This window comes from Thunnus maccoyii, chromosome 2, assembly GCF_910596095.1.
Source record: "Thunnus maccoyii chromosome 2, fThuMac1.1, whole genome shotgun sequence".
Lineage (NCBI taxonomy): Eukaryota > Metazoa > Chordata > Actinopteri > Scombriformes > Scombridae > Thunnus > Thunnus maccoyii.
This window is the reverse complement of record NC_056534.1, coordinates 7,936,990-8,069,092: the sequence shown is the minus strand read 5'-3', so window position 1 is coordinate 8,069,092 and position 132,103 is coordinate 7,936,990. Positions and strand designations below refer to the sequence as shown.

The window sequence follows — 132,103 nt, the reverse complement described above, 5'->3', positions numbered from 1 at the left end:
GCTGTACAATTGTCAACTACCTGTTTTTCCATCAAAGTGAACACTGCTTAATCCATAAATGCTCGTATTTTGTGTATTACATCTCCTAATCTTTCATTTTTTCTCAGATTCAGAGTGAGACCTCTGATTTTTAATATGTAAAGTGAAGAAAAAGCATTTGGGCAACACAAGTTTATATATGAAACAGAGAGCATGCTAGTGAGTAAAGTCATTGGCCTTTGGAGGAGAGAGAAACCAGGCTGAGGTCTATGAGCTGAAGTCAATTTGACCTGCCTCAGTGATTCAGGCTGCCTCTTTTCAGGTATAGCCAGACAAAATGCGATAAGGCTGGCAGGCACCACTGACAACTCCCACAGCGAGCTGCTTGTAGGTAGATCAGTCATTCAAGATTCCAGGTTCAATAATTTATAACCATTTCAATGAAACATTGATTGGAATTTGTCTTGGTGTGTGCTTGGGGTAGACAAAACAATACAACACAAACACACATCAACAATACAATACAAATACACATATCAAAAATAGTCTAGCGAGGTAAATAAAACATCAGCATAAACATATAAAATACTCTAACAGAGTAAATAAATAATCATGCTGCTCTCTACAATTTGTATTCACAGGAGACACAGATAGGTGCAGCAGCTGCGAATAATAAGCTGCAGATAATTCGTGAAATTCTTACAGATGTCAGGTGAGTGTTTTTTGCACCAAGATTTTCAGTCCCTTTCATGTCATGGCCGTCCTTTACCACCTGTATTCCCGCTGTATTACTTGCAAGTGTTCATCACGTCTCAGAGAAAGTAAATGTGATGTCATACTTTTATTGGATGGATGATGAATTGAACTGACATCAGGTGTGACGTGTCCAGCTATCATCCTAATATCTTCTCTCCTTGTTTTTTGCTTTGTGGTGCAGTAATTTTGTGACACAACCTCTTGTTTTCTTGTGTTTTGCATGCAGAATATGCATGTATGCATGGAATCATAACCAAAGTTTCTCTGCTTGCCTGAACTTTACTAACTGTTTGGTCTTAATGTAATGATCTGTCTGTAATTAGCTGCAGTCTTTTCTGGCCAAGTTTGCGTTTATTTAGAGCTGTAATATTTAGATTTTAATCCTGGTTAGTTTGACAACACCTGTGCTAAACATGATGAGTAAATATATTTTAATAGTCTGGCAAACACTCCTTGAGTAGCTGCTTTGTCAGAAATACAACTGAAGAGCAACTATATCTGTTTACAGCACAGCCAAACAAATGTACATTGTTTTAATAAAAACGTTGGTCAATAATAATGGCGACCATGATCTGATGTCATGCTGCACACTCTGCGAGTACCTTTCCAACAGACAAGACACAGAAAAAGGAGTTGGTTACCTCGTAAATATATGGCCATTGCTGAAAAGTTGAAAATAGTGTAAAAAACACAGGGTTTGATTTCATGGGATTCTTAAGAGTTATAACTTTAATGAAACTGTGTTGACAAATGCACAACCAGATAATCTTCACAAAGGCAATCTTGCCAACACTTGGAAAAAAGAACAATGAAGGCATTTTTTTGTTTTACTTTTTCATGTGTGAATACCATGACTTTATTTTCTTCAAATATATAGACACTTGCCAGGACAGTGCTACAGGATGGAGTTTGAACCTTTGATTGAAGACATTGGTACAATTAATAGATGGTAGTGACTATTTGCTCCTCTTTGGTGTCAGACGCTCAGTGGAAACAGAGCTGTTACGCCTTGTTAGAGCTGATGTGTCTGTTCCAACAGTCGCCATCATAAAATACAACAGAGCTTTGTTTCTTCAACAGCAGATCCACTTAATAGGAGCTCAAGTCAGCATAATGTGTTGTTCTCAGCTCTCAAACAGATGGGTTTTTGTGGCAAATGGTAACTTCAAAATAAAGATTAGAAATATATCATATCATACAGGCAACATTCTGTACTGCCCATTACAACAGAGCAAACATGTAATTTTGCATTGTGTCTTAGAGCAATGACAGAGTACTGGACTCATCACTGAGGATTTTTTTTTAGTGTGTAATGGAAAAAGTAATTTGTGAAGCTTACATGCTCCAACCTGACAGAAGGCATGCTCTACTGCATAAGACTTACTGATAAACATTTGACGGCACAACAAGTATGTCTTAAAAAGAAAGCAGGAGCAGGGTTAACAAAGCAGCCTACAGTATGGATGGATAAGTAAGAAGCTGCTCTGAAGATGGCACAATGAGCACCTGCTTCCTTTCCAATTTATTATCCATGTACTGTCTAATATCTGAACAAGTTAAAATACTTGTAAAATAGCATTTTAAGTTGATATGGTGAACTTTATCAGCAAAGAGTTGCTTAATTACACATCCAGCAGGTATGGAGCAACATTATCATTCATTTAGAGTTGTATTTCTGTCCACCTGATGAATTTAAGTCCAATATTCACTCTCTTCTAGTTCTGTTTTTCGTCTCATAAACTCCTGAGGGAAATAGTCAAGATTCAAGATTCAAAAGCTTTTATTGTCACATGCACAGCAACACCAGTCATGAACTGTTTCTGTTTGCCGTATGGTGCTGAGAAGGAAGTGTACAATGGGTTTTTTTGAGCTTTTTCTCTGAAAACAGCTGCTTGCTGTTGCCAAAAGAATGACGCTATGAGAAGAGTGAGAGTGAACCAAAACAGTAAAGTTGCAGCCAGACAGCTGAACAATGAGCTGAAACTCACCATAAAGCTCTGTAAAGCTGGGAGCTGCAGAGTTGGGTGATAATTTCAAATTTAGTGATGCCTCTGACATTGCACATTGTCATTTGATACATTTAAAAAGATCAATTATAGCCGCTTAACCTTTCTTTTTCTGGCACACTGTTAGGTTTCTCGGTGATTTACCACCAACAACTATTGATCTGTGGAATAGCATGAAACCATTGACAGGAATGTGAAACCCAAGAGAGATTTCAAGAGATTTTATTGGCAGGTGCATAGTGTTCATGTGTATGTGTGTCATTTATGTTCACAAAGTCCCAGAGTTCAACAGTCTGATGGCTTGCTGTCTCTGACCCTGCTGGATCTGGCTTGGATGCTTCTATACCACTTGCCTGATGGTAGCAGTGAAAAGAACTGGAGTAACTGGTGTGGTTGGGCTCCTTGATGATTTTTCCAGCTTTCCTCATGCTCCTCTGGATGTGGAGGTCCTGCATGGATGGCACTTGCACATGCCTCACTGTTTAAATTCATATAGTTTTAGGTTTTATGTTATTATTTTTAACATTTCCAGGCCAGCCAGCTGCTACTGTAACAAGGCCGACTATCCAGACCACCATTTCTCCAGGGCTGAGTGTTCCTGCAGTGAGGAAGAAGAGCTCGTTCACTGAGTTCAAAGCTTTTTCTGATGCTCTCAATGAGTCCTAACACCATCTGTAGTGTATACGTGTATGCATGTGTGTTACTCTACTGTCTTTGATGTGTACAGTATAGGTCTGTGCATGTCTCTCTCCCTCTCTATGTTGCTCTGTCTCTCTTTCTTCACTGACATCTGGACGGGTGTGAAACAGCTGTGTCTGCTGCAGTCCCCCTTGGGATTTATAGCCTATCTACACACACACACACACATACACACACACACACACACACACACACACACACACACACACACACACATACATACATACAAATACTTCCTCATGTAACCCCTCATCCCTTATCTTTCCACAACATCCCGCCTCACGCTACACTCCTCCCTAACCCGTACTCCACCTCTCTCAGCTTGTTTAAAGGAGAAAATATGGGGATTTAAAGATGCCTCTGTAAACAGCATTTTAACATGGTATGTGTGTAGTAAAGTGGACAGTATGTGTGAGCAGGTGGAAGTTCGGTTAGTATTTGTGCAGTAGCATGTACAGTATGTAATTGCATCAGTCCTTCTCTGGTTGTTTATGGGTACATGCATGCATTGCAGGGTACAAAGGAGTGAGGTCTGCACACTGTTAAGCTCCCAATAAATAATTTTATTCTCTTTTTTGAGGCAATGGTTTCGATCATGTGCCGTGTGCTGGGTCATGGTCGTGTGTGTTTAGTGCTCGTGCACCCCCATGGCGAACATTCCTCAGCCTCTGAATTTCCATTCTTGTCCTCCTTTCATTCCTCCCTTCTCTCCTCCTCTTCTCTTCTCTCCTCCTCCTCCCATTCTCCTCAGGGCAGCCATTCATAATCAAGATCATTCTGGAAGAAAAGAGGTCTGTTGGGGGAAAAAAGAAAAAAAAAACTCTATTCTTTCATCTTTTGCCCTTTTCTCCGACTGCCATTTGGATTAAAATGTGCTTCAATCATGCGCTGCAGAAGGATTTATGGGATGAAAATGGCTTGATGTCTTAGATTCAGAGTGATAGAGACAGCGTGTGCACAAGGTTTGCAGTCTCTGAAAAATGATAAGAGAAAAAATATTATATTACAGAAGTCAAATATTAGACAAAATGGGAATAGGATGCCATTACAGGAAACATATTATGCCATATTATTAGGTATGTCAATGCAACATAACCACTTTCTCATATTCATTCAACCTCAATGTGCAATACTTGTCTCATATCATTAAACCTTTAATCGCATACTCTTAAAGCTATAATATGTAACTGTGTAATATGTAATTAAAATGTCTAAAACTGACTAGACCTATGTTATATAGTTACATATTGTTGAGTTGTGTACTTACATTATCTCAAATGTTTCCAACAATTTTCAAACCCAGAGAAATCTGTCATTTTAATCAAGGTAACGGCCACAAAGAGTATACACATACATGATAATACGTCGGCGTTGTGGTTGCCCACTAGAAACTGTCATAAATTGAGTTTTATTCTGTTTTAAGCCACATTTTCATGATGATCTTTTTAGATCTTTTAAGGTCATTTTTAACTATAATTTTTAACAAAATTAAAGATTTTAGTCATCAGATGTCTGGATCTTATGTTATCAGAGAAACGCGGGCTCACAGCCCTTCCTGGATGTCCTGTGCCTGCTGAACAGCATCAGAGAAACACTGATTTTTAACGTGAAACTGCTTTATTCAGTGTTTTTACCTGTTTAAATCACCAGGTCTGTTTGTTCTGGAGAGGAGGAGACCTTTTGCGGATAATTTGGCTCCTTGTAAAAATATCCTGAATGATGAACATTGAAGTAATCCTACCCTGGAGAAGCTGGTTGTTTTTATCAAAGAAGACAACAATTCCCATTATCCCACGCTCCTTCACAACGTCATCAAACTCTGTCTTTTGTTATTGTTTTGATTGAGAGAACTCTAGCGGCAGAAATTACATATTGTTCGTTTAAGGGATGGTCCTTGCTAGTGAATGCCTCCATTGTACAGTTACTGCAAACTGGACGGCTGCACAGACTTGCTTTAAAACTTTCCCACCTCACCCCTCAGATGCTCAACAGAGCTTGGATTCTGGGAGAGCACGAGCCACTGTAATAAAAGCTATAAACGGCAATAAAAACTGCTGTGATCCTGGAAGCATTTAGAGACTGAGCGTATATTGTGAGACATTATCAAGTCAAGTCAGTGGCGTTTATAATTCCTAAAATCACAGATTTGTCTAAGAGGGCTTAAATTGAACAGCACATTCTACCATAATGCTCCATTTAGATAAAGAAAAAAAAACAACCTACACAAATATACAAAAGAAAAACCCTTCATCATGCTGGATGCATCCAGTCAGGAAATTAATCCCCACTGAATCACTCTACCTGCTACCTGTACCGCTGATATCACCTGGATGTCACTTGTGCCAAATTCTGATATTTTCATCAGCATTACGCAAAAGGAAATTTGGATTTGTGGGGATTTGTCTGGGGACAAATGAAGCCAACATGGTTTATGGCAGTTATAGCACTTCTGAGAAAAAGTAGTGTAATACTGTAAGTGTTGCGCTAATATTCTGAAAAACAGTACTGAAACAAAATGTTGATCTTTAATACGGGACATCACTGTTTATTTCCCCTTTCTTACAGACAGTCAGTGTTGGTTTCTTTAAACTATGACTGTGATTGTTGCCTAACCGTAACCAAGTGGTTATTATTGTAACCATGACGAAGATCTCCTAATCTTCACACGGCAGTAATTTCAACCCAAGCCATTGTTTCCATAACCTTTAGAAAGTACTTACTCTAACCCAAACCATGCCCTTTCCCTGACCCTGACATCGTTGTTTTTGTGGCTAACCCTAACCAAACCTTGACCAAAGTTGTGTAAGATCAGAGAACTGGATTATTTTTGAAAAAACAAAGTAATCCTGATGATAGTGGATAGAAAATACCTATATGTGTCGTTCTGGAGGGCATGGACCAACAACATATTTTAGCATTTGATTTGGATGGGATTTGCCCACTTGGATTTGGGGTTTTTTTTGTACAATTTGTTTGCATGAATCTAAACATTCTCCTTTGAGACCTCTTATCTACAAGCTACAAGTTTTCCATCTTTATCTGAAAATGATACTGACAGTTGTTTGATCTTATCTTCATTCTTCATAAACCCTTGTAACAGTATAAAAAGCCCAACTTGATAGCTGTTTAAGAAATTCTAGCTGTCACACTTAGTGCCAAACATTATGCCCCTTTAATGTCTCAATGGTCAATTGTTTTGGCCATTTTACTGCAATTTTCTAACTGACTAACTACTGTTACAAATGCTTGCCTGCTGCCTGATTTATACCACACACAATGGTAATGTGATTTATAACTTGCTGGAATGTAGATTTTTATGCGAAGGTCAGGGGTTTACAAGCAAATTGCATGCTCTTGTGTGTTTCTTTTTGTATAACAGCCATGAGTTTTGTGTGGACATAGTGTACTGAGAGAGAGAGCAAGACAGAAAGAGTACAAGACTAATTGGAGACTGTTCTTGCGAGCATGTCTGTGTGTGTGTGTGTGTGTGTGTGTCTGTGTGGTTACTGCCTGATGGACTGCAGCTCCCGTTATAGCCCCAGAGCAGTGATTAGACTTGTCTGAGAGCTGATTAATATTCTCCAGAGACGCCGGGCGAGGTGAGGGAAACGATTATGGGATGGACAGATAATGGAAAGATAATGCCCCCATGGATCACACTGTCAGAACATAGAGAGAGAGACAAGGAGCGAGGGAGGGAGGGAGGGAGGGGGAGAGAGGGATGAGGGAGAGAGGGATGCAGGTACAGACAGTAGGCCAAGTGGAAAAACTTTTCAAAAGAGTTTTTAAACACATGGTACAGGGAGAAAGTAGACTATAGGGAGGAAAGGAGAAGTTGTAGAAAGAAATAAGGAAGAAAGGATGGGGAGAGAAGAAAGGAGAGAAAAAGTGATTGATACACATCACAGCAGGGGAGAGAGGGAATTAAGGGAGATTAAAGGTAAAGACATACATTATGTAGTCAAAAGTGCTCCCACGTAGTTTTGTGTGTTTTTGCTCTGGGCGGTTTTACATGAGGTGGCCTAATTATTTCCAGTCAAAGAAAATCTTTGGTGGTTTAAGGAAGGTCCATCCTTTCCTGTTTCACCATGACAATGCCCCTGTGCACAATACAAGTCCATAAAGAAATTACTTCCTGAGTTTAGTTTGGAAGAAGTCGACTGGCCTGGACAGAGCCCTGATCACCACCCCATCCAACACCCTTTGGGATGAACTTAATCGCCAACTGTGAGCCAGACCTTATGACGCGACATCACTAAGAGAGCCTTCCCAGAAGAGAGGAAACTGTTAGAGCAGTAGATTAATATACATGGATAGGGCATATATGGGTGTATTGTCTGGGTGTCCACATACTTTTGGCCATGGTGTTGCTGTGTGGTAAGGGATGCAGATGGAAAGAAAGAGGAAGCGGGGGAGTGATGTAAGAATGGACAGAGAGAGATGGAGGAAGGTATGAGTGGTGTTATGGATTGTCAAAGGGTGTCAAATGAAGAAGGAGGGCAGGAGAGTGGGAGGAAAGAAGAGAGAATGGTGTGAAGAGGTCAAGGGGAGAGAAGAGGGGGAGTAAGATCATGAGAAACAAAGGAGGAAATGAGGAAAGGAAATAAAAAGGAGGGAGGGAGGGAAGTGAGGAGAAAGAGAGAGTGTAAGGATGAATGGAGAGAGGGAAGGGAGCAGCGGCAGCAGCAGGAGAGGAGTAAATCCAGCCAGTGTTTGGCCCGGCATAATCTATGCCAACACAATAACGTCACCGACAAGCTCGACTGACAAACAGTGAGGCTGAGAGAGCAGAGAGAGGAGGAGAGAAAGAGCGATGGAGGAAAAGACAGAAGACAAGACGGACAGAGGTGATGCAAGGCCACACAGAAGAGGTTTGATTAATGGAGGAGGAGGAGGAGGAGGAGGAGGAGGAGGAGGAGGAGGAGGTAGGAACACACAGCACTGAGAGAAAAAATGGGATGGAAAAGAGGACTGTGAGAGGAATAGAGCTGAAGTTTTTAGGGAGATCAGCATTGTTGCTCAGCTTACTGGTTAAGTGAGCACATTCACTGTTCAGACCTGCTGTTAAAATCTGTCTCGGATGATCTGATCACAGCCAGACGGTTAAAAATACAGGTGTAAAGGCACCAAAGACGCACTGAGAATCCGATCACCCAAAACACATGTGGAAGTGTTAAGAAATGCATGTGACCATATTTGCAGTAGAGTGTCTGAACATGTGTGAACTCCCTGAACACACTGGACCATATTTATCATCTCCTCGAAATACATATGAATTCATGCACCAAAGCTGTCGACACACATGACAAATGTGGCTAAGATGGATTTTTCTCCTATGTTATAGACTGAGGAAAAAGATTACAAAGCTCATGATCTAAAACTTGGAAGCCAAGATGAACCACATGCTGTGGGATTGTTCTGAAGTGTCTGTAAATGTTGGCGGGGAAGCTAAATCCAATCACAAGTGATTACAGGAGATGGATTTTGAGACACAAATTGATGTTAGGAGTAAATTTACTTAATCCCAGACACAATCTTTACCTTGATATGAGAGGACAGCTCTAAATAGGGTCTGTAATAATTCATGTTGAACGACAGGAGACTATTGTTCCAAGTGAAAAAAAGATTTTTGGTAGCTACAAGCTTTGTTTTAGGACTATTTCAGGTTTCAGGTGTCACGTATTAGCATAAACACTTTGCGACTTGACAAATTTTGTTAATTAAAAACATTACCTCCTTATGTTGATAAAAAATGAAATCCAGGCGGCATTATTTTTCCTTCAAAATGTATTTTCTTTTACAAATTAGTAGTATATCAATGTCATTTCTAGGAGAAAGGACTGGGTGGATGGGCGAGTGGTGGATCCCACTGTCATGTGGGAGAGCAGGGTTCAGGTTCGGTCACAGGCCTGAATTTAATGTTTGCTCTCTCAAAACCTTAACCTTAACCACGGTCTTTCCTGCAACACAGTTGAATTCCCTACAAGTGTTTTAGTTGCCTTACTTTAACCATATTGTTATGCTATACCATACCGTAGATATGTAGAAAAAAATATTTTAAAAAGGTTGTCCTTGAATGTAATCTATGTTTTTGCCAAATTGTCCAACATTCATCCTAAACAGAATGCTATTTCTTTACTACAGGGACCCCATGGAGGACTTTAATGTCTGTGGTCTCATCAGTCAAATTAACCATCTGCGCAAAGTTCCTAAAAACTTACTGCAGCACGTCAAAGGATGAAAAGTTACTTCCATTACAGTAGAAGGACAAAGTAAACTCATTATTTTTCGTTATGTAGCAATGATTAGTCTTGACAGTCATTCATTTTTGACAGTCAAAAATGAAATTTATCTTCTTTTCATGCATGGGGCTGATACTTTATCGCTCAAGGATACTTAGCATTGAGATCATAAGATGTGAGTCAGAATTTCAGGTACTTGTGTTATGTATTTGTGCACTAGTTTATTATTATTGCTATGAGGTTTATTTTTATTGCAGTCAGACAGCAAAGACATTCCTGCTGCGACTGATTCTGGAGATATGTGCGTATTTGCCCGTATCCATCATAATTGTCTTTTCTTTCCACAGCTTCATAATTGACCTTTTGTGTGTGTCTAGCCATCTGTGTGACTACAGCTCTCCAGTTTGAACATTTGTGTCTTTTCGGTGAAGCCGTGTGTGCTGCTCATTGTTCTCTCTCTGGCTCTCACTCCATCAGTGGCGTAAGACTGGAATTTGAGGCACGCAGTTTGCACTTCCTGTGTTTTCCTCATGTTGCTAAGGTAGCACTTCCTGTCTCAGGAGCTGGAAAACACGGGTCCAATACAAAACGCACACATGCCCAAACACACACACACTCACACAGACGTGTACACACTGTGGCTTCCCAGGTATTCATGTGTTTTGGCAATAAATTGAACTAGCATGCACAGGCTAAAACATCTTCCTTCTTCCTTCTCACAACATCTGCTTCTACAAACAAGCAAATTACTGTGTCCTTTAGAGAAATATAGTGTTGACCAAGACACCACTACTGCCAATACTGCCAATTTGGGAAGCAAAAATGAGTTCTTGAAACACCATAAAACCACTTAACTGACCTTAAAACTAGTTAAAAATGCTTGATATGAGCAATTTTGTTAGGCCATAAATACTTCCACATCTTTCTTCCACATCTCACATCGTCCTCCTGGAAAAGTGAGGAGCTTTAAGACATTCAAAAGCTCACAATGTGTTTGAATGGCTCACATTTCATAAAAGAGATCTGGAAAATTGGAAATGAATAGAAATAAATATAGAAATAAATGTGGACAAAATATATATAAAAACATGAGGACATGAATTAATACAGAAAAACATTCAAATCATTTATTTGTCGCCTATTTTTTTTCCTGCAAAATTTAGACTTTTTAATTTATGTTTGACTTGTCATGATCATTTATTTATTAATTTATATTCATTTCTCGTGCCACAATAGTTCATAGTGACAAATCAAGATGAGATTAACGGAGACTTTAAGCGTATTACATTAATATTTTGTTTTTAATGTCCTCGACTCTCATTAACTTCATCTCCAGACAGACAAAGTTAGCGACTAGCTGGTGAACATAGTGAAGCATTTAACGACTTCTTACTTTAGAAGTTGATAATATGTCAGCTGTTTCTTGTTCCACTACCCCAAGTGGCCCAAAATATATCAATGACAGTGATAACCATTTAATCAAATTTTCAGACGTGCTTCTCGTCTGCTCTAGCTGAAAAACAGAAATAGAGAAATATCTTACTTAGGACAAATCAGGACAAGTTACCTTGACACAAGTTAAATAATCTAATACAAATGGTGCTTGACAGGATTATTTATCTTGGATAAGAAAACTAAATTTAATCTGGATCCAAAAATATGAATTTCATGAATTGCCTTTTATGCTGTCCTTTCTCTTTCATGCACTTAAACATTAAAACTAGCCTTGACTTGCTTCCTCTCCCTCGCTCTTGCATCTTTTTTTTTTTTTTGACAGTCACACCGGGTTCGTGACCCCAACTTGGCCACAATGGGAGGCTGAAATAAAGTCCCACTGTCATTTTGTTGGACTCATCTCTCCTCTCTCTGTCTCTCTCTGGCCCTGACAGCCTGTGACAGTACGGAGGGGGACATATACAAAGTCACACACAGACTCACATTCTTTGAGTCTTAGTCACTTGCTCACAGCAAATGCCATTGTCAACATCCAGAGAAACAGACGTTGTGTGGGGGGAGGGGGAGAGGGGGGTAGTGGTACTGAAGGAGGAGGATGTTGAGTACTGCTTTGTGGAAAGCCTGTCCTCATATATTTCAGCTGTCAGCGATGGAGAGAGACAGAGAGATAACAAGTGAAAGGGAGAAGAACTGATAAGTCCAGTTGTGAAGGGTTAAATGGTTGATGATCTGTTTGAAGTGAGGTGTTTGTTCCTCTTTGAAAGACAAAATCTGAAAGCAAAGAAAGAGAAAACGTCCTCTCTTAGCATCACATTTTATGTTATGCTGGGGAGGACACATGCCAAGATTACGCAACAATTACAAGAACAAATCAGTCTGTCCTGTCAGAGGTTTAACGTTATCTCATGGTCTCTGATCAGCTGAAAGGGCGCATAGCACTAGTCCATGTCCGTGACTAAAGTACACTGTCAAACGGTGTCTTATTTGCATTTTACTGATGTCGACTAAGGCTAAAATAGATTTCAAAAGTTATTTCCTTGAGAGGAAACATCGTTGGCGCAGGGGCCAAAATTCTTGCCCCCTGTCCTAGACATACTTTCCAACAAGCACAATACGCCATGTTTGGAAACTGCTGAAGATTCATGTCTCTACTGCTGCACAAGCAACTCCTGTGCAGTGTCAGGTGGAACTGGGGGAGGGATCCTGCGTATTAAAGGGGCACTCCACCAATTAAACACATAAATTTCAGTGAATAATACTCCAATATTTTTAAAAGAAAACCCCGATGATCGTTTCCCTCATAACACTTTACCTTAAGTCCCCCAATTTAGCGTTTATAATCAGTATATAAACATTTAATAACACACTGTAATGCAGTTATAAGCAGTTTATAAGGACATGTTTATTATTTACCGTATTTGTCAACAATTATAACTACTCCCATGAAGACATATTTTATAGTATTATAACAGTATTTTGTACAGAGACCTCCACTTATGGACGTCCACACAAGGAGCTAAATCTGCTGTAAACAATTTATTAACTGTTTATATACTTATTACAAATGATCAATAGGGAGACTTTAAAAAAAAGTGTTTCACACAGGTAGCACATAAAAGTAGGAGAAAAAAAAAATTGTACAAGTTTGATATGTTTACCTGTTGTCCTTAGGTCCCGTGTGCATCAGCTGTTCAGTGTGGTTCAGTGTGACTGTCTACCATCGCTGACCCGTTCCTACCACATAGTGATATCTGGCAGATAAAAGCACAGGAAGTCTGGTTTGGTTGCCTTTAGACTGATTGTGGCTCCACTTTCCAGTCACTTTCATTATCAAGACATTGGTTTCCAGGGCAACAGTCATTCACCGAATCTGACAAGAGTGTGTGTTAAACACGTTCATGTTTGTGTGTGTGTCTGTGTGTGCATTGGGTGTGTGTAATAAACACCTGGCTTCTTACATAAGTTAAAGCCTCCAAGGCTGCGGCACACCTCCACTTATCAGAGTTTCCACTGCTGCGGTGACCTCACACTGATGATATGCTGGCACATGTATACATGCACGCACACACACAGACACACACGTACGCACAGACACACACATACGCACATGTATAGTGTACAGTATACAAAACGTGTTCACATACAGATGCATTACAGTCTATGCAGGAACACGACACAAACACATGTCTCCGAAAATGCACTAAACTGGGCACAAATATAAATATACGAACTTAATTCAGGCATCAAGTGCAGTTTAACTTTGTGCATTCAGATACAACATGCATATCATCAAACACACACACTCACACACACACAGTCATACTTATCCATATTAACATGTCACATGTATACTGTATGTACTGTTTATATACACATACAAACAAACTGTATGCTGTATATCGTATCCAGAGTTCCAGGCTCTTGTTCTTTGGATGCGTGCGTAAATTCATCCGTTTAATAATGTGTGACTCCACAGTTGATGGTTTAACCAGCTGGACGTGCTGAATCAGCACTGAGCGCACTTTAATCAAAGAGAAAACACACACACACACACACACACTCACAGAGAAAATGGGACACCACATGCACACACACGTCCTATAAGGAAAGAAGGGTATGACAGGGCAACTGAGCTACAGCATAATAACCACTGGGCCAGTGAGGACAGCACCGGATTAGAGAGTGACAGAGAGAGAGAGAGAGAGAGAGAGAGAGAGAGAGAGAGAGAGAGAGAGGGAGCGAGGGAGATCAGGGTCATTACAGAGTGAGACTGCTGAGTGTTAGATAGGACTTATAACAAAGCCAAAGAGTGAATGATGGAGAAGGAGAAATGAGGATGAAGGTAAAGAAGTAAAACTGCAGTAGAGATTATTCAAATTTAGGAAAAAACTGGTTCAGGCATAAAGGAAAGTTAATTTTCTGTCTGTGGCTTTTCAGACACTTTTTGTTGCACAAGAGTAGAAATTCGGCTTCAGCTTGCATGACAATCAACATCAATATCACATCATTCACATCACATGTTACAAAAAAAGGAAGTAAAAAACATTTTACACTACTACCAACATACTATACTATACAACTTTGATAAAATAATTATTTTGCACATGAGGGCCTAAACAAACAATACATGGCCAAATGTAGGTGGACATCTGATAATTACAGCCATATAAAATAAGATAAGATACAGATTATAAAACCAGTAAAATTATATTGCACTAAAATTGCACATTGTACCATAATATTTGCTTCCATTCAGCCACAACAACATTAGTGAGGCACTGATGTTTGGTGATAAGGCCTGACTCACAGTCACAGTCACAGTCACAGTCACAGTTCACCCCAAAGATGTTGGATGGGGTTGAGGTCAGGGCTCTGTGTAGTCCAGACAAGTTCTTCCATGCCAAATAATTTCTTTGTGGACTTCATTTTTGGGAATTGATATGTTGAAACAGGAAATGATCTTCAAAGTTGGAAGCACACCATTGTCCAAAATATGGCCTGAGACGCCTAGACAGATCTGTCCACATACTTCGGGTCATATAGTGTACATGAGAATGTGAGGACATTCTGTACACTACATGTCTCAGTTGTCAGATGACATAAAACCATTTATGCACATTTATTGTTGTAGAAAGCAACATTTATGCATTGATTTATTGGTAAAAATACATCGTCTTAGTTAGCCACAAATCATATTTTGAAACATTTTTGAATTTAGTGAAGAATTAGTGACATTATGATATTTTTTCACGATTACTAACCATTATTTATCTGTGTTTTTTTTACTGCTTAGTATAATTCATATTACTTGTCCGATTTTAAAGATGCACTCACAAAAATAGACCAAATTCCTATAGAAAGGAACGAAGCCAAATGACTGATATAACCAAGAATTGAGGTTATTTTCGGTTAAGTCACAAAACAATTTCAATGATGAGACTTCTGCACAGCAGACCATCAGGAACACGGTGTGTGTGTGTGTTTTGAGGATGTGAGTACATGCAAAATTTTGCAACGTGTGTGCTACATTACACAACATCCCCCCAGAAACCAGAGACAAATATAGTTATGTTTAGAGAGAAAGAACAGTTCCTCTTTCCATGTTGCTTCCCTCCTGTTTTCATGTGAAGGACAAGTGCAGAGCAGCGTGATGAGAAGAGCGTGATTAAGAGAGGGAATTTGGGAGGGAAATAGAATTGGATCTTTTTCATGAACAACAGGACAAGGAGAAGGAATAGACGAGCATGCACTTCTCGTTTCACTTCTGTAAACCACACTGGATATCTGGAAATGAGCTAATGCCTGGTTACCGTAACCAAGGGCCCTGGGACAAATAAACTCGTCTTAAAATACTTCTTGCTATCCTTGGGATCTGCTGGATCCAGAGTTACTCTGGCTATTTTTCCAAGGATTGAAAATCGGGGTTAATGAATAACTGACTTAGGGTCCCAGAGCAAATAAACTCAAGTATTTTCATACTAAGTATGAAGGCACGGTCAATACTCTGTGCGGACCGTGTGATCTGAACTCAGGATGGCAAGAGAAAGTTAATTTCCCTACGGACAAATATATATATATATATATTAATGAAGACACCTTGTACAGTTGAAGCCATTAAATAGAGAGATAAAAAAGAACAAAAACAGTTCATGAGGTTATGCAAAGGTGAGATGTTTTAGGATTTAATTTGAACATCTAGACACAATTTAATCCAGTTTACACATGTTGTGTTTTGAACACCTTTTAGGTTATGTTGAACTTGTTAGTAAAAGGTTGCTTATTTATGTATCTTACAGTAATGAAACAACATTATCATTCATTTAGGGTCGTGTTTCTGTCCACCTGATGAATGTAAGTCCAATATTTACTACAATATTTATTCAATAACTTCACTCTTATACAGTGAAGTGTCCCCATAATCACACACATCAATCGTCTGCTGTTAGTTATACTACAACACTTTGTTTGGGAGAAAAAAGGGTTAGGGGTTTATTGAATATTGTTTGAACTATCTCTTTTTGGTGTTGCACCAAATCTATGTGCCGGCTGCACATAGAGAACAATGTTATTTGTCCAGCTCAGAGGAAAGCTTGTTTTGGTGAAATTAAGGTTGTGGCTCATGTCTACCTTACTACAGTAGGAAAGAGGCCTTGTTTGTGTTTTAACAACATTTCGCTTATGAGTTATTGACATGTTCATCACTCTTAAGTGTCCTCTGGAAACACTTCCGTCGTGTTATGCTATTTGTAGCACGTTTTCTAAATGCTGTGCATGTGTTGTCAAATCGATGAAGATGTTTTCCTTAATTTGCTTTTGTCTTGTCTATTTGCATGTGTTTTCTTAAGTTGCAGCACGTTTGCCCTTGTAGGCCACCGTAGGCGAGAGTGGAGCAAAACCATACAGCCGGACAGCTGAACAATGAGCCCAAACTCGCTATAAAGCTCAGTAAAGCTGCAGAGTCGCTGATAATTCTCTCTAGGTTCATCACTTTGAATGACACCTCTGACATTACACATTGTTATTCTGAAAAATATTGATTATAGCCGCTTTGAAGGTATGTTAAGGAGCAGTTGACCATTTGTGGTGCTGTTATGCAATATTTTGATGAGTGGATCACTGTATTGTTTGTATCAATAAAAGAAAACAAAACTGCAAGGTTTGAAAACTTTAAAAAGGCCGTTTCAGTATGTTTCCTAAGTAGTAGGAAATGCATTCAACAGGTTTAGATCTTCGGAACATATTGTGTTTTGGTTTGGTTTGGTTTGGTTCATGATTTTACATCGGTGTTCACCAGATTGCAATGGAGCCCAAAAATGTAGGGCTTTGAGAAAAAGGTGCCTTTTTTCTGCCACAAAACTGACAATCCATGTTTCTTATGTCCCTAGTTATGTATAACTGCTGCATCGGAGGAGTTTGTCTCAAAGTCAGCTTCAGGTCAAGTTTATTGTCATTATAATATGCATTAGAACCAAAAATAAATGACTAATAAATACCTAAACCCTAGAACAATTTGAGAAAACAAATAAATGAATATAAAAGCTCTTGAAACATAGTATTAATCTTGAGATCACTTGTGCGCACATGATACGGATAAAAAAGTAATCTTTTTGAACTTCATATCATCTAGATACATGCTAACCTGCTCAATTAGGTATCTTGGAAAACAGGCTCATCTTTGCAAGAGAACAAGCAATGAAGTGAACAGTTTTGAATGACATAAATCAATATTTTTTCTGTCACTATGCCTGTTACTAAGGGTTTCTTTTTGGTGACACACTCAGCATGTTATATGCAATTATTCATTGTGTTGCCCAAATGTTTTTCAAAGGACACATCATTTGTTTCTGAGATCATGCCTCAGCTGTTGCATCATTTTCTGGGATTCCTATGAAATCACCACTTACAGTAAGATGAGGTATACAGGGGAAAAGTGAACACAAACTCTGGGCCGCAGTACAGTTACGTCACATGATGACATCTAACAATGTGCAGAAAATTATCAAGAAAGCTGAACTTCTGTAAGTGGAACAGAAAATGGATTCTGTGAATGACAGTTATAGATGCAAAAGAAAATGATCTTTCTATCTGTCTATGGATTTTCTCTCTCACACACATACAGTGCAGTAATTATGACTTCAGCTCCCTGTAAGATAATAACAGGAAACTGTGCAGGAAGATGTGCGGGAAGGCTGAGCACTGAGCTATTGTGTGTAGATATAAAATGATGACAAATATGGAGCAAGAGTGAAAGCTGAAATACATGTGTGTGTGTGTGTGTGTGTGTGTGTGTGTGTGTGTGTGTGTGTGTGTGTGTGTGCTTTTTTATGACTTTGTACAATCTGTGGGAGGTTCTGATAATTTGAGTTTGGACAGTTTTCGAAAGAATTTTGGGCGGTTCTCACTTCTTCCAACTGCTGTTTTAGACTTGGTGGTTGAGATAGAGATTGAGACTTGAGCTGTGTCTCAAATCAAATACTTCTGTTAGTACACTTTCATGTAGTACACTGTGTACACTATATATTACTGGCGTAGTGCGCGAATTTTGACAGGGTAGTGTTGTCTCAAATCAAACACAGCTGTTGTGCACTTACCGGAAATGACGATCGCAAATTACCATTAGCTAGCGTTAGCATTCGCGTTATCGTTCCCGCTACCAAATCATTACAGACTGCTAAATTAACCCAAAAAACATACTGATGGCTTATATCCAACAACAGTATAGTCGTGCTTAGTGCTAAAAAACACATGTATAACTTACATTTGTATAATATGGCAATGTTCACTGTAGTTACAACGTACCCGGCCGCCATTTCCAGTTTGAAAAGTGGTCTCTCCCCTTCCGCTACGTAGCCAAGATGGCGACCATTGAGGGCGAGAAGTGTCCATAGTTCTCACAGTGCACTGCATTTTCTCATACTTCTCAGTGTGAACGCACTTATGCACTCAAAATATTAAGTGTAAGTACAGAAGTATGCGATTTGAGACACAGCATCGGACTCCAGTCAGAATTGAGCAAGAAGAAATACTTGAGACATGACTTGGTCTAAACTTCTGAACTTGGGACCCGAGTCCCTAAAGGCTTGCAACGTCCAAAGTTTTGACCTTGCAATATAAATTAGACAGCAGCAGATGGGCCTTCAAAACCACACATCTTGAATATTAAAGTTTTTAGGCATTTGAATTGTAAGGACTTGGTCTCAACAATGTATAAAAAAGTTATCACCTTTAAAAGGCGGATAACAGTTTAAAATTTGAATGTCATGTCATTTTAATTGACTGTATTCAGCAACAAGTCCTCCAAAATTCTGCAGGTTAGGGGACCTTCATCATCATAGTTACAATAACCATGTGATTAAGGTTAGGAGATGATGATGGTCACGGTTTTAAAAAAACAATGTTGACCTACGGTTGAAAACAGGAAACGAACAGTGATCTCTGGTGTTAAGACCCAATATTTCATTGTCCCATCCATCCACCTCTCCAAGGACTTCAGTCACTTGAACGTGAATATGTTGTTTGGGGGTATTTGCATTAACGACTGATCCTGTCGTTTTTCTTGGGAGGACAGTCCCGTACTCAGAGACCCGTAAGACTTGCAGCTGAATTGCAATTTGGTTACAAAGACTTGTGACTTCACTTGCACTTAAAGACTTAGAACTTGACTTGAGACTTGCATTGACAAGACTCGCAACTTGACTTGTCTTGATTCACTTGAGACTTGACTTGTATTTGTCCTAAAAGGCATAAAAACAGCTCAGGGTTATGTGCAAGGTAAAGGTTTTGTTAGGCATGTAGTTGTGATGTTAAAGTTGGGGGTTACGGAAATCATTATGTTTGGGGTCGGTTTGACAAACATAGAAATACAAACATGTGGATGTGTGCTCCCGGTTAGCTAGCTAGTCCACAGCAAAGCCAGGATTGTTTTCTAAATGTCTTAGTGTTTAAGATTCAAACTTCCCAATGTGTTCGGAAAAATGCGCACATGAGTGTACATGTGTGTGTCCCGAGACAGAGGGTGGACTGAGGGCAATGCGTAAGGGGTTAGACAAGGCCGCACATGGAGCCACAACTCCCCCTCTACAAACAACAGGGAGACCAAACTACCAGCCCAGCCCATACAAACACACCCTCACCACATGACAACACTATTGTGGCAGAGGGAGACTGTGAGTGTTGTGTATGTGTGTGTGTTGTCTGGGGTGGGGTGGTCAGATGGGTTTCCTCCAGAGAGTGAAACAAACGGAGTGAAGGAGATTCACTTCCCCATTGGGACAGACAGATAATATTGACACAGTCTGTCACAATGCGAGGCAGACTCAGCCAAAATCTCTGACCCACCGAGCCGATGGGTTTACTGAAACACTGTCCTAAAAATCACTGGATTGTGAGTCCATGTGACTTTCCCTCACGAGATGTTCTTTGCTTGTGATCAACCAAAGGAATCGGTAAACAATACAAATATGCATAAAATTAAACATTTTCAGTGTAGCTCAGAGTCAGAGCAAAGAATCAAACTGCAGGTGTGACCTCAGTCTCACAGATTTATGTCAGACGGCGGGTTGCAGCAATTTTTGACACCCGCCTAGAAAAAAAAACTGATGACACTGCTACTGACTGTTGCTGGGCTACCTGTGTCACTGTCATGAGGATGTAGAAGAAATGAGATCATGTCTGATGAATAGCAAATTCAGCTGATTAATGCTGATAAATCCCAACATATTTACTTGTTCATTCATGGTTAAGAATATCAACACTGAGCAGAAGGGAGAATGTTGCATCTTTTGGAAACTGCAGGGTTAGGGTGAGGACAATTTGGGACGCTATTTGGACACAAAGACAAAATCAGCATTTGTGAAATTTCAGATGTCACATTATTTGGCTAGTTCAGTCTTGCTTTTGTAAACGTATTGAGGAGTACTGCAACAATTTAACCTGAACCGAATCCGTCAAATGATTTAATTTTTGGATTAATGCCATGCACATTTTACCTTTCCTATGAGAGAAGCTTTTGACTGTTTCTCAGCCAGAAACTAAACAAGTGAGTCCCATTACCCCTATGTTAACCTCATTACACTTGCTGCTTTTTTTGTTTTTAGAATCAATTTTAATGTTTTAACTTTATCTTTTAGGTTCTTAGCTACATCGTAGAGATTTTAAATCCTAATGAGACAACACATTGCCTGAGATCCACAGAAAGAGTCCAGACTTAAGTCTAGGTTTGACTGCGACTTTGAGGAATCCTGCTGTTTTTGGGTTTTTTACACAAAAAAATGCAAGCACGACATTGCACAGAGGCCAATGTTGTCAATTGCAATTGGAGTCCCCAAAAAATGGTGACCTACAAGATGCTTCCAGTGGCATTCTGGCTGACAGGGGTTGGACTTTTATCAGTGGCAAATCTGACTGTTAAGAAGAAAAGAATTAAATTTTGTATATCTGTATACTACAATTTGAGTTATTTCGCAAGCAAATATTCCAGATGATGTGGACAACAGGTTAAAAAATGTATATTGTATTCTGATTCAGATAAATTAACATATATCAGCCTGTATTTGAATGATAAAGCTATTTTATATGATGTAAAGACTTGAGCGTATTACTAAACGTTTCACTAAGATAATCATTCACATCGCCTGTAAGTCTATGTAGACTATATATAAGGAAGCATTTTTATCACTTGTGTAAGTTGGCCTTTCCTCATTTAAAATATGCAATTTCTTTTTTACTGTAAAAACCCAGTCAGTCCACTAATATGGCTCAAGATATTCCTTTATCTCAGAACATTTACCCTGGTTTTATTCAAATCTGCTCTTTGTTTTAACTGCATTTTGCATTGTGTTTCTTTACCCTGCTGTTGAACCTCTGATAATTATGCTTATTTTACAGGGATATGTGAAAAATGTGAGTAAGAAGGGATTCACAGTGTGTGTGAGTGAGTGTGTTTGTGTTGAAAGAGCATTTTCAGCTGCAGTCAGCTCATAGTGAGTAATTCTCAGGAGAATCATGTCGCGTCTCCCTTCAGGTGAAAGGGATCCCACACGCACATAAACATAAACACGCAGGGTGTCGAGTCATGAAGGTGTGTCTGTGTGTGTGAGTATACGTTGTCTGCGTATATGCATGTAAGCATCTGTGTGTGTTTTTCTGCTAAAACCGTGCCCTAACCACCATGACCTCTCCTTCTCCTCTCAGTCTGTGTGTGTGCGCATCTTGTCAGCTGTGCGTCAAATGTAGGCGGGCTGACCACACTATTTACACACGACGCCATGGTGTGACCTCGAAGGTTGCCGGTGACCGTGATTGGCTGCCAGCTACCAGCTCATTAAGCCTCTAGCATGGGGACACTGTGCCAGAAGACACACTCTCCATTTGTTTCACAACACACGGACACAGTCACACACACTCGCCAGAGGGACACCGCAGGTATGGCAGGCAGCCACATGCACACACACACACTTATACACAGTTCACTGGTAGCAAAGACTCTGTCTGGCCTCTGTGACCCGGCTGAACTTTGGCTCACCCTCATTGGTTCATTACACCACACAACCTCACACCTAGATGTCTATTGGCTGGTGGACCAAACCACAGGGTCATGACTTACAGGAGGAAAAAAGAGAAGAACAAATGAAAGGAGACAGAAAAAGAAGAGACAGAGAGCAAAACAGACGACGCACTATGCATGGTAGATGACGGACAGTTCGTTTGAAAAGAGAACATGAAACGTCAACGTTAGGGGAACCAAGAAAAATGGTCTTGATTTTTTTCTTGATGACAACGTCTTTTTGACACATGTTGACAGGGTGTCTGAAAGAGTTTTGTCAGCAAAACTGGTGAGAGATTTTTTTTTCAGCCCACAAAAGAGCATCTCAGGACAGGAGAAAGATGGAGCAGCCAATCAATAACTATTAAGCGTGTAGTATATCGATGTGTGGCTTACTGTAGTGTACACAGGGCTCCAGTTAGAATTTGTTAAAAAAAAAAAAAAAAAATTGTTTGCACAGTATGTTTCATTGTCCCTCAGTGTACTAGTTTGCAACGTGCGTCTTGTGAGTAACTGTTCACAGTTGCCTTGAGGTTCAATGATTCTGTTTAATTTATTTGTTCAGGTTGTTTTTCCCTTATTTGTACTGTGAGTGAACCAAGTAAATCAAAATCATTTTTCATGTGGTGAGACTATTTTTTGGCTGGACCAGTCCTATAACCACAGTTGTCCATGAGTGAGTGAGTGAATGATGAAGTTTCATCATTGTTTAGTGTGGGGTGTCTGTTGCGCTTGATTTGACTTTAGCTGCGGTAACCAGGCAGAGATAAGGAGGGAGATAAGGAGATAAGAAGCAGAAAAAAGGTGCCTGAGGGAGTTAAAGCATCCCAAATAACAATCACTGATAAAACATTCAATACAATGAAAAATGAGACATCTGCAGAGTGAAACAGATGACAGAGCAGGGGGACTTAATACTAATTAGAATAGTTATAATTAGAATCAAAATCAGTTGTCTTTCAAATCAACCATCCCAAGGTACTCAAACGTAGCTTAACCATGTCATACGTTATGCTACTTCAATACACTTTAACAACAAATATTACTGGGTCCACAATAGAAAATTGCCAAATGAACATTTAATATCCAGGAATTCACATTATAGACACTACCACTGACTGTCCCTGTAACAAACTGGCCACAGTTTCACACATTGACCATACAAGGTCGGTCCAGCCATAGACTGGGTTTTGACCTATAGTCTTGGGGGACTTTGAGGTGTTTAAGAACTGTTTAAAGGAGCTCTTAAGGCCTAGTTTAGGATAGCAGAGACATCTGTTACTTCTGTTACTTCATACTTTTACTTAAATGCATAACTACTACAACTGTATATTAAAGAGGCAACAACTAACCAAAACTCTGAAGTGAGAAAGCGTAAGCAACAAGAACAGAACAAGAAGAAGAACGGCAGTACGATGGAAACGAAAAGTGAAAAAGCAGGCCAGTGAGAAAAAAAGGAAACTCTAAAAGGCATTTCTACCCTGTTGTTTTATATTAGACAAGAGATCATCTTGTTTTTGAAGGGAAACAATTGTTTTTTCAATGTGATGAGCTGCTTTTTGAACATTACGGATGGATGCGAGGAGACTTTTAATAAATGCGGTCACTCGTTTTGAAAGATAACAAACATTCACTTCTTCATCTAAACTCCTCATCTGTTGCTCAAAAACACAAATGTTTCCTTCCTGTTCTGTTTCCTTGTTTCATTTGAGGAACAAATCTACCATCTCTTCTTCTGAACGTTTATTGCTTGTAAAAATGGCACGGGATATAAATCATCGTCTTCTTCCTATTATTTCTTCCTTCTCCTTATTATTAGCTCTAACTTTTGTACAGCCAAAGCTTGTGTGTTGGATTTCACCATTAAGATTTTTTCTCTCATGCCATCCATTTTACTGTGACTCAAAACTACACCCTCTGGCATGACTTGTGAGCGTACTGGCCACTGCCGTATCCAATGTCCTTTGAGAAGGCGCCTTTGTTTTTGTCAAATTTCATTCAAAAGAGGTTCTTTTGCATCAATTTCTCCATGTGTTTTAAATGTTTTGAAACACTGAGTAACATTGCACTGCTATACAAGAAGTTATAGTGCAATCACAGTATTTGATTGCTAATAAAAGCTCTGAAATTTTTCAAAAGTCCGACCATCCCTTCAAATTGAACTACGTGAATTTCACCAAAATCACAAGTTTGTGCAGATTTGCCATGTTCGGGCAGTGTTAAAGTGTGTGTGTGTGTGTTTATTTGTGTTTATGTACCTAGAGGCCTGGTAAAGTACATGCTGAGTCATCATTCTCAAAGAAGAGACTGACCGTTTTAGCTTTGTAGGGAAAACCCCGTTACACAACAGAATGACATTTAAACTGTCTCTCTTCTTCTTAAATTATCTTTATGACTCTTTATGTCTTACTCTCTCTACCTCTATAGTTTCTCTCATTATAACCCAATTCATGGAAAAATGGCACCACAATGCTTTCACTTTTTTTTGTCTGTTTTGTCTCTTTTTCTCTCCTTTCGCACTTTGCTGTGATGTTTCAGCTCACTCCACCCCTAACTGGGCCTTCACCCTCTTTCTCCCTCTCCGCCGTTCATCTTCTGTCCATTCCTGGACTGACAACCCCCTCTCCCTCGTCTCTCTTTCACCATACGATACTTCTCTGTTGACGTGTCCGTCGACTAGTTGCTATAGCAACCAGACATTTCTGCTGACCCCTGCCTTGCCTTGCGTGACAGAGCTGCAGGACGTGCAGTCATAGGGCAAAGATTAGCAGACAAGTCTACTGTTTAAGTGCATGTACACAGCTAAATACACATGCACACGCACTGTATATGCACATGCATGCATATGCATGTATCTACATGCCCATTAATGTAAAATGACATGATACATGATATATATATATACACGAGCATGCACACTCAAACACATATAGAATCTATAAAAGAGACTGAATCACAAGCAGATGACTGTAAACAATTTGTATTTGTTGAACATTTTTATTTTATATTAAAAATAACATTAATTACAGTAACAGTGTACAACCAATAATTATAATCTGCAACAATAATTACACTTGAGAACTGGAGGACTTCATATTGTCCTTTTAAATAAGTTAAGAAATAAAGTTTTGTTTTTTTTTCCCCCAGAAATCATTCTCTAAAAGCATTTATACATACAGTGTTGGCTATAACTGACTCACAGCGGCGATCTCTAAAAGCCAGGTCTTTAAGACTTGTTTTAATGTGGATATTCATAGCATGTTATCTAGGCAGGCATTTGGTTGTTATTCCATTTGATCTGGCAGTAAAACAAAATGAGTAGGTTATCAATATTTTCCAGTACATTAAGCTACAGTACACAGTAGAGCACATTTCTACAGTCAATGTAGTATGATCAGTGAATGGCTACTCCAGTGTTAGATACAGTTAGATTCAGATTTGCAGAATAACAATAATGTTTGGCATTAAGGTCTGAGCTGCACCCTTCAGTTTCCAGTTATCGTCCCGGTGTAGAAATCTAGTTCTCCACGTCTCCAGTTTCGTTCTCAAGTCAACTTGACCTCCACATTCAGCCCCTAATTATGACTTTCAAGTCCAAGTCATAATCATGTTCACCAATCAGTAGTTGAGGTGGAAGTCAAAAGTGTTCAAGCAGCCAATCAATGGCCGCCAAAGACACCCCCAGTCTAGCTTTGGGCATCTGATTAACTTCCATCGATCCACAGTAATGGGATTTGTGGTTCATATAGATGAATTCCAGTGTTTAGTGTGGCAAATATCCTCCAGTCCATGGAGTTCATAAGATTACACTTTTATTATATCCATGAAGCTGGACACTCGGCGACAGCCAAACAACATGACGTCCTCATGAGTGGAGCAGAAAAGGTGATTTTCTATGTAGCTGTCTGTTGATAACAGCGGCAGTGTCCACCAGGTGTGTCGTTTTTTTTTCCAGCTTCCGTCCACAGAGTCAGTCTTCCCACATTCAAGAATCCCATATTTCCAGTATCTGCATATCCCTTTGGAGCAGGTTGTCTGGCCTAAAGCTTTCGGTTAGCTTTACAGTTTCCTTTAAGAGAAAGAGAGATTCATTAATATGTTATTGTTCAATTTTTGTCTACATTGACAAATGAATAAATTCTATAGCCTCTTACATCTTTCCTCAGTCTCTAATTCCTGTACTTCTACCAAATTTCATGATTTTCCCTGTCTTGGTGTATTACCTGTAATGTCTTATTAAAAACCCCAGATTGAATGACTTCTTGACAACTACTGTAAATAGCTTTTTCATTTCACCTTCATACTTTAATGCACACAAGAATGTGTGTGTGCATTTTTTAAATAGAGGATAGCCACTTTGTAAGAAACTTCACAGAAACAGAAAATTCACAGAAAGAAAAATAAATTTATATGGTTGATAACCAGATTCCCATATTTCTTTGCATTCAGCCTCAGTTTGATAAAACCTTTTTGTTTCATCCTGCTGTCCAACCTGATCTTAGACTCAGTTTATTATTTCATTGCCCAGGTAAATACTGTAGACAACAGTAAAATCATTCAGGGATTGGTGATTTTTTTTCTTAGTTTCATCTCACTTGTGATAAAAATTTTAAAAAATCATATCTTGACTTTCAGGAAGGTTTGAGGCTCAGCTATTCAGCTACATACCAGTTCCCCTGCAGCTAGTAGAGATTCAAAGCATTAAAGATGCCTTAGCAGGACTGATTTTAACCATCATCCTTGAGATTAAAGTAAACTCCCTCCCCTCTAATTATGCTGCCTAAGGTTACCAAAATTTTCATCCCTCCCTCCTCTCACCTGCAGCTCTACATGAGCATTGCCCTGATGGCTGCTTTGCTGATGCGTTTGCGGTGTTTCCTCCTGCGGCGAGGCAAAGCCGGTCGGAACGGGGACTGACGGACTGAGAGTGACATGGGAGCCACAGTAGAGAGGGCTGGGAGAGACACAGAGAAGGGGACACAGTGAATACAAAAGTAAACACCAAACGAGACAAAACTAAACATGTTAGCCCCAATGAATGCCAATCAGTAATTAACATACCACCTGTTCGGATCCTGATACTGTTCGTGTGAATCATATTTTGACAATCTTGCAACACATCTCACATCATTCCTATATGTTTATTAAAAATCCAATCAGTGCTGTACAAGATTAAGAAACGACAGCACTGATCATTTGTTTAAACAGCTTGAACCATGTTAATGTTCAGTAGGACTGCAACATTATTATACTGCCATGAAAAATCTTACAGAGGTTGGATGGAGGGCCAAACAAAGCATTTTACTTTAACACCAGCGACTGGGGCTTGTGTCTCGTCTAATAGCGACAGTCCAAAGTACTTTTAGTTGTCTAAAAAACAAATTGCTGGTGCAAATCATTTACAAATGATGGACCTGGTGTGGATTGTTTTGGAGTACATGTAGAGACTACCTACTTTGTTTTTTAGGTATGAGGACTTGCTATAATCATATTAAGGCCAAAGGACAAAGAACAAAGACAAAGAAAACCAAACAAAAGACCAAATAAAACAAATGAATAACCTGAACGACAATTTCATCATGCTGTCTTCTGTATATAGCACTGGTGAAGAATAAAACACAGGGTGTGGAGCGCCTGTTGTGGCTCTGACTGTACTCTGAAGGGCACCTGATAACCTTGAAGCCTGTGTAACAAAGCCTGCAGGTTTCAGTCAAACATGAAGCAGTGGGAAGTCCAGTTCTCTGAAATGCAGAGCTCTCAGGGGGTCCAGGAAGAATAGCAGGACACATGTGGGCATGTTGTTTAGTCATACATGTACAGTGAGCTGCTTCCTGACTTGGAAACTCTCACACTGATTCTCTCCTACATTAGAAACTGGAATTACAATGTGAGCCCTAACACACAGACACTGGACAGAGATACTGAAGTGTAATCGTAGTTAGCCCTCCTGATACCTGTCCTGCATTATATCTGACAGCAACCCTCGTCATCAACCCTTCATCGATGTCACCTGCATTCATTGCTGCACAAACATTTCCTCTTAGCTTGGAGCTACAGTAGTGCACTTGCATGTTTTTCTGTTCTGTGGCTCTGAGGGAAGCTTTCTAAAGTCTAAGAAAATGACCCTGATGACGTCATAGTGATGTCATAGTGATGTCATCAGGGTTATCTTGGATTGGGCTTGGAGACCTCAAATGTTTTAACCGAAGGTATTTGTTACAAACTTACGATGTGGGTATTTCCAAGTCAGGCAGGTTCTAACAAAAGATGGTATTCAGTTGCATTATGGGAAATGTAGGATACAGTGTTCTTTGAGCTTGATCCGTACTAGTGACTAAAAGTCTGAATATTTCAGCCTCTGCTGCTTCAATTTGAGTGTTCTTTTTTAAAAATCTGTCACTTGTTAGACTCCAAAACAAAACAACACCAAAGTACGGCCCGATGCTGAATCAACTGAGTGCCCCTTTAACAGCTTAAAGGCCCAATCTGTAATTTACTGACCATTAAATTTATAGATATACTTGCAGCGAGAAAGTCACCAAAGACCTTTAAAACCAACTTTAAAACCAACTTTCATCCACACTAACACAGACACACTGTCACACACACCCGAGCAATACCTGTTTTAAATGTGGTTGGCTTTGGTCTTTGCTGAGGATGATGCGGATGAAGATGAGTTTGTGGGTCCGGTTCCCTCTGTACGATCTCCAGAAGTTTCAGACTCCTCTCTTCTTCTGTTAAATGACCATCCCCACTGGTCACTTTAGAGTCTTTTTTCTTTCCCTGATTGGCCAGCTCTGCCCCGGCCGAGTCCCCGCTATTGGTTGAACCACTTTCCTCTCTCTCGTTCCCTTCTTTATGAGTAGTTGTTTCAGTCTCTGTCTGTTTTTGATTTGTGACCTCTGTAGTTTTTTGGCTGGTCACTGAGTCTTTCTGTTTGGTGGGTTCAGGAGGGGTGGAGTTTTGTTCTGATTTGGGCGACTGGGTCGGGCTGCTAGGTGGGGAGGCGCTGTCTGATTGGGGAGTATTGAAGCGATAATGCGTCCTCAGCTCTGGGTCCTCTGATCCTCCGTGGTTATATGGCTGTGACGACGGCTGCTGATGGTGCTGTTGGTGATGATGCTGATATTTCTGCTGATGCTGTAACAACTGTTGCTGCCTCTGCGCATGATCAGGATGATGCACTTCACTGCCGCTGTTTGCTACGCTCACACTGCCTTCCTCCTTGCTCCCGTCAAGTCCGCTACCGTGCCCGACCTGCTGAGTACTTCCCATGATGCTGTGCTCCCCCCTCGCCTCAGATGGCCAGCTGCTGACCGGCCGGAGCGGCCCACCAATTGGCTGGTGCACCCCCGCCTGCACGTGTGTGGGTGACTGGTGCACCCTAGGCTGCGTCCAGTGAACCAGCTGGGTGTAGCTCCCCTGCTGCCACTGCCTCGCCACCGGCTCGCGCTCCTCGGCACGGTAGTGGTGCTGGTTGTGCTTCAGGTCGTCGTGGCGATGGAGGTCAGCCTTGGAGGCCTGAGTCTTGGGTGGAGCAGGGTGGACAGTGCGTGGGAGGTGGGAGGACGGGGGAGGCTGCTGCGGTGGAGGCGGAGGGGGGTTGGGGTTGCTCTGAACGGAGATGTGAGGGATGGAAACAGATGAGGAGGAAGAAGATGAAGAAGAAGAGGAAGACGATGAGGAAGATTGACACCTGCAGCTGACATGGTCTTCCACTGAGATGATGGCTTTGTCGTAGTGGACTTTCCTGTTTATGTACTGGATCTTATATACCTGGAAAAGAAGCAGATACAAACCGTGAAATTGTTAAACACATGCAAACAAGAAACTCCAACAAACTGTTTTGTTTGACATATGAACTTATAATAGCTGTTTATTTGCAGTGAGGCGTCTTATGCAACACATAGCAAAGCTACCAGATTGGTTGGAAACATTTCCAGCCAAGCTAATAACTCCTATGAAATTTGGTGGCTTCATGCCAAGACTTATCACTGCTGTGTAATTTCCTAAAGATAGATATGCCTGCCTACCTGTTCAAAGTTCAAAGTGATATCGTGCATCGATTCAGGTTCTGCATGTCGACCTACAACCTCCTGCAATTCATCACTTGATGCAATAAAATGAAAACTACAACAAAGAGCTTTTTGGAGACTGAGTCTTTGTGTTCCTCTGACCTGACAGTCCAAAATGTCTGAAATATTGGTATTTTAATAAGAATATTTTGCTGGTATCGATATACAGTATATCATAATATGATAAATAGATGCTAAAATAAATATGACATTATAAACTGATACTGAAAGCAATTGACTTTGTTACAGCTTGTATCAGACACAACTCATTAATCATTAACTCACCTTGATATGTAAATGATGTAAATATAAAGCTGGAGCTTATCTCAGCATAAAGATTGAAAAGAGGGGGAAACATCTAGCCTGGGTCTGTCCAAAGTTAATAAACTTTGCCTACCAGCACCCCTAAAGCTCACTAATTAACTTTTTTTTTTTTTTTTTACAAGGCTTTAAAGTGCCTGACTTTTTCTTGCCCAGCAGCATTAACAAATGAGATTTGAAAGCTTTGGACAGAGCCAGGTTAGTTGTTTGTTTGTTTGTTTCCAGTCTTTGTCCTATACGCTAAGCTGGCTCAAGCTACATATTTACCATACAGATATTAGAGTGGTATCAGTCTGACTGTAAGCAAAATGTCAAATACTGCAAATAAACAGGACACATCTGAAAATAAGCATGGTGAACGACTCTAGATAAAGTCGCCAAAGGGGAGCATTTATATTTTGCACACTACATTGCTAATTTCCCCACAGTCATTTCGAAATCATGAAATAATTTTTTTGTGGTCGCTGTATGAACTGTGTACCTGTAGGTATCTGCTCGAGGTGACAGTGGGGACGCACTGCAGCAGCCTGCTGTTGCAGCAGCCAGAACATCGCTGCACCTCCACGCAGAGTGGCCACAGCAAGAAGTTGGCATTACGGCGGTCCAGCATGGACCTCGTCACCTCCATCACCTCTGTCCGAACTTTACACGCCGCCTGCTGGGCTTGTGGCGCCTCCACTGGTAGGAGAGGTGGGGGGAGAAAAAAAGAAAATGAGAAGGGGATTTTTTGATAAGAATAGCATAAAAAGTGATAAGAGGCAGATGGTAGAAACAGACGGATAGAAAAAGACACAAAATACAGACAGGAAGAGACACAAATAGATGTGGAAACCTACCAAGACTTCTAATGTATCGGCCATGGGTGTGGTTTGTGAGAATATCATGCTCGTCTTCTTCCTCTTCTGCAGAAAAAGAGGAGGAAGGAGGGAAGATTGGAAGGGTGAGATATAAAAGGGAGAGAAGGAGACAAAACACAAACAGTGAGTTGATAAAAGCCGACTTAATATTTTCAAACTTTTATATTAAACCCGGGCACCATTGAGCCAGCACTTTTCGAGCGATGACAGAAATCTGTAAAACATGTGAGGCTGTTAAGGCAGTTTTTAGCCAAGCTCATTGTTCAATGCACAAAGGAAACCATTTTTTCTCCTCCCCTAAAACAATTAGGCTATTTTCTGCCGCAATTTGTCTCGCCGCTGTCAAGAATACTGTTGAAGAGAGATATGAGTTGATAAATATAGCTCATGTGTAGATGTGTGAGTGTGTGTGTTTGCACTCTCACATATGTTGTCATTTCAGACTGTAGCCCCTTAGTCCTAATTATATCCCTGGTGTAGATTGCTTTTGGTCACAGTGTGTGTGTGTGTGTGTGTGTGTGTGTGTGTATGTGTGTGTGTGTGTGTGTGTGTTATTTGGTTGCCAGTAACCGTAATTAACTGCCTGGTGGAGAAAGAGAACAGTTTCTTATTTTTTCTGAGAAGCTGCTTTCTAAATTTATCTGTGAAATTATCTGTGCGTAAATGTTTTGTAAGACTTATTTCTTTCTTCCTCTTTCATGTGCAAACATGTGACCCATTTAATACTGTTAAAACCAGAGGGCCAATCAGAATCATCGTCCTGCTTCTGTCTGTCTTATTTGCACTATGATTAAAAAAAAATGTTATGAATGAAAGTGAAATACATGTTAAAAAACAAACAAAAAAAACATTATTGCAGGGGAGATCAAAAAAATGGAACTCAAATGGATAAAAACGTCAAATTGAAGAAAGAAAAAAACAAAAAAGAAAGCAAAAACACAAAAATTGACATTTGGAGGAACAAAATCGGAACTAAAAAACCAAACATGAGATGCATGAAACATGCAACTCAGGCGTTTGCTAAACTTCCCAAAACTCTAAAATCTCACAGGCTTCAGTAAAAAGAAAAGTTAATTCCAGATAAAAACATGCACTTTGAGTCACTTCCTCGTGCCCTGTTTCTGAGCATCCTTCCCTCTCTTGGTTCCTCTCTGTGGTCGCTGTTATGTCACCGTTTTATTTATGCATTATGGTATGATCAAAGGATTGTCTATTAATATATGTATGTGTGACTTGGTTTCTCCGAAGGATAAGATTTAATTAATTTTTCACCCACCGAGCTGCATGCGCATGTGTCTGACTGTGTGTACGAGTTTGTTTGGACGGTGGAGGCATGGGAGGGGTGGAGGGGGGGTTCTGTTTCTGTCACACAAACACACAGATTCATATTTCAAAACCTGCAGGAATCCAGTGAAGGAGAACAATGCGGTGACCTTGTGCTGTAAGTTTCTCTCTCTCTCTCTCTCTCTCTCTCTGTCTGTGTTTGTCTCAGTTTGTCCAACACACACCAAGCAAGGTCACAGCTGCTCTCTCTCCCTCTCTCTCTCTCTCTCTCTCATCAAGCTGGTTCATCAGTTTTGCTGCTGTCTCGAGTAAATATTGCCTTAGCGAGGTGCTTGGCATGAACACTGATACTCTCTCTGTCTCTCTTTTACTGCATTCCTGTGTCTTCAGGCCCCTGTAGACACACCCACACGCTTACCTCCTCCATGTCTGTGTTATTGGTGTGTTTATGTATGTGTGTGTGTGTGTGTGCGTGGTGGTCATTAGTACCTATTGCATTGGTCTCCTGCTGCAGCAGAAGCTTCAGGTCATCTACAGAAGAGATGGGAGAATTCCTCACCAGGTCGACCAGCGACGTTGGGAGAGGATCACCCTGTAAAGACACACAAAACGACAGTTGTAATGCATTCTTAGAGACAATTGTTGTTGCGAGGTATGCCAACAGAAATTCAGATGTTAGTTTGTTTTAAATGCACGAGTTAGGTTCTCAGAAATCCACATTTCTACAACGAATAGGTCATAACAGCCATGAAATGCAGCCATTTTCTGCCTGAATCTCAACATAACCAATAACCAAAAATAACCAGTTATTGCAAGACTTGAAAGGTCATCCGTTCACAAGTCTCAAGGATCCCTGGAGAAAGTGAGAGTGAGAGAAAGGAGACATAATCTAGACAAACAGAAAGAGGTATAGAAAAAGAGAAACAGGCTAATGTATAATATCTCATTCCTTCATCTCCAGTCGACACTTGATCCAGTTTCACCTTCTCCTGCAGAGGAAATGATGGCTGTGATTGGTGTTTGTTGCTACTTGTTGTCACTCTCTCCCTGTCTGTTTACCCACAAACACTGTTGTTGCTCCTGGTGTAACAAAGGAAATTAGCCCCCCTCTCTCTCTTTCCCTCTCTCTCTATCTCTCTCTCTCGCTCTCATAGACATTCATTTTCTCTAAGCTTTAGCATCACAGCATCAAGAAAAAGTAAATCCCAGAATTGGTCAAGATTGTTCTTAAATTTCAAAGAAAGTTGCGCAATAGTTATTTAGAAATCATCTACATGTTCAAATAACACCGAAACATGTAAAATATTCCTCACGATGTTATGTATGTAATCTAATTATCACTGAAGACAAGAAGATGAATGCGATATTTAATGAAATTTTAATGAATGCCATTCCAGGAAGCCATTATGGATTCAATGTGGCTGTTTTTAAGGAAAGACTCCTGCGGTTTCTTTATCAAGATGAAAGACTGATTACTCAGTGTTCTGTGTCACATTTTGCTTTGGTTGGCTGTAAGTTGATACTATCTCAGAGCAGTTGGAACAACATTTGATACAATCACATGCCAGAAAGATGCCAAAACAAATTAAGGAGTGTTAAGAATATGAGAAGAAAATATTTTAGATAACTCCATGAGATGTCAAGAGAGAAAATGTAAAGATACTCATCTTCTGGCTTCCATCATTAGCTGGTTTAGTAACGATACAAAATGTATGATTGTGGATATACCATGTTTACATCATCTACAAGTAAACACAGTGCCTCCACTAATGATGTACAGGGCATACTCCTGACATATGGGAATAAAACAGGTCTTAGACCTTATAAACATGGTTGCTCAGAGGAATTACATAACATTGAAATGTTGCACTCTATTGTTGACATGATTTTGCATTCTTCTTGCGTTCTTCTTCTTTGCATTGCTTCTACATTCATTAAAGTCAAAACCCAAACCAAACTCTAGCCTCCTTTTCTCTAACATTCAACCCAGGTTTCTGCTTCAGGAACTCACCCTGATGTGATAAAACAAACCGTAGTTACTGTTTATCCTGTGTGGGCTGTGCTGCAGGTTGACCTCAGCTGAACTCAATTCAGACCAGGTTTTTATTCTGACTTTAATCTCTGAGAAGTAAAATCGAGGTATAAAGCAGAGTGTGATGACACGATGGGGGTGAGGATGATATTAAACAGATGCTCTATAACACCTGCATTGAATCCTGTATTTAACAGCCTTAAAGAGCTGCTCGACAATCTAAAATAAGAAAAGAAACATCTTAGTACAATATTTAAAGGACAGTTTCAATGTCTTATGTTGTTACTAATGTTGCAAAAGATTTTACACGCTACAAACGCTACTATTCTGTGAGAAACACTGATACAGCTACATTTTTTGCCATGAAAGTAACAAAAATACCACAGTAGTAATGTAAATTTCTCAAATTTTAGGAGTTTCACCAAACTGTTTATACTCAAGTAACTATGCCTGTAATATATCTGATTGCACTGGCCGATGAAATGATGATAATGATGATAATTCTGTCAAAAACACCCGTCTGAATTTGCTATTCCATCTATCTATCTATCTATCTATCCATCTATATATATATTATATAGAAAATGTACTACATCACAATACATATAGTGTGAGAGAAGATTTTAGCCATATTATATTTAAAAAAACATCAATGTTCAGGCCTCTAGATAAATTAAACCCTGGTAGTAAAGACTATGGAACAGACAGCACATGAAGTCCTTAAAGGAGGACAATTATAAAAATAATGAGATTTATTTGTTCATATATTGGATGTTTTCCTAATGTCCAACTGACTTATACTGCATTGCTGGCTCCATCAGATGTAGTGTGATTTGACTGATGTCTTTTATTATCTTTTTCCTCCAGTTCAGTTCATTTTCCATCCAGCCATCTCTCTCTCTTTTCCCCTCTCTCTGTCTGCTTTGTGGGCGGCGGCGGCTCAGGACACCTGGATGACTTTCACGAGCCACTGGCTGACCTAGTTAAACAAACACAGGCACACACACACATACACACACTTGCCCCCTCTTTTCCAGTTCACATACAGATGCTTAACCACTTAACTGTCCACCCAATTTGTCCAGTGAACCTCACACACTCTCTCACACACTTACACATGCACAGACACTCTTTCTCTCTCTCTCTCTCTCTCTCACACACACACAAACACACACACACACGCACAAACACAGGCGCAGGCAGTTTTCACTCTAAGTGATAAGCTATCATTACAATGACAGTGTTAATCGCAAACATACATGCTCAAACACACACACATACAGATTAGAGAGTGGAACACACAAGACAGGAAATAGCTCTTCATGGACAAACAACAAACCACTGGTTAAAAAAAGGCCAAACACTGGACAACAAGCTAATAATAGTTTTAGCAATGGAGCTAAATTAACCAGTGTGGATCTGACTCAAAGTTCCTTTTTTGCCACACACGCACGCACGCATACGCACAAAAATAGGACCATCTCGTTTGTTTTTCAGTTTCTATGAGGCCTGTGCATGCCTTTTCTTGTCATTTTTCATATCGTAAACTGCTGCGTGAGCGTGCGGCTGAGCTCCTGGGTCAAGAGGATTGTCTGGAAGGATGGTATGATCTACAAGCAGGTTGTACAGTCACTCAACAAAAACACAACACACACTGCACGGGGCCTCGGAGGAAGCCTGGAAGGCAAAGGGATTGTATGGAATGTTTGAGGAGAAAGGTGAGGTGTAATGGAATGTAATTATGGGGCCGGCTAACTGCGCGCGCACACACACACACACACGCAAACACACACACACATACATACACACAAGATGCAATCAAACAAGCTTGAAAAAGTAAACACACACACACACACACACACAAAATCACTGAATCAAAAAGTGTATGATGAGTGACTTATAATCAATTGCTGTCACACCACATGCCTTCCTTTAACAGAGATATGGCAAATGGCCAACCTACTGTCACATAAACTCGATAGGCACACAGGACTCGGTGGATACTCTCTCTCTTTCTCTCTCTCTCTCACACACACACACATCAGCAGAAAGACCCCCCCCCCCCCTCGGCTGCAGACATGAGGGTACAGATGATGGATGGATAGACGACAGAGAAGGGGAGCAGAAGAAAGAGGAGAGGAGAAAATATAACAAATAGCAGTTTGAGGGCTGGATAAACTGTTACTACAACCGCATATATTTGATCATCACATTAGCAAGTTACTACAGATCTTATATTAGTGTCCTCGAGCAAAGCGGCGAACCCTCAGCAATGCTCTAAAAACCCAAAAGAGTTCTTCTACAGGTGTATCGATAACAATCGGCACTCACAGTAAACACAACACCAGAGCTGAAATGATTCATCGATTAGTCTTTCAGCATAAATTTATGTCACTTCAAGCAAAAATGACAAGATTCTCTAATTACAGCTTCGAAGTTGTGAGGATTTTTCTGCTTTTCTTTGTCTTCTGACAGTAAATTGAACATCTTTGGTTTGTTGTTCAAACAAAACAAATTAGATGGGATCACGCTGGGCTTTAAACCAGCAGTGCGGAACTTTTACATATAAATGAACGTCCTTGCCAAACGAGTTCACACAGTGCTGATAAAGCCTATCACTGCCAGATAAATCTCTCTGTATTTCATAGTATACAGAGTTTTTAAATCTCATGTCGGGGGCGATATTCTGTTCGGCCGTTAATCATGCGGCTTTTCTAGACTTCACAAATGTTATCGCACCGAATGGATTAAATTCTGATAGTGAAATGAGAAGGGTTGTGTGATGCTCAAAACGATTTATCCACCCTTTTTCCAGCCGCAACGGTGGGTTACGGCCAGTGGTGTGCTGGCTATCGTACCGTCAAAACATATCCATATTTGCCGGCCCTTTCTGTGTGCCTGTCATTCAGGGTGTGCATGAGAGCGTGCTGCATGCCTGTGTCAGGCAATCACAGCCAAGCGCCCCCCTATAACACTGTTAGCTGCATGCCTGCAGCTGCTTCAAAGTAAAAGCCTCCCAGCTGCAAGATGAAATGAGTGCTTTAACTTTGAAGCAGCTGCAGCTGAGTTAGCTTGGAGTGCTGTCTCACTGCTTGATTAAAGGACCAGTGTGTGATTTAGTAGCATCTAGCGGTGAGGTTGCAGATTGCAACCAACTAAATACCCCTCCCTTTCCAAGCAGGTACGGAGAACCTACGGTGGCCGTGAAACTCACGAAAACACAAAAGGCTCTCTCTAGAGCCAGTGTTTGGTTTGTCCGTTCTAGGCTACTGTAGAAACATGGCAGTGCAACATGGCCGGCTCCGTGGCAGAGGACCAGCTCCCTGTGAAGATATAAAGGGCTCCTTCTAAGGCAAAGAAAACATAACAATTCTCATTTTCAGGTGATTATACACTGATTAAAACATACTTATGATTATTTTATTCCATTTCTGCCAAGTCTGTTCCGCTAGATGCCACTAGATCCTACTCACTACACTTTTAAAGTTTGTCTAAATTTACTATATATTTGCAGTTTTCTGTGCTTTCTTCACAAAGTTGTTATTGTTACTGAGAGTTAGCGTTAGAGAAAGTTTACTTTGGGGTCTATCTGCAGCATGTACAAGTGCACAGTCAAATGTACACAATGATTTATCCTATCTCATGTCATCAATGCAATGTCTAAAAAGTTTGACACAAATTGCATATTTTCTCCTCTTCTACATATTGATTCTAACATCATTTTTTATATCTTTAACCTTTTCTTATTTATTTTTTAAAACATTTTGTAACTGTGCTATCATCCAACTATCTTATCCACATGATTTTTCCTGATTTTTCCTGTACTACTGCATCACTCAGGGCTTACAAACAAATACTCTTATGTGCCACTGCGCTTTTTCTATCTGACACACATGCACGCACAGAGGCACAACCCCCCAAATACAAACACACACAAAAACACAAGCACATATGTCCACTAACACATGTGCAGCTACAACCAATCACGCACCCAGATGTATACACACACACACACACACACAAATACACACACTGCTACACGGCACACAAAGTCTGTGAAATCCCTGGCAGATTAGTTGTTGTTCTTATGTAAAATGGATCAAGCCAGGCAGCAGCAAATCATCCAAGCTCGCCCGCAGAGACAATAGTCAGCTAACAACCTGTTCAAAAGCCACCAATCAGCTGTGTGTTTGTTTGTGTCATTGTGAGTGTGTGTTGATGTAACAGTTGTGATTTGAACAGCAGATGATAAAAGAATTAAGGTATGACCTGGTGTGTATGTGTGTTTACATCTGAGTCCAGTCCTATCTAAATGGATTTAAAAATGAACTGTAACAACTGTGTGTGTATTTGTGTGTGTGTGTTCATGCTTGTGTGTGTGTGTGTGTTTGACAACATATTGTATAAGCAGCCAGGTTTGATTGGATTGTTCATAGAAACAGAAACATCCCAGTAAATGGAAAATGATCTTTTCCACGTAAGTGATGATAATATTTTTTTGCAGGTACTTATCATTTAAACCTCAGTGAACCTGTAGTGACTTTGCTGAATAATCTGTGTGTGTGTGACTGTGTGACTGTGTGTGTGTGACTGTGTGACAGTGCAAACTGAAGTATTTTCCACAGACAGATGTGGCAGACCTAAGACGTCAAAGATGTCTCCATTTTTTCCATCACTGGACTAAATGTTGTGACAAGATAAGGATTAAAGTGTCACAGAGTCTGAGTTGGACACACGTGTCAACCTGATGCCGTCTTACACTCAGGTCACAAGGCAGCTCAGAGATCATTTAAACATAAAAAGATGTAAGATGCCCACAAAGATGTCAGTGCTACCGTAAGCTGCACTCATCATGCACATGATATAGAGCGTGCTAATAGTTTCAGTGATTATCCTCCTATTAAAGAGTAATAGGTTTAACTCCAACGACAGACAGTTTCCACCCAATCACCAAAGTACCCTTCTGCAAGGCATGGAGCCTTTTTCTGATAAAGCTCACTGGAAACTGTGGAGTTTCTGCATCTTATACGATCTGAATTATAATATTCTGAATTGCAAGGAGAGCTCCAATCATCGGCTCCATAAGATGTCAGGATGCTACGTCTTTGATGAAGAGATACTGTGAGAATCCTGCATTATTAACGTGGTATAAAGCGGTAATTAACAAAAGCAGAAAAAGCTAAATGTGCATCAGACAACATGTGTCCAAAAACAAAGGTTGACTGGTTCTGCTTTTGCAAATTGGCATCACATCAATGGGACAGAAAGAGACGTTTATCAAGACACTCAAATGTTCAAACATTACAACAACAAATCAGCAAAAGCAGAAGTAGTGTGCCAAAAAATCTTAGGTTGGAGTGGATGGTTGGGTGTAAAAAGTGTGAAACACTACAGACCACGGATCAGATCCAGACCGTCAACATAGAGGTGTCACATCAGAAAATGCCATATAGGTCGGTTTTGGAAGCATAGATGACTGTAGGTTAGGGATGTGCAGAGGGACCAGTATCTGTATTTGTATCTGTATTTGTTGAGGCAGCAACATTATTTGTATTTGTATTTGAATAAAAGTGGAGAGAGGATTAAAAATCATGTTTTTGTTTTTATTACACTTTTAATTTTAGAAAATTAAAGTGTTACAATAAGTGTTCATGAATAAACTACCATATGGAGAAGGTCCCCACACCGGGTCTTGAACTGGAGTCTCCCAGATTATGGACAACGGCGCTGACTACTGAGCTAAAACGCCTCATTGCAGACAGACCTCTACCTATTTATACACCCATAACACAGAGACAGCACACCGAAGAACTTTAAAGGTGATTATTGCTTTGCACTTATCATTTATTGCCTGTTTTTTACAACCCAACTTTATGGAAAGGAGAAAGAGAACAACAGGTTATGGAGAGTTACTTGGGAGTGCTCCACATGTGTCAGTAGCTCAGCTTTATGTCCATATTAGGAAATGTGCATCACGTAGCAGATGGATGTGACTCCACTCGTTGAGACCTGCTAATAGACGCAACAGCGGAGCAGAGGAGAGACACTGAGACAGCGATGTAACCAAACTTATTTAAGAATTTGACGTTTTTTTTTCCTTCCCGAAAACAAATAATTTTCAAAATATTTGTATAAAACAAATATTCATAAAAAATACACTATTTGTGCTTTGCCAAATAACATATTTTTATTCAGGCACACCCTTACTGTAGATGTAAGGACAGCTCGCTATGCAACAACCTATCACTACTAGGTTTTAGGTCAACTGACAGCTCATCCACATGACTGACAAGTGTTGGGGAGAGCTCAGGAAAAAGTTATATATTTTAGCATTTGAAAAGGTAAATATGTTAAATGTTAAATATACATGTGAAGATGATGTGCTCAAGTATCACCAGCAATGAGCAAAACCCCAGTACTTGCACATCCATTGATACACAAAACCACCAGTTTTTGCCATATAAAAGATTGTCATAGGGGTTATGTGCTGACTTTTTCTTGTCTACTGTAATGTCTATTCGGCTGTCTGAAAGCTTGTGTTTAGTGGCTGCTAGCTAAAGAAACAGGTGTCTGAATAAGGTAACTACTCAAGCAGCACTTGAGGAATGCATGAAAGAGCAAATGATTTCAGCAGTAAAGTGACAACAGGACCTTGGTTTTTTCGTGTGACAGTGACAACAGCAGCTGGGCTGATGGATGGATTTTGGCTCAAGCTTCATACTGTAGGTTATCTCCTGCTGCTGGGCTGCCAGCCAAGGCCCTGCCTCACCCTCTCTCTCTCTCTCCCTCTCTCTATGTCTGTGACTCTTCCATGCAACACTGGCAGAATCACACATGAAAAAGAAACCGCAGAGAGAAACAGGTACCATATACAGCACAAGCTGCAGGAACTGGATAGACTGATGTACAGGCTTTCACACACACACACACACACACACACACAACAATTCATTGTTTCTCTTTTTTACACTACAGTTAAACTGTTACAGAAAACATTCACCCCACGGTTTATGGAATCACCACTGAAGATGATGTATGTTAAATGCTCATCATGCCATATGATTGTCAGTGTCTATGTATCCAGTCAGAACATGAACTCACAACCTTTTGTCCTGTTCAGTTTGTCAGATATCAGTCATTACAGAGCTACTCATTTTCAGGTTAATGAAAAGATAAACGCAGGGATCCAGGCAAAGAAATACAACAAGGAGAGATCAACAACCTCTCCATCAAGAGCATTTGGGTGGTAACTTAATGGCCCAATATAATGATCTTCCTGTGTGAGTCTCCCTTAAAAATTAGGCTGTACCAAAGATGTAACCACCCTTATTAAGAGCCAAATAGAGTTGACACAGATATACGTCTTTTTACATTCCTGACTATGAATCAAAATTGACAAAAGTTACCTTTAAAGAGCGTAAAAATGTATTGCTGATACTTAACTATATATTTTGGGGGTCTCATAGTGATTACCACGTCTCTATTTACCACAACATAATTAATTATTTTACCCTAAAATCTGTCACTGAGTAGGCCTACAACTCTGCATTTGTGTATGATAGCAATCCATGTTAGTTTGGTTAGTTTATCCCCCCTCCCCAATGGAGGTCAAAATATGCCCACCGGTACATCACCGGTCTTACCTCAGCGCTGCCGAGCCGCAGACGGGCCGCTGAGAGCGCAGCCAGCAGCTGCAGCAGGACCCAGGACCTCATGTTGCCGCCCAGCCTGAGGAGCCGCAAGCGACCGGCTGGGCATTTAGCACCTCGGTGTCCAATCCCCCGGCTGCACCGAGCCTCGTCCCGGTGTTGTGAGCCGCCCGCCTGTGTAAAGCACGCACTGTTATATATCCCAAATGTGTCACTGCCTATGAGCGCCGCTTGTCCAAATGTTTGCTCACGCTGACTCACACGCAGGCTAGACGTCTGACTCTGTCCATACCCGTGTTTTGAAAACTCTCAAAGGGAGACGTCAAGGGTACTCTAGGACAGGTGCGTAATGCAGGGTGTTATGATACACGAAAGCTACAGCCGCTCAGTTCCTATTATATCAGTCTGCTGTGTAAGAGACAGTACCAATAAGCTCCAGCTGTGAATCCAAAAAATGTCTCCAAATGTATTAAAAAAAATGACATGTGCCAAAGTGCTCGATGCGTCCACTCTCCAGTCAAAGCTCAAAGATGATCAGACTCCGAGCTCCCGTCTTAAAATCGCTTTTAAATTGTTCAATAATGCAGCAGTCTCCTCATAAGTGACACCCCTCATCTCCAAAGATCCGTGCGTAAAAGTTGGTTCACCTTCGAACGCGTAATTCTCTGAACGCTCCGCTGCAAAAGTCAGATTATTCTCACTACAGCGCGATTCACTTGACTGCAAATATGGATCTTATCTAAGCGTGTCTCTCTTTTATTGCGCCTCCCTGTATATTTGTCACAGTCTATCGGCCTCTCTGTTCCCTCTCTTGGTGTTTCTCCGTTCTCAGTCCCGCTGGATCAGGTTGTTCTCGCTTCACGCGCTTCTCCTCTCTGGCTGCGTCTCGAGCGGTGAGCAGCTTTTCCAAATAGCAGCAGGGCCTCCCTCCTGAAGTTTAGTGCGTCAAGTCAGACAGAGGTAAACACAACCACATCGGAAACGTGGCGATTCGCTTTCAAAATAAAATAATGTAATATACTAGTAAAAGTCTAACTTGTGGCAAGAAAATAGATATGTATGATAAATAAAGACTACTGATGATGATAATAACAATAATTATACTAGATGGACATAATTTAAATCTTTACATAAGAGAAAAAAGTGCTGTAAAAATAGCTCTGAATATAAATTGTGAAAATACTGTTGTATGTGTGAAAGGGCAATAATGATACTTCATTCTATCACCTACTGCTCCTCAGATATCTGAATATGTATTTCAGTAATGACTTGAACAATCCAAGTGATTATGGAGTTTTACTTTGAAAATTCGTGACCGGAAGTCTAGATTCCTATGTGTATAACTTTACTCTGGTCCTCAAGTTTGCTTCAGGGGCCCTTTCCTCACCTCATGAAGGCTGGGTTTACCACCTTATTAGGAGCAAGCAGACCTGAGTGCCCATGACTGCTCTTAAAGGGGAAGATTGATGCCATTATATTAGAACAGTCGTTCCCAACCACAGTCCACCTGGGACCCCTCATCACACATTGGATTGTAATGAAAGAGGACTTAATTTGTTTTTATTTTAACAACTTTAAGAGGCTTGAGGAGATAAAATACAGTTTGTTTTTTTTCAAAAACAAGGATGGATGAGGATGACGTTTTTAAATGTTTTATTCTGAAAGTAAAAGGTTCCACTCTGGTTGATTTCAGGTTGTAGGCTACTCTTTTGTTTATATTTGGATCAAGGACTGCACATGTAAATTATAATGACATCACCATACATGATACACAAACACACTAGAAACCTTTATTAGATAAAAAATTACAAGGACTAAGAACTTTCAGGGCATAATGGATATCAGATGGGTACATTTGTCTGTTTCTCTCCCTCTAATGTAAAAATCAGAAAGTGCATTACATCATCATCAGTAAATTCCCACTAGGTTTTTATTTTTAAGTCATGGGTCAGATCTGGAGCGTTTGTTGTAATCTGCTTGGATTATTGTTTGGATTGACAGGCAGGGTTTGTTAAACAGGGCAAAACAAAGATGACCAGGAAGTTTGATCAATCCCTGGAATGTATTTCAAAATCACTTTTCTACACTGAACGTCCATCCAGCTGCTTCAGTCCAACAAGATGCACTCCACACGTCACAAGCTCAAAAGAAAATTATTTGACTATCAGACTTCAAAAACATTAGGAAACCATACATAAGCAATATCCAAAGAGGTCAGGATAATGTTAAATGAGAAACAAAAATTTGCTTTAAAAATAATTATCCTAGAACAGACACATTTAAAGGATATGGATGACCATTTTCTATATATTTCTTAATGTCAACAAATCTCATATGCGGAGCCAAACCAACAATGAAACTTACAAGTATTGTGTGTGTATTCAAAGCCTGATATATCTTATTTCTCTGTGCTGTAGTCTTCAAAAATGATTAAAAACACATCAGTGAGCCACACAGTTGCACTGGGTAACATGTTCCTTCACCACGAAGACTACAGTCATGGTATTTTGTGTAGAAATGGCTCCAAAGATGAATAATTTAATCATTTACCGAGCTTTGCTAGCTTGTCATGCTACATATCACAACCTCTTGACTTTGTACTAAACTGTACATTTCTCAATGAACTTTAGTACAAAGTCAAGAGGCTGTGATATGTAGCATAACAAACTAGCACACAGGAATAAGACATATCAGGTTTTGGATACACACATAATACTCATCAGTAGGTTCATTGTTTGCTTGGCTCAAACATGAGATTTGTTGACCATAAGAAAAATATAGAAAATCACCAGTCTTATCCTTTAAGACATGCAACAATACTCTGGAATGAATAATATTTTGTCCAATATGAGTTTTCAGTGTTCAACAAACGGCAAAGTTCAAAAGCAGATCTCCTGCTTCACGGAGAATTTCAGAATGTATTAATATGCAAATAGGGATGCCTCACGTTGCAACCAACACCATCGCTGCTGGACTCTTAACATGATAACTAACACAAACACCACGTCAAGCTGTTTCTGTTTCATGTCAGTGCTCTGAAGCGATTTGGATTGCAAAGGGAATGGCCGGTATTGGAAACAGAGTACACTCGTCGTGCTGAGATGACCGGATAACACGCAAACACTTTGAAAGCACTTTGATAGTATTATTAGATTTTCTAGTACAATATTTTATGTACAACATCTTAAAAAAACATATTTCAAACAATAATAGCTATGGAATCTGGACATATCCTTCTCTTGAGTGACTAACCGCACTTACGGTACATCAGTCTGTATCGTAAAAGTGAAACATACCACACAAGTAAACACTAACGAAAAGACAAACCTGCTTTCGTTTCCAAAGTAGCCTGTGACTGTTTTCCAGGAAGCGCAGTGTTTCATTTTGGGGTCATGGCTGGATGGGTCGGCATGGAAGTCAGGGGTCACGGTAGATTCTTCCTCCCTGCAGAGGGAAGACAGAGGAAGCAGGCATCCCCGTGTGGCTATTCCTGGACCACATGCACACCCGCACACACGCATACATGCGCATATCTACGAGTGTAAATGCTAACCTTTCACCTTCATACACCGTGTACAGGGTGACTGACACACTGAGGGGACACACTGCTGTCACTGTGTAGTGTACATGTACAGTATGTGTGTGTGTGTGTGTGTGTGTGTGTGTGACAACTTGAACGGGTATCAGATTGACGGTGTTGCTTGCTCCTTGACGTTCACCATGGAATTCCCAGTAAGCTATGTCAGACAGGAAGGAGATGTACTGTGTGTGAATGAGTGTTTGAGCAGGTGAAATAATGTCAAACATATCCGCAGCTTGCACAGCTGTTTGTGACGCTGGAAGTCACAGGTGTGTGATATCACTACACGTGAAATCTCTATTTTTGTGTCATTGCGGAGTTAGCGGTAGCGCAGAGGCAACACAGCTGCAGCCATTTTCATCGGGCTTAATTAATGACCTTTCCATTACAAACTCAATAGAACAAAGAAATAAGTCAACAAGTTGCAACAAGTGTCAGCAGAACAGAGATATATCTTCTGTAGACGGCCAATAGTTTCTACAAATTACTTGTGTGAATATTTCCTTATGTTGCTATGTCTAAAGGAGAAGGCTAGCTTAGTTCTAACTTGTTAGTTTCATCAACTAATCCAAAACCATCAATAAATTTATGGAACTAAACAGTTTTGTCTGAGTAACTACAGCCTGATATAGCTTATCTTGCCATAGAACACCACTGCCATACAAAAACTATTATCCATGTTTGTTTGGTAGAGATTTGAGGAACCCTGTTTTGTGCTGTTGCAAGTAGATACTTCATATAAAGGGGATTACAAGCACAAAATATCGGTAACCACTGTCTTAGAGGGAAGAGAATGCTACTATGGTATGTATTGTGCAACTGAAAATCATTGGCATTCCTCTTTAACCTATAACCTAGTTCTCATTTTGATATTAACCCTTAACACATAGCCCTTCAAGTAAGGGTAAAAAATGTCCAGAATCATAAAGGATAGATCAAAATTTCAAGTCTGTCTTAAAACAATATTTAGGTGTGCATAGGAACACAGGTTTTTCAAGCTGTAAGCAATTAGAAAATCCCCTCTAAATGTACAATGTAAGTGAGGGGGGATGAAATCTACAGTCCTCGTTTTGAGCAAAAATGTATTTAAAGGTTTATTTGAAGATAAATTCAGCTGTTTGACTTAGTCATATAAAGTAGATATATTTCACAATTACAGTCTTTAAAGTAAAAATTTGCCTCCTTGCGTCTTGATGGACAGTGTTTTTACCGTTCAGCTGCAATGGAATAATCATAACAAAAATTTGGCACTAAAAGATTTGAACTTTGAAAGATATTGACTTGATTTGACTAATTTGGATGGCTAAAGCCTCATATCAGCTTTTAAATAAACCAGGCTGTGGATTTTGTCCCCCATCACTTAGATTACTAAATAACTAGAAGTCAAGGTGTGTGTCTCCGTGTGTGTGTGTGTCTGAAAGTGTTTGCATGAGTGTCTCTCTCTCTCCCTCTCTCTCTACCGCTCTTTGTACGTTTGAATATATCACCCAATGTGTGTGTCTGAATACACTTACTGACTTTGTGAGTACGTTAACATGGGACAAAGATAATAGTTTTAATGTGTTCCAGACTCATCTCATTTCAGAAACTATAATGAGTTTAGAACGACAAAGACAAACTGTTCGCCCCTGACCAGACACCCAATAGAAAAGTAATGAAAGGAGGTTTTAGGCAGTCACGTTCAGTTAAAAAAGGAGCAGCTTGCATTGGGTTAGTTCAATTCGGACTATCTCACTGTCTGGCTCAGATCCGTTGAAGGGCGCGAGAGGCGTGACAATTATTTTCATTCCACTCATTTGGTTCGGTGTTCACCCATGTCCTCTTTCTCTTCCTTTCCTTTTCTTCTCTTCTCTTCTATTTCCTTTTTTAAACCTCGCTGTGCCTGTGTGTCTGTGTGAGAGTGTTAATTAACTTCTAGTCCAATATCCTGATCTAATTAATGGAGTAAATTTCTTTCCTCCTCTCCTCTTGCCAACTTCCTCTGTCACCGCAGCCGGTTGCAGGATGAGGCAAACAGCCGCTGTACTCCCACCACCAGAGTTCAAACTCAGGTCACAGAGTCAACACACGACCTCCGCAGCTCATTTCTGCTGGTGTCTCGCCAGTCTGTCTGTATCAGGGCATATTAGATCTGTAGTGAATCTTCTAGCAAAGATAATCCCTGATAAATCCCACAGGATCAATAGCAGAGAAGCTTCGGCTTTGGCTGCGAGGTTTGTTTTTTTTTTACACTCCGCAAACCACTTTGGCAGGAAAACAGTTATCGTTTTTAAAGTCGACTTAGTTTATACTGGCAAGTATTGTGTAACATTTTTTTAAGCATATTTTTAGGCCAATAGTGTCATGGTATATAAAAACATGGGGAAATGTAGAAATATGATACAACAACCATCTCAACTATATTTTCAAGAAGCAAAAAAAGTCAGCAACACTTTATTTTGAAATTTTCGAACATTATGAAATCATTTGTGATCATTTATGGTATCTATCTTGTTCCAGTGAAGGTGAATTCAGTCACTGTAAACTACTTAAGGCAAAACATCAGCCAAATGATTGTAATGTGTAATAATTTATTAATGCCAGTGGAGGGCTGATGCTGTTACCGAAAGAATCCTAAATGTTTGGCTTTATTTGAAATTTTTGATCATCTGTTAACTGAGAAGGAACCACTTAATTTACTGATGATATTTCAGTCAGACCTTTATCAGGTAAAATTAATCAATCTTCCCACTTAACTGAATTTTGGTGAGATGCACCTGTCATTAAGACTTTATGGTATATGAGAACTTAATTGAAATTCTGATGTCACTGCATTCATTTGGAAAACGCTTTGGTCCAAAATGTTCCCATTTCTGGAACAATTTGGGGTTCAGTGTCGTTCTTGAGGTCATTTTGACATGAAAAGCCAGTAATCAAACCACCATTCTTGTGATTACCTTCTCTCTCTCCTGAACTACAATCATGTATTGAGAAATCTGCTAAAAAAAAAAAAAAGCAAAGATTTTTGACCAGCCTTTTTAAAAAAATGTCTACAACTCTAGTAAACCAGCTCCAGTTCTATAACCTTGACCACATTTTTACGTGTCTTCATAATCCTGAATCCTTCCATTAGATTAACTCATACAGGTTGTCTACCTTGGTTGCACTTCAGTCAATTTAGCTGCAGGCCACAAATATCCATTGTACTGTATTTATATTGTGTTACTTTGTCACTTGTCATGTCATTTTAGTTTATGTCTTTGAAGGCTGCAACTTCTAATACATTTAGACTGCAGTAATATGTACTGTAGATGAGTTTTGGACCAAAAATTTAATATCTTTTAAATGAACCATTTTCATTTAAACTACCTCAATTTTGTAGGGGATGTGAACCAGCATTGGGACAATACTGTACACACTCTCAACTGAAACCCAGACTAATGAAATTCTTTGATGGGTAACAGCTGCAAAATGCAAACACCAACGCAGGTTGAGACACAAACACTGAATAACCAGTGTCTGAGATCCAGTTGCCTTTACAGTGAAAGGTTAATAAATTCATGACAAATACATAATTTGATTATGAATGAGCTGAGCAAAGAAAAGAAAAAAATTCCTTCGCACAGTCTGGACTGTTGGAGAGGAACTTTATCATCATCATAGCAGCAAAGACGACACTCATGACTGATTTATTTGAAGTAAGACATCAATAATAATATATCCATCTATTAATAACGTTTCCCATGAATTTATGCCACAAAGTTTCGTAAGTTGGGTAAACTTAGATCAAACATTTTTTACTTCCTCTACATCCCTGGCAGGCCTCTGATCAGTCACATATGAACCATCCTGGAGAGGGTGTGTGATGTTGAGAGGTCCCCGAAACTCACTGATCCGACATCAATCAGTGATTTTAACATGTGTATCAACAAGTATGAACTTTTTAAAAGATAAGTGAACACTAAGCTCTGCCAGTAATATGACCAAAGGAAAAAATAGTTGTACTGGACCCTGAAGTAAACAATGGAACCAAGAATAGTAAAGTACAAGCAAAAAACTTAAATTTCTTGCAGTGTTTTTCCTCCCAGGTCTTTATTTAGATTTTACAGGCTCATATTCCATTTTTGGGCTTTCATATTGTATTTGAACTGGTGCTAACCAAATGTTAAGTGTGATCCGGAAAAACATGGCTGCCCCTTGGCATTGTTGTGGCTGAGTGTGAGTCACCACACGGTTTCTTTCTCAACGAAACCTTTGATGAAACGGAGAGCGAATAAGGGAGCACTGAGTCAAGGGAAGGCGTGAGGGAGGAAAAGGGGAGGAGGGGGAGGATGCTGAGAGGAGAGGAAAGGCAGAGGGAGGGGTGCAGAATCACGGCTGTATTGTTGTGTGTTTTCCCAGCATCAACAGCAGAGGAAGTGGAACGGCTAAATATACAAACAGCACAATGAGGCAGCGAGCGTGGAGCAGCTGTGGAACATGGCTGTCACCAGGATCAGGAGTGTGAAACACCGAGGGCCCTTTTTTATTCATGCAGGAAGAGCTGACTGTGTGTGCACGCTGCTTTTCAGATACACCCCCACATCCAGACAGTCAACACAGGCTCATATATTTACACCTCTGAGGTTCATAGTGTACAAGCACAGTGTGCAGGTGAGGAAGAACATACTAACAGCTTTACGTGATACAGCCCATAGCATAAGAGTCAAATACATTACTGTCTACTGTTTAGCTTTTAGCTTACCTGTCAAGCAGACATTGGTTTCAATTAATTTCAGTACACTATAAAAATCAACACGCTCAAAAATCCCAATAACTTACTTGTCACAAAATGAGACTCAAACCAACTAAACACTTTAAGTTTCGGTTTATTTGGGACATTAAAACAGTAGAAAAAAGAATAAGATAATATTACAAATAATCTTAAACAACAGCCAGCATTCACACTGTCACATACAGTATAGAGCACTTAACACGTCCCTAAAATATACACACATGATCTATTATCCTCCATCTGAGTGACCATATGTTTTATTTATTGTTAGGAAAAACTGCATTATGATTGTGTGGTGATGTAGGCAGTGTTACAAAAATATCTTCCTTGTCTAGAACTGAGATACAACATTCATGAAACATCTGCTAAAGATAGGGCTGTAACTAATGATTATTTTAATTATCTATTAATCTGCTGATTATTTTCACATTGATTGTCTGTTGATTCACTCAAGCGAAGTGTTTAAAGCATAGAGTTCAACACATAAATTGTGAAGGAACAGAGAGCTGATGAGTCCAGGTGACCTAAGCTGGCTGATCTGGTCTAATAGCCACCTAGCTTGCTGGGCTTTTGTGGCTGGGTAGCGCTAGCATATTAGTGGTTAGCTCGCCACACTTCCAGCACCACCTATTTCAAAAGTTTTCTGTGCAATGTTCTTGTAAGATGAGGTACAATACAAACAAACACAAAACAATTTTAAAATCAAAAGCCTATTAACCTTGAACTAATTTTAAAGCGAGTACAATAACAGAGATTCTCAGTTTGTCTTCCTGTTTGACACATTTTCATTCTGTTCATGATTCAGATACACTCAGAAAGCTTCAGAATGTCACTGTGATATTACATGTGAAAAACTAACGTAGAATATCATGTGTATGTGATAGTTTCAAAGATAAGTATATGTTTTGTTTTAGACATTTCATGTGAAAAAAATCACAAAGACACACATGGTTTGCAGGGACATACGGGACACGTTTTTATAGATACACTTGTTCTACTCGATGTGACGAAGAGAAAGGATGCTTTGCACCCTATGACAGCTGGAGACGTCTAGACCTCATGTATAGTACATGTGACATTACCTAGTACTGTATGTTATGTGTGTGTGTGTTTGTGTGTGTGTGCGTGTGTCCGGTTTCCCCCTATTCAGGTCATGTGGGAATTGGACCTCTTGGCCATGGGGAAAAACAGGAAGAAATGTAGCAGACGTTTTTTCCTCATTACCCTGGCAATAGCGGATGCAGTTGTTATGACTTTATATGGTCCTGCTGCATGACTCAATTAGTGATAAACACATGATAGCATGACTGGACAGCATCATCATCTTTTGTATTGACTTATATTTGCCATTTAAGGGATGCTTTTTTCCAGAGCACCTGACTGCAGCATGAGTACTTACAGTTTCCAGCACAGGAGGCTGAGAGTTTATGTCCACTTCACCATCAGCATCATCATCGCCATTATCGTCATCCAGGTTTTTTTTAAAAATCTGAATTCTACTTCACCCCCAGGGCCATAAAGCCACAATCCATGACACTGAGGTTACGTCCCCCTTTCTAAATTTTAAATTTGTGATTCTAACAACATTCTAAAAAACTGTAATAAAGAGTTATATGATCTTCTTATTGGTTTCTAGTTTCTTCAAAATTTTTGGTGCGTAGTGAAAGGTGTGTTCGATTACTTATGACCTCAGTATTTCTAAAAATCTGGCCATGGCCCTGTTCACTCTACCTCTTTCTCTCCATCCAAATCTCTCTCCTCCACTTCCTCTTCTGCACCCCTTGCTTCTTGCTCCCCCTCCTCTTCCTCCTCCTTATCTGCCATATTCTCTTAAAACCACTGAACAGAAACAAAGCAGGACAGGACGACAGCAATAATGGACATATATTGAATGACAACACTGATTTAGAAAAAGCGGAGTGATAGGAGAAAAGTACTGAAGTATCAATATTTATGACTAAAAGACTTCAGATAACTGAACAGTGACTTTTTCCCTTAACATCTGCACATAAGATATATTCTTTTGATGCTCATAGCAATTTCTTTCCTATCTTCCCTCTTTAATAGTCTAATTAACATGTTGACATTGTCAGCAGCATATTAAAACTATTATTATTCCTACTATCATTTTCCCATTTACCCAGATTACACATATTCCAACTCAGTTTCCTTTCTGAAGCCTTTTATCAGTGTCACAACCTAATGTTGTGTATGGAATCATATGAGGCTGAATCAAAAACAACCATGAGATGACGCCCTATGGTGATAACTTATCAAATGTGCTATCCTTTCCTCTCTCCCTGCTCCTTATGAAAGCCAAAACATGCTGTTTCTATAACAAAGCTGCACAGCCCGCCTGCTGACCAAATTGCTCACAGCAGGATGATCAGTGGATACCAGTGGTCACTTAATTTGCACACTGCTGATGTTTCCACTGTGCTGGGCTAATGAGCTATTGTGCTAAGCCTCACACAACAGTTGTGCCTGTTTGCATAATCATATTTACTTTGTCTGAACATAATCTGTCTTTCAGGCTACGACAAAAAAGAGGGTGAGCCATTAGCAGTGTCAACTCAAATAATCCTAAATTCAAAGTACATTCTGTACGCATAAACAGTTGACTTTCAATAATATCTTTTCTTAAGATTTTAATATTAAAGGTGTTTCGCTCATTCCTACATTGTGCAACATGTTTTGTCCAAAAGCCAACTACACAGTTAGAAGGAGAGTGAGACATATGACTGAAAAACACAACTGAAATGCTTTCAGTTTAGACATGGTGTTCAGTGAAAAACCGCCAAACAAGAAACAACAAATAAAGAACATTGTCAATAACAACAGCTCACTCTCGATTGTTTAGTGCTGGATAAATTAAAGATGAAATATGCCAAGCTCTATTTGCTTTACAGTAATGGTATTTGTAAATGAGAGGGCATTTGACTGCGAATGAAAAGGTCCCCAGTTCAACTCTTGGTGGCTCCTACATTGATACTGCAGGTTAACCTTTGGTTGTCTTTACAAAAAAGGCTCGTTTTGATCCCCACATTGAAGCATAGGTCTTTAGCTGAGCTGATTTCATTAAGACAGAATTTGTACATGCAGTTATAACTTGGTGTAATTATAATTGCTTACTGCAGATTAACAGGTATTCAAATCTCAATACCCTGTTCATTGCATTTGAGTTTAAATTATATTTATTTAAGTCAACCTGGATCTATACAAGAATGAGGCATAAGAGAGGTAGCTTATGCTGCAGGAGTTTAAATCACATGATGGATCTTGAGAGATTAAAAAAAACACCTGTTTTGACATAAAACAGCTCATTCTGTGACCACAATGTTAATGTATTATGCAATTTGAATGAGCAGTCAAACAGTTTAAACAGTTTGTCAGATTATATGATCAACCCTTTATTGATTAAGGAGTATGATAAGTGAGGGCATATAGTTCAGTGGAAGAGCATTTGACTACAGATTAGGAGGCCCCCTATACAAATACGGGTTCCCTCTTGTCTGATGTTGTGCCATCTTTGATCCCTGTGTTCATGTGTGGACCCTTAACTGTCTGGATTAAACAGGGATGTCTGTTGTGCCATATGATTGGATGGGTTAACGTCTGAACTGGATCTCAGATTTTAATCATTGGTGGATGGTTTTGTACAGTGAGTAAGAAGAGAAAAAAACACATTTTGACATAAGTCACCTCGCCCTGTTCCTGTGAGGCTGTTTACACTTGGTTTTAAAATCTGAACACAAGTGGACAACCAAGACATACCGCCATTTACACCTGTGTATATCATTCATTTCCAAGGCGTTCAGCTGAGCAGTTCTGTTCAGATTTCATTACTTCCTATGTCACTTCCACTAGAAGGTCAAAGGGCCTTGCGCAGTTATTATGTCAATAGAATTTGAAGATCTAATATACATGTTTGGGCTATTCCAACTGTTGAGCTCAGTGGTAGAGCATTTGACTGCAAATCAAGAGGTCCCCAGTTCAAATCTGGGTGCCCCCTGTTCTACAAAGGTAGCCATGTTTGCCCACATGAAGAGAAGAAAGCTGTCCTGCTGACATTTCAGTTACTGTTTGAATTAGCAGTCAAATTAGTAAAGAAAAAGGTTCTGTGATGAATTTTTTTCTGACCCTTTGTAACACGTGTGTGAAAGGGGGTATAGCTCAGTGGTAGAGCATTTGACTGCAGATCAAGAGGTCCCCAGTTCAAATCTGTGTGCCCCCTGTATCCCAAAGGTAGCCATGTTTGCCCACATGGAGAAGAGGAGGACATCCTCCTGCCGACATTTTAGTTACTATCTTAATCATCAGTTAAATTGGTAAAGAAAAAGGTTCTGTGATGAATTTTTTTCTGACCCTTTGTAACACGTGTGTGAAAGGGGGTATAGCTCAGTGGTAGAGCATTTGACTGCAGATCAAGAGGTCCCCAGTTCAAATCTGGGTGCCCCCTTTATCCCAAAGGTAGCCATGTTTGCCCACATGGAGAAAAGGGAGACATCCTCCTGCTGACATTTTAGTTACTATCTTAATCATCAGTTAAATTGATAAAAAAAAAAAAGGTTCTGTGATGAATTTTTTTCTGACCCTTTGTAACACGTGTATGAAAGGGGGTATAGCTCAGTGGTAGAGCATTTGACTGCAGATCAAGAGGTCCCCAGTTCAAATCTGGGTGCCCCCTGTATCCCAAAGGTTGCCGTGGTTGCCCACATGGCGAAAAGGAGAAAAACCTCCTCCTGACATTTTAGTTACTATCTTAATCATCAGTTAAATTGATTTAAAAAAAAAAGGTTCTGTGATGAATTTTTTTCTGACCCATTGTATCACATGTGTGAAAGGCGGTATATCTCAGTGGTAGAGCATTTGACTGCAGATTAGGAGGCCCCCTATACAAATACGGGTTCCCTCTTGTCTGATGTTGTGCCATCTTTGATCCCTGTGTTCATGTGTGGACCCTTAACTGTCTGGATTAAACAGGGATGTCTGTTGTGCCATATGATTGGATGGGTTAACGTCTGAACTGGATCTCAGATTTTAATCATTGGTGGATGGTTTTGTACAGTGAGTAAGAAGAGAAAAAAACACATTTTGACATAAGTCACCTCGCCCTGTTCCTGTGAGGCTGTTTACACTTGGTTTTAAAATCTGAACACAAGTGGACAACCAAGACATACCGCCATTTACACCTGTGTATATCATTCATTTCCAAGGCGTCCAGCTGAGCAGTTCTGTTCAGATTTCATTACTTCCTATGTCACTTCCACTAGAAGGTTAAAGGGCCTTGCGCAGTTATTATGTCAATAGAATTTGAAGATCTAATATACATGTTTGGGCTATTCCAACTGTTGAGCTCAGTGGTAGAGCATTTGACTGCAAATCAAGAGGTCCCCAGTTCAAATCTGGGTGCCCCCTGTTCTACAAAGGTAGCCATGTTTGCCCACATGAAGAGAAGAAAGCTGTCCTGCTGACATTTTAGTTACTGTTTGAATTAGCAGTCAAATTAGTAAAGAAAAAGGTTCTGTGATGAATTTTTTTCTGACCCTTTGTAACACGTGTGTGAAAGGGGTTATAGCTCAGTGGTAGAGCATTTGACTGCAGATCAAGAGGTCCCCAGTTCAAATCTGGGTGCCCCCTGTATCCCAAAGGTAGCCATGTTTGCCCACATGGAGAAGAGGAGGACATCCTCCTGCTGACATTTTAGTTACTATCTTAATCATCAGTTAAATTGGTAAAGAAAAAGGTTCTGTGATGAATTTTTTTCTGACCCTTTGTAACACGTGTGTGAAAGGGGGTATAGCTCAGTGGTAGAGCATTTGACTGCAGATCAAGAGGTCCCCAGTTCAAATCTGGGTGCCCCCTGTATCCCAAAGGTTGCCGTGGTTGCCCACATGGCGAAAAGGAGAAAAACCTCCTCCTGACATTTTAGTTACTATCTTAATCATCAGTTAAATTGATTTTAAAAAAAAGGTTCTGTGATGAATTTTTTTCTGACCCATTGTATCACATGTGTGAAAGGGGGTATAGCTCAGTGGTAGAGCATTTGACTGCAGATCAAAAGGTCCTCAGTTCAAATCTGGGTGCCCCCTGTCCTACAAAGGTAGCCGTTGTTGCCCACATGGAGAAGAGGAGGACATCCTACTGCTGACATTTTAGTTACTGTCTGAATCATTAGTTAAATTAGTAAAGAAAAAGGTTCTGTGATGAATTTTTTTTGACACTTTGTAACTCGTGTGTGAAAGGGGGTATAGCTCAGTGGTAGAGCATTTGACTGCAGATCAAGAGGTCCCCAGTTCAAATCTGGGTGCCCCCTGTACCCCAAAGGTAGCCATGGTTGCCCACATGGAGAAAAAGAGAAAAACCTCCTCCTGCCATTTTAGTTACTATCTTGATCATCAGTTCAATTGGTAAAAAAAAAAAAAAGGTTCTGTGATGAATTTTTTTCTGACCCATTGTACCACATGTTTGAAAGGGGGTATAGCTCAGTGGCAGAGCATTTGACTGCAGATCAAGAGGTCCTCAGTTCAAATCTCGGTTCCCCCTGTATCCCAAAGGTAGCCATGTTTGCCCACATGGAGAAAAGGGAGACATCCTCCTGCTGACATTTTAGTTACTATCTTAATCATCAGTTAAATTGATTAAAAAAAAAATGGTTCTGTGATGAATTTTTTTCTCACCCTTTGTAACACATGTGTGAAAGGGGGTATAGCTCAGTGGTAGAGCATTTGACTGCAGATCAAGAGGTCCCCAGTTCAAATCTGGGTGCCCCCTGTATCCCAAAGGTAGCCATGTTTGCCCACATGGAGAAAAGGAGGACATCCTCCTGCTGACACTTTAGTTACTATCTTAATCATCAGTTAAATTGGTAAAGAAAAAGGTTCTGTGATGAATTTTTTTCTCACCCTTTGTAACACGTGTGTGAAAGGGGGTATAGCTCAGTGGTAGAGCATTTGACTGCAGATCAAGAGGTCCCCAGTTCAAATCTGGGTGCCCCCTGTACCCCAAAGGTAGCCATGGTTGCCCACATGGAGAAAAAGAGAAAAACCTCCTCCTGCCATTTTACTTACTATCTTAATCATCAGTTCAATTGGTAAAAAAAAAAAAAAAAAAGGTTCTGTGATGAATTTTTTTCTGACCCATTGTATAACGTGTGAAAGGGGGTATAGCTCAGTGGTAGAGCATTTGACTGCAGATCAAGAGGTCCCCAGTTCAAATCTGGGTGCCCCCTGTATCCCAAAGGTTGCCGTGGTTGCCCACATGGCGAAAAGGAGAAAAACCTCCTCCTGACATTTTAGTTACTATCTTAATCATCAGTTAAATTGATTTTTTAAAAAAAGGTTCTGTGATGAATTTTTTTCTGACCCATTGTATCACATGTGTGAAAGGGGGTATAGCTCAGTGGTAGAGCATTTGACTGCAGATCAAAAGGTCCCCAATTCAAATCTGGGTGCCCCCTGTACCCCAAAGGTAGCCATGTTTGCCCACATGAAGAGAAGAAAGCTGTCCTGCTGACATTTTAGTTACTGTTTGAATTAGCAGTTAAATTAGTAAAGAAAAAGGTTATGTGATGAATTTTTTTCTCACCCTTTGTGACAGATGTGTGAAAGGGGGTATAGCTCAGTGGTAGAGCATTTGACTGCAGATCAAGAGGTCCCCAGTTCAACTCTGGGTGCCCCCTGTACCCCAAAGGTAGCCATGGTTGCCCACATGGAGAAAAAGAGAAAAACCTCCTCCTGCCATTTTACTTACTATCTTAATCATCAGTTCAATTGGTAAAAAAAAAAAAAAAAAAGGTTCTGTGATGAATTTTTTTCTGACCCATTGTATAACGTGTGAAAGGGGGTATAGCTCAGTGGTAGAGCATTTGACTGCAGATCAAGAGGTCCCCAGTTCAAATCTGGGTGCCCCCTGTATCCCAAAGGTTGCCGTGGTTGCCCACATGGCGAAAAGGAGAAAAACCTCCTCCTGACATTTTAGTTACTATCTTAATCATCAGTTAAATTGATTTTTTAAAAAAAGGTTCTGTGATGAATTTTTTTCTGACCCATTGTATCACATGTGTGAAAGGGGGTATAGCTCAGTGGTAGAGCATTTGACTGCAGATCAAGAGGTCCCCAGTTCAAATCTGGGTGCCCCCTGTACCCCAAAGGTAGCCATGGTTGCCCACATGAAGAGAAGAAAGCTGTCCTGCTGACATTTTAGTTACTGTTTGAATTAGCAGTTAAATTAGTAAAGAAAAAGGTTATGTGATGAATTTTTTTCTCACCCTTTGTGATGCATGTGTGAAAGGGGGTATAGCTCAGTGGTAGAGCATTTGACTGCAGATCAAGAGGTCCCCAGTTCAAATCTGGGTGCCCCCTGTATCCCAAAGGTAGCCATGGTTGCCCACATGGCGAAAAGGAGAATAACCTCCTCCTGACATTTTAGTTACTATCTTAATCATCAGTTAAATTGATTTTAAAAAAAAAAGGTTCTGTGATGAATTTTTTTCTGACCCATTATATCACATGTGTGAAAGGGGGTATAGCTCAGTGGTAGAGCATTTGACTGCAGATCAAGAGGTCCCCAGTTCAAATCTGGGTGCCCCCTGTATCCCAAAGGTTGCCGTGGTTGCCCACATGGCGAAAAGGAGAAAAACCTCCTCCTGACATTTTAGTTACTATCTTAATCATCAGTTAAATTGATTTAAAAAAAAAAGGTTCTGTGATGAATTTTTTTCTGACCCATTGTATCACATGTGTGAAAGGGGGTATAGCTCAGTGGTAGAGCATTTGACTGCAGATCAAAAGGTCCCCAATTCAAATCTGGGTGCCCCCTGTACCCCAAAGGTAGCCATGTTTGCCCACATGAAGAGAAGAAAGCTGTCCTGCTGACATTTTAGTTACTGTTTGAATTAGCAGTTAAATTAGTAAAGAAAAAGGTTATGTGATGAATTTTTTTCTCACCCTTTGTGACAGATGTGTGAAAGGGGGTATAGCTCAGTGGTAGAGCATTTGACTGCAGATCAAGAGGTCCCCAGTTCAAATCTGGGTGCCCCCTGTATCCCAAAGGTAGCCATGGTTGCCCACATGGCGAAAAGGAGAATAACCTCCTCCTGACATTTTAGTTACTATCTTAATCATCAGTTAAATTGGTAAAGAAAAAGGTTCTGTGATGAATTTTTTTCTGACCCATTGTAACACGTGTGTGAAAGGGGGTATAGCTCAGTGGTAGAGCATTTGACTGCAGATCAAGAGGTCCCCAGTTCAAATCTGGGTGCCCCCTGTATCCCAAAGGTAGCCATGTTTGCCCACATGGAGAAAAGGAGGACATCCTCCTGCTGACATTTTAGTTACTATCTTAATCATCAGTTAAATTGGTAAAGAAAAAGGTTCTGTGATGAATTTTTTTCTGACCCATTGTATAACATGTGTGAAAGAGGGTATAGCTCAGTGGTAGAGCATTTGACTGCAGATCAAGAGGTCCCTAGTTCAAATCTGGGTGCCCCTTGTACTCCAAGGGTAGCCATGTTTGCCCACATGGAGAAGGGGAGAAAATCCCCCAAGTAATATTTCAGTTACTGTTTTAATTATCAGTTAAATTAGTATCTGGCTATCAGATGGCTATCAGAGAAAGCGGATCTTCTGTTAGCTTAATTGCAATGGAAAGCAACAATGGCCATCTCTAGCCAGTACTTAAAGGAGCAGTGATGTCAGAGCTGTGTTGCCATGGCTCCCTGTGATGTTGATGCGTCTCTGCCAATCAGAGACGATAGCCTAAGGATTCCTGCTGAGTTCACACTTAGGCGTGAACTTGCAAGGCATCATGGAAAATGGAGTCTGTGAGCAGCATTTCAGCGCTGTTCATTTGTTTCAGGAAACAAAGGAAATAGGCGGCCTCGTGGCCAGGCCTCAGAGTTTACATGTAGGCCTGCCTTTGTCTGACCCCATGGTTGAGGCCCAGTGATTGCAAAAGGCTGTATAGCTCAGTGGTAGAGCATTTGACTGCAGATCAAGTGGTCCCCAGTTCAAATCTGTATTCCCCCTGTTCCACAAAAGTAGCCATGTTTGCCCACATGGTGAAGAGGTGAAAATCCTCCTGCTGAAATTTTAGTTACTGTCTTAATTATCAGTTAGATTAATAAAGATAAAGACTCTGATGATTTTTTTTCTGAGCCTTTCTAACAGGTGTTTGAAAGGGGGTATAGCTCAGTGGTAGAGCATTTGACTGCAGATCAAGAGGTCCCCAGTTCAAATCTGGGTGCCCCCTGTCCTACAAAGGTAGCCCTGTTTGCTCACATGGAGAAGAGGAGAAAATCCTCCTGCTGACATTTTAGTTACTGTCTTAATTATCAGTTCGCTGACCCTTTATATTAGGGGTGTGCCCAAATACAAATACGTTATTTGGCAAAGCACAAGTAGTGGGTTTTTTATGAATATTTGTATCCTTGTCATGACCTTTTAATTATCAGTTAAATTAGCAAAGAAAAAACTCTCTGGTAAATATTTTGCTGACTCGATGGTATGTATATGAAAGGGGGTAGAGATCAGTGGTAGAGCATTTGACTGCAGATCAAGAGGTCCCCTGTTCAAATCTGGGTGCCCCCTGTACTACAAATGTAGCCATGTTTGTCCACATGGAGAGGAGGGGAAAATACTCCAAATGACATTTTAGTTACTGACTCAATTATCAGTTAAATTCGTAAAGATATAAGAAAGAGGGTATAGCCCAGGGGTAGAGCATTTAACTTCAGATCAAATGTGGGTGCTTCATGTAAGTAAATTTTTTTTTTGATAGAATTTCCTTATCAGACAAAGGTAGCTCTATCCATATGTACGAGGATGACTCTTACACTGGTCCTATTATTAGGCAATATCCCCATATACCATTATCTTGTAAATATCAATCCACTTATAATCCCTTATGACACACCTATATGAGGGGGTATAGCTCAAGGATGACTCTTAAACTGATTTGAGTGGGAGGCAAAATAACAATATGGTGTGATTGTCTGGAATATGTTCATGGCACCACAACAGCTCAAAGCCCTCTATTGTAAGAATGCGATGGATGTTTTTGCTTAGAGAACAGAAAAAAACAGCATACTGTAAATGTAGTCAGTCTGAGTCTGTCATCAATGCTTTGCCTATTGATTAAAACAATGTCACACCAGTGACTGGGTATAACTCACTTGACTGCAGTTCAAGAGGTCCTCAATTCAACTCTGAGTGCCCCCTAGGCTACTTGTGTGGTTGACTTGCTTTTCTGTTGGTAAGGAAATGTCAGCTTTGATCCCAATATTCAAGCATGCATTTTGAATTGGGCTGACTTGCCCAGCTGTGTACATGGGCCTCCTGCTCTGTGGATTTCACAAAAACACAACTGAATACACAGAATTTTCTAGTTCACACCCACTTCTCTGCAACTAGTTGAAGTGACCTCGTTTTGAAAGGTGGCTTTATAGGTTTGTCTGCTTGTCCTTTGATAAAAACAACAGCTGTTGGCAGCTGGAATTCATGGCTGTTACAATGGATTCCATTGATAGTTAAATGTCATCATGATAAAACTGTCAGAGTTAATTTACAGAAAACAATTTTAACGCTGACTATTTGTTGACAAAGAGTTAAATCAAACTGATTTATGACTGTAGGGATCAAGGATGGTCCCTTACTATAAATTGAGAAAGTCTAAAAAAAAAAACAACCCAGATAGGAGGCGCCCAGATTTGAATTAGGGACCTTTTGATCTGCAGTCAAATGCTCTACCTCTCAGTTCTGCCTCTTATTTAACCCATGATTAATGGACCCTTCCACATGTGATTCTAGTCAGCAAGGTGGCTGTATTTGTAGATTTAACAGACTCATTAAACAGATGTCTATTGCGGTAACAGTAACAAAAAATATTTTTCCTTTTTTCTGTCTGGGCAACAACACCCACTATGTGATTAAAATACATGACTGCCTTTGGAGTACAGGGGGCACCCAGATTTGAAATCTGGGGACCTCTTGATCTGCAGTCAAATGTTCTACCACTGAGCTATACCCCCTTTCACACACCTGTTATAAAGGGTCACAACAAATTCATCACAGAACCTTTTTCTTTACTAATTTAACTGATAATTAAGATGGTAACTGAAACGTCAGCACGAGAGCTTTCTTCTTCTTTCCATGTGGGCAACCATGGCTACCTTTGGAGTAGAGGTGGCACCCAGATTTGAAACGGGGACCTCTTGATCTGCAGTCAAATGATCTACCACTGAGCCATACCCCTTTGTTACGCATGAGCATAGGCCTGACAAACTGTTTCACAACTCATTTAACCAGCAATAACCACAGTAACATAGTAACCTGACCTATGTATACAAAAGTATCTACCTTGTGATTAAAACCAAAGCACTCTTAAAGCATGAGTCACTTCTCTGCTTTTTATCTGTATGAGAAGTATGTTCATGTCATAGTTTCCCCAAAATATTGCTCGAAAAACAGATTGTGACTCACTATTCATGCACTATCCAATCAGTCTAGGTCAAGGTGGTGCTTGATAACATACAGAGAGACAGTTAGACATAACGCCAATGCAGGCTCTATCACAAACATGCAGTAGAGGGGGGGCTGAATTATTTATTTGAAATTTTCATTTGAAGGTAAGTCCCTTGAGATGCACCATCTCATTTTCAAGGAGGTCCTCCGAAACAAAAAAAACTTAAAAGAAACAAATTCAAAAGAAATAATCTGCACAAGACTAACAAGAAATGGTCAACTGCTGGACTAAATAAATTTGTCAATAGTACAATTTCTGTCTATCAAATAAAGGTTAAAATCGTGTGTGTGACTGTGTTTGTGTGAATGTGTGTGTGCGGAAGTCTTGAAGTCAATAAAACAAGTAATGGATCTGACAGAGTTTGGCAAATTCTTCCAGTCTGAGGGTGCAATTATGTCAAAACAGCTAGGCAGTTTGTGTTTATTTGTCTTTTTCTACAGGTTTGTCTTTTTCAGCAGGTTTGCTGTAAATCATCTGTTGTTCAATTCCTCAGAGCAGTTTAGTTTAGTTTAGTTTGAATTCATGGCACTTTCCCTTCAGTAGAGAAAGTTCAATGGGCACCTAGATTTGAACTGGGGACCTCTTGAGCTGCAGTCAAACGATCTCCCACTGAACCCCTCATATGGAAAAATCATTACACTTATCGATCAGTGACGCATTGATCATTGAGCTTGAAAAACTGTTTCACAACTCATTTAACCAACGATAAATGTGTCAAAAGAGAGCTCTGAACAGAAGTGATTCAACTGCCATCTGTCAAAAAGGGGCAAATGAGTTTTTATGAGTCTTTATTAAATCATCTCATTGAGCTCAAGCTCTCTTTTGTGAGAGAGACCTGAGTACACCACAGAGAAAGAAAACTAGTATAGCCAAATGTAACAAAAGGACAAAGGCATACAGCACAAAAAGCCAGACGAACAAATGCACATTCAGCATTTAGCTCAGTATATGCCCCAGCTCGGACAATAAACATTCTTTCTAACAAACTCTGGCTGGCCTAACACAAAACTCACTGAATTAGAAATGTGGATACGCCTCTTAGGCCACAATGAATTCCAATACACAGTTCTAGCAAGGAAAATAAAAAGATCATAACAACTTCTCAAAGTTTAATAGTATAACATTAACTCAGGGAGCACCCAGTTTTGAGCTCCTCCTGATCTACAGCCAAGTGCAGCTAAATATTCAGCCATGGCTTTGAAAATCTTTTACATAATACTAAGCTACGTTTTCTGTACTCCAACACAACAAACTCCTCCCGGCGCTCCTCTCTCCAACCCTGTCATGGCTGAATATTAAGCTGATTTTTTCTGAACTCTCGTGAGATTTCAGAACGAGACTTCTCCTTGAGCAAGCCTTGGTTAGACAAAATAAGCAGACAGGATCAAGAAAGTTAGAGATTAACGTTTTATCTCTCTGTATTGTCCTTTCCATTATATTGTCAGACACTTACAATAACAATCTGGGCCTGTCAGTGGCAAAAACAAACACTTTTAGTGGACGTACATTAACAGAGCACTATTGCCCATCGGATTACATTACAGCCTGTTATGAAGTTGCTGTCCCAAATAGTGACTCAGGCACAAAATGATGGGGAAAATGGGATCCAAGTTGAAAAATACCAAAGTTTCCCTTTAAGGGCCTTTTCCACATCTGATTTCGGTCTGCAGGGTGGCTGCATTTTGTAGTTTTGACAGAAGTTGTGGTCAGGTTGCACTCCTGACAATTTCAAATGAGGAGAGAGAGTTTACTAACACATCACATATTTAAGAGGCACCCAGAATTTTAAAAGGGGCCTTTTAATCTGAAGTGAAATATCAGCATATCACATCTGATTAAGTCATGTCAACTTCGGTTGAGGCAACATGGTTTATAAAGTCTAATTGAGGGGGCACCCAGATTTGAACTGGGGACCTCTTGATCTGCAGTCAAATGCTCTACCACTGAGCTATACCCCCTTGTCCATGACATGAAGGTATTGATCACTGACCTTCGCGAAATGATTCACTACTCATTTTACCAGAAATTAATTTATCAAAGCAGACATCTTTTCTGGCAAAAGCATCAGCAAATGATTACAATCCAGGGGTCTGATCACATCTTATTTGGTGATAAGGGGGCTAAGGAGCTTTGGTCCCCACATAGTTTATGTTTGAACAAAATATAAACACCTTTTATTGTTCAAACATAAACTATGTAATTCGTCTAATTTGAAATAAATGAGTAATGTGGGTACAGTTGTTGGGTGTTGTTGTTAGATCCCTTGAATTCATGCTGGGTACAATTAATTCCATTACAGTTATCTGTGGAAATAAAGTTAAGTTTAAGTAATCACGTTAATGTTTACTCTCTTCATCCATATATTTAGTAACACACAGACTATAGAGAAGACAGCCCAAGTGGCAACCTCCGGGGCTGAAAAATGAAGCCAGTGCAGAAGTGCTAAAAACTGCAGTTCCTCAAATGGTCACTTCAGGATGGCTCCAAAAGCCCCATAGACCCCCGTGTTAAAATGCCCAACTTTACAGTAGAAATAATGTTTATAGCCAGGTACAAAAAATGGTTTTGGTCTCTATAGCATTATCACAGTTAACCATAGACTGTAAATGCACCATGCTAACCAAGCTAGCAGCTAGCATTAGGGTCAGCTCCAGCCTCTCCTCCAAATATAGTCACTTCTGGCTTTAAACAAACAAACCAGTGACATCACAGTGGCTACGTCCATTATTTTTTACATTCTATGAGATGGCCACAATTCCATGTGTCTGTAGGGGGCACCCAGAATTGAACTGGGGACCTCTTGATCTGCAGTCAAATGCTCTACCACTGAGCTACACCCCCTCCATTTCAACTACTTTCACCGTTATTGATCAGCATAACACCAATGATAGCGCCAAATGATAAGTAGTTGGCTGTTAATTTAACCTACAATTAATGGCCCTTTCCACACCTGATTCAGGTCTGCAAGGTGGCTGCATTTGTAGTTTTGACAAAGTTGTGAACAGGTTGCATTGATGATCATTTCAAATGAGGAGAGAAAGTTTACCTCTCCATATCAAAGTGTCAGCATATCACATCTGGTTCAGTCACAAAAAAACCTTGTTTATACAGCAGCCATGTCAACTTCAGTTGAGGCAACACTGTTTACAGACACAACACCAATTGAGGGGGCACCCAGATTTGAACTGGGGACCTCTTGATCTGCAGTCAAATGCTCTACCACTGAGCTATACCCCCTATTATAAAGCTCAATGCAATGCTCCTTGATCAACATCAATTTAGGACTTCTGACTGTTTCATGGCTGCACTATTGGAAGAGAAAAGAAAGACTGACAACAATATGTGTGAGAGAGAGACATTTGACTTTTGACCTCATTTAGTGCCTGGCACGAAAGAGGGAAAAAAGACCTGACACACAGTAGGAAGTCAGCAACTCCCACAACCACCACATATGCAAACACACCCACATACAACAATGCACAAAAAAATTACCAGTAACAAGTGCGTGTACTAAAACAGACACAGTGCCAGTATTTCTCTCACTCCCATACCTGATATTTGAATACACATACAGAGTGCAATGCATTAAGATCTTCAGGGAAAGCACATGGCGCTGACAAACTATGTTGTGTTAAACTGCTTACGGGGCGAGTGTGGGAGTGACAGCGTGGTGTTAATGCTCATGAGTCTGGTTAATGAGGTGAAGGTGGATACTCTGTTGTTATAAAGAGTTAGAGCATGAAAGAGAGTGAGAGTTACTGAATGTGAGTATAATCAGACATGAAGATTCCTTATTAACAGAGGCTGTAAATGAGGAATGAATACCATAACTAGGTAGCAATTTTACAATTCCATTGTAAGAGAGGGAAAAAGTTGGTTTTTAGACTCAATTAAAAAACCTCAGTGGTGTTTGCCTCTCTGATCGGGTGAGGTTAAGTATTCTGCAGCAGAGCACAGTAAGAAAATGCTCTGCCATCAAGAGACTGCTTGTTAATCAGCGTGTATGTGGGGGAGTTCTGCCAAGTATGACGATGCTAATTCATAGAGAGAGTAGCAATTTGTAGTCTGACCTGGATGAAACATGAAGCCAGTGACGTGAGGACAGAGTCTGTTGTGTTCACATGTTTTGATTCTAGGAGGAATTCTTCTGACTGCATTTTACAGGTGGAGTTTTTTAATGCTACAGAGTATAAAGCCTGAGGAGAGCGTGTCGCCACATGTTAATAGTCAATTCTTAGATGAGATGAATGCATGAATGAGAATTTCTGTATCTGACTGTGTAACAAGTGGGCGAACTCTGGCAATATGGCAAAAATAGAAGAAGGCTGCTTTGTGTTTCTTGAATGTAAGAGAAGAGTCAAAGGTGACGCCTAAAGTTGTTACTGTTGACTTTGGAATAATAATATTGAATCAAGGCTGACAGCAGTATTTGACAAATAGGGTGAATATTTTTTTAGGCCCACTAATTACAATCTCAGGTTTGTCGTTTTAAGTGGAGGAATTTTCTTACAGTCAAGACCTATGCTTGAAACCTCGAAATATAAGACAATATAATATAATATGATAAAGTCATATACAATGTGATGCAATACGATTTAGTGAAATACTATGATATGATAATATTGCACAGAGGTACACTTCAGATTGAGATCTGATATTTACATTAGAGTTTGATTTAAAACACAGCACAAAAATAGTCAGAATGACAGTTTCTGCACGGACGCAGACATGCTTTAGCAGTGAATTACAGACTGCTGTAACAGGTGTATACAATGTGTCAGCATGTGTGTTATTACTTTGAAAACAAACTCTGTTCAGGTCTGTTAGGTTATGCTGCAACAGGTTAGTGTCATATTTCCAAGCAGTTTTTAATGCCTGCATTCCACCCTCACCTTTAAACTCCTCTTCTTCTCCTCCTCACCTCTTAAGGTGCGGGTGGCTGCCTTCACACACACACATGCGCACACACACACACTTTGATCTGATGAGTGGTGTTCAATTGGTGGGAATTTCCCCTTGTATTGCTGTAGGAGGGTCCCCTTCCTCTACCTTCCAAAAAGAAAAAAAAATCATCTATTTCTTCTTCCTCCAACTCTTCTGAAGCTTCATGAGGGTTGCCCTTTGGGGTTGGAAGCCTTGCACACTCCCCCTCCTCTTCCCTGCTCCCTTTCTTCCTCATCTCCTCCTCCTCTATGTTCTCCTCTTCTTCCCAGCCACACTCAATCTTCCCGTTGTTCGTCGCCCTGTGATCCCATCACAACCAGGCCACCAAGTGTTTTCCATAGGTCTCCTATAAGGTCTTGCTGTCATACATCAAACACATCCTGCATGCACTTTCATAACATGTTCACTGTGTTGACGACAAGAGCTTATAGAAATAAGGAGAGCTGCCAAGTGTGAATGAGGGTCCTTGTCTGTCTCCTCCATCTTTCAAGTGATCTGCAAAAAAAATGAAGAAGAAAGAAGAAAAAAGAAAGAATTAATAACTGAGGTGTCATTGAAAGGGAGCAAGATGGGGAACTGCTTAGGTCTACCTTGTCTGCAAATTAGCGTAGTGAAGCTTTGACAGAATTTTCCGTTGTAAAAACAAATGATGGCCTTGAAATGGGGAAGCACCTCCTTCCTCCAAGCCCTCCACGTCTCTCCTTCCCTCGGGGGGAAAGTTAGAATATTTTTGCTCTCATTCTAGACTTTCTGCCCAACAAAACGGGGATTGGATGATGCAAAGGCAAACAACAAATTAGATTGTAGGGAAATAAAGCCCCTTTCAAAAATTTTGCACACTCCAGCTGCACTAGCTTCCCTCTTTTCAAGTTAATTAGATAAAAGTTCATAAGAACAAAGACAGTAATTGTGCAAGGAGGCATTTGGGAAATTCAACCCTCATATTTTGATTAAATTGATATCCTGTTGAACATCTCACCAAACACTTCCAGAGCAAGGCTGAGGGTTAAGATAAGGTGACAGGGTTGTGGTTAAAGAGACTGTTGTGTAACTGAAATGTCGCAGGTGCAATCTCTGCAGCCGCCATAGCCAAACTGTCCTGATAAAGACATGCGTTTATCTGCTGTCTCACTGTAAGATCATAAACGTCATTTCTAAAGTGTAAATGGATTTGCATTCCTTGAATATGGCTGCTAATTGCAGTTAAGTTCATTTCCTCTCCTCATTCTTCACAGAAAAAAAACAGTATAAAATTGAAAGAAAAAAAGACTGCAGGCTCAGAGATCTGAAATAACTCAGAACTTTCCTGCACCTGTGTTTCCCATCTCTCTGACTCCAGCAGTTAACCTTTTGAGATGAACGACTTTCAGTGAGGCACAACCACAGCTCTTTCCAACCAGGGTTATTTTCCTGACACGAGGGCAAACAGACAAAAACGAACACGGATTCAGGTTCTCAATTTTTGGAACAAAGCGTCAGAAGTGTCACAAAAAAAGCAAGCTGGTGTGAATGATGAGCACACGCGTGCACACGTCAGCTGCTCAAAAGGCACGTACGCCAGACGCAAATACACATATCACACAAGCTTGAAGGAAAGCAACTTCCCTAAACTTACCATTCAGGGAAGTTTTGGTGGTTTTTCTGTGTAAATTTGCACAGTTGTGGGTTTTACAGAGCTGCTAAGAAAAGTCTGAAGGGAGATGTGTGCAGAGGAAATGCGTCAGCAGGGGAGGAATACTAACCTCTTAGGACAAACTCATCCATTCACTCACAGACCATATTAAGTGTGTGTGTGTGTCAGGGTGTGTACCACTGTATAGTCAAGGTCATTGTCTTAATGTTTTGAATATATACTCAGAAAACAGGTGAATTCTAAAAAGCTGGTAAAGTAGGTCATCAAAAACACACTGAAAAATCTGAGACTTGATTCCCTGAAGACATGACTTGAATAAACGGCTCCACACTCCCCAGAGGATGAATCCTACTGATGTTGGTATATAATAAATGAAATAGACTTTATTTTTTAGTGATCCCCAGAGTTTCCATTTGCACCACCAGTAATTCAAGGTTTTCACAGTCTATGTGGAATATGTACACATCTACCCGATGTATTGGCACAAATTTTAGTGCACAAATTCATGTTCCCCAGAAGATGAATCCCAATAACTTTGGTGATCCCCTGTCTTTATTATTTTGTTAAATACTTTGGTTTATGACCAGTTACCTGCAAAAGTAACAACATTCCCATCAGTGTCAGCTTTACTTTGTGTATAGTGCTTTTTTTTAGCAGAATGTTAGCATGCTAACTTGCTAAATATCAGCATGTTAGCATTGTCATTGTGAGCATGTTAGAATTTAGCTTAAAGCACTAGTAAAGCCCCACAAACCACTTAGTCTTGTTTGTTTTGTGTGTAGTTTGTAACAGTGAATCACAGTTCATTGCATTGCAGTTTGCTTATTTTATATGGGATTTGCTATTTCATGATATGCATCGTTATTGGATATATACCCGTACAACCATATTGCCTAGCACAATATGCATGTATCTTCAAAACTTACAATGTATTTTTAAAGAAAATCCTTTTGTAAAAAAAGCTTTGTAAGAGTTTTATTAATCAAAGTGGCAGTAAAACTTTTATATCGCCAAACTTTGAGAACTCTTACAATTCCTGGAAGGAAATGGAGGAGAGAGAAAAATGGGTCAAAACTGGGCAGGTGAGAGGGTTATAATGCAAGAGGTAAGAAAAGAGATGGAGGGATGGAGGAAGGAAGGAGAGAAAGAAAGAGAGAAAGATAGACTGAAGGAGAAAATGACTGTGAGGTAGAAATATTTCTGGAATGCACCTTCTCTTAAAGTCTAACCAGGCAACACACACACACACACACACACACACACACACACACACACACACACACAACCGAACCCATTTCTACAGTATATGATAAGGTAATAGGGGGCATTGGGTTTCCACTTCTCTTTCTCCACAAACACTATCTGATTTAGGGGACTTCCTGCTCTCTCTCCCCTCCCTGCTACCTTCATTCTTTGATATTAATACTTCACAGTGCGTGCTGCTTCATGTGTGTGTACTCGTGCCAGAAACCATATACACCTTATAAATGTAATCCTGCAGTAGGGTGTGTCTGTGTGTGCGTGTGTGTATGTATTTCTATGAATGTAATTGAGCATTTATTTCTGTTTTCTGCAGTTCAGTGCACAATTTATTTGAAATGCTGTTCATACTTTTTGTATATAATGTTATGATTGATATTTTTGTTTTAACATGAAAATAAAAACTAGAAGAAGGAGAGACGTGTAAGAAAGCAGCACTGCAGTGTTTTCCATTTTGATGTACATGTGTTTGAGTGTGTTTTTGATGTTGGATGTTGGATTGACTTCCATTCCCCACCGTAGCTGTCACATCCACTGTCCTCACTGTTTCCTGTTTACATGATACGACTTCCTCTGAACTTCGGTGAGACACCAAACAGCCACAGACCGGTCTTCTCTCGCTCTCTGTCCTGATAAATCCATAAACAGCACCAGGGGTGCAGTAGATTGTCCTTCTGAAGGAATTGATCAATGGTGGGAAGTAATAGCAGGAAGTTGAAAGTTGAAGCAGCTCAAATGGCCAAATTTTCTTTCATCTCTCTCCCTTTCAAGATGGTTTAGTGTATGATACACATAAATACACACACCCACACACACACACACACACACACACACACACACACACACACACACACACACACACACACACACACACACGCCATTCTAAGAGCTCTCTAAAGTCCTGCCATGCAGGTGTGTGTTAATCTTCTAAATCCGATAATAAGGGCAATCCTGATCTTCATACGACATCCACATAGATCAATGGAGCAGCTGTATGGTGTGTTAACAGACAGGTACACACCTGTACACAAACATACACACACATAAATGACATACTGTACATAAATGATATCTGCACCATTTAGTCCAGTAAGAGATTTGAGGCTTTTTCCCCATTGTCATTTAATTGTTGGCTAATTTAGTACTATTATGTTCCCATTTAATTGAGCTAAAACATATTTGCAGAGTATTGGTAATTAAATAGTCATTTGTACTATAAAGATGTTATTATTTCCCTCATACTTGGCGGCAAGCTTTTGTTGGAGGTGACGGCGTCCTCTTCCCTTCTCCTCCAACCAGTCCATCTTCCTTTTTCTTGACTATTGATTTTTAATGACACTGTTATTATTATTTTTTGTCTAACCAGTGGTTTGTTGATTTGTGATGCTTTAACTATTTTCTACAGTACAAAGTACAAAGATTCCTGTTTATTACAAGTCAATTGAAAGATGTGATTTGATGCAAATTCGCCCAAGTTGGTGAGAATCTTTCACAATGTTTCAACTTGAGCAAACAAATTGCATAAATCTTGCTGCTTCATGATCCGCTTCATAAATATACAAAGATAAGGGGAAAAAGGAAAGGGACTGGAGGGAAATAATAGTTCTGAATTCATTTAGTTATCGAGCTAAATACAAACACACAGTCACACTCCCACAGAGACGGTTGGTGCGTCTGTTGTCAGTATAGCTTAAAGCTAATGTACAGTTGGTACTTTTGCTGTTTTACTTTGCTTTTTGTTTTAACATAACTTCATGGTCTTATTTTTATACTTTTCCAAATTACCCTATTGGTATTTCTCACCTATTGCTGACACCATGGGAAAACGGCACAACAACGCCTAACAGGCAGTAAACAATTCAACAGTCTGTAATAGTGCTAGCATTAAATGAACAAATGAATCTAAAGTGCTGATTCATTTGTAGGTTCATTAGGCGGGTCTGCATTGGTATGCACTGCCTCCAGGAAGGAGTCATTTACTCACACTATGAAGTCCGACACTAACAAAAGCCGTTGCTTTCTGCTGCGTACTTTGTCTTATATGTCACCAGATAGAAGCATTACAGCCTTAAACTGTGTTTAAAACTTACTTGAGTACTGTGTGACAACATTTAGCTGCTTTTAGCAGTGCAGATAGTGACTGACTGACACACGTTATAACAGTACAACCGTACAACAGTATAACCGTAACTGTACGCACTCGCCTCGCTGCTGTGCTGAGAGCGTTCAGTATACCAAGAACCTGTTTACTAGACTCGACTCAACTGCTGATACTGATACCAACTCTTGTACAGACTCTCTGCCCTCAACATATCCCGTACATGCTGATCTACTGCCCGTATGCCGAAGAGTACCAAGCACCGCCTGAGGCTCAGGGGCTTGCCATATTTGTTCATGTACAAGAGTGCAACATCCGGTACTGGAAAACTTGAAATACTCAATACATTTAGAAGTCCGGACTCAAGTTTACCGAGACAACTAAAACATTACTTTATTTGGAGGTAAAACAGAAAGTGCAATTGAAATATTGTAAGTTATGACCAGGAAACTTACTGTACAATTATGAAGTACAGGGTGTAATACTATTGTTTGATTCTATTTTTGTGCTTTGTGTTTTTCTTTTATTGCATCCACATAATTGCGCTCTTATGCGTGCTTATCTTCCTCACGCATCTGTTTCAGTTGTGCCTCGGTCATTTCCGATGCTTGACAAATGATTATGGCTTTTTCCAGAGAGATGCCTACTTCTCTCAGCAACGTCTCTCTCATAGAATCAGAATTGATCCCATTTCTGACACCATGTTGAGTTCTTACTATAACCAAGACACCAGAGACGTGAGGTGCATGTTAAACCCCAACCAATCCCTGTCAGCCTTTGGCGGAGTGATTTCATTGATCTGTGGAGTGTTATATTGTCATGACACAATGGCATTGCAATACAGGTTTTTCAGATTTGTGCAATATTGATGTCCTTGTCCGGTGAAGGTTGAGTTGTTACAATGCACAGGTTGAGTAGTATTTTTTTTTCTTTTAAATAAGTCAATATTGGGTCTTGTTTAAAATCTGCATATTTTATTGTATATTTTTTTGCCTCATTCAACTGTTTTTAATGATATCGCTATGTTCCCAATTCTCAACAATTAACTTAGGTGCGCACAATGCCATTATTACTGATTACCAAAACTTTAAAAAAAGACCAAGGTTATATGAAATCATAATTTACCTTTAAGGCTTCATCATAGCATTGTTTTCTGATCAAATATTCAAACTCACATAGCTCAGTTTTTTCACCCTTGGATCTTAATGGAAACAATAGAGTTCTTACAAATTATGGTAGCCTTAGAGGACATTGCGTTTTCATTTGAATATTTCATGCCTCAGTGGAAATAATTGAAAAAACACAGGCAAGGTGAAAAACAGCTTCTGTTAATTGTCAGAAGCATTTCTCCACATAATTTCCAATGTCAATGGCATATACAGTAACAAAGTTACAAGGACATATTTCCCCGCAAGACAATTAATGTCTGACCTTATTGTAGACTCACACGAACACACTGTGTCTCTCTGACACACGTTCATCTTAAAATAGTTTCTTTTCAGTAGAAGGATGAGGCAAATGTTCCCAAATAGACACACTCATGCATATACAGACACAAGTGTTTAATGGGCCATTGTAAGTTATGGAAAAGACTATTCCAACATAACAAATGGGGGGGGATTTACAGCACTCAGACAATGGAAGAAAAGGGGAAATTCAAATGCAGTGATATCATTGATTAAACCCCTGAGAAGTGTATGAACGTGTAAAAGAAGGAGGGAAGGATGAGGATAAGACGAGTGCTGGGAAAGAGATGGTGAAAAGGAGTGACACCGTAAGTCTAGCCAGATAATTTGATAATTCCTTTAATTGGATTATAATGGTTTAGGTTTCTAGAACAAACATGACTAGTTGTGGAATTATGGAAAGACGTTGGATAGAGGGAAGAACTGAGGAGAGAAGAAAAGAGGAGGAGGAAGGTAGAAATGGATTGACTGAGGATAAAAAAGTGGGAAAGGGAGGACAGGAGGGTAGAAGGAAGAAAGGATGACAAGACAAGAGAGAGGAGAGGGAAGATGTGATGATAAAAAGGAGAGAAGGAGCAAGGTGACAAGGGGAACAAAGGATGGGAAGAAAGAAGAAGCAATTGATGAAGAGGAAGAACAGAGGGCAGGTGGTGTGCAAAGGATTGAAGGAAAGAAATGGCAAAGAATGTAATGAGGATCAAAGGAGGAAAAGAAGAACTGAAGGGATGGAAGCACGAAGGAATAAGGAAAGGAGGAAGGAAAGAAATGATGACAGACAACAGGGCAATTGGATGAGAGGAGGAATGCAGAAAGTAAAGAGGGAGCAGTGAGGAAGATTGAGGATGGAAAGGAAGGAAAGAAGTAAAGAGGGAAGTGGGGAGAAACTAGTGAAAGGAAAGGAAAGATGAAAAAAAGAGAAAAAGAGGAAAAATGGGGGCAAAGAGAGAGGGAGGGAGAGAAAAGGGGAAAATCCAATCCATTAAACCACAGTTGAGAAAGTAACACCGCAGGTCTTTCATCAATGGTTTGGTGTGTGTAAAAGTGTGTATGTAGCTTTGTAGCTGCATGCCTGATGTGACGTGTGTGTATGTGTCTAGTCGCAGCCTGAGGGCATGACTGAGTGAATGACTAATTGTGCCGTCTGCTCGCCATAACACACACATACACGCACACACACACTGAGATTACGCAATCATTATCAAGATAATCTCCTTGCCCGTTTTTTTTTTCCCCAGAGGATGAATATCGACACGTCTAGATTACTCTCCCGTCTGGAAATCCTTCACTCTGCTGCTTACCTAATCCCTGACCTCTACTTACATTACTCCATCCATGCATCCAGCTCTCCATTCCCATGCTTACCCAGCACAGAGTAACTAATCCGACACTTCTTGGAAAATTCCCATTTCTCTTGCCATCACTGAGCTGTTTGGTTTTGATGTGAATTACGATAAAAAAGGATTTTGTAATGTTTTAATGTTTTAAATCTGTCCTCACCTACATGTTTTCTGATGAAGTTGAATTTTAGGTTAAGGGTGGGCCTCTCTTAACTCACACGACCATTTTTTCACCAATTGCTCATGGAGGTAGGCTTAAATTCGAGCTAATCTTTCACTATGGTTACTATGGTTTTACCAATGACAAAATGTTTTACAGTAACAGTGTTGACCTCTAAGGGGGTGAATCATGGATGTGTGATAGGAACGAGATAGTGGACTCATAGATGGCACCTACTCACTTGAGTGAAAATTGCTTGCCAGGCGCATAAGCCCAGAAGTTTCCGAGTTTCTGTGTTGCTTCCATTCGGCACATTTACTTTACATTAGGATGAATCACTTTACTTGGCTCTTTGAAAGTTTTACAGATATAAAACCTTCATGAATTAAAAAATCATAATACAAAGAAAATTATAGACCTTGTTTCCACTCTGAGGCATTCTATCAACAGTTTTACAGACGTCTCTAATAACGGTGGTCTATGGGGAAAATGCTGTTTGGTCCTCAGGGGATTTTTTTTGTTGCAGTACTGTGAGTGGCCTCTGGGACAATGTGAGCTGTTTCATATACAATTCTACCTCTAGTAAAATGAATGCAGAAATCCTATGATTTGAATATCAGGCAGTCTTGTCACAGCCTATGTTGGTGTATCTGTGTTCTTTAATGTGCTTTGTCTTAATAGTTAGCAACACAGCAGACTTCTTAGAGCTAGCTAATGTTGCTAGCTTGGCAGCTTGTTAATTAGCTTGACAGCAAAGAAATTCTGATCCAAGCACAAAGTCCTCCAAATTAAACAACCAAATACCAAATATAGTTTGACCATGTGCACTCCAGAATGATGTATAGGATGTTTTTAATCTGGTGCCTCTATCAGCAGTAATTGGCCAAACGTCTTGGCTCTCTTTGATCAATGTGTAGACTAGGGAAGTGCAGAGGGCCCAGTATTTTTATTTGTATCATTGTTTGATGAGGCAGCTAAATTATTTGTATTTGTATTCAAATATGAATTAACTAGTTAAAAGTAAAAAGTTACTAATTTAACTGATAATTCAGACAGTAACTAAAATGTCAGCAGGGGGATTTTCTCCTCTTCTCCATGTGAGCACACATGGCTGCCTTTGGAGTACAGGGGGCACCCAGATTTGAACTAGGGACCTCTTGATCTGCAGTCAAATGCTCTACCACTGAGCTATACCCCCTCTGACACATCTATCATAAAGGGTCACAAAAAATTTGTCACAGAACCTTTTTCTTTACTAATTTAACTGATAATTCAAACAGTAACTAAAATGTCAGGAGGAGGATTTTCTCCTCTTCTCCATGTGGACAAACATGGCTACCTTTGTAGGGCAGGGGGCACCCAGAGTTGAACTGGGGACCTCTTGATCTGCAGTCAAATGCTCTACCACTGAGCTATACCCCCTTTCATGCACCTGTCATAAAGGGTCACAACAAATTCATCACAGAACCTTTTTCTTTACTAATTAAGCTGATCATTAAGACAGTGACTAAAATGTCAGCAGGAGGACGTCCTTCTCTTCCCCATGTGGGCAACCATGGCTGCCTTTAGAGTACAGGGGGCACCCAGATTTGAACTGGGGACCTCTTGATCTGCAGTCAAATGCTCTACCACTGAGCTATACCCCCTTTCATGCACCTGTCATAAAGGGTCACAACAAATTCATCACAGAACCTTTTTCTTTAACTGATGATTAAGACAGTAACTAAAATGTCAGCAGGAGAGCTTTCTTGTCTTCTCCATATGGGCAACCATGGCTACCTTTGTAGGAGAGGGGGCACCCAGATTTGAACTGGGGACCTCTTGATCTGCACTCAAATGCTCTACCACTGAGCTATACCCCCTTTCATACAATTGTTATAAAGGGTCCGAAAAAAATTCATCACAGAACCTTTTTTTATTGGATAATTTAACTGATGATTCAGACAGTAACTAAAATGTCAGGAGGAGGTTTTTCTCCTTTTTTCATGTGGGCAACCATGGCTACCTTTGGGGTACAGGGGGCACCCAGATTTGAACTGGGGACCTCTTGATCTGCAGTCAAATGCTCTACCACTGAGCTATACCCCCTGTCATGCACCTGTCATAAAGGGTCACAACAAATTCATCACAGAACCTTTTTCTTTACTAATTAAGCTGATCATTAAGACAGTAACTAAAATGTCAGCAGGAGGATCTCCTCCTCTTCCCCATGTGGGCAACCATGGCTGCCTTTAGAGTACAGGGGGCACCCAGATTTGAACTGAGGACCTCTTGATCTGCAGTCAAATGCTCTACCACTGAGCTATACCCCCTTTCAAAGACCTACTACAAAGGGTCAGAAAAAAAATCATCACAGAACCTTTTATTTGATAATTTAACTCATGATTCAGACAGTAACTAAAATGTCAGGATGAAGTTTTTCTCCTCTTCTCCATGTGGACAAACATGGCTACCTTTGTAGGGCAGGGGGCACCCAGAGTTGAACTGGGGACCTCTTGATCTGCAGTCAAATGCTCTACCACTGAGCTATACCCCCTTTCACGCACATGTTACAAAGAGTCAGAATAAAATTCATCACAGAACCTTTTTCTTTACCAATTTAACTGATGATTAAGATAGTAAATAAAATGTCAGCAGGAGGACGTCCTCCTCTTCCCCATGTGGGCAACCATGGCTGCCTTTAGAGTACAGGGGCACCCAGATTTGAACTGCGGACCTCTTGATCTGCAGTCAAATGCTCTACTACTGAGCTATACCCCCTTTCAAAGACCTACTACAAAGGGTCAGAAAAAAAATCATCACAGAACCTTTTATTTGATAATTTAACTCATGATTCAGACAGTAACTAAAATGTCAGGAGGAAGTTTTTCTCCTCTTCTCCATGTGGGCAAACATGGCTACCTTTGTAGGACAGGGGGCACCCAGAGTTGAACTGGGGACCTCTTGATCTGCAGTCAAATGCTCTACCACTGAGCTATACCCCCTTTCATGCACCTGTCATAAAGGGTCACAACAAATTCATCACAGAACCTTTTTCTTTACTAATTAAGCTGATCATTAAGACAGTGACTAAAATGTCAGCAGGAGGACGTCCTCCTCTTCCCCATGTGGGCAACCATGGCTGCCTTTAGAGTACAGGGGGCACCCAGATTTGAACTGGGGACCTCTTGATCTGCAGTCAAATGCTCTACCACTGAGCTATACCCCCTTTCATGCACCTGTCATAAAGGGTCACAACAAATTCATCACAGAACCTTTTTCTTTACTAATTAAGTTGATCATTAAGACAGTGACTAAAATGTCAGCAGGAGGATTTTCTCCTCTTCTACATGACACATGGGTGCCTTTGGAATACAGGGGGCATCCAGATTTGAACTGGGGACCTCTTGATCTGCAGTCAAATGCTCTACCACTGAGCTATACCCCCTTTTCCACACCTGTCATAAAGGGTCTGAAAAAAATTAATCACAGAACCTTTTTTTATTTGATGATTTAACTGATAATTCAGACAGTAACTAAAATGTCAGCAGGAGTGTTTACTTCCCTTTTTCATGTGGGCAACATGGTTACCTCCTTCCCAAAAACAAATAATTTTTAAAATATTTGTATGAAACAAATATTTGTTAAAAAAAAAAAACACTATTTGTGCTTTGTGGAATAATGTATTCATATTCAAGCGCACCCCTAGTATAGACTCTTACAAGGGGCGGCTGTGGTTAAGGAGGTAGCTCGGGTAGTCCACTAATCGGAATATTGACAGTTCGGTTCCCGGGTCCTCTAGTCCTCATGTTGAAGTGTCCTTGGATACTGAACTCCAATTTCCTCCCAATGACTGCACCAGCACCCTGTGTGGTAACTTGCTGCCATCAGTGTGTGAATGTGACTGCTAGTGTAAACGGGGGCTTTAAATGGTCGGAAGACTAGAAAGGTGCTATGTAAGTGTGGTCCATTTACTATTCTATTTACAAAAATAATCCCTCACAATCAACACTTATGACCTACTAGAAGTGTGTGACGGTGTCTGTGTCTATATCTGTATCAGTACAAAGGGTGTGAGGTCGGGACTGTATAAAGACATAGTGACATAGCGCTGCACCACTTCTGGTGACATTGAACCGGGGAGGAGGGGCAAACTTTCAATGTTGTGTTTATAAACTGGAACCGACAAATACTATTCATTTGGCCTTTAGGGAAGGTTTAGGGAAAGATCATGGTTTGGGTTAAAATGAGCACTTTGTTAAGATTAGAGAAATGTGGTGTGGGTTAAAGTTACTACTGCTTAAAGTTGGACAACCTTCATTGTCATGGCTACAATAATAACCACAGGGTTAAGGTTATGGAACGATCGTAGTTATGGTTTTTAAAAAACTGTCTCGACTAGCAGTTGGAAATGTGGCAAAGTCAACTGCAGGTTATATTCCGCGTCCACCCCACTCGCCCCCAGGATGAGGACATTTGTCAACTTGTATGGACGTCATCTCAACTGCGCCACTGCTCTGGGTCATAATTACTACAGCCACTAGATGGCATCTGTCACTCAAATATAACTATATGTTGTTTTGGGCAACTGACATTACGACCTATTGTGCCGTTTTTCTTGGGAGGACAATGTCGATCCAACACCTAGTGTCACCAGGATCTTAGGTGAGGCCTTGTATGTGTTTTAATGTATTTTTATTTGCAATAACAGATTTCTATATGTTTTTAGTTTAACTGAAAATTTTGGTATGATCTTTGTCATTCAGAAAGAATAGGAAGAAATAAAAGATGATTTGAGACAAGACATACATACATATGTGAAACTAATTATGCTCAAACAGTTTGGGCATCTGGCTGAACAAATCATGCATTTTCAGGGATAGACGCGAATATTTTTAAGCATTGGCTTCATGGACCAACAAGCCCTTAAATTTAGTGGCCAAAGTACATTTTTGGCGGCCCAAATGTAAACTTATGTAAAACAATACAAAAAGGCAATGTAACGCAATCACACACAATATCAATATCACACAAGAAGGAGTGCTTGTTATCCTGAATATCATCAGCACAGCTGTGGTTCAGTCATAGGAACAAAGCTGCAGGCCAAGTGCCGAAGATAATCACAGCCGTGCTGATATTCGGTATAACAGTACGACCTCAAGAGTGATATTGCGTTCTACAAGAGCCATTTATTAGTTAACAGTAATAAGCGAAAACAGATTATGATTTGTTTGTTTTTTTAATCATTTATTTGGCTCCACCAACACAAATAGTTCTGCAACTGGACTGGGCCTGGACTGTTTCCAAGCAATACATAAACATTTTCCTGCACACTAGCGTGCTACTTTGTGTAAAGCTACAAATTACAGGAGGTCAGCTAATTTGTATCACATACATTTATCTGATGTTTCAATTTATTGTGCAACCAGTCACTTTGGTGGCATGTGTGATTCCGATGACTTAACAGCTTGATCAGACAGAACTGTTGTTTCCTGCTCTCCATGGAGGGTCTCCAATAACTTTTTAGCAAGCTTTCAGAACTGCAAGACAAACAAGTTTTTTGTTTATATTTTTATGTTTCGCAACTTATAAATCACAATTTACATCGTAGTCTCTGTATGTTTATATAAAGCATCTCACCTATGCCCACTCACTGCCATGATCTCCCTCACCTCGATCAGACAGTTTCTGTATGACAGTGGCTCTCAGGCTGTGGTTGGTGTAAGACATGTGTGTCCCTGCCTCTTTGCACATCCTGAGTAACATCTGTGACAGCTGGTTTATTCCCAGGGGAATGTCAGTACACTAGAAGCTGTCTGTCGCAGCTGTTACCCTGCTGGACTGCAGATTGAGGGCTTTTGCACCAGGCAAAATTTTGCTCAGGAATTTTTCAAGAAATGCTATCGGGCAGAGGGGATTTCCTCGTTCCTCAAACATAGCGCCCCTCCGATTTTCTCTGTCTCTCTCCAGTGGGTCATTATGATTTTTCGTTTTTTCGCTCAGCGCCATGGTAAAATGCTCCATTCTCGTCACACTTTAGGATGAATGAGTCAGGTTTGAGATCCCAATTCCCCTCCTACATCTTAAGTGCAACTGAATATTGTACCAGACCTTGTTCAGTAAACGTTTTGGATTGTCTGGACTTAGTGTTGCAGAATATTTTCAGATGCGGTGGACTTCAGGTGAAATCGTGGGGTGGTATGTTGTTTTGTCTTTCCCTGCCCTTCTAATCTCTTTTACAACACCTTTGAAAACATTAGCTGATATGAATTCTTGGTCCTGCGTTAAAGAGGATGCATTATGCTTTTCCTTATTTTCAGACATATATATAATGTCACAATGTCAGATGTTCTTGTTAAAAGTGCCCAATGTGTCAAATAATGAGGTAAACGTATGTAGCAGTAATCCCTGTGAGCAGAAAGCCCTGGCTTCAGACTGCTCTGAACGCTCGATTTCCAACGGTTTTTTCTACTTTCAGCCCGAGCTGACGTCAGTTCGTAACGGATTTCCTTATATGGACATCTGCTATGTCCACAGCACGCGAGTTCGCTGCTCCACTCTGGGATTAGTTACATCAAGCCACAACGCTATTACACAGCACAGCAAAGTAAAACAAGTAGTTTACCTGTTGGAGGTGTGCTGGTTGTCTGCAGCTTTACATAAAACATCTCACTGTGGCTCTTTCTGCTTGTACTATTCCTCCCTGCATTATTTCTAACTGATCCGCTAAACACATAGCTCCAAATAGCTCCATATGTTGTTGTTTCGACCATTTTTAGTGCCGCTAACAAAGCTCTGCTAATTCAGTGAGGAACATGTTTTTACTTCCTGTAAATTCTTCACAATAATGACGGTAAAAGTTACACAACTCTGATACGTAAAGCTGGCCAATCAGGTCAGAGTGGGCTCATCCGGAGGGGGGCCTTAAAGAGACAGGAGCTAAAACGGAGTGTAAGAGAAACTGTGTATATGAAGGGGCTGCATGAAGGGCCAGTGTGAGATAAATAAGGAGTTTTTTGAACTTTGAATCATGCAGAGCTACTCTAGTGAAGTCCAAAAATCAAAATTTAGAGCTGAAATGAGCATAATAGCTCCTCTTTAAATTCCATGAACAGCTAACTGGAGGTTTGTCGACATAATGATTTAAAACAGCCCAAAGCCCAAGGTTGCTGCTGATGTTGTAAAGCTCCCCTTTAGTTGTCCGGATGGATCCATAAAACTGCTCCAAGACTGTTTTCAGCTTGGTTTTCTTAACAGACTGAATGTCGTTGTTTATATTTTTGTTATTGTAATTAACAGTTATTAGAACACCTGTAAAGCGGAGTGATCATGTGTAATTAAAAGTCCCAGTGCTGTTATACTCTATATCAGCACTGAGCTGCTACAGAAGATATTTTACTTTTTAGACTGAGACTTGAAGCTTTTGCATGATAAATCTCTGCCAGTGCCACAGTGCCACCAGTAGGAGGAGCTAGGTGTCACCCATAGACTGTAAAGAATATGGACATAGCCACCGTGATGACACATCTAACCCAGCTAATCCAAAACGGGCAAAGAGGTGGAGCTGAGGTGGGCCAAATGAAGCCTGGTTGCTGAAACAAGCCACCTAGTGGCTACAGACCTGTCACTCAAAGTGGCCACATCCTTAATTATGCACAACCTTACAGCTTAATAAAAATTAAACAAGTGAGTTATAAAAAGAGTTCATCCCTGTACAGTTGTCATGAATGGGGAAATTAGCTAGAGACCAAAACCGTTTTTTGTACCAGGCTGTGAACATGTTTATTTCTGCTGTAAAGTTGGGCATTTTAACATGGAGGTGAGCAAGCTTGAGGCTTGAGCAAGCCTCAAGTGTCCATTTGAGGAACTGCAGTTTTTGGCATTTCCACATTGGCTTCTTTTTTCAGCCCCGGAGGTTGTCACTTGGTGTCACCTTTTCCTGCTCTATCTGCCTACAAGCCCTTATGGAGGGCCACTCTCCCCCATTTATTAAAGCAAGATGGCAACTGTTGTTGAGAATATTGTCAAACTGTAAGTGGGGATTTTCTCCACACCTTTCCACCCGGATAGGTGATAGACACCATACCCATGCCATAATGGCATATCGGTAGCTAGCCAGCGACAAGTACTGTTCGCTGTTTTCATAGAATGTTGAACTAAAAGGTGCAAAGGAATCGGGATGTTTCTGGAACTGTAACGTTGCGTTGGCAAAAGCTTGCAGTATGCGGATAAAACTTGGTGACCACAGAGTAACTTTTTGTAGCCGCGGGCCATGGTTAATGCCAAACATTGATTTTGAGAGAAATCTTGTTGAATTTACTGTCTCCAAAAATCACATCTACATATGATTTATTATGACCATTGACCTTTACAACACAGTTACTTAAGGATAATCCACATTATTAATAATAATTAAAAATATTTCTATATTATATAAGTAAATGACCATTTTACAAGAAATGGGAGTGCTGGGGAGAGTGAGAAGAAAGAAGGGAGGAAGGAAGGAAAGAAAGAAAGAAAGAAAGAAAAAAAGAACGAAAGAAGAGGATCAGGATACCGTCTTTAATCTGTTGTAATAGTGTAACTGGTATATGTTGAAATTACCTTCTCTTGCTGTGGTCTTACATCTTATCATAATATTCTAATACACTTTGATGTAGTATGATTCTGTTTGCTGTTGCAACAGCCTAATTCCCTTAAGGGGATCATTAAAGTTTCATCTTACCTCCTAATGCCATGAGTAAAGGCTTTAAAGAAGTTTATGTAGTTTTATGTGGTGGCAAAAGTCTACTCTATTTGATGTAGGCAAGAATCTCATTATCATTCCTCACACAAACACAGATATGGGCATAAAAGTAATATCCGCATGCTATTCATTCCTGGGGCTGTAGGAACAGTGTGATCTGTGACACACACACACATACACACACACACACACACATAGAAGTGGACCATATCCCTTAAATCAAGGTTTTACTCCTTCCTCCCCACCTGCTTCCTCCCACCTACAAGGCCGTTTGTGTGTTCTCTCTTTCTCTTATTGTCTCTACCAACTGATGAAGTGGGCAGGGAGCTGTGTGTGACGTATTTCTACCAACAGTGACGTCACATTTGAAAGTTTTTCTTAGTTTTTGATGGTTGGTAATGTTGTCTGTCATCTGGTTGGCCAGTCCACCACAACAGCGATTGGATGGAGTGCCATTAAAATTTGCATAGATATCCATAATGCCCAGAGGATGAATCCTAATGACTTTGATGACTCCTTGACTTTTCCTCTAGCACCACCATGTGATTCTCATTTGTGGTTTTGAGTCAAATGTCTCAAAAACTATAGGATGGTTTGCCAAGAAATGTGGTACACACGTTCATGTCCCCCTCAGGATGAATTGATGATCTCTTAATTTCTTCTCAAGCATCATCATTGGGTCAAAATTATAACTTGTCCAATACTTTGGTTTATGACCAAATACCTGTAAAACTAATGACATTCCTATCAGCTTCATCTGCACTCCTTGTTTTTAATGCAAATTAGCAAATGTAAGCATGCTAAAATGGTGAGGCTTGTTCAATGATTACTTCACTGAATGTTTGACATGGCATCTCCTGGAAAATCGGTGCATTATTTGGCTCATGCTCCAGCTCTTGAGCCTCAGTAGCTGAACTCAGAGTTCAAAATGCTATGTTGGTGCATTCAGGGACAAAAACATCACACACGTTTTACTAAATTATTAAAAAATTGACAGTTCTACTCTGAACTCCAGCTTCAACATCATTAGCAGAGGGTGCAACTGAATTTTAAGCTCAGTGGAATCATTGGATGTTTCTTAATACTATATGCTGCTCACTGAAAGTCGTAATTTACTTCTATCCCCATATTTTTTTATGTACACTGTCTTGTACCTTTTTAATAAAAAAAAAAAGTTTTTTTAAAGGAGTTTGTGTGTTTTTTTCTGATGAGTCATCCAGGTGAGTTTCATATCTGTTCAACTGATGGAGATGCTTGAATGGTCACTCTCTCAAGGGATTAAATGAGCAGGAAAATGTGTACTTTTAACTTTTAACTTTCAACTTTTTAATTTTTGCATCGCTGGCTACCCTTTACTAACAAGTTACTGTAATAATTATATAATATGATGACAATGATTTTAGAAATTCTTTCCAGAAAATTATGATATACACTGAAAAATTTCTAAGCCAATTTGGGGAAATAAACATCTCTAGTACAACTAACTGCAACTAACTGCATTTCTATGAGCACAGTTTGTATGAACACATCCACACAATACAGAAATTTCCTTGAGTGCTTTTGCCATTAACTGTATTTCCAGATTAAGAGTGGATAAAACACACACACGTGCTCAGACATATGCAGAGAAATCTCAGCTGACACATATCATTTTGTCTTTTCTTTCATGTGGCATGTCAGTGATGTGTGTGTGTGTGTGTGTGTGTGTGTGTGTGTGTGTGTGTGTGTGTGTGTGTGTGTGTGTGTGTGTGTGTGTGTGTCTTTGTGCAGAGGTGTTCCGGATGAAAATTGAGTGTCAGCCACAGTTCAGGTAGCAATGAAACACTGAGCAACAAGTGAAAATCAAAACACTGACAGCTGGTCCCACACACAGACTGGATAGTTCACTGTGGAAGAGTTAGCACAGACAAATACAAACTGAAAAGGAACACAGATGAGGCAGATATGAAAAGGTGACAGACAGGGCAGGGCAAGAGAGTGAAAAGGAGAGACAGAGTACATAGTTACTCTAATCCTGAATTTTCAAATTTGGTTATGAATATACATAATTGTGGTGGAAGTAAAGCAACAATGGTCTTTAGTGTGATATATCAACATGTTTCCACAAAAATAAATGTCTTTCTCATTACTGTCTGTCTCTGATTGATATAATGGTGGGATAATGATTCAACCCATATCCATTCAGCCCAGCTGATACATGTCATAAACGCTAAAAGTACAGTAAATTAGCTGCAAACACTCAACGTTCAAAAATCACCATCATCATTATGTTATTTAAAAAACACTTAGAGAAGGGAAGGGAAGCTTTGGTGTTTTTCCACCTGGCTCCTATTTTCCCATCATTTTAGGTCTAAGTGACTAATGGAGACAACAATTTTTGAAACCGGTCCAGCATTGAGCGAGAGCGCTTCAGCCAGCATCCGCAAAACAGGCTGCAATGTTATCGTTGGGGGCAACTGCATCCATCAAAGTACGTCCACTAAAAGCTTGTTTTTGCCAATGACAGACTCAGATTGTTATTATAAGTGTCGGACAAAGAAGGTAAACACAGGCACTTGCCACCTGTAGCAATATTGTGGCTAACTTTTTAGTTTCCTTCCAGTTTTATATGTTTTGCACGGATGAATATGTGGGTGTAATTACTCACAGTTATGTGTTGAAATCACTATTTACTCTTTACTGAGCTATCATCATTTTGCACCATTACTAAAACTAATGCTGTAACTGTCTTTACAGATTTACCAAATGTAAAGCATGGTATGAATGCTATGAACACTACATTTGTCATTCAGGTTATTCATTTTTGAGGATATTATATAGTGCATAGCTTTTACATTTATAACTCAGACACTAGAATAAAATGATGGAAAATCGGACACAGTCTCTGCGTAGTCTGTGCTGGTATACAGGAAGTGTGTTTATCTTGCTGGCAGTAAGACGGGTGTTAACATTAAGAATTTCTTTTTAATGATTAATGAATCATTGTGTTAATGATTTAATTCTATGTACTTATAACACAAGACAGTAAATGAATGTTCATTGTCTGTTGTCTCTGAGCTCACGAGATGATCACGCATGAGCATATATGCACAGAAGCAGCAGAAAACAATGAGAACATGCACTAACAAGTGTTCATGTGCCCAAAACATGATCTCTGCCTCCCAAGGACTCAAAACATTGTTGAATGCTCCCTTTGAAAAACTTAATTGGATTTAAAAAAAGTACAATGTTTTGAGCCCAAACTGGCTCTTCATCACACACACAGGTATCAAAAAACACAATCTAACAAGAGAGAGATATTTATTTATTTATTTATTTATTTGGTATTGATCCTATCCTATCTTAAGTATCAATACTTAAGGTATCAATCCGCCGATCCTACCATATAGCTATATTCAGCCTCGTTATATGAAACTTTGCCATTTTTTTGAGCTTACCTCTAGTCTTAATCAACTAACTTGCTCACTATTGACAATAAAACTCTTTCTGTAACCAGAAACCTGTGAGGGACAATTAGCATTTCTGTCAAATCAAGGTATTTGCAACTTTTGAAAAAGCCTCTAATGCATCACAGTGTGTATCAGTCAGCCTCTGGCGTGTAACACTGAATCAAAACACAACAATCTGTCAGTCTCTGTTTTCGCAGTATTCAGTGGGACATTGGTTGAAGGCCAATGAATACATGAAGAACTTAAAAGTTGGTTGGCCCATTGAGTAACTTGAATAAGAAATGAATTGCAAGTAAAGGGATGAAAGATAAAAGAGGGATCAGAGAAAAGAAAGACAGTCGAGTGGTTTTAGCAGCAGGAAAACATGTGTTTAATGTCTGCAGGTCATGGAAATATCAAACTCTCTCAAAGGTCTTGACCCGGGCAAACATGAATGTCTGAAGCTTGCTTCACACTCTACATCTGGAGGATTTGTTCTCGTAAATCTCTTCCTCTCATATTCTCAGACACACACTCACTCTCACACACTCCCTCCATCCATCCGTGGCCTTTCATGTATCAATGGCTCCATTGATAGGCTTGCGTGAGTCTCTCTGGGTGGATCCTGCTTTCTGGGTTCAGCCTTCCTTCAGACATCCTGACCCTTTCCACAATCCACATACACACATGCACATGACATCATGCACGGATACAAAAATGATCATTAATCAGTCATTATAAATTAATAAATTGCACTCTCCTAATGTGGCCTTTTTAGGCATTTAGCTGAGATGATGTTAATCGTAATGCTAGGCTAAACTGACACCTGTACAAGAAACTTCTGTTATTACTCTTTGGAATAATGTTAAGTTATATAATCAGGAGATTATTAATACTTTTTTCCCAAAAGACATTGGGAGCCAAAGATAGGTAAGTTTGCTCTCAGCTAAATGCGTACAAACTAAAAGTTAATGACTTTTTATAGTGGGTTTATTATTTAGGAGAGGCAGCCTACTCATAGATAAAGACAAAGTTGCTGTATTATCCTGTTTCAGACAGGAGGTGGGCAGAGCTCCAGACATGAGCTCAGAGGGAGACTCTCTTTGGTGTGGTGGGGAGGTGAGGGGTGAAGATTTGTGGTGTCTGCAGTACCCAGGTGGGGATACAAATGCATGCACGGTTTTGTAAATGTCTATAGCATCATACCTGTGCTCATACGCTGAAGAAACACACCCACCCACATTTATGCATGCACGCACTTGCACATTTTCTATTCATCCACAAACAAATACTTACACACAAATAACCCACACATACAAAGGAACAGCGTGTGATAGTTTGAGAAGCAGACTTGCAACTGAAAGGATGTTGGTTCAAATCCCTTGAAAGCTCAAACAAGTGGAGGGAAAAGTGACCTCCGCTGGCTTAAAGACTCTGCTGCCATTTTGCAAGACACCAAATCCTCCAGCTGCCAAGTGGCCGACAGCAGAAGACTGTGGTTTTACCAGGCAGATTCCAAGAATGTAATTTATCTTTTCCCTCAGGTCATTACTGTAGAAAAGAATCTTCCCTTAGTCAGCTTGTCTGGTTAAATGAAGTACACATCATGTCAGATTTTCCCTTCGTATTGTCTAAACTTCGCTGTTCCTAGTCCTGATATGTCTAAATAATTGTCTGTGTGTACGTCTATTGACATGTCTGTATCCATCGTTACACACTATACAGCCCTCTTACTATTTATAGACTATAATAGTCTTATTATGATGCATCCACAGCTGAACACAGTCTGTCATTATCTGCAATGACTCACACAGCTTCCCCCATAGAAATGATAAAAAGGTATAAAGGTGGTAAGATATGGCTTTCACCTTTACTGTTTACAAGGATTAACCAAGTGCTTTGAGTGCCCAAACATAACCATGAAAAAGCTTTGTAATGCTTTAATTGCTACGAGGGAGATTGTATGGAAAACAAAAGGAAACATGTGGTCCTCACTCTCAAAACCTCGTAAACACTCATCATGCGATCCAGTCATTCACTCCACCGTTACTCTTCCATTATTCCATTAGTCCTTCCAAATTGATATAATAATCCAACCTTCAAACAGCCCACATATATTTCTTAATATAATGATCTACTAGAGTTCACATCAGTTGAAAAACAAGATAATCAGAAAGCTCCTCAGTTCAAATCAGATTAGAAAATTTGACTTATTGGTCAGTTAAAGGATATGTTCACAAAAGTCTATTGTAAAACAGTAGTCAGGTGCACAAACAAACATTGACAAATGTAATCACTTGTCCTGTTCATGCTGGCCATTAGAAGATCCCCTCATAATGCACTTTCAATGTAAGTAATGGGTAACAAAAGTGTATTTCAAAGTTTATTTCAAGCTAAAATGAGGCTTCAGCAGTACAAATTAGACAAATCAATTCAATATCCTTCAAAGTCTTTTCAGCGCCAAATTCCCTCTTTTTGCTACTATACCTCCGCTGCTGCTGAACTGTAAATGTGGAAGTGATCCACTTACGGGTGACGCCTCATATTATCCTCAGATAAACTTCTAAATACATTTCTGCTCAAAACAAGGACTGTGGATTTTGTGGGGATCTTTGAAGGGGATCTTCTAATGGCCAGTATGAACAGGAGAAATGATTACAGTGAACAAACCTTGTTTCAATGTTCATATGGCCATCTGACTATTGTTTTAAGACAGACATGAAACATTGTGAACCTATCCTTTAAACACAAACATGAATGATTTTATTACTATTACTATATCTAGTAACAAAGAGATTGATCGCCAAAAAAGCCCTCAAACCTATTGTTGTAAAATGTTGATTCAATATGACATTGATGCTAAAAATTATTTTAATGGTTAAGTTGTACTATACTGGTGTGCTACAGTGAAGCTTGACAATAAATGCATGTGGAAGCTTGTGAAAGAAGTCAAACACGGACAAAGCCTTGACACCCACTCACTCAATTAAAAAATAATACTCATCTACATGTGGCTCATTCTTCTTACAGTCAATGACTTTGGAATAACATTGCAATAACCTGCATACACCCACCAACTCATCCTTAAGACAATTTGAGGAAGTGGAGATGATGTTTGACGGTGGTGGACCGAGACGAAAAACAACACAGATCTCCTTTTAAGGAGTCTTTCCGCTTGCTGCCTGAAACTGTCCACTACCTGTGATATCACTGATAAGGAATTCTCCACAGGCGAGACTGCAGGAAGACTTTAGTTAATAAGTGACAATATGTGACAGCAACTTACTAACCCCTGTACCACACACAAAGGCACATACACACACCGTCTCATTTTGTATATCAGTCTTTCTTTCAGTATGTTTCACACTCACACACAGACAGACATAAAACCACATTAATGTGTGTAATGTCTCATATTTTATGTCAGGCTCTGTCTGTCCCTCTGCACACACATACACTCACTTAGGAGATTGTTACATACACTTGAATCTATTCCCTGCAGCCTCACCCTTACCTAACCTTAAATGATAAAGCTCTCGATATTCAAGATCCACAAAAAGACAAAAACAATAACGTGCAATAAAGTCTATCTGTCATTACTCTCTGACTTTCTCACCGTGTCTGTGGCTACAAGCCTCAAGTCCAGTGGTTCCTCCCGAAGACGTTAAGCTTTAGAAACGGTCCACAAATTTATAGTTTCATTTTTAAAAAAGGACTTAAGTTTTCCTAACACTGCTGGGTATTGTAGTTTTTGGCGAACCTTACTTAAGGAATAAAAAGTGTTTTTGACTATTTTCAAGATTTGTTGCACTAGCATGTATTTGCCACAGCAGGATGATGTATGTGGGACTGATTTGAAATAAACTATAGTGCTTATGTTCATGGTAATGAAGGAACACAGTACACCAGCGTGGGTCACTGATGTGTTTTCAATAGTTTTTGGACAATAATGTTGGTCAGTGGCACATAGGAATAAGTTATATGCTTTGATTACACAGAAAAATACTTGTCAGTAGATCAGGCGGCTGTGGCTCAGGAGGTAGAGCGGGTCGTCCACTAATCGGAAGATCGGCGGTTTGATTCCCGGCTCCTCCAGTCCACATGCCGATGTGTCCTTGGGCAAGACACTTAACCCCAAATTGCTTCTGATGGCTGTGCCATCAGTGTATGAATGTGTGTGAATGGTTAGCTTCCTCTGATGGGCAGGTTGGGACCTTGCAGGGTAGCCCCTGTACCCATTCAGCGTGTTAATGTGATTCGTAGTGTAAAAAGTGCTGAGTGGTCGGAAGACTAGAAAGGTGCTATACAAGTACAGTCCATTTACCATCAAGTCATTGTTGGTTTTGGTCTTTTTATGAGATTATTTGATGACCATCCCTTTAACCCCTAATAGCTGGTGAGTCACTGACCACATTTATGACCCCACAGGATGATATCACAAGTACACAGTCTCTCACGGGTGCACATCTCGTACCACAATACTCCTCCTCACAACCTCAACCCTGACTGTCACAGACATCTCTGACTCACCTTGATGACATCACCGCAGTGAGCTCAGTGTCCTGCTGGACTGAGAGAGGATTAAACCTGTGGTATGCTGCTGTCACACTGGTCACAGGGTAGCTTAAGATTGACCCCACGGGGCCACTCTGTGTGGCTCAGCAGATTAAAATGTGTGCCGTGCTGTTGGTGATGTCATAAAGTTGAGCTGTGCTCATGACCTATATTGTGTATTGTCTTTCTTTCTTTGCTTTTTACCTACCTTTACTTTGCAGCAAAAGTGTGAAAATAAATGTTTCAGAAAAATTTACATCTTTGATATGAATACAATGAATACATTTGGGATGAAGAAAATGTTCACGGTGCACACTGCATCGAAAAATTAGACTTTTATACAGTTACAGCAGCGCCCCTTTCCAGAAACAGTGAACAAAATGTTGTTAACACTGTTAATGGGGACTATTTCTTCAGCAGAGAGTAGCTCCATTAAAAACAGTGACATGTATAGTCATTGGGGGTAATTGAGAAAATGGTTTCGTCTTTGTAATTTGGGTGAGCCAACCTTTTAGATACACCGTATTGTTGTAAATGCGTGTTGGCTGCTATGGAAGGAAAATCCATCCTGTTTATGCACATTCCAAAAACTACAAAGGTCATACTTTGTCATCTTCCTTTCAGGAAAACAGATTTGAGGCTGGAAATGCCCCTATGCTTTCTCATGAAAGTCTGGACTGTTCTTTAGAAAAAAACAAAGGCTTCTGATCCCATGGCAACTTTATCAACAATCAATTGGAAGTTTCTTTATTTCCTTTATTAGGGAAACCCCAATGACGCTCCATGGCCATCATAGCGTGACAAGAGGTCTCAACATAGGGAATGTGAAGGGAGGCACAAGATGGACAGGAAAAAAATACTGCTGTCACATCAGTTTATTGTAATGTCCTTTTCTTTTTTTACCCTAGCTATATTTTTCTTGTGAAAGTACTGATTAATTTACAACCTTTTAACTATCTCTGATGATTAATGAAATAAGGGAAAACTATTGTTTGACTTGATCTTTGCACAACTTTGCAGATGGATCCTGTAACGGGGGGATTGTGTTTGCCTCTTTTAATTTTAAAAGGTCAAATGACAAAAAAAAAACTACAGTTTGCACATTCTCAACTCTTCCTCTCTTACCCAGGTAGATTAATTGTAAAGTGAGAGTGGGTGCAGTTGTAGCTTCTTGTTCAAGAACATTTAAGCAGGACAGCATGATTGTTACACCATAAACACTCAGGTGGTAACCGTAGATGTCTGGACCCTATCCCAGATTTAACCATCTAAATTTAAGCTTCTCACCAGACTTGCACCATAAAATATTTAGTGAATGTGACCTAGAATAAATGGAGCGAAGCCAGATCAGGCAGACAGTGAGCTTGAGTGCTTCACTTACATGACATACTCTATTCACTGCAACATATCCAACGCACCCTTTTGCAATAATTCTGTCTAATTTAAGTGGTCATTGCTCTGCTCTTTTGTGCTACTAAACTACTGCGAATATTTACTGCTACCACTGCTGGTGCTCACAAAGCATTTCCCACCTTCACCCTTCAGTCCACCTGTAGGCTCTGAACTTTAAACTATGTCCTTGTTCCAATACATTCTATACTACACACAAGTTTTGAGTATGTGGTGTGTTCACCAAATTAATATCAGTGGCATTTCAAATAAGTTACTCAAAACGTTGGTACTAAAGTCCACTTGATTTTTGAGTATGCCGTTGATTGTCCCACAGTGTAATGTATAAAGGAAACAGAGGAGCTTCCTGCAAAACATTCAAAGTAAGTTAGAGCCAAGAAAGTCTTGGAACAGAAAACAAGTATTAAAACTTCTGAAAAAGCATTTTTCTTTCTCTTTGTGAGGTTTATCAAAGCAAAGGAAAGAAAAGATTTCATTTAAATCCATTGGCGCACATATTGCATCATTACCCAGTAGTGGGCATTGCAAGGTTTAGGCTATAAATGCATTAGTCGATGCTATATACTTGTCTCTATACAAATAAATATAAAATAAATGTTAAATAAATATTTCTTGTATGCAAATAATATAGTTTGACAATGAGTATATATTGTATATACTATTAGTATGTAGTATGGAATAGGGAAAGGGCTTCAGTTCTATCATCAATCATCACTCCCCAGTCTCTGATGTAGTGAGATTGGTATGGGGAATGATGAGATCAGAGCTTAGCTGCTAAAATGAGCTCTGCACATATTTTTGCCTATATGTATGTTTGACTTGCACTGGATCCTGTAGAGACAATGTTTTGTTCAAATATATCCTGTAAATTTATGTGCGGTTGAGTGACAAACAAACTCGAACTTGAATCTGTATTCGCTTTTCTTTTTTATTTAATGTTCCACATGAGTTTCCGTTCAAGAACAAAACATATTAATCTAGGTCTCGTATTTTTAAAAAGAAAAGAAAAAGTTCTGTAAATAAATCGACATTGCATAATGTGAAACCTATGTACACACCTGCAGTACAGCGCGTACGTACGATATGTTACTGGTGGATTTATTGTCTGCTGTCTGCTAGGCTTTGATAATAGCTGGTGACTAAGAGAGTCTGTGTGTGTGTATGTCTGTGAGTGTAAGCAGTGTGTGTCACCGTCTGTGGGTACCCATGTCTGTTTGAAGATTTCACTCTCTCTCTTGCCCCATCTTCCTCCTCCTCCTCCTCCTCCTCCTCCTCCTCCTCCTTCTCTGTGTCCCTTTTCCTAACCTCCCTTTGTCACTCTGCTGGACTGAATAACAAACAGCCCCCCACGTACACACATTTCACTCTCACTCTATTTTTGATCACATTCCAACTCAGTGACTTCAGGCCAGAAATGGGAAAGCCTGTATGTGTGTGTGTGTGTGTGTGTGTGTGTGTGTGTGTGTGTGTGTGTGTGTGTGTGTGTGTGTGTGTGTGTGTGTGTGTGCGTGTGTGTGTGTGTGTGCCCATGACGTCAGGTATTTGTTTGTGTGCTGTGGTTGTGTCTGGGGCACCAGCTTGGTAGATAAGCAGGGTGGGAGTCTGCATGTGTGTGTGTGTGTGTATGTGTACGTGTGTGTGTGTGTGTGTGTGTGTGTGTATATGTGTGCTATGGGTGTTGAAATGAAGAGAAGAGGGAAATGCCAGACATGAAAGAGTGCAAAAAAAATGTTTCTGTTGAAAGTCAGTGGAATTGGCCCCAGGAGTGATGCGCTTGTCAACTTTATAGACTCTTCATTGTTGAGCAACTGATGATTGAGTGTATTCCTATTTCTCTGTCCCCTTCTCCGTCACCCCAGCCAGAGGAAACTGCTGCATAATGATAACAGACTCGGAGACAATGGGTTCAACAGGCGTAAATACACACACATACATGCACAATACATACACACACATTATGCCGGTGAGGCTCAAGGGTCAAGGGTCCTGCCTGTGCTGCTGATAGGCTCCAGACCTTCTGAAATTATTTATCAAATATGGAACAATCCGGACATACCAGCTGCATTTCTGAGCTCTTTTTTTTCTCCTAAAATGACCCGTTGGAATAAAGAATTATCCCTCTCCCTCCCTCTCCCTGCCTGGACCTTGTCTGCCCAGTGATAAGGTCAGATTGGGTTTATTTTGGGCTGCTTGCAATCCTGCAAAGAGTCTTGAGGGTTTCCTTTAAAAGCATTTTGTTGTGTTTTGGGGGGGCCGGTCCCTCATCAGGCTCCTTCAGTTCCCTCAGTGAACAGACTGAGGGAAAACCTGGCCTCTCTATCTGAGAGCTTTGACCTTGACTGGTTGCTTTACCTATGTATGTATATGTATATGTATATTTGGTTAATTTTGAAAGAATACATTTTCCAAAATCATATATCCAGCAGACACAGACATTTACAGCAACACTTGTAGCTACTTGCTTGAGTTTATATGGCTACTGTATGAGTATAGCTATAAATATTAGACAAGACAGGTAAATGATGTGCACTGATGTAAGGATGTGGATGTTTAATATAAAAGGCAGTCATGGACCATGATGAATAACCTGTACCAAGGTTTTTATCCCAAAAACTTGTATGTCTATTTCCCCTCATGCTCGTCTGCCTTAATATTTTATTTCACATGAAATTATGACATTAGATATTTAACATGCTCAATACTACAATAGGAAAGAGCTGAGCTGCTATATTCATATTGTTTGTATCACTTATTCCCCTATTCTTATCTATGTTTGTGTTCTTACTTGGTTTTTTTCCTGGCCAAACTGTTTGTTTTTCTGGTAGTAGCCCAATTTCTCTGATCTCCGGGCATCACCCTCCCGGAAGGCTTTTCTTTCTGAAATGAAGCAATACTGTGATGTCCGACAGTTTTAGACTCCGGATGTGACAAAACTCCGCTGTATCTTTGGGGAGTAACATCATTTTAAATCCTTTGGTGTCTGAGCAGCTTTACTTTAAAAGGCAGTCCTGCAGGATTTACTGACTTGGTTGGGAGTTTGGTTTAAGTGTGTCATCCATTCATTCACCTCTCATCCTGTAATTTCAATAATAGTAGAATTTTAAGTTTAAAAGTTCACAGCAAATAGAGTAAGATTTTTACACTTATGACTTTACTTTCACCCTAAAAACTGAATTATCAGTTGGGCTAAATGGTGCTTGAGGATCTTTTACACAGTGTAAAAGGCCTTTTCAGCTCTTCAGCTTCTAGTTATTCACGGCCAGGTGGCTCCACTGTGTGTCAGCAGGCTTGAACAGCAGCTGAGGGGAACAGCATACTGTATAGTTGTTCACCACTCGGTGGCGCACTGTGTCCTCTTACTGTCAGAGAACGAGACCGGAAACAGTTTGAGTGTACAACATCATCTCTGTGATCGTGTACTATAGAAAAAAAACCCAAAAACAAAACTATTTCCTGGTTAAAATGAAAAATGTTAATCCTAATAAATAATCTTTAATCATTTGAATTAGAAAACCATACACCAATCAGCTTTGTGAGAGAGCTCATTATATTGTCTTCTAGTGGTAATAATAACAATAATAATTTAGTTTAGATGTATGCAGATGTGTTAGTGTAGTTGAAGTGTGTATGTGCACATGCTGTGTATTTTATGTGTGATTAAGTTAAAGTGGGTCTGTGAGTGAGTCAGTATATTACAGTCATGTATATGGTGTGTAGCCTGTGTGCTATTGACCTAAAATATTCTAAAAATGTTCTTGTGATTTTAAAATTGACTCTTGAGAGATTAGCCTTGAGCCAAAAAACATCTGAATAAATAGAAATAAATAAAAATCATAATAATATGTTTATTGAATAACCATCAGCGAATAAAAATGAAATTAACAAGATGAGTCAGAATGAATAAGAATGAAATACTGCCTAAATCATTTTTTTTTAAAATAAAAATGAATTAATACTAAATAAAATAAAGATATTTTCTGTCCACAGTGATGTCCACCTTATTTTGTAAACCGTTGCCGGTGTTACACCGTACTTGGTGACTCATCAGATTATATGACCTGAAGTGTGTGAAGAAGTACTCACATCCTTTACTAAAGTAAAAGTATTAATACCACAGTGTAAAAAAACTTAATTTCACGTAAAAATCCTGCATTCAAAATCATACTTAAGTAAAAGTATAGAAGTTTTATCGGCTAAATTTACTTAAAGTACTACAGTAAAAGTACTAATTGTGCAGAAAATCGGGTTGTGAGTGAAAATTGCTGCTTATGCTTTAACTCATCAGTATTAATGATGTACTTTGTTTTTTTGTTTTTTTTAATATATCAGATACTTTTACTTAAGTAAAGGATGTAAGTACTTATTCCAATGCTGCAGGTCACAGAATCTGATGAGTCACCAAATACGGTGCAACACCGGAAGTCTTTACGTGTTTTCTGACCACTAGCTTGACGCTGCTGCTGCTGTCAACGTTTGTAGCGGCGTAAAGCTCCGAGCTGTCACAACAAGCGTCGGTCTGTCTCGCTTCCTCACAGCTCACGGCGATGCAACCCACGTCTAGACTTTACTTCGTGGGGAAATATATAAATTAAGTCACTGGAAGGTGAATTTGTTCCGAGTTGAAAAGAGCGGAGATGTTTGTTTAAACGGAGCTTGATGTGGTCGTAAAGACTGAGTGGAGGATTTGCTATCATTCCCTGACAGAATTTGACAGTTAACCGCCCGGCTGGCTGTTGGTTGATGCGCTGTTTTGTTTTCTTCAGCTTCGACAGACCTCTCAACGTATAAAGAGGTAAGTTAAGGACACAAGAGTACAACAACTCATGCACCTTGTTGTATGCGTTTGGTAACTTAGCTGTTAAACATATAAAACAAGTTGTTTCTCGGGCGGTGATGGACCACCGTTAGCTGTTAAGTTAATTACTTAACTAGCTGTTAACGTAACGTGAAGCTACATTTCACAGTTATCTTACATTTAAAATTAATGTTTTACACACATGGTTATTGTGCTTCTAACTAAAATATGTTAGACTGCTCATATCAACTTAATGTGGGCATTAACGTCAGAGTATTGAGTGTTTAAGTATATAATTTTGTATATTTTCAAAGCTGGGTTAGCTAAGGTAACGGCTACTTTATACACATTTTATTAAGATATACTTAAGTTTTTTAAGTGTGTAAGGTATAAAAGAAAAAGAAACAGCCATGAATTACCGGAACATCCATATTCGGAACAGTATTCAACAAGTTTATGGTGGAGTATTTCTTATTTTTACTGTATTTTTACTGCACTAACGCTAATGCTAACCAAGTTATGTCTCTCAAAAGAGGAGCGTGCTGTAGTATCAGATGCAACTGTCTTGTGCAGTCGTGTTATATGTTGTCACTTCTTAAAATAGGTTACACTAAACAAAGGCCAATCTAGGTCAGCTATGGGATGCCAAATGGTATCCAAGGACCACCTGGGGTTATTGAGGGGCTTCATTGACAAATGGGGTGAAGCTAAACTGAGGAGGAGGTTTACTGTTTAGTCATAAATTTTCAGGCTCCTCACTGTTGCATTCACATTCTGTGGAAAGTTAATATTTAACAACAACAGTATTTATGTTTGACTAAATCGTACCAGCTGTCAGATGTAATGGGTGTTTGGAGTTGGAGGCATGAAGATTTGTTATTTTAAGTTTGAGTCTGCCTAAGGCTTTGTGATAGTGTAGTAGTGTTGTTTATTGTCTTTTTAAGTGAACCATATAATGAGATGAGTTGAATTGAGTTAACTTTATTGGTGAGTTTAGAGCACAGGATGGACTGGACAACATTCAATGTAGCGTACTAGTAAAAACCATCATATGAATGAAACACTAAAATACACAAAAAGATATCAGAACTTTAACAAATAGTGCTAGTCAAAGTAACACACAACTGTGTGTGAAGGATCACACAATAAAATCCGAGACTTCCATTGTAGTCCTTGAAGTAATGACAACAAAGATGCAGGATGCAGTCAGCACAATAAATACCTATAAATCATCATCATCATCATCATCTGTAAAATAACTATAGTCAAAACTTGAAAAAACTAATTAAATTTACAGTTAGTTGGGGGGAGGTCATGAGATAACAAGACTGAGTCTACAGCCATGTTAACAGCTCTGTGAGGTTGTACACAGGTGTAGTGATGATTAGAGCTAATTCCTAAGGTTAAAGTGCTAATATGCTCACAGTGACAATGCTAACATGCTGATGTTGGGCTAATGTAATTTTTACCATGTTCACCAGTTCTTTGATTAGCATGTCAGTAGAGCTGCAACATTTAGTCCATAAATCGATTATTTGATTGACAGAAAATGAATTGCCTTATATTTGAATCACTGTTTTAAGTCATTTTTAAAGAAAAATGACCAAATTTTCTGGTTCTAGATTCTTAAATGTGAATATTTCCTGGTTTCTTTAGTCCTCTATGATAGTAAACTGTTGGTTGGTAAAAATAAAAAACAAAATTTGAGTCTGTCTCCTTGGGCTTTGGGAATCAGTGATTGACATTTCTCACTTTATATTGGCCTTTTATAGACCAGTTAGTTGCAGCCCTGCATGTTAGCATGCTAACATTTGTTACAAAAGCTGATGAGAATGTCATAAGTTTTGCAAGCATGTTCATGAACAAAGTCTTGAACAATGATGATTTAATAACCTGATGACAGTGCTAGAGGAAAAGTCACCAAAGTCAGTAGGATTCATCCTGCGGGGACCGTAAATCACCGTAAAGAATTTCATGGCAATCCATCCAATAGTTGAGATTTTTCATTCTGGACCAATGTGGTGGACTGACTGACTAAGATAACAACATTGCCATGATCTCTAGAGACATGCCACTAGCACAACGAGTTTAGATGACTGATATAAAAGAGGGCAGTGACTTACAGTTTTTGTTAGCCTGAGGGGCCCAGGCAGCAGAAGAGCAGGCCTCTTAGCCATGAAACTCCCTGCCTGAGGATATACCTCACATGTACCGCTGTACTGTACATCAGTAGAGGAGAGAATGAGTGACTGAGAGAAAGTAATGTAAGCATCTGGTTCACATTGATATAAACAGACCTTATTAGGTAGCTGCTCAGCTAAATGGTAGTTAGTGTTTTCCCTCCTGCTTTACAAAGAGCTTGAGGGTTATTTGTTTAAAACCAGTGCACACAGATGACTCATCTGCTCTGTATGACTGAGTCACATTCCACTGGCGCTTTCCTAAAGTTAGCCGCAGCACCGTATCGTTTGCCAGTCATTTTTAGTTTGATGAAGACTAATTTTCTGCATTCCTTTCGTTTCCCCACTCCTTTCCACTACATTCATGTTTTATTTCCCCCTCAGCCCATTCATCCCTTACGCTTTTTTCTCTCTCCCTCTTTTTTTTATCGTTTTTCCATGCGTTCTGAAACTGAAACTTAAATTCCCTCTCTGGCTTTTAGAGCCACAAGACTAAACACGCACATTCCCTTGTTTCATCCGTCCTCCCCTTTTGTCAGTTCATCCCTTTTGTCCACCATTCTTTCTTTCATCCCGGTCGTGCTCCCCCTGGCTACCTTTCTCTCCAACCTTCCGGTGCTTTTGTCCCAATCTGCTCTAGCTCTTTCTCCCTTTTTTCATTACCTCCCTTACTCCCTGCCAGAGTCAGTGGTCAGGATACTCGACCGGTATCAGCGCCCCGCCCCGCCCTGCCCTGGGTAAACACCACCATCATATCCAGATCTCCGCTCACTTAGATAGTGATCCGATTTATCCAATCACCAGAGTGGGTCCACCCTACATTGAATGGTGCTCATATGATATGAAATATATCACTTGTATCTGTTTATAGGTAGATAAATGACCCAAAAATCCTGTAAGGGGATGTGAGATACCAAACGGACGACTGAGGCAACTCACTGATGTTCAGGAGACAGTTTCACTCTCAAGTTTTGCTTCTGATTCACTTCCTGTGCTTCTCTACTGCTGTCCCTCTTCATGATTAGGGCTGGTAAGATAGGTGTATTCTTCCATGCGAATCATTTTAGGTGTAGCTGTACTGTCACATGCTTTAAATGTGATTTTAGAGGGTTAGTGCTCCCTGCGCTGAATGAACAGCACCTTTTGTCTCCTCCTGCACGTGATTCCCACAGGAATATGTAGAGGTTTTCCCTCTTTATACTGGGGGATGTTCCTGTCTCGCTGAGATTTGCTTATTCATGGCTTTACAGACCACTCATTTACACATGGAGGCTTCATACCGCATGGACACATAGAGTAGAGTAATGCAGGAGGGACCAAGGTAAAACATGCTTTCTCTACAGCCCTTTAGTGCAAGAACAAGGCTCTTAAAATTGAAATCTTGCATTCATTTTGCATTCTGTTCTAGGAAAAAAGAAGGCTCTAAGTGTGAATGAGCAACCATATAATGTAATTTGCTTGGAGAGCAAGTGCATAGGATGATTAGGAGGAAACAAAGAGGGTAGGCTGAAGAATGTAGGATGCAAATAAACATTTCTACAGTATTTCAGTGGGATTGATTGTCAAGGAAAGAAAGAAGATGAGAAATAGCTTCGTGCAGGGGTGTCCTCTGCTCGGACAAGGAGGGGGTTGGTATGCTCAGGAGGGGGGAAAAGAGCTGAGCTAGGCTGAACTGAGATGCCATTTAAAATGGAAGGGAGGATTCGAGGGAATTACAGTGCAAACAGCTCACTTCTCCGCACTCTCAGCTAAAGCCTCTTGATACTTGATGACGAAAGAAGCGCGAAACGTGTGAAAGAGCGGCATTTGTCGTCGTCGTTGCCGTGGAGTCAAAATATTTGTGACCCTTGTTGCTGTTTACTGGTTTTATGGTTATGATAGGATCAGCAAACTGTTGTAATTTTACAAAAATAGCTACATTTTGTTGTGAGTTATTAAAATGCTATATTTGAGATGTGAGGTCTCTGATGGTAGCAGGAAATATGTTATGCACCACATTGAGGTAGCCACATCCTATTTTAATCCTTGTTTAATCAAACAAGCTAAGGAAAATTTTAAAAAGTTATATCTGTAGTTAATTACCTCTTTAATATTGGCTGCTAGTAATATTGGTGATCGAGGAATATAAACTAATCCTACCGTTTCCTGTATTAAAAATCTCACAGAATATGAGTGTCAGAGGATCATATGCAAAACAAAAAAGCAAGAACTAATTTACATAAACAGCACAGATGGATAGACACTAGAGGAAGAGTTATAATAAATACACTCTGTTATAACAGGCCCGGTGCTGCAGTTCGGCCTTTATTAACTGTTCGATCTGTGAAAAATGAAGATACAAGCAGTCTAATAGGCATCTTCATGTTTCCTTCAATATTTACAGAGGTGTGTCTCATTAATGGATGGTTTGCAGCTGGTGCAGAAACATCAGTTGCAGTCTGACGGTGTGTTTTCCTTATTTACTGCAAACAGTGAAAGTCTATCTCAATGGCAACCATAGCGATGGACTGCTGTTAGGTGTAGCCATGTGTGATGTTACTGTTATTGCTTGTTTATATCACCTAGACAGCTCGGTGACATTTTCATCTTTTTTTTTCTCATTTTAGTCTGTCACCAAATTTTCTCACTTACATCAGACAGTTAATTTAGCAATGTTTCACATGTGTGCTCAGGAAGGCCTTAATGGAAAAAACATCTGAGTTGTGCATGAGCGTGATAGTCTGCTAATCAAAAAAATAATATTTAAAAAAGATCTGATGCATTAGATTAAGCCTCAACGCCCTTTTTGAGACTGGGGGTTTCTGTGCGTGCAGTGTTTTCTCACTGACTTCCTGTCTCTATCTGTTGGGTACGCACCGCCGCAGCTTCCCTTTCTGTCATCTTCTGCAGCTCTTGTCAGACGCACAAGCTAGTTCCTGCTCCTCTGTAGCTTCGTCTCAGGCTAATGATATCAGAGGGCTTATTCTGACTTTCGCCGGGTTAGTTCCTCTGAGACCCAAAGTCTCTTTTCACGAGGGATCCCACACAGTCGGTTGCAGAACCTACTTAATTAGAAGACTGGATCACAGAGCAGAATCTAAAGGTTGGTGGTTTTTCTGATGACGTGAAGTCAGACAAGACAGCAGATGTGGTTGTCATAGAGCCAAACAACACCCAGTGCAACAGATAGACTTTTTTTTTCACTTTTAATAGCTTGTTTGTGTATCATAGTGTTATCATGTTATGTTGCATAGGCAGAAAAACTCAAAGATGTCAAAAATGTTTTTAATCCTTCGGGGTGACGAGTCTGTGTGTGTTTTCCTTGATTTCTCAATGTCACGATATGCACCCTAGCCGGCTAAAACGTTAAGTCGTAAATCAAACTGCTGCCAGTTTCAACTGAAAAATAAACTCACCTGTTTCCTCCACACGGAGGTCAAACATAAAGGAAAACTTCAGAGCTGCATCTCTGGAGCCGTTCAGCAGGAAAGATAGTCGAATGAATCACCCTCTGCTCAGAGCAGTCTTGAAATAGTAATATGAACATGGATAAGTTCAGGATGTGTAGTTTTCTGACAGTATCTGTTGAATTCAAACTTACATCTGCTGCATTTTTGTTGGAACTGAAAGTGGTGTCATATCAATACAAGAGGACACTAGTCACTGTGATTGTAGGCACAGCAGTTCTTTGCAGGCTTTATATGAAATCTATGTGTGATTGGAAGAAAAATACCTCTCACAACAATAATAACAACAAAATAATATGGCCTGTATCATGTTTTATAGTTATCTTGGAGCTATAATAAGTAAATCTTTGGCTTTTCTATTTACTAGTTATGTTTGTCTGCTGCATTTTCTTCAAACTCATTTCAGTGGTGAAAGTTTGCTCACCACAGGTTCAGGCACAGCAAGCAGTAAAGCTCGTGAGCTGTGGTTTATGCTAATCATCTGCACTGTAAGAACACATCGGTAACCAATGAGATGTCTCGGTTTAAACCGTCTGTTACATAATCGTTGTGATGGCAGGGACTTGGTGGATACTTTCTAAGAACAATGACCACAATGTAGTGTACATTAAAGAGTCCTTCTCTCAGGTTCTTGTCATCTTCATCACTTGCTGATACTTTCTCAAGATTTTTTTTCATTTTACATATGCTGGGTCAGTTGAGGTATGCAGGGTTTTTGTCACTCTGAAGTATCGTTGTACTGTATATGCTATGAATGTGCCTGCTCTGTATACGTACAGTAGTTCTTTAAGCTTTATTTGTTCTAATGCTTTCGTTTCTGTTTGCATGTTTGTTTTGTTTTGTTTTTCACACGAGCCCTGTAAACGTGTGAGTGTTTCAGCAGATTAGCTGGATTATAGACGGCTGAGATTAACTAAGAGAGCATCTGTCAGAGAGATTTAGCCTACCGCTTGTATTATTACTACCTTCACTGCATCAATTCCCACCACAGCTATTACTGCTGATGTAATAATTTACTACTAATACAGCTGCATCTGCTCCTATTACCACTGCTGCTGTGACTGCTGTTACCTGTTGGAACTATAAGAACTGCTACTATAGATACTACAACTTTTAACTACTTCAACTATTACTGCAGCTGTTATCTACCACTAGCTACCTCAGGTACTGCATTACCTACTCCTGCTGCTACTATTACTATTATTACTAGGGCTTTACTAATAATAATTTTCATTATTAATTAACCTGTTGATTATTTTCTCGATCAATTGATCAATCGTTTTGTCCATAAAATGTCAGAAAAAAGTGAAAAATGCCAGTTATAATTTCTTAGAGCCCAAGGTGATGTCTTCAAATGTCTTGTTGTGTCCGGTCAATATTCCAAAATCCAAAATTTATACAGTATAGCTATACCATCATGTATGACACAAAAAGCTTAAAATCCACACATTTCAGAAGCTGCAACCAGCAAATGTTTGGCATTTTTCCTTTAAAAAATGACTATTGATTATCAAAATGCTTGCCGACTTTCTTTCGATCGACCAACCAGTAAATTCACTAGTGGTTATTGCTCTTTTAATCATTACCATAACTTCCCACTGCTGCTGCTGATGCTACAACCTTGCTGACCACTGCTACCACTAACCACTGTGCTACTTTTAGCAAGGCTGCTGAAACAGCTGCTCCTTGTACTAAGTAAGAAGGGTTGAGTGGCATCATTTTTAGGCAAAGACAAGCATATTTTAAGATGTGTGCACATATGTGTGTGTATGTGCAGGGAAAGAAACCTGAACTACACAAAACATACAACTACTGATGATTATTAAACTTGAAGTATGCCTTCCTTGTTATTGGCGATGGTGTGTTGTTCATACAACTTGTACTGTTAGGTCAGAAATAGAGTCACTGGAACGACGGCAAGAGAAATCAGAAAAAAAAGTTTGTCTGTGGTTTAAATCTTTGTTTGCACAGTGCAGTCGCCCTGGAGATATAAATACTAGTCAAATGTAGTCAGTGTTTAGTTTCCTATTGTGTGGGTTTGTTCTTTCGTTCTGTCTTTGTTTGTTTTGGGTTTTTATTTTTAGAAAGATGGATTGTGTGACACATTTTGTCAGTTCAACATGTTATCCACAGGAATTGTTTTCACAATTTTAAAAATAATGTGTCAGTTTGACCTGAAGGCTTCAAACCATAAAACTGAAATCATAATGTGTTAATGTTGCAGTGTACTGACCACCCCTGGCTCACATGTACTGGCCAGAGGGATTATGCAAGTTTCCTTTTTTACTTTGAATACTGATAAATCATGTCAGTGTAATTCTCTCTCTCTCTCTCTCTCTCTCTCTCTCTCTCTCTCTCTCTCTCTCTCTCTCTCAGTCATGTCTCGTAGGAGTTCTCGCCTGGTGTCCGGTGGCTACTATAACTCAGATGAAGAATCTGACTCCAGTACTGTGACAACCATATCCTACCGTGAAAACCCTGTCAAGTACGTATCTGTGTGTCTGTGTCTCATTTGCATTTACTTGGATTTTAATCAATAACTCTAATTCTCTTTTTTCTGTCTCCTTTCCCTTTTTTTGTCACGCTGTTTGTCTCTTTCTTTTTTCTTTTTCTTTTTTTTTTTTTAGGGTTTTCAAGAAGAAGGCGGGAACCCGTAAGGCCGGCTCCCGTACCTCCAGTAGAGCCAATAGCAATGCTAGTTCACCCAGCAACGAGTCGCCTGTCACACCAGGTGGGTATGATGCTAAAAAAAAAAACAATACAACATCCTGTCAATGCATGAGTGGTAATGACATAATTTCCTGTAAGTATAAAGGTTATAATAATAGAATGAATGGAACAGTGCTTGGCCACTTACGTCAGGGTCATTTCAAGATACTGTTTTTTATAATCAGTTAATAATTTAGGTCTTTTATAAAGCAAAAACGCTTTTTCCACCTTCTCAAATATGAGAATTTGCAGTTTTTTTCTGTTTTTATGTTGTAAATTGAATATATATGGGTTGGCGTTTTCTCATATTTCATAGACTCAAGAATCAATTGGAAAGAGATATTAAGGGATTCATTGATAATGCAAATAATCCATAATCCATCTTCACTTTTCTGCCTCTCAGGTCCGGGTCCTTCTCCCTTGACCATCCAGTTGCAGCCGACCATGAGGACCGTACCCTACGTCGCTACCACGGCCACCCCTCGGCCCGCCCTGACCCCATCATCCCCATTATCCCCATCGTCCCCATCGTGCCCGTCATCAACCCGGGGTCAGACGCCCACTCGCTGCCCGTCGGTACCTCCAGAGAAAAACTCCTGTCCCGGGCTCTGCAGCTCCAGCAGGCTAGGAGGGTTACATCTCCGACCCAACCACAAGGAGCTGAATCAGAGCAGCATAGACAGCTCGGGGTACTCGTCCTCTGAGGGCACTTACAGGAAGCCCGCAGCCCCCATCAGCACTCCCAGTAAAATCAGCAGTAACGGTGTGGCTCCCAATAATGGATACAAAAGCAGAATCAGCAGTGCCTTCTTTAATTTGATGGGTGAGTGCTGGAGTGTATATTCCCACAGGTCCCTGAAATCCTTTAAAGTTTGTTAATTTGAGAAAAAAAGTCAAGACTTTGAAAGTTTTTGAAAGCAGACATAGACATGGATCACTGAAAGTGCTTGAATTGATATATTTTGTGCAAGAATAGAATATTTTTTTGCTGTGCTGTGTTAGAGAAGGCAAGAGACCACATAGTCCGTGAGCTTCTGTAAAGCTGCTAGTTCACATTATAAAAAGTCTGTGTTGTAACAATAATTAACCTTGATCCATGTCTCAAACTATGCCGTGTTGGGTTCTTGAATTGGAGGGAATTGGGCCTGGAAAGTCCTTGAATTTGATGTTAAAAAGATGTGGGAACCCTGGTATGTGTGTTTGTATGTGTGAGTCTATGTATGACTATATGATAATCATATGTTTCATGTGTTTTGTGCAGGATCAATCTCATTGATGGCCGCTGCAGCACAGTCAAAAATAATGCGTCTGGCAGCTTTAGGTATGTACATGTTTAAGTTTGTGTGCATGAAAATTTGCACATATATGTACAGCACGTACACGCTTGTGCTTGTTTTACTAGCATTGTTAAGTATGTGTCCACCCTCCCACGCATGCCTGTACATACTGGCTTTCACATACCAGTCGGTTTGTGTTTTCACAGTCGTTGCATGTGATTTGGCTTCGGCTTATCAAAATCCCTGCAAATCAACTTTTTTCTTCTCTTTCCTGCAGCTAATAATGCGTCATTCAGGAGGCTCGTGAAGAGGGCTTGTGGCCTTTTTCTCCTCCTCCTCCTCATACTTCTCTGTAAGTGACACGAACATTTAACATATTCAAGTTTGCATGTCCTCTAGCAAATGTTTCATTTTGGAAACACCTCATCATTTCATGGTTAGGCTACACCTTAAATTGTTAGAATCTTGTTGTTTTCCTTTTTTCATATCAGACAGAACAACAGAAACACCATTCTTCCTCTTTTCCTCCAGGTATTTGGTTCCTCCTTCCATTGTTGAACTCTTTCATCTCTCGCATGACTGTCGCAAAGAGCGCGTCACAGACAAAACCAAAGAGTCAACCTGCTACCCCTGTCACCGCTCCTCCTCCTCGATCCGACACTGTGCCTCCTAAACCTTTGGTGGTAAGGCTCAACTGCACATAATCTGCATACAGTACAGGGAACAGGGAAGTACAGGGAATCCATTAATTTTGGAGTAGGTTTCAGTCTAGGTGGACACCCTTTCAGCAGGTCATGTGAAGGATTTTAGAGAGCCCCAAGTACATGACAAATTTATTAATATCCCTATTATGAGGCCCACTCAGTATATATACTGTAAGCATAATGACTGATTGTAAATGGAAGACTACAATAGGTGATAGTTCTACAAAAGGTTATATAAGCCTGCTCTGAATCAGAAATAAAAAATAATACATTTTCTCAGAAGCATTTCCTTCAGACTAATAGCAATTTACTTTGGGTTTGTTGACATGAACATTTTGTCTTATTTGTCCCTCCAGGATTCAGCCTTTGTGTTTGCTGCTGTCGAAGCGAAGACGCAGCGTATTCTGGTAAGAGACAGATCATCTGTTGTTTTAGACTTTATCTTTTACAAAAATAAACCAGCTTAATATAATAACAAAATGAAGGAAGTGATGAAAGTAACTGGCTTGAACAAAACATGTTGATCTAAATAAAATATTTTACATTTATAGTTCATCTACAATATGTGTCTTTTTGTAGGAGGAGATGCAGCTGAAGCAGGGACACCTTCTCTCCCAGGTGAAAGACTTTCTGTATTTTTCTTTGTCTGATGTTATTTCTGCCTCCTCTCAGTCCCTTCCATTCCTTGTTAACAAATCACCTCTGTGGGCGGTGGGAGGTTCTGCATAGTTAAGTCAGAATGGATGCAAGAACATTACAGTCTACCAAAAAATTAGCTGTGCAACAGTAACACCTAGTGGTGGTGATGGAGAACTGCAATAAAACACAGGCTGATGTTTGCATGATTTTGTTCCTTTATTATTTTGTTCTGTGTAACTTTATAATTTGCCAAATATTCTACAATTACAGCATTTGAGGGGTGTTGATAAAACACAGAGGCTGGTTTAACTAGAAGCATGTAGGAAGTGTAAATCATTGCCAGCAATGAACAGTTCTCCAACTTGCTGTTACAGCCAAAGACATTACTGACAATGTAACCTCAATGGAGTTTTATTTAGTTATTAATTGTATATTGAAACATTTTTTGCTCAAAACTCTTCCCTGTAACCTCGCTATAAGTCTAATTAACCTTACAATTTCTTCCTTTCTCAGATGAAGGAGGGAATAGAGTTGGACATGCAGGGTATGAAAGCCAAGCTGGAGGCCGTGGAATCGGACAGTCGGCTGCGTCTGGAGGAGGAGGTCGCCGGGCGGGAGAGGCAGATGGCGGCTTACCAGACAGACAGCCAGTCTGCCATCAGCGGTCTCATCCTCAAGATAGAAGCTTTAGAGGCCCAAAATGCAAAGGTAACAGAGCTGATACAGATGTACCCAACTTCTTAAGGCAAGACAGCGACATTCATTAATCCTGTGTCTTATCTCCTAACCTGACCTGTTTTCTATGCATTATATGATTTTAATGTGGCTCCCTATTTTTTGTAGCTGTCTCAGGAGTTGTCGTCCATCCAGCTGTTGCCTCCTCCTGCCCCTTGTCCTGATACCAGCACAGCCCCCGTCCTCAACCATCTCACCCCAGAGCTCCAACAGGCCATAGAGAAGTGGCTCACTGACTACATCAGGGTAGGCAGACAGATAGATACTGCAGATAGACCCTAAAAGCTATATTACCATAATCATAGCACATAAAAGTCTGTTACTGTGAGGTTTATAGTCTCTGTCATATTGTAGCATCCTTTAGTTTTGGATTAGACATCTGGAAAATGTGGTTAATGATCTGATTTCATTGTTGACACGTGACTTGGTGTCTGCATCACTACTCACAGTGTGTTCTGTATGTCAATATGAATCAGGAGCAGGATATAATCAGGCTCGGTGAAAAAGGAGGCTGCTCGGACTGTGGACGCCCCATAGCTGACAAAATGGCCGACTTTGCCCTGGAGACTCAAGGTTGGGAACATCTGCATGTCACCGCCACTTGGCTTTAGTTACCAGTATTGGGTAACCGGTTTAATTCTCACTGGGGCCACCCTCGCAAAAATCTATGATCTCAGTCTACTGTTTTACCCGAAATGTTTGGACATTGTTTGTGGCTGTGAAAAAGTGATGATGATCTATTCATCCATTAGTTTGTTTTACAAAGCTTAATAATCATCTTGTTTCGCAGGTGCCAGCGTGATCAGCACCAGGTGTTCTGAGACATATCGTATTCGTTCAGCGTGTGTGACCCTGTTTGGATTCCCGCTGTGGTACCCATCTGAAAGCCCACGCACTGTCATTCAGGTACAATAATCATCTCCCACTCTCTCTATTTTCTTTGTATCTTCTCTCTGAGGTCATCTTTCCTTTCTGTCCCTCCATGTCTGTCTTCTCCTCTTTTCCTTCTCTGTGTTTCAACTTTGTTGGTAAAGATTATTAACAGTTTTAGCTCTACTAACAACAGCTTCTCCTCTCTTCCTTCCAGGGTTACCCGGTGCTGCTTCCAGGGAAATGTTGGGCGTTTCATGGTGTCGAGGGGACTCTTGTCATCTCCTTGTCTCACCCCATCAGGATAACTCATGTGACTCTGGACCACCTGCCGCGCTATAACTCCCCTACCGGCCGCATCGACTCCGCACCCAAGGACTTTGAGGTCTATGTAAGTGGTCCCAAACTACAATCTGTTAAAATTCTCACATTGCATTATTTTACAAACATATTGCTATCCAAGCTGCCGGATGCTATCAGCTAATAGCAGCTTTAAAAAGCAATCCTCGCAATTTTTTTCTTTCAGTCATGATAATTCTGGTTTGAAACTGCAGATCTGTTTGTTATCCTCTAGGCTTATTGGTTGTAAGATTAAACCTTGGAGAAAAAACTGACGTGCATCTAACTGCATCTTTCCCGTTCTGACTCTGAATAGTCACCACTCTGACGTAACTGTAATTTCTTTCTCAGGGGATGAGAGATGACGTAGAAGAAGGAACGTTGCTGGGGACATTCACTTACGATAAGGATGGAGAGTCAACGCAGACGTTTAAGCTTCCTGTGAGTTGAAACTGACAACTTTAAAAACATATTTACAAAACCAAAAAACAGGGCGTGACACTAATTACTTCCTGTCCTATTTAAAAAATGCAATGTTAGTGTCGGCTCTTGTTGCCTTCATCTTGAATGTCATGATGTTTACACAGTCTGATGTCTGTTTTCTTCTATCTCTTCTATCTTGATCTCTCCTTCACTGCTTTCCTCTGCACTCTGAACTTTTTGTCTCTCTCTCTGTTCTTCTCTTCCTCTCTTTTCTTTTCCTTCCTTACCTCCTTCTCGCAGAATCCCAGTGACGAGGTTTATCGATTCGTGGAGCTGCGTGTCCTCACTAACTGGGGTCACGTGGAATATACGTGTGTTTACCGCTTCCGTGTGCACGGAGTGATCGCCTCCACATGAGATTCACTGACGGTGACGTGACAGCTCATTCCCACATATCAGAAAGTGCATTTGCAATGTTTTTTTTTTTTTGTTTTTGTTTTTTTTTTTTTTTAAAGTAAAATGCAGTTTAGTGAGTTCAGGGTCAAATGCTACTGAAAGAAAATGTTTGGTGTTGACAAATGTCACTCCTGTGTGTCAGCTTTTTATGGGATCAATTCCATGGTTTTGCTGTGTTTTGAATTGTTTATTGTTGAAGTGACAAAACTAATAAGTGGTTTTCGTGCACAGTTTAAAGTGTACACAGAATGAAGTGTGGAATTTGTTTCTAAAAACCAAAAATCTACCTATACCTAAAATCATTTGAAAGCATAAGGTTCTGGAAACTTTATGCTTTCATGAGCGTGCCACAAAATAATTTTTAACTTTTGTTATTTGTTAATTATTATTGCTACTTATCAGGTATTTCCTGCTTCACATTTGTACGGCGTACAATCCCGGTAAAACAACATTTCATTACATTTTGCCAATGAGCAGCTGCGGTGGAGCAGGTGAATGTTAGGCACCTTACTCGAGGGTATTTTGATAAGTGAAGGGAAGGAAAGTGTTTCTCATTCACTTTTTTGACCCTAATTTACGAGATTGTTTTAGGAGTTTTGAGTGGCAACAATTTGTTACAAGCTTGTTCATATAAATCTAGAGTGTCATTAATATAAAGTGTCATTAATAAAATTCAAACGCTTATTTCTGACATCCATTTTTGAGCAACAAAATGAATTCCAATATTTCATATCTTTATAATATAAAGATCTTGTTTGTCAAGTCAGGACAGGATGTACCAATCCTATGAACAATAAGTAGAAATTATACGGAGGGCAGCAGTGAATGTTTTAATCAGTGTTGTTTGTTAATGACTAGTTAAATTGGATTTAATATTCCTATAAAAAGAAAAATATATGCAGCTTTGTATCATGTATTATGTTTCTTCTTTTTAGAGTGTCGTTACTTTTGAGTTTATGACCGGTACTTGAATACTTGAAAAACTCTTTTTCTAACTCTTTGGAAAGCGTCATGTTGATTCCATGACGTTTGTGTTTCTACTTCCTTGTACATAACACTTCAATTTTGTATAAAATACAAAGTCAGGAAAGAAAGATGTTATTTATTTGGTAAAATGAGAATATTAATGTAGTGACTTAATGTGTTATGTCTGTGTTGTAGGATTGTCTTGCTAATATTTTTTTGATTACTTTCCAAAATGCTAGACACATGCAAAATTATTCAAAGTTTTCCATTTATTATCTCTAAAATGTAGAGTACTTGTTCTCTTTGAGTGTTCATATTTGGTAGTTGGAGGACTAAAGTTACACAACATCCCAGGAAAATTGGTTTGCTTCCATTTTTTCAAAAGTTTTCTAAAAATAAGTGTCTTCTTTTCTTCTTTTAGTGTTAAGAGAAGACCTTTGAGTTCACAATTATTGTTTGGACAGCACAAAACAGAACTCTGCCGCTCTGAAAGTGTAATATTTGTATTCTTTGTTGTTCAGTACATTTTTTTTCTTATCATGAAGTGCACTAGAGATGAATGCAGGTAAAATCCATCATTTGTCGCTGATTTCCTTTATTAAATATAGTATATGCTAGTCTTAAAGAGGCCATATTATACACCTTTTCTGCAAGTTAACGCAGTTCCCTTGGGTCTTAATAAAATGTCTCTGACATGCTTTGATCAAAATACCACAAGGATCAAGCACCACAGCAGCTTTCTCATCCTGTCTAAACAGCCCCGTTCAGAACGGCCGGTTTGAGTGTAAATAAACTTATATTTTGCTCCAATTTAATTGCAATAAACAGATCAAAGGGATGCTGAAATAACAAATCATGATGTAAATTTGTAAATCAGAGCTATCTAAAGGCATAAATACAGCAGCAACATTATTGCTTATACACATAGATATCTACATGCTCTGTATTATTAAAATCATATAAACTCACCGGCATTTAAGATGTTTATTATTGATAACAGCAGCTGAGGTAGAGTGTGACTCCGGTGTTAGCTCCGGCTAAGTTGAGAGGCGAGATTTAAGACAAATCCACTTAATCCTAAAAGTTTAAAAAACAAACTCCTCCCGCCGGTAAACTGCTCCAGATAAGAGCGGAATCGGGTGTTTATTCCTCTTCAGCTCTGCTTCTCTGCCGGCTCTCTCCTGTAGAGTTCACCGGGGCTCATCAAGGGCGAATTTTTCACCCTTAGCTTATTTTAGCTTGGCCTAGCTTTGCCCAATGTGATGTAAGAAGGGGCATCAAATCTGAATGGCTTGTTGAATCACATGAGTACAGAGCAAACCAGCCCACACTAAACTGACCAGGTGGTCTTATTTCATAGATTGTGTGTTAGTAGGCACATCAGAGACCCAAATACATACGCACAAGCACTGAAAAAGTGAGTTTTTCATAATATGGCCCCTTTAAAGAAGAGGTAGAAAAAGAGACAAATGAGACAGAAGGATTTCTTTGTTTTCAGACCTGTTGAATAAGAGGACTGCAACAGGAATTATATTTGTGTCTCCTCTGTGAGAAATGAAAGTTGCTGTTTGAGTTCTCAACAAGTTTTGTTATATCTAAAACAAATGACAGTATCATTTACATGCATTTTAAAAAATGAGTATTGGCATGAAATTAAAGTTAAGTCTGGGAAAAAAATGTATTTATTATCTGCTTTATAAAACATACATTGGTGAGAATGAAATCCTTCATTTTAGTTTTTACTTTTTTCTAAAAGTGGATATAAAATATTTGTCTAATTTGTGCAGGTTACATGAATTTATAATGAGTGCATTTCATTTTGTATTTAAGCTAATGATTGTAGTTAATTCAATGATGTTGGTACATTTTTATCATTTTTAATTTATAATTTTACTTTATTCATTAAACATCTTTGTTATGTACAAGCATTTATTATGATTTGCAGCTTGATTACAAATCTGTTCCTCTTGGTGGAAGTATTTTTTATAAATGCATTGATTACAAACTGATATGCTTTTGAGATGAGGAGGATGTGTATTACTATATGCAGTACAGTATATTTCCATCTTATCCACTCATGTTACGTAAAACAGATGAAATACTTGTTTTTATATTTGAAAGCTGTTGAACAGACTGTACAGCCGTTCTGCCTGTAAGACAACTTAATGTAATGACCGCCCATGGCCACTGCCCATGGCGTTTTCCAGAGTATTTGACTACCACTGTCTGATTAAATAAACAAAACATTGTGACATACTTTTGTCATTGCATGATTTTTTGGCCATAACTTTGTCATTACAGAGCATATTCACAGACATGACGATGATATATACTGTGAGCTCAGCCACACTTCTAAGTAATAAAATTGGCCCATCTGTGTTTGAGTGGCATGCTTTATATTAAAGTTACTTGTTGGCTCATCAGTGTCGATTTGCATACAAACATTTACATGTGGTACAAAACCTGAACCTTTACATTTTTCACTGATAGTAAACTAAATATCTTCAGGTTGTGGATTGTTGGTCAGGACAAAACAAGACATTTGAGGACGTTATCTTGGGCTTTAGGAAACATTGAGAAACATGTTTAACCATTTTCTATATTGACTAATCAATTAATCGAGAAAATAATCGACAGATTAATCGATAATGAAAATAATTGTTAGTTGCAGCTTTGATATGTAATACGTATTGCAACCCTACCATTCAGCTCTTGCCTTATTTGGCTCTCCGTGTCAGGAAGAACAGACTGCTCTAAACTTTTGCCAGTTTTTGTCTCAGCAGAAGAACCACAGATAGATTTCATCTCAGGCAGCTGCTTGGTCCGGATGAGATAAGACAGACTGAATGAAACTACCCATGTAGAGAATTATGTAGGTCACACAGGCAACAACTGAGAAAGGCTTTAAATAATTGGGACCAAACTGCTTCAGTAGGAACTGAGGGGAAGGTAGTAGATGTTGACCAGCACAAGTGTAGTCAGCAGCATCTTAAATGTTCACTTTTTGACTGGATTGACCTCCTTCCTGCTGCACCCCGCCCTGGCTGGTGGAGGGACCTGAGAATCAGGATGTTGCAGGTTAATATGATCATTATGTTAGTGCTCAACAGCACCAGTATGACACTCCACTTGAACAGTGGGGAGAACTTCACAAGTCCACAGCAAACAGCAGTTATAGAGCATTCACCACCAGGCACAGCCACAGTCGCAACTTGACTCGGCCCTCCTGCTCGGTTCAAACCTCAAGCCAGGAAGTTAGCAGTACTCAATGAGGACCAAAAGGCAGAACAGCCGCCATGTTGAGTGTGAAGATCTCAAGGTCTCGTGATTTGCCTAGCAGGAGGCGTACGACCAGAGCGTTGGTCGGCAGGCCCAGTGGAGGAACCGTCACCACTATGGGTAAGAAGTATCTTTCTTGTGATGTTCTGGTTGGTGGTTTCGATGCCCTTGGAGATTTCCATCACGGTGTTTGAGCTGAGGTTGCGGTTTGTACAGTTTGCTGCTTCAGATCTACAATGTACCTTTCTATTTGCCTTTTTTCCAGCTTTTACAAAAATCTTGTATAACTGGTAACATGATCAAACAAAACACCAGCTTGTAAGTTAATAACAGCTTTTTTATTTTAAGTTTTATCACATATCCAGTTGCTTTTGTTGTTCATGCATGTTCACATTATGTAACCATGTTAGTGCAACCACATCAACCTCTACATTAAGCTGGCTGAGTGATGTAAAATGTTACATAACACGCAGCATTATTAATGTAAGTGGATGTTTGTCATGAATTTGCAAGCTTGTATTCCCAACAGATTTTTTCTAAAGACTTTACACAGTCTGGGCACGTTAGTAACACCTTGCATTAGATTTCTCATTTATGCATACCTTGCATCACCTGTTTACTGAACACTGTACAGTTGCATCAGTGAGATAAAAAAGAAACCTTACGCACAGACCTGGGATCAGCTTACTGTTCGTTCCCTAACTAAAGCCATAAATGAGAAACATGAAAAAAGCAACAGCAGCCCAGTGGCTTGGGGAATCTTTAAGACAGAGGGCTGAGAAAAAAATAAAATGCAACAACTGGGAACTTTAACTTGACCACACTACATTTATGCAACACTACGTTCTGCAGGCAGGTTGTTCCACCGTCAGTACAACTAGCTCTACGTCTAACACATGAACACATGGCCAACCACATCCAGCCCAACCTAAACACGCCTCTTTGCACGTATCCAAACCGTCCAATTGCTGAAGTCCTCTATGCAACTCTATTTTGCATCAGTAATACTATGTTGACGTTGAACTGCCATTGTCCCACAAACTGGCCCAATCCAAAAGTGGCATTAGTCCCTGCAGAGGGGTTGGGGGGAAGGGGGGTGGGGTGTTTTTAATGCTCCTGGTCCCATTGATCTGCTGCTACATGCAAGAAAGTTCTGGTTTCTGCAGCAAGTGGAGACACCTGAGGACTACAGGACAACCCGTTAAGGTAAGATGGGTTGATGTGATGTCTGGTTCCACTGTATAACCTCTGTAAGGTAGTTTTTATGGAGCTTTTGTATAGACTAAATATTATATATATGAATAAATAATGAGGTTTTCACATTTTTGTGCTTCAAATTTGAGAATCTACTTTTAGACCATGAACAAAGACATTTTAATTGCTATGACAACCCTGTGACTGGTTATAACAGGCACTTTTTAGAGGTCAAAATGAACAAAAATGAAATGTGGATAATCAGATTTAACCTTTCATGCATCCTTTCTTTGTCCAGTATCAGCACTTCTTCCCCACAATGTTCAACGTCACTCTGAGCCCATCCACCAACCTCTACATGAACTCTACCACCCCCAGTGAACCCAGTGGACGTCCTCCATGGTACCAGTTCGCAGTGTGCGCTGTGGCCCCTTATGGCTTCATTTTCTACTATGGGGTCAAGGTGTTCAACTTGGCGGTGGGAACACCCTGTAACGTCCTGGTCATCTGGCAGATCGCCAGCAAGAAGAGCGACACAGCCACGTCCGACATCTTCATCTTCAATCTGGCCATCCTGGATGCCTACTTCTGCCTGATGACGCCCATAGAGATGGTCAACCGGTTAATACTGGGTGACAGTCGCATCTGGTACTTCCAAAGGTTCGCATATGGTCTCAAGGATGTAGCACCACTCTTCTTGGTGAGTTTTTGTACATAATACATAACACCAGAGTATGAAATGATGTGTCTTTAATTCATATTATACTGATTAAAGTGATATAGAGTGATAGCTCTCTGCCTCCATAAAGATAGAACAATGTTTTTGCCACAGTGTATTTCATGTTGAGGACTTCTTTGAACCTTTGAGTGAAATTGACAGTAAAAACAGGCTTTTCTTGACCTGTTACCTGTGGTAATGTCATAACGGTTTGCACGTGAATGCAGAAAGGTCAGAGATGCAGCTCAACTTGGGTAAAAGCAAATGAAGGCAGCAACTTTTGCAGCTCTATTTTGGATGCAATACTGCTCATAATCCTGTCAATTTACATATATACAGTACATAAGCTTTGGTTTATATACAGTATCAGATCATATATCATCACCTCATAGCCTCACTTATATCCATGATTTTTAGAGTTTGCATTTTTTAATGAGTTGGCATATTTAGAGCTAAAATGACTAGTCGATTATGTGATTGATGGAAAATTAACTATTTTGATAATCGATTAATAATTTCAGCCACTTCTCAAGTTAAAATACCAAAAGTTTGCTGGTATCAGCTTCTTAAATGTGAGCAACACTGTAAATTGAATGTCTTTAGGTTTTGTGCTGTTGGTTAGACAAAGTGAACAGTTAAAATGTGTCACTTTAGCCACTGGGAAACTGTAATGGGCATTTTTCACTATTTTTTGACATTTTGCAGACAAAATGAATAGTTGATGAATCAAGAAAATAATCAGTAGATTAATCAATGATGAAATAATGATTAGTTGTTGTCCTAATCATATTTTAAACTCAGAGAAATCCCATGAAGGCATTATAACAGCTCCCTGCTGGGTTCAAACACACTGCCAGGGTGAGGGAGTTCACTTCCATGTGTTTGTACAGGTGGAGAGGCATAACAATCGAGCTTGGTTAATTTCGATTTTCTTACATAAACACATATAAGACAGATCAGAGTGCTGAAACTCTTGAGTACAAGTGTCTTGAGAAAGTTTAATCCGAGTCATTGGAGAGTTTTTGAAATGACAAAAGGTTCATTTTCAATCAAACTTTGTCCAGACACACATCCAAGTAGATTTTCTACCACTAAAATGTATCAAAGCATACTCCAACCTGATCTTCCCTCCCTGGTCTGCTGCTGCAGGTGTGTATCTGCCTCGACCGGTACATAGCAGTGGTTCACCCCGTACTGTTCACCGGTATCCGAGACAACAAGATCCGCATCGGCATCTCTGTGGTTGTCTGGGGCCTCATCCTGGCTTACGGCCTCACCAAGAGTATCCTGGGAGTCATGAGTGTCAACGAGGTCTTCAGCGGTGTCATCCTCTTTGCCTTTGCAGTCATGGTCTTCTGCAACATCTCCGTCATCTGGGTCCTCCGCCGCTCTGTGGCAGGAAAGGAGGAGATGCACCCGGTGAAGAAAAAGGCCTTCAAGATGGTGCTGATCATCCTGGCCATCATCGTGGCGAACTACCTTCCCCCCGTGGCGCTCATGCCCTTTGTGCCCTACTACACGTTTGTGCAGTTCCGCTGCCAGATCAGCATCAGCGTGTTCTCCATTATGGATCTGAGCTGCAGCATCGAGCCTCTCCTCTACATCACCAAGATGGAGCGCGTGGACGGCAGGTGCTGTGGACGGAGTTTTGCTAAGAATCCACACGATGTCAAGGTGTGATGGGGCCTCCAATTATAAATAAACGCCATCTTGGAAAAGTCTTTGAAAAAGGTGATTGGAAGAGAACCCTGCATGTACCACATTTTGTTGTTTCATGTCATATTCTCAAGAATATTTACATGTTTACAATGGAGAACAGAACAAATGTGACTAAATCTGACATTAAAATAAGAAAATTCAGTGAAACTACCTTAACAGAATCTGTCAAGATCAAGTTTTGGTGCCAACTATCAAAATCATAGCAAAAGAGTTTCTTTCTCAACTCACTAATTCACACCTTTACTTCAGAAATCATAAGAAAAGGCTAAAAAATAAAAAGATTTTCCTCCAAAAGTAGCTTCAGTACATCAGAATGGAGGCTTTCAAGGCAGGCTTTCTCCACCAAAACCTGCAACCAGTAGCTGAAATCCAGCTGGTTCATGGAAGCTTCTTTGAGGCGTTGTAGGAAACAGTGAAAGTCATTAACAACAGAAGTAGATGATGCAGAGGTAAAACTATTTGTCCACTTTAATGACAGCCTGGGGCAATGGCTGGTTTACACATCACTGATTAAGCACTTAGCCAGTCATTAATTAACCCTCGTAATCAGTAACGCACTGTGGGACCAATTAGCAGCAGTGCAATGAGTGAGCACACAGATTATGTAAGTGTTTAAAAAACTAAATATAACCCACTGTAATTAATTAAAGAAGACCAAGACAAAGAGTTATGACTGTACAAATGTGATTTAAACTCTCAAAACAATAAATGGCAGAAGACAGAAACCAGTTTTATCAAAAAATGATGTAAGTTATGTCTGTGGTTGAGTCTGTTTCTAAGAAACATTTCTCAAAGACATTTTCTTTTTTCAAAACAGTTATAGCATTTTAAATTTCAACATCTGATATTTAAACATCCATATATGAGGAATGATATTTGATATAAATAAGTTTATATTGATCAAAAGTTTATAAATTGTCAGTTTACAGTATATGTGTGAAATAATTTGATGTGCAATGATTTGTCTTTGCATCTCATATTGATTATAAAAACTGAATTTTACAGACGCTTTTATCAATTAATAAAAAACTGCTTGATATTTAAAATAAACAAACTATTGAGTCTCATTTGGTACATATTAAATGTCAAAATAAATGTAGAATGTGTACACAATCACTTATTTTTGATGATGTGTTATCTTTTATTCTGAGCTATAGAAAATGATAACTTTAGAAGATACGTTCTGTTCACAAACAGAAAGGAAAAAGTCTCCTAACAAAACATCAGCTGTTCTCCTGACAGGTAACACATCATCAGTTTATTCCACTTACAACTTCTCAACTTGCATCTTGCAGCCTCGTAACTGACAGAGGCTCATTAGAGCTGGTCTGAAATGCAAGTCACGCACGATTTAATCAGATCTCAGAACTCTAGTGGAAACAAGTCACTTTGCTGGGCACTATTCAGGGTTCAATGTAAAAAATTTTCCCCACTGGCCCAGTTGGTTAGTAGATCAGTTTTACTGGTCCCTTGTATATTTCCACTGGACCGGCAGCCAAAAAATGAAAATAACTATTTTACAGTGAAGTGATGTGTTACACAAATATGCAAAATATAAAATTAGGCACATATTGCCAGTAAATGAATGGTGTATAAATGCAGGTTTCTCTATATTTTGTGTAAAGCCTGATAGTGTGGAATACACAGAGAGAAGAGAACAGACTCCATGATAATAACGTTTCAACCTTGATTATAAACACAGTTAAACAAATTAACATTAACAACATCAATATTAACATTAACAATTAAATGCTGAGAGATCTGTAGAAATGTACTAACAGTGAACAGCGAGAGAAAGAACATAATAGCATTTGTTTGTGTTCACTCTGGGTCCTCAGGTTAGTTACTTTAGGTTTAAACCCAGATTAACCGCAGTTAAACAAACGGAGACGGAGCAACAGCTGTAATATCTACACTATAAGGGAGATGTCTGTGGTAGATGTTGAAGCTGGTAGGAGCCACAGAGATCAAGAAATATTAGTCTGTGACTAAGAACTGTCTTAAGATGTGAGAGGGTGTCATACCCTAGTGTTTTCAAAGTCTTTTCAAGTCGTCTAGTGTATGGTAGGTATAAGCCACATCCTTGTGCTGTGATGATTAACCAAAGATAAGACAGGTTTACAGGGCAGTAATGATTCTGACAGAAATGATGGTGTAGTGACAAAATAAAAATAGTCTTAGAGGAATGTGATTTAATGTTAAATTGGGGGGACATTTTCATGTGAGTTTTGTAAACATTGTCTCAATCTTGGATGCACCTGCAGCCTATTAATAAAGCAAAATAATTTCATTATACATAATTGGCGAGAATATGCTATTTTTGTCATTTTCTGCCCAATCAACACCCCTGAACCATGACTTCCTGTTTGCATCAGGACATTTTCAAGGTGTTTCTGTTATTTCTGACACCCCTTGTTAATTCCTAAAGGTTGAGAAGGATTCAAACTGTTATACTGATCATGTTAACACTTGAGTGAGTTTAGCACATGAGTAGGAATCAAACTATAAGTAACAGTTTTACACAGTAATTTTGGTGTGTACCTCCTTCAGGCTGTCCAGGCTGGCTTCAGGCCCGTCTTCTGAGGTCACATATCCAGGGTAAGTGGGGTGGAACTGGGGAGGTCGTGGTTTAGTTTTGTCATCTCCTCCCCCTGAAGATGAGGGTGAGAGCAGCGGGATCAACTTGGCATGAGCGTAGTCAATCTCAAAACCCTCAAAAATAAGCCCAACCCCCCAGGCACTCAACCCCTCCTCCAGAAGCCGCGACACCTTCCGGGTCGCCAGCACCAACCCCTCATAATCCTTCTTTTCTAGTCTGAATATATCCGAGGTCAAAGGTCGGCGTGGGACCAGCACAGTAAAGCCGGGGGAGTTTGGGAAAGGAGTGAGAAAGGCCACGTGACCCTCGTCGTCCCACACCCGCCACTGTTGCTCCTCCCCGCGAACAATGCGTGAGAACAGGCCAGGGTGAGCTGGATCGTCCCCGAGGAACGTCACATTGTGTGGGGCATCAGGGACCGGGAGCTTGGCTCGAATCTTGGTTTGGATTTCAGTCAGGCTGGGGTCACTCCATCGGGGAGCAGTCTTGGAGGTGCAGAATCCTGGATCGTGGGCATTGTGCTCCTCATCTCCTGCCAGGTGAGGGCGCCACTCTGCATCCAGGCCATGCAGAGGGAGGACACTGATCTGTGGTCACCAGGAGCAAAGTAAATGTACATAAAGTAACTGTGACACAGACTGACATGAACACAGAAGTAATTCAACTACAGCCAGTTAATGAGAGTTTTTACATTTGCTTTTCTTAACACAAAGTGGTTCAGTTATACTGGTACCTTCAGGAATTTAACAATCAGCTGCCTGCTGACTTCACTGCATACATTAAATTTTTGACTTCCCCTAGAAAATGGTAAAGAGTTTTCTGTTTCTGATTTACTTGTTTGCTATTTAAAAGAAAGTTTGAAAATTGAAGACGTAAGCATTACACTGATATTTATCAGTCTGCAAAATGATCATACAAAATAAGTAATTTTTCACAAAATTCCTCTTCAAATGAATTTTATATCAACATTCATTAATGGATAATTATAGTTCTGCAACGAATAGTTGATTAGTCTATCAACAGAGAATTAATCTGCAACTATTCAGATACTCAAATTATTGTTTTAATCATTTTGTAAGTAAAGATGCTGAACATTTGCAGGCTTGAGTTTCTCAAATATGAAGATTTAATGCTTTCCTGTGTCATACATGATAGTAAACTGATTATCTTTGGGTTTGGGGCTGTTGGTCAGATATAACAAGACATTTGAAGACATCACTTTTGACTCTGGGAAATTATAACAGGACATTTTATTGACAAAAAGATTAATTGAGAAAATAATCAAAGATTAATAGTATTATCAACAACTACACTTCTACCCCATGAGAGCTGTAACTGCTAATGGTGATGAGATCATTGTTTGTACCACCAAGAAAAACCTCTAAATGTTGTTTCAGAGGTTTTTCCACCATGACAGGAGCAGAATTTTAGGGTAATATTCGATCACTTGACATCAGAAGACTCCAATGCCAGCAAAGCTAAATCAGCAAAAAATAGCTTAAATCCTAAAATATCACTAACCTTTAAAACTTTCCACTGGCTGCACTGTACAGTAAACCAGTCTACTAGTCATAGACTTACTCACCTGGGCAGGTCTGTCTCTGTGAGGTCTGGCGACCAGAGCACACCTCCGAACCCCGAGCCTGTCGCACAGCAGCTCTGCGATGGTTCTCGCCCCCAGCAGCCAGGATAAGTATTCGGGCTCCTCCAGGTGGAAGATGCTGCCTCCCGGTCTGCCAGGATTGCTGCGCTCCAGGATAACAGAGCCTGGAGTCCAGGGCCGGGGATGAAGGTAGGCCACCAGCCCCTCTGACTCCCAGATGACATGACGGGGAAGCGTGGAGGACATTCTGCAGAGCCAGGAGCCAAGAGGGAAGAGGAAAGGATGGAGGATATGGATGAGACAAGAGTTTTTTTCCATTAAAAAAAAAAAAGGTACAGATTTGAGGGTATTTCCATTAAGTTACATTCTGAATGCCTATAAGACAAAATAATCGAATAAAATAATAGAAAAGGGGGCAGCAGTCATGCAGTAGATAGGTATTTTGGTAAATAATAATCATACTGTTTTGAGCATCCCCATACAGTCTGAACTGAGAAGACTTTTTTAAAGAATTTTAAAGTAAGGTTATTTTTGTTCTATTGTTTGAATAATTTTTGTCATATTTAAAATTAAGCTATGTGGTAGTGTTAAAATATGTATTGAAATTTAGAGTTAAGTACATATTCAGTCATTTATTTTTCAAAAACAGCTGCAGTTTGTCTAGAAAAAGGGAGATAATATTTCCTTTGGTATCTGTGTAAACACTCATTTTTACAAAACAGTTTTTTGTATGAGCAGCCGAAAAGAATGGAACTAAAAAGACTTAATAAAGATGGTTATTTCAGTTTTAGAGCTGATTGGCAGTGCCCAGAAAGCAAAAACACCATGACTATTTCAAGTTTAAACAAGGGTTTGTTTTTATAAACTTTCTAATGTCTGACGATTAAGTTTAATCATTGTTAATAATAATTCTAAAACCCTCCTTCAGTACATTCAAACAGCTTATCATATATTTTGAAGAACAACCACCCACTCAGCGTTGGTGGCAGAGGTTTATGGTGAGAATAAAATGCAAAATAAAAAAAGGAATTTCTTGTGTTGTACTCTAAAACAAAAAGGTTCACTATTTTTTCACTTTCAATGTATGACAAAAGCTTTTTTTAAATCTTTAACCCATAAAATCCAACATTTTTGTTTTTTTTTAATAAATAACAGGGTTGCATCATTATTTTTTTTTAGTCTTCAGGTTTACACGCTTTTAACATTTGCTTGGTTAAAGGAGGGAGTGAAATAATACTCTGTCTTGATAGAAAGAGGAAATACTGAGTCTAAATGATTAGATAGTTTTATTAAAGTTAATTTCATGTTAACGCTGCGTGTTGATGTTAAAGAAAATAAAGATGTGATAATAAATCAAATCAAAATTGCATCGTCTTGTACTTCTGAGACGGTCTCCAGCTATCTGTCAGTAGTTCGGCAGTGACACCTGTGAAACATCCTACGATGCTACAGTTCAGGTACATCAGATGAGGATCGTGATCATATTATTGATTTTGAATCAATCGTCGCTTATGTAAGAATACTGATCACGTGTGACTCAACTATCATGTGACTGTTGGTTAACAGCTGGAGCGCGAGAGCTAAAGCCGCAAAAAGTTTTCTGTTGAATTTATCTTTCACGTTTTATTTCTGACCTTATCTAAACCGGAAAATTACATGCCACTCGCTTTTTTATCAGCTCAGATAAATCTGTCGGAGTAAAAACTTAAATAAGATAACATCATGGCTGCTTATGTTCGTTAATTTTTACTGATATCGACTTCAACAAACGTCAAGTTGCACAGAAATACAAGCAGCTAAGTTATGCATGCCGATTGCACCTGTGGATCCAGCTGATTCAGAGAAAGGTTAGATTGACGGTGTATCTTCAGGTTTTACAGTTTAAAGACTGTCTCTCTGCCATAAACATCTACTTTTTGAATGGAGTTCGGCATAACAGCCTGGCCGGGAGCAGACCTTACTTTACATAGTTAGTAATTCATATAAATTTACCCGTCCTAGCTTACCTTCTGATAAAAGACCTTGTAAACAGCATAAAGTAGAAAGTTGGACTCAAACCGACCTGTCTTCTGTTTCTGTTTCTTCGTAGAGAAAAGTGGTGTAAAAAGCAGCAACAGCGATAAAAACGGTGACAGCGGTTCCGCTTCTCCACATCAGCCAATGCGGACAGAAACGAAGCTAACCGAACATTGTATTAAATAAATCATTGGCTCAATAGTCTTTAGTCATTCAACAACAGGAACTCCTCTGTGCATTTATGGGCGGTTGGCAAACCAGCTCAAGAATACTTTACCTCCACCTGCTGGACTGAATGTGAGTCTAGACTGATCTTATGTATTTTAATGGCCTATAGCAGGGATCAGCACTTACGGTAAAAACAAAGCCCAATATGTTCTATTAATTTCCTTTAATTCATTCAAGAATAAACTGATTTACATAGAAGTTTTAGGGTTGCATCTGAGGGCAGATTTCATAATTCCCATCAGTGAGTGAGGGCTCATAGAGTGACAGCAGCTTATGTTAATACTCAAAAACCGACTCATAAACATGAACATATCCTTTGTGTTACACTACAAGACTAGAAATGTAACTGATAACTTATCCAAACACAATAAACAGTGACCTGTTTCATTTGTGGTTGAAGTTAAAATATGAGTATTGACATAAATCTGTTCAGCTCAGATCAGCCAAATTATGTTACGTAGGCTTTGTTATTCATCAGGTAAATATGTAAGATGTTATGAGGTCAAATCTATTGGGATTTACATGAGTCTTGTGTTTATATTGTTATCTACTGTATTACTATTTATGAAGAGTCATGTGAAAGGGAAACTTCAGCTTTTTTTTAGAGGGCCAAATATTTTTGTCAGAGGGCCAGATTTGGCCCACGGGCCGCTATTTGCCTACCACAGGCTTATATTTCTCATGATGTCATCCCAATGATATTTCCTAATGTAGTGTTGTTTGTTTTTGTTTTAGTGCTAATACTGGTTCACTTTGTTCACCATAACAACTACATTCAGGCAGCACATGTTCAGTGGATCCTGATACAGTGTGCATAATCCATACAAGCACTTTATTAGGAACCTGTACAATCTAATGCAATCCAAAACAACACCTCTGCCGTAAGTTTCTACTTATAAGAACTACTTATACATTTTCAGTTTTAGTCAGAGAGGTGATACTTCTACTTTATTATTGAGGTCGTGGTGGGTGGTGGTGTGCTGTGCAGCTTTTTGTGTGAGCGGTAAAAAGAATCGAAACCTACATATGTTAATTTTGCAAGTATGACGAGACATATGGCTGCAGCTTAGGTTTGATTGTTATGGTTTTGGATCTGAGTAATACTTTTACTCTCCAGTCTAGCTATTTGTCATTACCACTCATCTCAAACTATAAAATGCAACAGAACATTTAAAGGAAATCGCAACAACTTACTCAGCAACTAAAAATATCATGACATAAATTATAATAATCACATTTATCCGCTGAGTTCCCTTTTTCACAATAAATCTTTGGTAATTTAATGAATTGTAACTTTGGGAATATGCACGACTAAAGCAAAATGGTATGATAGTGACCTGATCTCGAGACCGTTTCTTGTAAAGGAGGCCCTGTGTCAAAGTCTAGCTTTATGACCTCAGTTATTTTACATACTCCTAAATAAATTTGTGTTTAGTCAAATTACCACGATACCAGGATAATTCACAACGCACAAGAGAAGGGGAAGAAAGAGGGGTTCATGGGAGCCTATCAGCTCATTCTGCCCAGAGACTCATTAGCATGTTAATCCAACCATGCTGGTTCCAGCCCCTCTTGGGAGATCCAGAGGCATTCCCAGTCCAGATGGGATATAATATCTCTCCAGTGTGTTAAAACCTGCTTGATTTAGGTGGTCCATCACACATCATAGTTAAATGAATGGTAACCACTAGTGGAAGGTGTCTGTGGTTTGCTTTTAAAAATATATATATTATTTGTAAAAAGTGAACTAAAATGTGCAAAATCTGCTAACCTGAAAAGTATAAGTGATGTGGAGGGACTGACCCATTTTGAATGAATCAATAAGACTTGGTCTGCCCAACCCTTTATGCAGGGTCATGTTGACATGTGTAAACACAGCTTGTGGTCATATGACCTTCTACTGATACTGGTTTCCCAAAATGTGCCATAACATTATGACACAAGGTCATGACATCAGTCAGTGAAAATCAATATGTTTTTCATGTCGACTTTTGACCGATTCCTTTGACTCTCCAACAACAAATGTTGATAACAGTGACATCCAACTGAGAATCTGGCTTGGGATCCCCCTGACCTCTTAATATGAGTCATGCAATAATTGTCTGTTTGTTTGGGGTTTTTTTGTGGGGTTTTTTTTAACATAGTCTGTGTTATTACAAAAAATCTATAGTAAATCATCAGTTATGGAAAAGAAAATCTTTGATTGCAGTTTGACTTCATGACACCAGGGGGCGCCCAGGAGCTGCAGACGATGGGAGAAAACTGCATCCAAATGTCTCAGAAACAAATTGCCGCAGTAAAACCTTTTGACTCATTTATTTATTACTTATTTATTTACATATTTGTCTGATATATGATCATGTGTTAGACATTTGCGCCTATTTATCAAATGTATGCGTCAGGAGTGTGAATTCCTCTTAATATACTTACTTCCTGTTTCTGTGGAATGTCAACATGAAAACCCAACACAGTACTTTTGCAAACACGCTTCTCTGCCTTCTCCGCCCATTTCTCCAGTTACAGCGCCCTGAAAAGACTCCCTACACACACACACATAAACTCGTTCTTCTATACTTGTCAGGACCCTCACTGACATAATACATTCACTAGCCCCTAACCCTAACCTACCTATCCTTAACCATCACAACTACTGCATAACCCCAACTCTTACTAACCTTAACCTCAACATAATTCTGACCTTTATCCTAAAACCGGGTTTTAACTCTCAAACAGACCTTTTGAAGAAGTGGGGACAGACAAAAATGTTGTCACGTTTAAGGTCTCGAGTCCTCACAAAGATAGACATACAGGATCACGCACATACACTGATACTACTATGTGTGCCAAGTTGCCAAAAAGCTGTCACTGCCCTTGCACACTTGAACTTGTCCAGATAAAATTATTTGGATAGGTTTGAGGTAAATAAAAGGAAGAGGAAAAAAAGGAACATGTCTCACTTCCTTAGTAGAGTCTAAGTCCTCATACTTTGCAGAACTGCTGGTTAGCTGTATATTTTCCGTCTAGTTACCATGTAAACAGTATATAAAGAAATGTGATGTATGGTCACAGCATTTATGAGGCATTCTTACAGAAATGATCGTACATTGCAATATACTGTAAAAGGTGAAGGACAGATGAAGATATGTTGTGTTTTTTTTAGGAATTTGCATAATTTCCAGTATTTGTGTAATAAATCACAAGGTTTACAAGTAATCTTACAAGAAAGACAGTAGAGTACAGTGAACAAACGTGTCGTCCCACTTTCTGGGAGTAAATCTGTCTTCCTAATCTGCGGTCCATGACCTCAGTAATGAGCTCAGCTGCTCAGAGATCCTCCATGGAGGATATCAGCTAAAGACCAGCACAACGATTCACTCCGACAGAGGGGGTAGAGGGTCACGCTGGGTGAAATTCAGGAGAAGAGCACCAAACAGAACCAAAATATCTTTGGTTGTACTGAAGCACAAGTAAAGTTTCTGCAGCAAAAATATGCTTGGGAGCAACAAGTAACTAATTTAAATTGCAACAAAAACCCTGTAAACAGAGAAATTGCCGATAATACAAGTGCATATGGTTGAAGGCTGTCTGACTACACTCAGTTTTACATTCACGTAAAGCTGAATAAAAGTAGGAATCAGAAAATTATAGAGATGGAGAGATTTCAAACTGCATTATAGAGATGGAAGGATGAAAGACAAGTATGTTTATGATGCAACATGAGTTGATCATGATTCACAAATGAGAGGAAACTGAAAAGGAAACTGTCTGCTTATGCAAATGTTTCGAAAAAGCCCTGTTACAAAAAAAGCTACTCGGTAGCAGTTGCATAGATGTCAAAGGGTTTTTCTAATTTTGGTATATTTTACTGGTGAAGAACAGAAGTGTGAAGTAGGAAACACATTAGTGTCTAGTTGTAAAACATTTACTGGAACAGGATGTGGTGTAAGAAACTCTTGTGCCATAATCTAAATTTCGCAGATGTCTAAAGACTGATACAGAAACCCACAATAACTCATTAAAGAATCATCAAAACAGGAGTCTTTAATATGAATCAAATTGAAACTAGTCATGTCCCGTGACCGCTCCTGGTGTCATGTAGCGGTCAAAAATGAGGAAGAGGTGGCCTTTTCCTCTCCCTCTCTCTCTGTTTGACCATAACTCTTTACTTGTTATAAAACTTGCATATTTACTTGATTTAATGCATTCAACACATGTGGTTTATGAGAGTGTCTGGCGGCTGTTCTGGGTCCTGTTGACAAATGGCAGGAGCTGTCATAAAGAGTCATGTGTACAAGCCTGCTGACGTGGCTTGGTTTTTCCTTCACCCATTCTCCGTCACAGACAGCACAAACAAGAACTGATGGAACTTTCCCACACACCGTTTTTACATCCCTTCATTTTCCTACCTGAACTCTATGATGCCACCTAATTTCACAGGCAAAATTTCAGTTAAATCGTAACTTGTTGGCTGGTGCGGATCGGTGGCGCTGATGTGGTTGATACCCATAGTGATACTGATATTTTATATGATAGTTTCCTGCCAATATTCCTTTAACTCTGCCCATTTTCTGGGAAAAAATACATGAACTCAGTGATTTCTCCAGGATTTTACTGATGTCATGAGTTGGAAAGCCTCTGAGTCATCATTTAGATCATCAAAAGGATCTAACATCCACTACATACCAGACAAATTATACCCTTGATGGAGTCTGAGTCAGCTGTATGGACACTTTTTAACCAACTTTACAGTAAAAAGAAAGGAGCTAAGAAACCGTTTGTTGACCATCCCAAACATTTCTGTAAAGTGTATAAGTATAAACTTTCTACCTCAGTTCTTGTTTGTATCACCGTCAAATCAAACACTTTCTCGTATTTGTGTTGCAGATGCTGAAATGTTGAAAATCTAAAGTAACTGTGCAAAACTTTTTTCAAGGAACAA

The 132,103-nt window shown here is 39.7% G+C and overlaps 4 protein-coding genes and 37 non-coding genes across 43 annotated transcripts; 24 read left to right on the top strand and 17 right to left on the bottom strand.

The window, feature by feature from the left end:
* Nucleotides 1–25,164: 25,164 nt before the first annotated feature.
* LOC121885886 (putative mediator of RNA polymerase II transcription subunit 26) lies at nt 25,165–43,296 on the bottom strand. Its single transcript, XM_042395691.1, has 8 exons — nt 42,661–43,296; nt 42,394–42,573; nt 33,208–33,310; nt 31,414–31,479; nt 31,059–31,255; nt 28,802–29,957; nt 27,000–27,135; nt 25,165–26,250 (listed from the first exon to the last, which is right to left on the bottom strand). The coding sequence occupies exons 2-7, from the start codon at nt 42,463–42,465 to the stop codon at nt 27,008–27,010; spliced, it is 1,722 nt and encodes a 573-aa protein (XP_042251625.1). The 5' UTR covers nt 42,466–42,573; nt 42,661–43,296; the 3' UTR covers nt 25,165–26,250; nt 27,000–27,007.
* Nucleotides 43,297–54,894: 11,598 nt separating this feature from the next.
* On the top strand, nt 54,895–54,966 carry trnac-gca. Its single transcript has one exon. It is a non-coding gene; the product is annotated as a tRNA-Cys (tRNA).
* Nucleotides 54,967–55,119: 153 nt separating this feature from the next.
* On the top strand, nt 55,120–55,191 carry trnac-gca. Its single transcript has one exon. It is a non-coding gene; the product is annotated as a tRNA-Cys (tRNA).
* A 156-nt stretch (nt 55,192–55,347) lies between these two features.
* On the top strand, nt 55,348–55,419 carry trnac-gca. The gene has a single exon. It is a non-coding gene; the product is annotated as a tRNA-Cys (tRNA).
* An 881-nt stretch (nt 55,420–56,300) lies between these two features.
* trnac-gca lies at nt 56,301–56,372 on the top strand. The gene has a single exon. It is a non-coding gene; the product is annotated as a tRNA-Cys (tRNA).
* A 153-nt stretch (nt 56,373–56,525) lies between these two features.
* Nucleotides 56,526–56,597, top strand: trnac-gca. The gene has a single exon. It is a non-coding gene; the product is annotated as a tRNA-Cys (tRNA).
* A 155-nt stretch (nt 56,598–56,752) lies between these two features.
* On the top strand, nt 56,753–56,824 carry trnac-gca. Its single transcript has one exon. It is a non-coding gene; the product is annotated as a tRNA-Cys (tRNA).
* Nucleotides 56,825–56,976: 152 nt separating this feature from the next.
* On the top strand, nt 56,977–57,048 carry trnac-gca. Its single transcript has one exon. It is a non-coding gene; the product is annotated as a tRNA-Cys (tRNA).
* Nucleotides 57,049–57,206: 158 nt separating this feature from the next.
* On the top strand, nt 57,207–57,278 carry trnac-gca. The gene has a single exon. It is a non-coding gene; the product is annotated as a tRNA-Cys (tRNA).
* A 156-nt stretch (nt 57,279–57,434) lies between these two features.
* trnac-gca lies at nt 57,435–57,506 on the top strand. Its single transcript has one exon. It is a non-coding gene; the product is annotated as a tRNA-Cys (tRNA).
* Nucleotides 57,507–57,659: 153 nt separating this feature from the next.
* On the top strand, nt 57,660–57,731 carry trnac-gca. The gene has a single exon. It is a non-coding gene; the product is annotated as a tRNA-Cys (tRNA).
* A 160-nt stretch (nt 57,732–57,891) lies between these two features.
* Nucleotides 57,892–57,963, top strand: trnac-gca. The gene has a single exon. It is a non-coding gene; the product is annotated as a tRNA-Cys (tRNA).
* A 156-nt stretch (nt 57,964–58,119) lies between these two features.
* On the top strand, nt 58,120–58,191 carry trnac-gca. The gene has a single exon. It is a non-coding gene; the product is annotated as a tRNA-Cys (tRNA).
* Nucleotides 58,192–58,341: 150 nt separating this feature from the next.
* trnac-gca lies at nt 58,342–58,413 on the top strand. The gene has a single exon. It is a non-coding gene; the product is annotated as a tRNA-Cys (tRNA).
* Nucleotides 58,414–58,573: 160 nt separating this feature from the next.
* Nucleotides 58,574–58,645, top strand: trnac-gca. Its single transcript has one exon. It is a non-coding gene; the product is annotated as a tRNA-Cys (tRNA).
* Nucleotides 58,646–58,801: 156 nt separating this feature from the next.
* trnac-gca lies at nt 58,802–58,873 on the top strand. Its single transcript has one exon. It is a non-coding gene; the product is annotated as a tRNA-Cys (tRNA).
* A 150-nt stretch (nt 58,874–59,023) lies between these two features.
* On the top strand, nt 59,024–59,095 carry trnac-gca. The gene has a single exon. It is a non-coding gene; the product is annotated as a tRNA-Cys (tRNA).
* A 157-nt stretch (nt 59,096–59,252) lies between these two features.
* On the top strand, nt 59,253–59,324 carry trnac-gca. Its single transcript has one exon. It is a non-coding gene; the product is annotated as a tRNA-Cys (tRNA).
* Nucleotides 59,325–59,480: 156 nt separating this feature from the next.
* trnac-gca lies at nt 59,481–59,552 on the top strand. The gene has a single exon. It is a non-coding gene; the product is annotated as a tRNA-Cys (tRNA).
* A 150-nt stretch (nt 59,553–59,702) lies between these two features.
* trnac-gca lies at nt 59,703–59,774 on the top strand. The gene has a single exon. It is a non-coding gene; the product is annotated as a tRNA-Cys (tRNA).
* Nucleotides 59,775–59,927: 153 nt separating this feature from the next.
* Nucleotides 59,928–59,999, top strand: trnac-gca. The gene has a single exon. It is a non-coding gene; the product is annotated as a tRNA-Cys (tRNA).
* A 153-nt stretch (nt 60,000–60,152) lies between these two features.
* trnac-gca lies at nt 60,153–60,232 on the top strand. Its single transcript has one exon. It is a non-coding gene; the product is annotated as a tRNA-Cys (tRNA).
* Nucleotides 60,233–60,911: 679 nt separating this feature from the next.
* Nucleotides 60,912–60,983, top strand: trnac-gca. Its single transcript has one exon. It is a non-coding gene; the product is annotated as a tRNA-Cys (tRNA).
* A 1,703-nt stretch (nt 60,984–62,686) lies between these two features.
* Nucleotides 62,687–62,760, bottom strand: trnac-gca. The gene has a single exon. It is a non-coding gene; the product is annotated as a tRNA-Cys (tRNA).
* Nucleotides 62,761–65,140: 2,380 nt separating this feature from the next.
* trnac-gca lies at nt 65,141–65,212 on the bottom strand. Its single transcript has one exon. It is a non-coding gene; the product is annotated as a tRNA-Cys (tRNA).
* An 811-nt stretch (nt 65,213–66,023) lies between these two features.
* trnac-gca lies at nt 66,024–66,095 on the bottom strand. Its single transcript has one exon. It is a non-coding gene; the product is annotated as a tRNA-Cys (tRNA).
* A 324-nt stretch (nt 66,096–66,419) lies between these two features.
* Nucleotides 66,420–66,491, bottom strand: trnac-gca. Its single transcript has one exon. It is a non-coding gene; the product is annotated as a tRNA-Cys (tRNA).
* Nucleotides 66,492–77,278: 10,787 nt separating this feature from the next.
* trnac-gca lies at nt 77,279–77,350 on the bottom strand. Its single transcript has one exon. It is a non-coding gene; the product is annotated as a tRNA-Cys (tRNA).
* Nucleotides 77,351–77,502: 152 nt separating this feature from the next.
* Nucleotides 77,503–77,574, bottom strand: trnac-gca. The gene has a single exon. It is a non-coding gene; the product is annotated as a tRNA-Cys (tRNA).
* A 152-nt stretch (nt 77,575–77,726) lies between these two features.
* On the bottom strand, nt 77,727–77,798 carry trnac-gca. Its single transcript has one exon. It is a non-coding gene; the product is annotated as a tRNA-Cys (tRNA).
* Nucleotides 77,799–77,942: 144 nt separating this feature from the next.
* trnac-gca lies at nt 77,943–78,014 on the bottom strand. Its single transcript has one exon. It is a non-coding gene; the product is annotated as a tRNA-Cys (tRNA).
* Nucleotides 78,015–78,168: 154 nt separating this feature from the next.
* trnac-gca lies at nt 78,169–78,240 on the bottom strand. The gene has a single exon. It is a non-coding gene; the product is annotated as a tRNA-Cys (tRNA).
* A 152-nt stretch (nt 78,241–78,392) lies between these two features.
* trnac-gca lies at nt 78,393–78,464 on the bottom strand. Its single transcript has one exon. It is a non-coding gene; the product is annotated as a tRNA-Cys (tRNA).
* Nucleotides 78,465–78,616: 152 nt separating this feature from the next.
* trnac-gca lies at nt 78,617–78,688 on the bottom strand. The gene has a single exon. It is a non-coding gene; the product is annotated as a tRNA-Cys (tRNA).
* Nucleotides 78,689–78,840: 152 nt separating this feature from the next.
* trnac-gca lies at nt 78,841–78,912 on the bottom strand. Its single transcript has one exon. It is a non-coding gene; the product is annotated as a tRNA-Cys (tRNA).
* A 152-nt stretch (nt 78,913–79,064) lies between these two features.
* On the bottom strand, nt 79,065–79,136 carry trnac-gca. Its single transcript has one exon. It is a non-coding gene; the product is annotated as a tRNA-Cys (tRNA).
* A 152-nt stretch (nt 79,137–79,288) lies between these two features.
* Nucleotides 79,289–79,360, bottom strand: trnac-gca. The gene has a single exon. It is a non-coding gene; the product is annotated as a tRNA-Cys (tRNA).
* Nucleotides 79,361–79,507: 147 nt separating this feature from the next.
* trnac-gca lies at nt 79,508–79,579 on the bottom strand. Its single transcript has one exon. It is a non-coding gene; the product is annotated as a tRNA-Cys (tRNA).
* A 19,149-nt stretch (nt 79,580–98,728) lies between these two features.
* On the top strand, nt 98,729–116,060 carry LOC121887527. 2 transcript variants are annotated; one of them, XM_042398363.1, is made up of 16 exons: nt 98,729–99,061; nt 107,067–107,175; nt 107,318–107,421; nt 107,803–108,222; nt 108,661–108,720; nt 108,954–109,028; nt 109,208–109,359; nt 109,737–109,787; nt 109,960–109,998; nt 110,533–110,727; nt 110,863–111,000; nt 111,231–111,327; nt 111,545–111,660; nt 111,842–112,015; nt 112,315–112,404; nt 112,687–116,060. In XM_042398363.1, the coding sequence occupies exons 2-16, from the start codon at nt 107,069–107,071 to the stop codon at nt 112,801–112,803; spliced, it is 1,935 nt and encodes a 644-aa protein (XP_042254297.1). In that variant the 5' UTR covers nt 98,729–99,061; nt 107,067–107,068; the 3' UTR covers nt 112,804–116,060. The 2 variants fall into 2 exon arrangements, with proteins under 2 accessions (XP_042254297.1, XP_042254289.1); XM_042398355.1 differs by lacking the exon at nt 98,729–99,061 and adding an exon at nt 99,419–99,523.
* A 2,074-nt stretch (nt 116,061–118,134) lies between these two features.
* Nucleotides 118,135–121,087, top strand: LOC121888125 (G-protein coupled receptor 4). The gene is made up of 3 exons (XM_042399504.1): nt 118,135–118,293; nt 118,580–118,981; nt 120,149–121,087. The coding sequence occupies exons 1-3, from the start codon at nt 118,198–118,200 to the stop codon at nt 120,677–120,679; spliced, it is 1,029 nt and encodes a 342-aa protein (XP_042255438.1). The 5' UTR covers nt 118,135–118,197; the 3' UTR covers nt 120,680–121,087.
* Nucleotides 121,088–122,890: 1,803 nt separating this feature from the next.
* On the bottom strand, nt 122,891–127,190 carry LOC121888134. 2 transcript variants are annotated; one of them, XM_042399514.1, is made up of 3 exons: nt 126,983–127,190; nt 124,903–125,167; nt 122,891–123,904 (listed from the first exon to the last, which is right to left on the bottom strand). In XM_042399514.1, exons 1-3 carry the CDS (start codon nt 127,072–127,074, stop codon nt 123,236–123,238), a joined length of 1,026 nt encoding a protein of 341 aa, XP_042255448.1. In that variant the 5' UTR covers nt 127,075–127,190; the 3' UTR covers nt 122,891–123,235. The 2 variants fall into 2 exon arrangements, with proteins under 2 accessions (XP_042255448.1, XP_042255453.1); XM_042399519.1 differs by having other exon boundaries at nt 126,927–127,075.
* Nucleotides 127,191–132,103: the final 4,913 nt, after the last annotated feature.

Coding starts and splice junctions, on each gene's coding strand:
- LOC121885886 (XM_042395691.1), bottom strand. CDS start 42,465: ATGAGGTCCTGGGTCCTGCTGCAGCTGCTGGCTGCGCTCTCAGCGGCC. Junction 29,958..31,058: donor CCTCGAGCAGATACCTACAG/GTACACAGTTCA, acceptor CTTCTTTTCCAG/GTATATAAGATCCAGTACAT. Junction 27,136..28,801: donor GCCAACCACATTTAAAACAG/GTATTGCTCGGG, acceptor TGTCTCTCCCAG/CCCTCTCTACTGTGGCTCCC.
- LOC121887527 (XM_042398355.1), top strand. CDS start 99,475: ATGAATTACCGGAACATCCATATTCGGAACAGTATTCAACAAGTTTAT. Junction 99,524..107,066: donor CAGTATTCAACAAGTTTATG/GTGGAGTATTTC, acceptor TCTCTCTCTCAG/TCATGTCTCGTAGGAGTTCT. Junction 109,788..109,959: donor CGAAGACGCAGCGTATTCTG/GTAAGAGACAGA, acceptor GTCTTTTTGTAG/GAGGAGATGCAGCTGAAGCA.
- LOC121888125 (XM_042399504.1), top strand. CDS start 118,198: ATGCTCCTGGTCCCATTGATCTGCTGCTACATGCAAGAAAGTTCTGGT. Junction 118,294..118,579: donor CTACAGGACAACCCGTTAAG/GTAAGATGGGTT, acceptor TTCTTTGTCCAG/TATCAGCACTTCTTCCCCAC. Junction 118,982..120,148: donor ATGTAGCACCACTCTTCTTG/GTGAGTTTTTGT, acceptor CTGCTGCTGCAG/GTGTGTATCTGCCTCGACCG.
- LOC121888134 (XM_042399514.1), bottom strand. CDS start 127,074: ATGTGGAGAAGCGGAACCGCTGTCACCGTTTTTATCGCTGTTGCTGCT. Junction 125,168..126,982: donor GAAACAGAAACAGAAGACAG/GTCGGTTTGAGT, acceptor CTGGCTCTGCAG/AATGTCCTCCACGCTTCCCC. Junction 123,905..124,902: donor ACAGAGACAGACCTGCCCAG/GTGAGTAAGTCT, acceptor TGGTGACCACAG/ATCAGTGTCCTCCCTCTGCA.